At 41.0% G+C, this 112,116-nt stretch overlaps 2 protein-coding genes and 2 long non-coding RNA genes across 9 annotated transcripts; 2 read left to right on the top strand and 2 right to left on the bottom strand.

The window, feature by feature from the left end:
• Positions 1-753: 753 nt before the first annotated feature.
• On the top strand, positions 754-6,248 carry LOC122179435. Of its 2 annotated transcripts, none has more exons than XR_006178686.1 (3): positions 754-801; positions 1,177-1,216; positions 1,541-1,552. It is a non-coding gene; the product is annotated as an uncharacterized LOC122179435 (long non-coding RNA). The 2 variants fall into 2 exon arrangements; XR_006178687.1 differs by lacking the exons at positions 754-801; positions 1,541-1,552 and adding exons at positions 1,012-1,093; positions 6,176-6,248.
• A 20,406-nt stretch (positions 6,249-26,654) lies between these two features.
• MED10 (mediator complex subunit 10) lies at positions 26,655-65,186 on the bottom strand. Of its 5 annotated transcripts, XM_042869800.1 has the most exons (6): positions 65,026-65,176; positions 64,835-64,918; positions 63,500-63,602; positions 50,777-50,882; positions 37,203-37,321; positions 26,705-26,770 (listed from the first exon to the last, which is right to left on the bottom strand). In XM_042869800.1, the coding sequence occupies exons 1-5, from the start codon at positions 65,151-65,153 to the stop codon at positions 37,248-37,250; spliced, it is 495 nt and encodes a 164-aa protein (XP_042725734.1). In that variant the 5' UTR covers positions 65,154-65,176; the 3' UTR covers positions 26,705-26,770; positions 37,203-37,247. The 5 variants fall into 5 exon arrangements, with proteins under 5 accessions (XP_042725737.1, XP_042725735.1, XP_042725734.1 ...); XM_042869803.1 differs by lacking the exon at positions 37,203-37,321 and having other exon boundaries at positions 26,655-26,770; XM_042869801.1 differs by lacking the exon at positions 37,203-37,321 and having other exon boundaries at positions 26,655-26,770; positions 50,777-50,853.
• A 2,305-nt stretch (positions 65,187-67,491) lies between these two features.
• On the bottom strand, positions 67,492-80,169 carry LOC122179320. Its single transcript, XR_006178642.1, has 5 exons — positions 79,958-80,169; positions 74,380-74,513; positions 71,074-71,201; positions 68,254-68,303; positions 67,492-67,727 (listed from the first exon to the last, which is right to left on the bottom strand). It is a non-coding gene; the product is annotated as an uncharacterized LOC122179320 (long non-coding RNA).
• On the top strand, positions 79,236-95,650 carry UBE2QL1 (ubiquitin conjugating enzyme E2 Q family like 1). The gene is made up of 2 exons (XM_042870102.1): positions 79,236-80,141; positions 94,332-95,650. The coding sequence occupies exons 1-2, from the start codon at positions 79,335-79,337 to the stop codon at positions 94,461-94,463; spliced, it is 939 nt and encodes a 312-aa protein (XP_042726036.1). The 5' UTR covers positions 79,236-79,334; the 3' UTR covers positions 94,464-95,650.
• Positions 95,651-112,116: the final 16,466 nt, after the last annotated feature.

Raw genomic sequence — 112,116 nt, 5'->3', positions numbered from 1 at the left:
TGATTGATCGCCTGAGGCAAGGACTGACTCAGCCACAGGAGCACGGGAGACACGAAGACAAGGGTAAAGGCAGCCCTCAGCAGGGCATTTGACCCCCTCTACCCTGCACCATTCTTCCTTTCTTTCTCAGTGTTCTTACTTCAAGAATATAAGCCATCAGTGGCAACAACTGCCAAAACTTTCCCACTCCCAATCCAGGAGGGAGAAGTCTCTGAATGAACAATAGCAGTGCCTGCAAATTAAAACACAGGCAGAATGGTCAAGCAAGGCCAGGAGGAATTAAGGACTGCTCACATTGTTTTGTACATGAACGGCTGCACAGAAATGCTGGCTGCCTTTGTAACTTTGCTAGTAGCAAGTATCCGTAGATTGTAGAGCCCTATGCTGACACCAAAAGGCTCCCAGTGTGATAACACTCAATTCTTTTAATTATAATGCCTTTCCATATACAGCAACAATAGATGTGAAGCATACATTTTTTTTTATGATCTCAATATTGGCTATGGATAGGGAGAGATTTGCTTCTGCCTGGCAGGGACACTGGTGGACATTTGCCACAGATTTGAAACACAGTCTCTGTGTTCTCTGAAGAACACGAAGCAGTAAAATTACCACAGGAGGTCACTGTTGTAACATGTATGCCACATCTAAGTGAGTGCTGAGGACCAGCACTCCACTTTTGAACGGTGCATCCCAAGCCTGTTCCTGCTGGCAAACCAGAGCATTCAGCTAGAGCACAGAAGACCGCTATACCTATAATAGGACAGAGAACTATGTAACAGAACTATGAAAATAGCCATTGTATGTTGACAATGAAAGGAAACAATTTACTTTCTTGTCTGTAAATTCCTGTATCATTAATTATAATGGTTTATTGGTACACGGAAGGAAAGAAAAAAAAAAAAAAGAAAAAAAAAAAAAAAAAGAGGCAAATTGAAAAGATTTGTATGTTTAAACTTCATTTTCTACGTTTATGTTGGGCATTTTACCGGGGCATCAGCAATCATCGAACAAAAACATCTCTTTCCTCTGAGAGACTGAAGTCATGCTGTCACACTGCTTTTTGTTTGACAAGTGTATAGTAACTTCAATGGTTTGTTTCAGATGCTTCTCCTGTTGCCTTTGTATTAACATCAAGGGGTGATTAAGAAAGGCCTCTTTTCTGTTTTCTTCCAGCTGTAGAAGTCACAATCACAGACATCTTGAACGGTAAAAGGTATGTAATTTCTACTTTGTTTTTTCTGCCAAAAGAATTAGAGAGTTATTCATATGCTAATCAACATATTTCATCTCAGTAGAAGCCTTACAGAAAATTATAGTAGAAAGCTTTCATAGTCAAACTCTTCATTTACAATACATGAGTTCTGTTTGTTTGGTTTGTTTTTCCCTATGGTAACTTAAGCCATTAATGTATTTCCCTTCTTTATAGAATGCCTTTTGTACGGGAATGAAAGCATGTTAGTGTTCATTTCTACTTACTTTTCCCTATAAAAAAAATAAATAATTTATCAGATTGTTTTGAACAAGCATTTCTTTTTAGGAAACTAGTCTACGAAGTCATTGGGGTTTATGCCAGGAAGTGATTGCTCGCTTCTGAGTCAGTTACTGTGCACCAAGTTGTCTTCATACTGCTCATTGCGGAAGTGGAACAGTACAGCTTTACTGAACGTTACTGGGAGCATCATGGTTTGCTACCTCTGCAACAGTCCTTCTAGCTGTTTTTATACAACTTAACCATGAGAGGACTACCAGAAATACCTAGATTTTGGCTACATTTCTATCATCTGGAGTGGGTCTGATAATGTTGCAAGTTCCTTGTTCCAGCAGAAGCCATGAGGCAATTAGCATAAGAATCCTTGTGGTGTGAGACCTTGGCCAGACTTCGCTCTATATACATCCAATGTGAGTTGGCGAGACAGGAGGACAATTATCTACATTTTGAAGTGAGAAAATGCCATAGTGCCAAGGGGTAGGAAAAGCACACAATATTCATGCTGGCAGCCACCACTGTCCATGTGACAAAATAACATTATTGGGGTTTTCAAGTGCAATACTGTGGGCATAGCAGCATGAACAAGAGCACAAGAAAAATAAGGGAAAGTATTGCCTGGACAGCATGAGTGAAGGTTTACAAATCTCTGCATGTAAAGCAGTCTATTTATTTGCAAACAGAAGGTCATGTATCCAAGTTGTCTAATAAAAAAAAAGCTTATCTCCCACACTGTGTGCATTGGTGTAGAGACAGTTCAGCTGGACTGTCAGACACGTTGTCTTCTTAGAGGAGCCCTTCCTAAATTCTTTGGGACACTTCTGAAGTTTGTCCATGCTGCTTCCTAAAATGACAGTTTCCTGTCTCTTCTCTGTCACTCAGAAGTACATCCCATTCTCCCATCAAATCTAGTTTAAAGCTCTACTAATCAGCCTAGCGAGTTTGCTGCCCTATAAAGCTATAGCGGTTAGAAAGAAAAGCTGAGAAAGGAGATTGGAAAATGGGAGAAGCTCAGAGCACTGTGTCATAGAAATCAGATTTGGGCAGGGGATGTAACAAGTGTTTGTGGACAAGGGGCATAGCTTCTCTAAAGAAGCATCTAGCCAAAGGGAGATTGCTTACTTTCAACTTACAGGGACTGAAGGCAGGGCTGTGGGTGTGCCCATGTCACTGCACAGTACCTTGCATTCCCTAAATACTAAGCTGCCTGGTGATTTCCTCTCACACATGGCCACCCGCTCAAAGAATTCATCGAGCTGGGCACACTTGCACCTATGACACTCCTCTCAGCCCCTTGGAAAATTCCAGATTCCAGAGTTCCCTGCTATCAAAGGTGTGGGCTGCTATTCTGTTCTGCAGGATCTCTGCTCGGATGCACTCATCTGCCCAGAAAGTCTGTGGCCCCCCCAGTCTGTTGCAGCCCCAGCCCAGCCATTTCGGTAGGTGGTCACCTTGTTTCAGTGTGTTCACACCAGAGTCCCCTTCTCTGCTGAAAAAAGCACCTGCACCAGAGGTGACTGCCACAGACAATGACCACAGTGCATCACGAATTAGGGTTTTTGAAACTGATTGGGTTCTCAAGGAACATGCCACAGTTTGCCTGAATGTTTGTGTGGCTCAATTGCAGTTCTTGGCCTACAGCACAGTGTAAACAGTTTCAATGAAAATAAGCTCTGGCTTGTTTTCAAGAAAGGCAGGGGCTTTCCTGGCTTTTTCTCATCTTTGCAGTTTCGGAAGCATCTGTATGCCATTTTTTGCTGTAAAATGCTGAAGACATACAGCTGTCCTCAATCTTGAGTAGACTGAAAGAGTTGCTGACTTTTTCTTGTGAGTACTCCTTGTCCCTGAGTACTTTCCTGAAAATTGCTTTTCATCAGAATTCATAAGAGTAAACACATGCAAATGGTTGAAGGCAGTAGATTAGCAGTGGATTTATTGAACTACCATAATCAGTTCACTAATTCATAAGGTGATTTTTTCCTTAGTCACTTTCAGTCTTAACAGCACAGCTGTTGGAGAGGGTTTGGCTCACTTCATAGTTAGCTGCATGCTTATTTACCTGTGCCTCAGAGATATGGTGGAACAACAACAGGAAGACAAAAACTGAGACTGGTGTGGGTATGTTTCCTTCACAAGTTTTGAAAATTTTGGTTATCCTTTCACCCTGAACTAAAAGACAATTTTTATTTTATTACTTTTTTAAAACTTTTTTTTTTTACCACTCTTTACAGTTGACTCATCTTCTATTCCTGACAGATAAAGTTTCTTTTGGAAACCTGGTCCGCCTTTGTGAAAATATCACAAGGTCTGTGGAGATCAATAGCATGAGAAAAATAAGGGAAAATACTGCCAGGATAGCTTGTGAAGGGTTACAAAGATCTGAATGTAAAGTTGGCTGTGTACTTTTAGATGGAACCTCATGTATGCAAGTTAGTCTAATAAAAAATAAGTCTAAAATTCTCTTAGTTCTCAAGAACTTTGTCACGTCTTTGAATAATAAGCAACTGCCCAGTTCCCCTTGAAGATATATTCTATTCGCCACTTCAAAACTTAGGAAATGATCATAAATACAATTTTTCTTGAGATTGTCTCAAAGGAATGTAGAAATTTGGAAGACAAACCTTGCTTGAAGTTAATGTTTCCCAGATTTTTTGAGGGAGGTTGGGGGGAAGTTGAGTCAGCCCACATTGGAAGAGCTGAGCCGTCAGATAAGCCATCTCTCCAGGAAAAGACATTTATAAAATTTTTAATGGTAACCACTGCAGAGTTCTGAAATACTTGCAATGAATCATTCAGTGCTACATATTGGCCTCCTCTTCTCCCACTGAGTCATAACTCCTAATTCAGTAGGAGTAAGCATGGGCAAAATGAAACCATAAAAAGCCTTCTGCCTTCCTCTCATGTTTGGTCTACTGAATGTCAGAACTACTATAAGGGATTCTAGCAGGGATTGAATTTGACTGTAAGAAAAAAGCAACTATCTTCAACTTCAGTGGTAATTGTAGTTATGACAATATACAGGAAAGGTGGTCAGTATAGTACAGAGATAAATTTCAGGTGCCAATCTTCAAATTATAAATGAGAAAACATCTACTCAGAAGCTATCAGAACTTGGAACTATGTGAAATTCACTAGTAACCTCCCTGATAACTTGCAGGTTATATGCTACAACTGAAGTTCTACATCTGTTCAAATATCTCCTGTCCAATTTAGGCCACTGAAATGATCCAAAATAGCAGCAGAGACTCATGATGTGTCTACTTTTCCGTTAGACATAGGTATCAGTGTCCATCTCACTGTCATGAACCCAGCAGCTTGCAGTTTTATTAGAAATTCAGAGGGTTCATTTTGCCTATGGAAGTTTCATGACTACAGAGTGGAGGTATATTCTAATTACATATATGTATAAATATATGTATATAATTACCCAAATATAATGCCAAATTCCTGGAGCCAACAGGACAACAAGAATGGCCTTCTTTAGATCTGTAGAACAGTTTTATGTTAGGTAGCTCTCTGATCAACAATCCCAGGAACAGCAAATATAGGAGAAATCAGAATCCAAAAGTCTCACCACTGGGCAAATGGCTCAGGCTAGTAAAACCCAAGCATTCAGACGTGTGTTACCTTCTTGGTTTCAGAACCACTCTAGGTGAATGCTGTGATTCTGCTATGAGAAAAAGTACTCCGAAGTAATACTGGCAATTTTAGCAGTCCCTCTTGAGAAAAGAAAAGAGGATTATGAATCCTGTTCATAATTGTTGGACCTTTGCACTGTCTCAGGTGTCATGTGTTATTTATGGAGAAAGATACTATATTCACAATGCTATTACCTTGTCAACATGCTAGATTTGAGAATACTTAGTAAACTGACTAATTGTCCACATGCAGTATACAGCAATCATAAGTATATAACCCTGATAGTTTATATAGCCAGGATTTTTACTGTATCTAAATCCAAATTCCTAGAGCAGTAGTCTAATGTCTCAAGCACTATAGTCCATAGGCTGAGTATTCTTCAGGGTATGGAACCTATCATTTAGAGGCATTACAAGCTAAGTATACAGCACCTCTGAATTATCTTTAAATCATTCATGTACTCTGAAAAAAAAAATCCATAAAAACAAACAGACAACCCTGCAAGAAAAAAAAAAAAAAAAAAAAAAATCACACTGTTAGGTGTTCTACAATAGCATTCTGATATAAAAACAAGAGAACAAAATGATGCAAGTAAATTCTCTGTGATGACTCGCAATGTAGAGGTTTACAGAAATTCTTCAATCATATGGTTACACTAACTCAAAACAAAAATGTGTTATTTTTTATATGGACCTACAGGCTTAATTAAAAATAGTCTCTAATGTATCGGTGTTATTTTGATTTGTGGAGAGTAGCTAAGAAAATGGCTATGCTGAGTTGTTGAGTAGACATGTAAATCTTGTTGCCATTACTTAGTGCAATTCCTATCTTGACTTGAAGGAATAAGGATATATACGACAAAGTATGAAAGATTAGAGCTTATATTTTACGAATTTGCATCCATTGGTGGCATTGTAAAGGTGTTTTACAACAAACTGGAGTTCTATAAAAGGACCTCCTGTGCAAAGTGTTGGTCAGACTACATAGCTCGGTCAGCCTCATCTGTCAAGCATAAACGTGTTGAAACATGCATTATGGAATTTCTAGTTTTACAGATATTCAAAACACAACTGGACAAGGTCTTGAGCAACTTGAATTGATCCAACCCAAACGCTTGGGCGGAGGAGGAATAGACTGGAGCAGATGACATCCAGAAGTCCCTTCTACCACGTATTATTTTAAGAACTTCTCTCTGTCTTCTCTCCTGTCATCACCTGAGGGGACAGGACACTGTTGGGAGAGATATTGTACTCATGTAAGGGAGATCCTCAAGTCACAAGGCAGAAAATTAGAAATAATAGTGTCTTCACCTCTTATTTGGAAATGATATTTGGAAATTTGGAATGACACTGTGTATTGTGCTACACAGTGTAGCATACTGGAAAAAAAAAAAAAAAAGATTAACAGACTAGAAATCACTTGCTGTGAATGAAGAGGTAATAAATCATAACCAAATTATTACTGGCATTAGATATGTCTCATTTTTCGTTTGATTAATGGAATGTAATTAAATCAGGAATTACCAATTCTAATGGAAATCTGGCCAATAAAGAAGTTGAAATAATTTGGTGAATCCACTAGTAACATTAATGTAATAAGAGTATTTAATATTAACTAACAAGAAATACGGAATAAAGTCAATGTAAATATGTAATACTAAAAGAATGAAGAAAATGCTGAGATTATGAGCTGTAAATATAAGATTAATATACTAGTTGAATAATTTTGCTTCTGAATTATTTTAGAATTATGGTTTCTGTTCCTTTTGTTTGGGAACAGATCAGAGTAATTCTGGACAAGCCATTAGGTCTCTGTAAGTTATAATGTTTCTATTTAACAGCTCTTGAGTGTTAAGTCAGTGGTTTTTGTTTACACCAAAAAATAGTAGTAATTTCATTCAAAATATCCAATATCTCATTTGCAAATGAGATATCTGTCTGATATTTTTGAACACCTCAGAAAAAATCCCTAGAAGGTCTCTTTGGTTGTAGAAGCCTGGAATAGTCTTGCAGATTGATTTTGTCTATCCAAGACACTAACTGGTAGTCACAATCCTGCATTAGGTTGCCACTAGCAAGCTAATATGATGATAGAATCATTTCTTTCATGTACTCTGATTTACTGAGAATGAACTAACATGAGGCTTTTTTGTTTACTGTATAAAATCTTTCTGATAAATACTGCATGAAAGGACTTTTCCCTGGCAGTCCTAGTATCTCAGCTTTGTCTTTGGCATACATCTCATCACATGTTTATGGCTGCTCAGTACAGTAGGAGGCACATCGCTGGGACATTTCTGAGATAGGAGGATTCTAAGGATGTTCTCCTTGTTGACCATGCTGATAGAAAGGATGATTGTATTGCTCGGGAGGTCAATGCAGAACAGAAGAAATCATAACTAAGTTCTCAAGCACCTGGAGAAGGGAAATAATAACTGTAAGTACTACAGTGCTTCAAGAAGATTTTTTTTTACTTCTGTTATTCATGTTTTAATTTTCAGGTGGTATGAGTTCTGTTTTGTTGTTCCTGATGAATCCTCTTTTCCTCCACAACAGATAAAGCTGGGGAATTTGATGCAGAAGAAATCCACAACATTCTCCTGAAAATTTCTATTGGCCTAGAAAAATATTGCTATGATATGTATTTATTTTCTGTGATTCAGGAGCTCATGTGAGTCATCCATGATTTCAATTGCAGTCCCAAGAGCTCAGTCAATAAAGCATTTTGGCAGCATTTAGCATGCTCAGTCTTTTGAGTCCTACATGAGACAAAAAACAGTAAAAAGGAAAATGGCAATCGAGTGCTCTTGGACTGAATAAAAAGGCACAAATTTACATCTTTGATATCTTGAATTTTAATGATACTACTGAGAATACGATTCCTTTCACATTTGTAATTTTAAAGGAGAGCAGGTGGTGAAGGTTTCTCTTAAAAGTGTTAATTAAAATAGCTTACACAACCAAGCCCCTGCTCAAATAAAGTATATCAGAAAGACATAAGACATTCAGTGAATGCTGTATTCTAATGATTTAGTCTTAAGTAGACTCAGTCATTAGAATAGTGGAACACGTTTGAACAAATGCACTGGAGATACTTAATACCCAATACACATGCACATTTCATTCCAGTGAAACATCATCCGCTCGAGTTCACAAAACAAGCACTAGACTGTAGGTGTTCTAAATGCATATTTCTGGAAAGTAAAACAAGTCTGGATTCACTAGGAATATTTGTATCCCTGATGGCCTTAGTAAACAAATAAAAGAAATGGATCTTCAAAACACAGGGCTTCCTCACTCTGTAATATAGTCTGTTGGCAGGAAAGTGCAGGATCACCTCCATATTGATGTAATAAACTATAAGACCAATGATACACAACTCAGATTCATCCATTAATCCACTCATGCAACTCAGAAAAAAAAAAAAAAAAAAAAAAAAAAAACAACCAAAACTATGCCTCCACCTTCCAAAAAACAGTTTAGGGCTGGTTGCTATCAGTCTGCTACATTCAGCTGTTGGGAGCACTCAGCACGGTTAGAGAACACCCCATTTCAGATGCATTTTTCTTGATGAAGGATTGAATCTTAAATCCTCAGCAGCACATCATAGCCATCTAGATACTTCTTAATCATAGATGAAGTTGCTTGGTGGAGAAAGCACTAGAAGCCAGTAGTCTGTACATCCTTTCATCATTGGACCAGTTATAAATACAAGCCTTATCTCGTATTGCTCTCTGACTTCATTTTAACTGAGCAGTGAACAATGAAATGCAATTGAAAGAAAGACTACCAGGTGGCTACTTTTAGTTTTTGGTGCAATTTGATTAGTCTGATATCCATTTTACTTGAAGACCTCCCCACCTTTTGCTACAAACATATAAATGGTAGCAACTGAATGTTGTTTTTTCCTCTATATGATTTGAACAGATGTTACTGTTCTTAGTGTTCACCCTCCTGTAGCAAAGTTATAAATGATTAGTGCTGCTTTTTGTTTGAGTTTCAGTATCTTTTAGATGGTGTAACTATTGTTAAAACATAGTCTAGACATAGACATCAGTTTTTTGTTAGGTTTTTATAAAGAAGTACAAAACGGGAGCCTGATCTGTTCTAAAAACTTTCTCTGACAGATTTAACATCTAAATAATACATTTTTGCAATAAAATTAGGTGTGCACCAGGGACAGAATATTCTGTATATTAGAAACTGAGAATGAGGCTACTTATTCTCTGTCATTTCTTGCTCCAACCTTTCCTTCCCAAAAGACAATCCCTACTCTATCTTTCAGATTATAGGCAGGAATTTGACTACTACAATTTTAGCAACTCATAAGTTCTGAACAAAGGTTTCCCACCTGATGTTCTACTACCTACGAGTTCGCTCTGAGCAAATTGAGTATTGCTGGGAAAAAGTCTGAGATAGTGCCTCATGATTTGATATATATATATATATACTTTCTTTGTACTGTACACTGTGTGAAATCTGTATTTTTCCTTTTTCTATGGAACAGAACAACCTAAGAAAATGTCAATTCAGACCAGTGTAACTTCAGACCAACATTACTAGGAGAAAGTAATGTGTGTGCTCCAAAAAATAAAAAGGCAAGCAAGCACAAGTGCATTTCAGCTCCAAATCACCAGCAGTTAAATAGTTTCTACATTGTATACATAGAAAGTAATTGCCACTTTCCATTCAGATATGTTGGTTCTTTTAAAGAATAAATCCCTATAAATAACAGAAGAATATGCTCAAATGCAGACACCAACTTAAACCATATTTTAAGCACAGATTTGCAAATAAATTCTTTACGTAAGCATTGCTTCACTGAAAGTGATGTCCCTGTCCTTACCTGAACCTAAGAGCTTTTCCATTACATTTTCTCCTTCCATCCTCCCAAGGAGGTAGAGTGAGAGTGTGGTTTGATGGACACCTGGTGATCAGCTGAGGTTAACCCACTGCTTATTGCCGCACATCATGTTCCTCAAAATAGGTAACAACATAAAAAGCCAATCAGAGAATCGGAGGTTAGCTGGTTTAGATAGGTAGTCGAGCAGAGTCTCTTTCTAAAGACATCAGAAGAGTAGGCCATTACATCGGAAGAGAGAAAGAAAAAGATAATGCTGCCAAAAAAAGTAAATGAGTCTGAGCAGGCCATGAATCATTTGGGGCCAAATCTGCAACATAAGCCCCATCTAATTTAGTTAATATGTAAGTGACTACTTAGTGGGTACATCTTCTGCAGTCATGTATTGAGAAATGCCTTAGTTAACCAGAAGGAGAGGAGTAGGTGTAACATACAGAGTGTGAGAGAATCCTACTTTTAGTTACATAGGAAATACAGACTATGAACCCACCAAATGGGCTTATTTCTAGAATGAGATTGCTAGTGCTGACATTGTAAAGCAAGAAGTATAAAGCAAGAAGCAATGCATGATCATGAAGCAGGTCCTTCTTTTGTATTAGAAGACATGGTATAGGCAATTAAAATATTATTTTCTCATCTGTATTAATATCTTGCTATTTCTAAGTGATCTTTGCACTTTGTTAGCATGAATTGTCATCACACATCACACACACACACATCACACACACACATTTGGGGGGTTGGACACGATGATCCCTGGAGGTCCCTTCCAACCCCTACAATTCTGTGATTCTGTGATCAGTGTGTGAGCTGATGTCTTCATCAATGCTTTGTGATAAAATTATGTTGGGCTGTGCAGAATTTCAATATCACATTTTCTGATTAATTTCAGTTACAATAATATTGCATCACCAACATAAGGTATGTACTGTTTGATAGGACTTCTTTCTTTTCAATGGTAATTGTACCACAAAACATTTAAAGGACTTACACGGTAACAGTCCTCAAGGGGTTTTAAGGACTGATTGTTTTACTTCCTCTGATCTCAGAAAATCCTGTCCAAAATTAGCAATTATGCATACAACTCACACTTTTTCCACCCCTCACATACAGCATTAATTCAATACCATTACAGAAAATATGTGCTTTTGAAACTCATATCTTCAATGTGTAGAGCAATTAGAAAACTTGTATATTCCGGATGTTGATTACTTTCAGTAAGCCCCACAGTACTTGCTCACTGGGGTACTTTAACACATGCTGGTAGCTAGAATATGAATGCAAGTAGTTTTGATTGGATTGCACTTTGGTTTCTAAATTTCTCCACTTTGTCCCTATTTACATACTTCAGTGTGGCATTTCAGCAGAAGTTATTGACTGTAGTATGAACACTCAAACATATGGACTGCAGGTTCTTCTGCAGTGAAGACTTCCTTGTCCCTCTAGCAGATCTTAATGTGCCTGCTATCTATATTTTCCAGGGCAGAGTTATAACTTTTTAATCCATAATAGCTGAATGGGAAATTTCTTCACTGAAGCAGTGGTCTGAAGAGCTTACAGTCAGCAAGCTGAGCTCAGAATCACATATTCATGTGCCTGTTGGTGGAATCATGAATATGTAGTTTATATTCAAAATGTTACAAGTACTAAGGCTTCTTTCCTTGATTTACATTCTTATTATTTGACTGAGATCAGCAGCACCATGTAGAAGTCACTGAAGTTCTCATTCCTACTGGAAGCTTTCTCCTAAGTAGCAACATGTCTGTAAGACTTCTCCAGTTCACAGTTAAAAAGAAAAAAAGAAAAAAAAAAAAAAACCCACAGCAACAACTAAGATTATTATTTCCACTAGATAGCTTGCAGAATCTTAGCTAGTTAGAAACTGAATTTTCAGTATATACCCACATGGTTTTGGTACTATTGTTACGTTTTCCATTGTCCCTTGTTGGTATTTATACCCTTGACTGACTCTACAGCATGAAGTCTAGGGACAGAGCTAGAAGAGAGGAAATACGAGTTTCTGTTCCAGCAGCAAATCTATGGTTGCAAAGCGCTCTTCCCCATGTGTCTGTGACACAAATGTGATTAATTCAAGGGAGAACACACTCAAGGGCACTTTGCTTTGCTAATTTGCTTGTGCATTTGGAGAATAGGTTTCTGTGGCTCTTATGCATTAGGAGATAGTGGGTTTTTCAGGAGACATTACCAGTGGTTGTGGGAGTTTGTCAAAGGATGTATAGGAAAGATTCAAGGAATGTGATGCAACTGATCTCAAAATCCCAATCTTGTCTGTCTGCTGATTACTATTTTCTTTAATCAGTTCAGTAGTATTTACTTTTCCTCTTGAGGTCTGCATGAAAGTCGTAGGCCCTGGCTCAAACTTAAGGTAACTGAATACAATAAACTGTTGAATGCGACATAAGAAATTGCTGGATGTAACAAAAGTCAGAGAAGAAGCTGATGGAAGTTACAGACAGAACTGTGAGGAGGGGCTGGGTTTGGTCGCCTCATTGTTGACTGGGACTGGAGGAGTGCCCAAGGTTTCCTGTTTGACAAGCAAGGGCAAAGAATTTTTCCAAGTCCTCATGTCCAAAATATTTTCCCTTTGTAGGGAAAGTGCCTCTGATCACAACCCTCTGCAACATGCTGTTCGGACAGTTCTTAATCCACCTCACCATTCACTCATCCAATCCACACTTCCTAAGTTCACCAACAAGGTTATCATGGGAGACAGTGTCAAAAGCCTTTCTGAAGTCCAGATAGGCAACATCCAATGCTTCTTCAGACTTTCTCTAGCCTCTTGGGTGAGGGATTCCTGAGGGCTGGCCTTGCCAAAAACAAGGAAAACTGAAGCAAGGAAGTAATTTAATATCTCTGCCTTCTCTGCATCTTGTGTCACCAGGGTCCCTCCCCCATTCAGTAGCAGGGCCACATTTTCCCTGGTTTCCTTTTAGTACTGTTATATTTGAAGAAGCTGCTCTTGTCCTCGACATCCCATTTAATTGCACATGGTCTTTGATGTTCTGCATCTCATTTCTGCATGCTCTTGTACTCTGACAACATCCCTATATCCATCCCAAATGGTCTATACCTACTTCTACCTCCTGTGTACCTCTTGCTTACATTTGAGTTTTGTCAGGAGTTCCTTGTTCATCCATGCAGGTCTCCTGCTCCCTTTACTTGATTTCTTGTCATAGGGATGCATCATTCTTAGCCTAGAGGAGTTAATCTTTGAGTATTGAGTATTTGAGGTTCAACACGGCAAAGTGCAAAGTTTTGCACTTGGGCCAGAGGAATCCCAGGCATCCATACAGACTGGAAGGAGCAGTCCCTAAGAGCAGCCCTGCAGAACAGGACCTGGGGTCTTGATAAATGAAAAGCTTAACATGAGCCAACAGTGTGCCCTTGCAGCTCAGAAGGCAAATGGTATGCCGGGCTCCATCCAAAGATGGGGTGGCCAGCAAGGACAGGGAGGTGATTGTCCCCCTCTGCTCTGTTCTTGTGAAGCCCCACCTGGAGTACTGTGTCCAGGTCTGAAGCCCCCAGTACAAGAAAGACAGGGAGCTGTTGAAGAGGGTCCAGGGGAGAGCCACAAAGATGATCATGGGACTGGAGCAGCTCCCCTATGAAAACAGGCTGAGGGAGCTGGGCTTGTTCAGCCTGGCGAAGAGAAGGCTGCGGGGTGACCTCATTGCAGCATTTCAATACCTAAAGGGAGCCTACAAAGAAGAAGGGAATCAACTTTTTGAAAGGGTAGATAACTGCAGGACAAGAGAAAATGGTTTTAAGTTGAGAAAGGGAAGATTTAGGTCGGATATCAGGGGGAAGTTCTTTACAGAGAGACTGGCAAGGCACTGGAACAGGCTGCCCAGAGAGGCTGTGGATGCCCCATCCCTGGAGGTGTTCAAGGCCATGTTGAATGGAGCCCTGGGCAGCCCAATCTAGTATTACATGGGGAGGTTGGTGGCCCTGCATGTGGCAGGGGGAGGTTGGAGATTCATGATCCTTGAGGTCCCTTCCAACCCTGGCCATTCTGTGATTCTGTATTAAACAACTCTCTTTTTTTCTAGGGCATATTCCATGGAATTCTTCCGAAAGCTCCCTGAAGAGGCTTCAGTTAACTCTCCTGAAGTCCAAGGTTGCAATCCTACTTCTTGTTCTACATCCTTCTCTCAGGATACTGAGCTCAGTGATCTTGTGGTCCCTGCCTCCTCTTTTGCTATGTAAGCCACAATGTCAGAGGCAGATATTGGTGATATGGCAGTAGAGGTTGAACCTTCCCACCAAGATTCTGTTCCACATTGTTGTCCTCTGGCAGCAGAGATGCAATCTGACAAAACAGTGCCTAACAAAGTAGTGCAGATGAAGCAAAGGTGTGAAAGTAAATTCCTCCATGCAGAAAAAAAATGGCACCCACTGACATTCAATGCTTGCTGTATGCTTATGTAGACCACAAAGTGGATGCGAGCACATTGAGGTGGCAGGTAGTGCATTTCAGCTGTGAAAGACAGGACTTGTTTCAGACAGCCATGCAGACTTTTGTGACTCCAGCATGCAGGCTCTTGTTTATTACTGGTAAAAACGCAAAGCTAGTGGTGGTGACTTCAAAAAATGTTGTCAGTCACTTATATTCAGAAAAGATTCAGATAGATGCACTCTTAGTTCTCATTGAGCTCTTAGTTAAGAAGCTGAGTAAAACTAGTTGACAGCATCATTTTCATTAATTCTAAATTAGCACTTATTACTTTATTACCATTTTATTTACATTAATATTTTAACAGCCTGCACAGCATTTCCAGCAGAAAATGAAGAACTACTCCTATATATTCAACCGTAACAAAAATATAAATCTCTTATTTTCCTTTATTATGCAAGGTTTTTGTGATTCTTGAAAGTAAGGGAACAGTAGTTATCCTAAATGTAATGCTGCTCACTTTGCCTGACAATTTTATTCTTCACTCACACTTTTGCAAGGCTGAAACACGTCAGCTGGGAAGACAGCACTACAATGGGGTGGTGCACATCCAGCATGCCAGTGACTCTGAGCCCAGGAGCTTTCGTACCTTGTTACCTCTTACAGGGACAGTGAATCCCCTATGATGTGAGTTACACCTGCGCAACTGCTTAAGGCAGATGCTCAAGTTTTTTCTCACTGCTACCCTGTTTTCTAATTACTTTTTATCCCTTATATTTTCAGGGCACTGAAAAGAACAAATATACTTGCTGTACCTCATAGGATACCTGAGAGGCAAATTAAAAAGAAAGGAAAACATTCCTGAAATTATGCTAGCACAATTATACAGACAAAATTCTACTAACACATCCTGGTTTTGATGGAAACTATCAATTCTCATAATATCCCCTTCTGAATAAAAATCTATCCATGTGAATATGATGAAGTGCTATGTTCTTTTGAAGAATAGAGTATACTGACAAATTTGCAAGCTAGCTTATTTTATTAATTTCCCTCTGAAAGTCTGTTTTAGAGTATCTGAACAGCATGTAAGAAATGGCTAGTCTGAAATGGGTGATCACTTTCTTTCTACAGATTAGGAAGATGAGAAATGAAGAATATTTGCACAGAAAATATACCAGTAAGATTTACCATTAAAAAAATTACAGCATTAAACAAAAGTAAAAAGAATTACAAGGAATCCGCTAAAGGTGCAAGGATGTTCATAAAACTACTTGGGAATTTTCATTTCTCCCTTTGTCTATCAGGGCTCAAAATCCTTCAACCTTCTTGGTTCTAAGCATGCATGGACTCCTCATGCCCTCAAGCCTTCTTATCTGACATCACCTCCAGGTCATTAAATCCTACCATGTAATAACATCCTTTTCATTCAATCAATCATTACTGTCCACACTACTCCCAACCCTCTCTCTCTCCCTGCTCCCATCTACCCTTCACATACTCTTTCTGTCAAATTCCTACACTCCTTTTGGAACTGAAGGTCACTTTTCCTGTCTGTCTCAATCTGTTATTTCAGAGGCATTTTAAAACTTCAGTCACAGACTGGAAGCATTAAAAATCCCTCAGAATGATCTGAAAGGTAATTAAAAAAAGCTCATGTCTCAGATCCTAGATCACAAGTTGGGCCTTATTTGAGTGAGGTATTCAACTAATCAACTTCCCTTGTATCCCATCATATTATGATTCTCTACTAGGGAAAAAAATAAAAGGAGTCTGTACAGTTGTCCTACAAACCCTACTGAATTTTCAATTTTTTTTCAATTTTTTTTTTAAAGAGTATTTTGTAGCATCCTGTACCCTTACGTTCACCTGAAAGACAAACCAAATCCAAAGTCATCAGTATGACAATGCAACCAATTTCAAACTTCCCAAAGAGTGGCTGTAATACCAAGGAATAAGTCACTTTTCAGGTGTGCACATTGTGTCCATTTTGGTTGCTTTTGATAGCTGGTAGAAAGGTTACGTACAACATGGATCAAAACAAATTTAAATGGAAGAGGTGAGTCAAGTTTTTCCTGGAAAGCTCTTCACACAAGTAAGTTTTTATGAACTCTGAGATGTCAGTTATTCTTCATGTTTCACCACTTTCACCTTGTACAAAGGGATTTTAGGAACTGAGAACCCAAATACTTTTTCCCTTGAAAAGATGAAGAAACACAAGGAAGAATGGAAAATAGTAAAGAAAATTCAGGATCAGTGGGTTGTGATAAGATTGTAAAACAGATTGCCAAATTGCTAACTGCAGCGTGCAATCTACTGCTTAAATCTGTGTTGCTGCCAGAGAAATAGAAAAGGGTAAACGTCATGCTGAATGTTGGAAAGTGTGCCTGGGTGTTGCAAGCCAAAAAGTCTGGCTTTCAAGAAAATAAAATTGGATGAAAGTATAATTTAAGAAGGAATTAATAGATTTATGATTAACGATGATTAAACAAGCAAAAGGCAACACAGTTTTTGTACAGAGTAGTTCTGCACATACTGAAAAGCTTTCTCTGAGATACTCAAGTAGATGAGCAGACCTTTATCTTAAGACTACAGACAAGGTGCTTCATCAAAACTGCTCTCATTTAAAAATAAATAAAAATCGCTCATTAAAAGTAAAGTTGGGACTAAATAGTTGGTGCTCAAAAAAGATGATCATCTGTACAACACAGGAATGTACCATGGGATGTCTGCTCTTCAACATGTTCATAAATGACCTAGGAAAGTTGTTGAATAATAAGCCAGAATTATTCACAGTAGTCAAAAGTAAAGCTGATTTTAAAAAAATCTTAGTATGCAAAATGAGTGTTACAAAGTGGCAAAGAAATTTCAATGTTATTAATCACAAAGCTGCAGGAAACTAACCTGATTGCTTATGTACAAGGGCTGCTCCAAAAGTAATGCCTCCTATTTTATGATGTTAGCCCACAGAGCCAGAAGTGAATGTTGATGGCATGGCAGTAGAGGTTGAATGTCCCCACAAATATTCCAGTACATGTTGTTGCTGTGTGACAAATGGCAGCAGGGGGACAGTCTGACAAAATGGCACCCGACAAAAAGGTGCAGGTGAAGCAGAAAAGTGAAAATGAATTCCTCCATGTGATAAAAAAAAAAAATGGCACCTGCTGACATTCATCGATGCTTGCTGAACATTTATGGAGTCCAAAACAGTGGATGTGAGCACAGTGAGGTGATGGGTGGTGCGTTTCAGCAGTGGCAAAAGTGATGTGACTGACAAGCCAAGTTCAGGACAGTTATAAAGATTGTTATGAGCAGAGCTTGCTGACTCTTGGTCATCACTGCTGAAAATGAATAGCTAATGGTGGTGACTGCTGAAAAACAGCATTTTGTAGCTTTTTTTGTAGCATTTGCTCTGTCAAACAGCATTATTGTGTGCTTCGTATCTGTGGTTTCCATGGAAATAAATAGGAGGCATTACTTTTAGAGCAAACTACATATAACAATGAACTATTGATACCCCTGAAAGAATTCAAGTAACTATTGACAGTTGTTCTTCGTGAGAACTAATGCTCAAAGGAAGACCAAACAGAAGTAAATTAGGAAATTGAGAACAAAAATCAATTACATTCTTCTACTGAATGAGTCCATATTCCACCCCAAAATACTGTATATTGTTTTGATTGCAGTCATAAATACGAGACATAATTAACAGGTAAGAAGAAGAGTTATTAGGTTTACAAAATAAACATGAATTATTTGGAACTGTTCAGCCTGAGAAAAGAGAGAAGGGAATGATGTAGATACGGGAGATAGTAAATAGCCTTGACAAAGTGGAAAAAATATCCAGTGTTTCCTGTAAACTGTTTTTGTGCTTGAAGGTCTTTCACTGGCAAGAGTGCAATCCCAGCTTTGCTGCGTAGCACTCCACAGTTCAAAGAGCATGGAGAGTAGGAAAATTGAGGCTCTGGATGTCCCAGAAGGTACTCAGCTGGAGCCCATGATAGCTCACAACTTGTGAGTGTATATGCTGTGGAGGGTCATGAAAGAAGAGTGCATACATAGTGAGAGAAAACTCTAACTGTACCCAAAATTCATGATGTGTCCAGTATCTTCGGAAATGCAGAATGGTGAATTACTCTGGTGGGCAGATATTCTCCAGGTCAGGAGGTTAAGATACCTTCATGTCATACCCATTTACTGGATACTGTCCTACCAGCCATCTTGACACTTTCAGGACAGGAAATAGTGCTCTGCTCCTGCCAGATAGCCAAAGCTCCAAAAATGCCCAATGCATTATCCTACCTTCTATACTCTGCTTGAAGGATTTCCTATGCTGGGTATGATTTGACATTTAAAAGCCAAGACTTCTTACAAGCACAAACAAAGCCCATGCCATGTCAGTTGACCTCAATTCTCGGAAATGTCGCAATGTGCATTTAATTCTCTGATTCAACATAATGTTCCTTTCCCAAGGAGTTACTGTCTTTTGACAGCTTTCCATAGGGAAATCTTATGGCTATTTCTTCTGTATTTTTCTCCTCTTTTTGAGATTTTTTTTTTGAACTGGGGAAGACTCTGTGCAAACTGACATAACTACACTTTCTGCCTACTCTGTCCAGGCACAGTCTGCTCTGTCTCAGTCCTGAGGGCACTAGTAAGTCTAAATGGCTCTGACCCAGCCCTGCGTTGGGCCCCTACTACTCACCTTGCCCAGGGGTTATGTTTAATATCAGTCCTGGATGCCCTGTCTCTGCATGAGCTATATCCCAGGAAAGCTGGTCTCTAGTTTAGTGCACACTGATCTAGATCCTGTCTTGCAGATAAACTTCCTGGCTTGACCTAGCACTTACTTCATGACCATGAACTTGCCTTAGGATCTGGTCTTCTTGGGAAACCCAGCCACCAGCACTGCTTGCTTACACTGCCTGGGAAACAGAAGCCAATCTCTTGCTGGTGAGACCCCTAGCCTCTTGGCAGTACTACTGCTCTTAACTCCTGGATATCTGTACATCAAGAAGCAAACAGCCCTCACTCTTCTCTGATATGCCTTTATCTGCCTCCTTTCTACAATATGTATGTATATATACATAGCTTCTGGCAATTAGGATTAATATGATTGAGAACAGGATATGCTGCTGTGTGATTTTACTTCCACTACACAAACATTTTTATACCAGTGAAATTTTGTAGGCTAATTGCAAAGCATTTCTATTTTGTCTCTGCATGAAAAATCTGTTTATTTAGTTGCACTATTGTCTCTTTTCTAATCATCTGGTCAGTGTCAATGTATTCTGTGGACACTAAGGTTATGTCTACTGGAATAAAATGAAACAGTGCCAAATACCTCATCTAAGAGAGATGCAGGATTCTCCTGGCTGATTAGCATTTAATAAGCCCATGTGGCAGGTGTTTAACTTCTCCAGCTGGAACATTCATCTGCATCTGGGGATGGTCTGAATGTAAGAACAATCACAGTAGGCAGTCTAGGCATGGCAGTTTGCCATGCCACTCTGCCATGTTCACTCTGGCATTCTTTCTGCCCTATTCCAGCTGACTTTGACACTACATTCTTTCTTCCATGTTTACACTTCATCCAGTGCACACCAAACATGCTTCTAACACTTTATTAGAAAAACAGCTTTTTCTCTTCCTTCCTGAATTTTCAACTCAGGGGAAAACAACTCCTTTGTTTCCATTGTAGTTAAACGACAAGAGAGAACTATGTGCACCAAGAATGTGGTAACCATTTACTCTTTGTAAAGATCTCCCATAGGAAAAGAGGTTTAGAGAAAAATTTGGATTCCACCTGTTATAACTCTTGCAACAGTACCTGTTGCTCTCCTCTTAGAGTTAGTTCAACAGCAGGAAGGATGCAGCTGCACATGGATAGACAACCATCATAAGTTACAAATATCTAAGATGGGGTATACACAGGATAAAGATCACAGCCTATATTCTGGTATAACCCAGCATGGATCCAAAATTCTGTGATGAGTTACAACAGATACTTAGACTGGATGATAACACAAAGTCCCTGGACATCAGAGGCCTAGGCTGGAATCCAGTGGTTTCTCTTCCCATTTTTCAGCTAGCTCTCTTCATGGTACAAAACGTTGGAATGAAAAAGAGAAGTCTGAGGATGCTAGAAAGAGCTGTGACCATTTAATGATCTTCCCCATAGTGTGTGGAGAGAGAAGAGAGAGAGTTGTGCTCTCAATGCCCCATCCCTGGGGACAATCAAGGCCAGGCTAGATATGGCTCTGGGCAGCCTGTTCTAGTGGTTGATGACCCTGCCCACTACAAGGCATTTGAAACTAGATGACCTTTGAAGTCCTTTTCAACCCAGGCCATTCTATGATTCTGTAATTCACTAGAACATCAACAAGGCCACTGTACAGTCAATGAATGTACAGATGTTACAGCTATGAGGCATATCAGAGCGCTTGGCTACATAATTATTACATCAAAGCAGAAAAGATAGGACACTTACCTGTATCCTCAGCTCACTTATGAAACTCCAGCAGAGGGGATCTCCAGAAGAGACCCTTCCCCACTCGCAGTCAGTTCTTAAATGGGTCTAGGAGAGGTGGAGCCAGGCTCCACCCATTCAAGCAGCACAGGTGAATTGCCTTCACCTGTGCTCCATGGCTGACTCATTGCTCACCTCAGGTGATCAATCAGAGGTTCAGGCCATGATTCAGCAGTTCCCATACAGCCACAAAGCTGGTTTATTCTAGTAACCGTGGTTCCCAGTGGCTGGTCAGTATTTCTACCAGATAAAAACAGATTTTTTGCATGTTTACAGCCCTGAAAACATTTTATCACAACAATTGTTCCTTGACTGGAAAAGTACTAGCCTTGCAACCTATGGACAACAAATGAACTGACTAGGGGGTGTATATGCAATTCCTACTGTGTGTTTAAAGAGCAATCATTCCTTGAAAACTTAAAGAAGTGCAACAGATCTGGGTGACCTGACAGTTAGTATGTAGAAACAAATCATTTATCAAACAATATTCTTGAATTGTAACTTAGATAACAGTATAATCAAATTGCAAATAAAGCCTTAACTCTTTCCTACAAGCTGCGCTGTGAGAGTATTCCTTGCAAGGAGCATGACTAGCTCAGTGTAACTGGCAAAGGCCTCATCCGTGGGCCATCCCTTTATTCTTTGTCCATAGCAAAAATGAGTCAGCTTGGTTTCCATGGTTTCCAGCAGCAGAGAAGGAAGAAAGCAGACACAGATTTTTACTAAGATCAAATGTTTGGTATGCATATACACAAAGCCAGGCAATATGCCATAGTGAGTGAGGGGAGAAATCTTTCATCACTTCATCTGATAGTCTCCTATAGCAACTGCAGTAGTACAAGCAGTCAGAGGCATACAGCTGCATAGCAACCTGCTATGTCATACAAAAGGGCCTCACCTCCTCCTAGTGCATGCATGGTACTATTAAGGAACGATTTGGTTAGGTGCATACATCTCTCAAATATGATCAGGCTTGGCAGACACGTACCCCTATCATTCTACTTGCCTGCCCTGGAAGAGAATAAACCATCTCTCACTGTGACCTCAGTGATGTGCTCAGGAAAGAAGCAAACATTACCAATTTTGCATGGTGCCACTTGGATGAAGCAGTGTTCATGACACTAGCTCCTTGCCTACACCTAATGATAGCTACAACTCCAGTGCAAGTTCTGCCGTCTTTTCTGCCTCCCTTAACTTTAGGAATGGGTCTCCTTCCACTTCACCACATGGCATCCACCTTCGTTCTTGATCAAGTCTGTCTGTGACTCAGTGGTGTAGTACAGGCATGCCAGCTGTAACAGGAACAAAGGGTTTGCCCCTCATTCCCAATTCTGAGACAAACTCAGGAGAGCGGAACCCTCATCAAGATCACCCCAAGACTTTTCCTCCTAGGGGAACTCAGGTTTCATGGCCACATTGGTGTTCACTCACTGCCCTGTAGCACATGGGCCCAGAGTGGGTCCATTAATCTGCTGTGACAGAAAGAGCTCTGGTAGTCACTTGTGCCAGCCACACTGCTCTATGGGATCATTGCATAGGGTACTTATCATCTTGTTCTACACAGTACCTTGTTTGTCTTAGTCATTCTCCTCTTGCCTGCATCTGCCTCCTCATTTCTGCAGGCTGCTTTTTCAGCTGCTTCTCCATGACAGTGAGCATACTCTGGAGGCTGTGATGCCCCATCATTCTGGGAGATACCTGATGGATCTTGTTCAGGGCTCTGTGCCAGACAGATTACTTTGTGTGAAAGAAATGTATGCTTATAACTCAGGTGTAGCTTCTTGGACAATAAGGGATATGTTTTAAACCTACGTTCATGCTGTGTGCATGCTTATGTAATGCTGCTGTCCAGCCAGATTGGGTCAGCAAAGGTTGCTGTGTTCACCACAGGCTGCTCTTCCTAGGGCACCAATAGCAGAGTTCCTTCTGCAGGAGAACATTTGTCCCCTGTGGACAATCTGGACACTATGCCATGCACCTAAAGAAGCCCAGAACCACGGAGAACAATTTTTTTGTTCCTAGTTGTTGTTGAAAGAGAATTATCCTCTGTAAGATATTCTGTTAACATCAGTGTTTCAAAGCTTGCTGGGGACACAAATGACTTGTTCAAGTCCAGGCAAGTTCTGGGCAAGGACTGTGAAATGCTTTGTCTGAAGGACACAGATGAACAAGTCCAGGGGCGAGGAGAGAGAGATGAGCTGCATCTAAATAGCTGTGAAGTGCTCTTTTGTGTGGACTTATCTCAGGATGATGGCCATCTCAGGGTATTCAATGACTCTTGCTAAAGACCCTTCCTTGTCGTAGGCAGGAGAACAAGGAGGATAAAAGGGAAATCGAAAACCATGAGGATAGGTTTTCTGGCAACAGATTCCTCATGAAGAAGAACAAGGATTTCTGACAACAGATTCCTCACGAAGTGATGCCTGCACGCTGACGGACTCTCCTGGGCCTGCTACCTGAGCGCTGCTGCTTCCTCCTGGTTTGGCTCTGCGATTTCTTCCTGCTACCTGCTTGCTGCCCAAGGCCGGCCACGCTGCTGCTCCCCCCACCCCTCCCTGCTGCTTTTGCTTCGGACCTTCAAACGTCGTGCAACGGACGCTGCTGGATCCTGGTGGTGAGTATCCCCGCTTTACGCAATTCTTGCTTCTTTCTTATCTTTTCTATCGCCCTCCTTTCCTTCCCCGTCTCCCTGATTAGGATTTGTAATAAAATGGTTGGACGAACATTTGAACCGTTATTTCTTAATCTCAGGCCGGGTATACAGATATTAAAAGAACCTCATCTCCCTCCTGTAAATTGGAGCGAGACATCCTCCCTGTCCCATGGAGCCATATTTCTTTCTCCTTTCCTAGGTGTCCTAAAAGTTAGGCATAAAACCTTTACACATACGCACTTTGCACATCTGTGGCCCAAAGGACTCTGCTCAGGTCAGTCTACTACAGCCAGAATGAGTGGCTACAGATGTGGAAATTGATATATTGGGAACAGGAGTAAAGTCTTTGATATTGCCATGGAGGAGAGAGTAAATTTGGGTGTTTGCATAGGGGAAATTTTGAAGCTTTCCTACCCTCTCCTTCACCAGAGTGGAGATTTCTAACTCAAAGAAAGTTTAGTGTCTTCGTTTTGTAAGGACAAACCTCCCGCAGCTTAGGCGCACAGCGCTGGTTTTAAGGGCTGAGCCTGTGTTGTAGGGCAAGGAAGGAGCTGAGAAAGCTAGAGGAATGCTTCCCCAGAACTGATCTTGGTCAGGAGACAAATGGACCCTGCTGTGCCATGTTCCTTCTACTTGGAAGACAGCAGTCCATCTGACATGGCTGCTAGCCACGCAGACCTAACTCTCCAGCCGCTAATGTTTTCTTTTTGTGGCAAGCTGTCAGCTGAAGAGATGACAGATGGTTCACACTTCAAACCTCTGTGTCTGCTGCCCAGTATCATGAAGCATCTGATTCCAGAACAGAGTTCCAAGTTTTTTTCCTTTTCTCCTCTATCAGTAAGAGGGAAAAGGATACTTCTTATACTTGCCTCTGTTCTCAAGGTAGAGGCCACTAGTGCTGGTGGTAAAGCAGGAAGGCTGCGATTCCTCTGGCATCAACAGCAGCTTACTCAGGAATGGCACCAAAAGAGACAGCCTTTTGATGCTGTAGGCCAGGATTTTGCCTAGAACAACAGTGACTGATGAGGGTAGGGGATACTGTAGCCCCTTGGTACCCAAAGAAGGAGAAGAATATCAATCAATTAGTGAGATTAGCAGAGTAGGATCAACTGTGCCAAGTTATGCCATATCTGCAGTCCAGACCTCTAGCTTGCCTGAAGCCCATCACTTCTTATATTTATCCTGGGGGATTTGTGATGCCCTGTGATTAGCAAGATCCCTTAAGCAAGAAAATGAAAGTTGTTAATGCTCTTACCCTAGGTAGATTGATAAATAACCTTCTGTTTCAGCCAATATCGGGCTCCTGTGATCAGTCTTTCTCTGCTGCCTTGAGCAGCAATATTTTTAAGGCTCCTTGGTAAAGCAGGGTCCAAGGGAAGAATCAAACATCTGTTGCAGAGTTCTTCAAAAATGGAGGACTGAAAATGATGAAAGAAAAGACTGAAGAGACCGATCATACATATAAATAAGAAAGTAAATTCTTAGGCATCTGGAGATAGTGACCTCTGCGCACAAGGAGGAAAAAGTAAGCTGAAAGGAAACAGCAAAACAACCTAGGATTTAACTGCAGGAGGGACAAAGTCTGGCACTAAAGAAGAAGAGCAGGTGCAATGTATGTTCTGCCATGATGAGGTTAATTCATCAAAAAATCTTTGCTAATTGGATTTGGCACAATGATTTTATAGTAGAACTTGGCTTTGTATCTTGGGGGCATGATGTTTTTTCTTACAACAGTAAGAATACAGCCAAACTCTGAACTCTGGTCAAATAAGCAGAAACACTTGAGAATGAACATTGTAACTTTTATTAACTCTATCATCACAATGACAATGTAAGGACATCTTATAGCACATACACAAGTGAAAATTAACTGTCAGGTTTAATAATGCATCTGGAAAACTTATCTGCAAAAAAAGATACATTTGTTAATCTTCTTAAAGATTCCATCTATGAGGGAAGCTATAAAAGTAATGCCTGCTATTTTATGATGTTGGCCCATGATGCCAGAGGTGGATTTTGGTGGTATGGCAGTAGAGGTTGAACCTTCTCACCAGTATTCTGTTACATGTTGTTGCTGTGTGACAGATGGCAGCAGCGGGGCAGTCTGACAGAATGGTGTCTGATTTGGGAGTGTGGGTGAAGAAAAGGTGTATCATAGAATTCCTCCATGAGAAAAAAAAAATGGCACTCATTGACATTCATCAGTACTTGCTTAACAGGAAGGTGGTGGGTACTGCATTTCAGCAGTGACAGCAGTGATGTGAAAGAGAAGTCATGTTCTAGATCACCGCGCATAGTCGTCACATCATAAAACAAAGAGCAGATCAGTGGATTATAACCAGAGAATCGTGTATGGGATGGAATATCAGCTTCAGTGCATTGGAAATGATGGTGACAACGCTGGAATACTGCACATTTTGTTTCAAGCGGGTCTCATGAGTGCTCACACTGGAACAGAATGAACACCATATGCAAGTTTCCCAGGCTCTATTGAATCACTACGAGCCCATAGTCAATACAGCAGTCCATGGTGCAGCAACATATGAATTTCCCATTAGAGAACAGATTCAAGATGCATCTATCAGAAAGTAAAGTGATGTGCAGTCTTTCAGGATAGGAAAAGGGTGTTCCTTCTGGGTTTCCTGGAACCCAGACAAAGCACCAATTCTGACCACTACATTGCAATGCTGACTAAGCTTATGGATTAAACTTCCAGAGCCAGGATAAAGTCAATCTTTCTCTTACAACATGGTAACACCAGGCCTCACACCAATTTGAAGATCATGGAGCACACTGCCCATCTTGGCTGAATTGTCCTACCACACCCACCATACAGTTTGGATTGGGCACCTTCTGACTTCCAGCTGTTCAGGCTGATGCAAGATGGATTGTGTGGGCAACATTTTCTTACTAACAACATCATCACAGCAGCTGTGAAACGGGACGTCACCTCCACGGGTGCAGACTTTTATGAGTAGGACATGCAGGCTCTTGTTCATTGCTACAGCATAGCTAGTGGTGGTGACTATGTCTCAAACTAGTGTTTTGTAGCTGATAATTTTCTCTGTCAAATAGAATTATTGTGCTCTTTGTATTTGTTGTAGTTTCTATGGAATTAAATAAGAGGCATTACTTTCAGAGTGACCCATGAACTTAGTGTGTCCTAGAAGTCCTGGCACCTGGAGACTGAAAAAGAAGGAAAAACATCATTATTACAGTAATTTCAAAACATGTCAGGTCTTTTCTTGTATACTGGCCATTTGTATCAGTTCTTAATTCCTTAGTCTGTATCCACCTGTTTAACTTACTTAAGTACCCAAATGTAAGTGCTTCTCTTATGCTGAAATGTTGATTTACCTCTGGACTACATTGCTGCACTACAAACTGATGGCAGTTTAACTTTTTGTAGTTAATTTCCTGTACTAGATTAATTGGACTGCATTCTCAGTTGCAGACTTCTGGCTATGCAGCATCTCCCTTCCACATGTCTACCAATCCAACTGACTCAGTTTTCCAGTCCACTGTTCAGCTGTGTGAGTGTGCTGTCCCAACAGGGTTGTTTTGAGACTGGTTATGATTCTGGTCAATTCATTGTAAGGTAAAAATATGCTTACTTTCATTTACAGTTTAAACCACCATAGAACACAATGGTCTACATGCATGACAAGCAAAAGAAAAAAATATCAAAAATATCAAGACAGTTCTCAGTCTTCTGCAGAAAATCAATGCATTGATTTTCTTGGCTGGATCACATCAGCTGGGCAATGCTCTAAGGTAAAGTTGAGCTTTAAGACTCCACTGAACACAGTATCATTGGTAACAATGAGTATAAAAAAAAAATGGCTCTGAGCTAAAATGGAAAAGATAGCAAATGGCAAATGAAGTGAAAGAAATGAATGTGGAAATAGGTTGAAATGAATAATAGGGCCCACATGTAATAATACATATTTGATGACCCAAAAGGCAGCTCAAAATAAAGGTTAGTGATTTAAAAATATTAAGAGAGTTACAACATCAATGCCTCACGAGGGGCACTCAGAGAAAATTTGTCCTGTGTATCAGTAATGTTCACAGGATTATAATGCTATGACAGCTCAGTACAGCTACAATTATTTTTCTCTATACAAAAATCAAATGTTTAGGAATCAATACATCCTAGAACTTGTAAATGGTACTAAAACATTCAACTTTTTTAAGAAGGAAAGAAGGAACTATAGAAATACACAGAAAGTTGTATATTATTTATTTGTAAAACTTTGTTTTCTTTGTGCGTTTGGGGAAAAAAATGTGGCCATTACAGAATCTAACTTCCACTGTTGCAAAGCTGAGTCAATAGGAGTCCTATTTTAACCAGGATTCATTAACGTAATTACATTTCTGCAGGGCTTTTTAAGCCATTCGTAATGTGCGTAGCCCTATATATTTCAGACTGTCTCTACTGATGGGATTGCCCTGAAAGAAAGAAACAGTGCTGATAATCAGAATGTAGAATGGGCTTTGCAATTCTAATTTGATTACAGATATACTTAAATTGCAAAGGTGTTTTGCAGAATCAGAGGCATAATCTTAATTTTATAAACCCTGTAAGAAAAGCAGGGTAAAACCCAGCCGGCTCTTCCTCTGTCAATTAGAAGTGTTTCATTTTTCTTTTGACATATATCAGGAGCCCCTTTCTGTGCTGAATTTTTTTTCACCTCTCTGATTTGGCCATACTTCATTAAATTACTACTGTATTTTAAAGGTTAAATACAGTGCATCTTTGGATCTTTTCAGCACATCAAAAATGTAAAGCTTAGAAAATAATGGTTTAATTGTAACACAGGATAGTCTTTAAGTGACTGAAGCAAGACTGAGATTAAAAAAAAAAAGAATCAAATACACAAATTCATCTGGAATGGATGAAAATCTTTAATCTTTTGTTTTAATGTAGGCTATTTGCAAAAGCCCAGGACTTTTGCAATAAGTGATAATGTCTTTGTCAATAGAATAACAGAATTGCAGGCGTCTTACAAAAAGCTAAGTAACTACAGATTTTAATTATAAAATCAATGTACTTTTATATGCACAAATTCATTTCAATAGTAGGATAACTATTACTACTAAGTATTACTGATGAGTAGTACTTCACAATAATTCTGTTTAACATTTAGAGCTCAAACAGTTAAACTAAACAGCAGCGGTAAGTATCAAGAACTTCACTCTTAGGAGAACTGTTGTCTTGAGTTTATTTGCTGTGAAGGCTATGTGTGAGCTTCTTCATTTTGCTGAGAATCAGTATTTTAAAAGCTCTGAATTTTCTCTGACAAGTAATGGCTTGAGATTTAACCCTCAGCTGCATTTGAATTGAGCCTCCTTACATATTGTGGGCAGTTACGGCCAGAGGCCTAAAAGCAGGCTGTGTAGGAGTACATTGCATCTCATTGCTCTCCCTGAGACACTGGGCCTCCTGCTTGCTGGAGGCTGTCTTGTCATTCCCTGACATGTCCATGACCCTGACAGGGTGAGCTGTTGTGACTTCTTGGGTGTTTCAAAGTGATAAATTTTTCTGTTATAAATCAATAGATTGTGTTAATTCATATCAATACAAGTAATTTTACTGACTTAAATGATTATTGATTGTTAGAAGTCCTTAACTCCAACCTCGACCAAGTCCCATCTTACATCAAGGAGGCTTTCTTCACGTATTTGGGTTGTTTTGTAAATGCACTGAAAATACATTTTAAACCTAATTTTGAATTATTTTTTTTTAAAGAAGTCTTTTGATGCCATCAAATGCAAAATTTTGTTTGCCTTTATATACAGAACCTTCACTGTGATGAACGAAACTAAAAGATTTAATAAACCATTATTCTAAATAAGGAAATAAAAGAAATGCAAGAGTAGAATTACAACTATAGAGACTCTAACGAGATAGTTATCAAAGGAATCAAATCTCTGAATTGCAGACTTCAAGTGCTGGCAGTAACATCAAGGCTTTTAATATTAGCCTCTTAGTGAGCCAAAAGATCCAGTAAATTCTATAAAACAGGCTGAAGGTCATCTTGCTCATCTGACATGATATGTTTTAGGTGGTTTCAATAAAGCTCAGCATACCACAAGTTGTATTTTGTAAGAGTGGCAGAGGGGAGGCAGAAGCTCCTACAGTCTGTGCAGTTGCACCAGTAATGCCCCAGCCTTTGCCTCACCTCCACACCAGTCTTTGGGTAACAGCACATCTTATCCTGCTCTGCTGTAGGATTCCTGCCCTGATGGGACCTGACTGCATGGCAGATAGGCCACATTCTGGGTTGCGGGTGGGTGGCAAGGTGTTGGTGGTGTGGGGCAACAGTGGAGGCTTCTGCAAGGACCTATAATTGCCCAAAGCTGAGCCCAGTAACAACAAGTGGGGCACCTCAGGAGAAATGTAGCCAAAAAGGGCAGAAATGCTGGACAGCAGTTTGTGAGAGAGAGGACTGAGGAAAAAAGTGTGAGAAATAGCTCTGCAGATGCCAAGGTTGGTGAAGAAGGAGGGGAGGACCCTCACCCCCTGCATTGCTCAGTGAAGAGAAGGGGTGGAGGAGTCAGGGATGAAGGAGTGGAGCTGAGTCAGAGAAGGGGGGAGGAAAGGAGTTGTTTTAATGTTTGCCTTTTTATTTTTTACTACCAAACCAGTAATCACGTATTTATTTTAATCAGCCATGTGCTAAGCTAATTTTCCCCAAGTTAAGCCTGTTTTGCCCACAAAGTCAATTAGTAAGCAACCACCCTGCCTTACATCTCCACCCATGAGCTTTCTCATTCCTCTCCTTCCTATTTTCTCTGCAGTCCCACTGTCAGGGGTGGTGAGAGGCCTGAGGGAGTTGGGCTGCCAACTGAGGCTTACCCACCATACACTCCTTGACATGAACCTCTATGGAACCAAGGCATTCCCTGAAGGAAAAAGAGTAATGTCAAGAAAGTAACTGAAATGGTAAGAAATATTAGAGTGCAGTGGAACATATAGAAATTATCATTACTTTGTGAACAGTCAAATGGCAATAAATCGGGAAGGGATTTCCTATAGTTTTAAATGAATCTGACAGGATCATCTCTGTCTCATATGATCTTGTGCTAATGCTGTTTGTGGTTGGATAAAACAGTAACTAGCTGTATGAAAAAAGTCAATTTCATGAAATTCAATCACAGACTTTCTTCACAGCTAAAAATTCCTGATGTAATATAAAGGAAGATTTTTTTTGCTCAAAAATATTGTAAACAAAAATACATATCTCAAAAATATTTAGAAAATAATTTGAAGAGTAACTAAATCTTCATTCATATACAATAAGGTGGTCTCAGCTGCCTGTTGTAAATATAATGTAGCTCTTTGTCTATTTGGTAAGCCAATGCTCATGGGTGTAGGGAAAGGCTGTATGATTTTATTGGTGGCAAAAGAGAAAAATGGTATTTCTTTGCAGTTCTATTATGGTTTTATAAGTCCATGTGAATGCCAGAGAATTCATGTTAAGCAAAGGAGAAATTCCTAAGTCTCCTTCATATTGAAACCGTTATGTTTTTTTCTGCTGTAATACTACAATGTTCTTTCCACATCACAAAGAGGAATGAAAGGATATTTTAATGAGAAGATGGCCCTCTCAGTAAAAATGTCTATTTTCCCCATGTGCAGCGCATAACACCTGCTGTATCTCTATAAAACAAATGATTGATTCTGAATCATTTCTTATGAGAGAGTTACCTTGGGAACAAAACCGTGTACCAGCTGTGTCACAGCCATCACTTAGCAATTAGCTGAACCCGTCCTCAAGCAGAAACAATGTCACTTTATCTCACAGGTCAGAGATTTTAGGTCAAAAGGATACAGTTCTGCATTTAAGTAAGTCATGTAATTCAAAGTCAGTCCACAAAGAGCTGAAATGGATTTATAGGAAAAATGAAGAGGATGTCTTATTCTTCAGCAAACGTATTTTATAAATTGAAACTAACAAAAATTAAATGTACGTGTTCTCCTAAAAGTATATCTCACTAGCAAAACTGATGAAATAGACTTGCATATATAATGTTACCCAGCTAATAGGTGAACTGTATAATATTGCCCTCTTATTCTTAAAACACAGTAAGATAGGGACAAAAGGCTTGCTTAGCTCTTGAGTATTCTATATTATGAAATATGTTTTTTTATTAAAAACCTAATTAAAATAAGTTAATTTAGGATCTTTTATTAGTGAAATTAGTCACAATAAGCAAATCCAAGTGGTGATTTTACAACATGATATTTACTGTATTGACCTCAAACCTCTTGAAGGTTTGGCTGAATTGATCATAAAAGAAAGCAGAAAAGCAAGACCTCGATTCACTAATACGGGCTTCAGTTTTCAGAAAGTCTACATGTTTAGAATTTGAGATTATGCCCTCCCTTCTGAGCCTACTTAAAGATTCATTTTACTGGCTTTTCCCATAGCAAGCACCATCAGATAATGCATTTTGCATTCCTTTGGCCTGCTGGAAGAAGGCATGTGGTGTGGCAGGTTTGAATCTGTCAAACCTGACTACAGAATAGGGATGCAGTTGCAATTTTTTTCTCAACCCTACTCTACCCGTTACTTGTCAGTCCTTCACATAGGCCAGGAGTCTTGGCCCAAGCTCATTCTTTGAGAACGTTTTCTGCATTTTCTAAAGGTCACACAAAGAGTTAGGCTGGAAATGACCTTTGGAGGTCTTGTACAGTCAGCTTCTCCAAGCAGACCTAACTGCCAAGCCAGCTCGGTTGCCAGCTCTCATGCTTAATCAGTCTTGCAATGTATTTCCGCCCTGCCTCTCTGCGCTTTCTTTCCAATGCCAAAGCGGATAAATAAAGACAATGCAGCACAAAGTAGAGAGGGGCATACAAAACACTACAGACTTGATAGGAAAAGCAGATCAAATACATAGCAGGCAAATGTTAATTATTCAACAACTTCAGTGATAGAAGTCATATGAAAGCCTCCCAAACAGATGGCCTTCTATGCATGGCAGAATTTATTTTCTCTCTAGCTGCAGCTTATGCAATCTAGTGATGGCTTGGTGATGTGTAGCCACTTTTAGAGGTCACTCTGTTCTTTTTGATCAATACTGCTACAGTATAGTGCAGAGAAACCCACCCTTCCGACATGATTTTATCTGAAATTGTGTATTATCTCAAATGAGGAGACTAGTCACCTGAGGCATTTTACATGATTATTGTGGATTTATGGAGTGGTAGGAAATATCAAAGAGACTTTTCCACAAAGAAAAGTAACAACTGTTTGTTTCTCTTTTAGACTGAGGGTATTATGAAAGAAGTGCTATTTTTTTATCAGGGAGCTGCAGAGCAGAATTGCAGGAATCTTTATCAGATCTATTTGTTAACGTTACCCTCTGTCTTTCTAAATGTCTCTTGACCTATATATTCAGAAGGTTTTAAGAAACATACCCACATAAAGTGGTGTTCACAATCTGTTGATTGCTAGAAAATATTGCTAAATGTTGCATAGTATTTATAGTAATGGAAGCAAATCATCTATTACTAAAGAAAGAATTTGTTAGCAGAAAGCTATAACAAATTTATGGACCAGTCAAAGTTATATGGGTTGGTTTAGAAGAGGCTTGTGATTCATAGTAGCAAATGCAACAGTGAGATATTCCTCTTAAAGAAGACCTTTCGTGTTTTTTTCTGCAAAGGAAAGGATTGCAATTAAGATAAAGACACAATTGGTGCTTTATTCTAACCTGAAAGAGTTAATATGACTTTTAAAAGCCCAGACACATTAAAATATCTGACAAAGATGAAAGAAGTAACATGGAGAGATAAATTTTTATCTTTGATGACCTGTCATGAAGTGTATTGAGTACCAGCTGCTGTGAATTTAATTTCAAAGTTGTTTTTGACAGTGTATTCCAATTATATCCTTACTGAAAGGCTACATTTTTGGTAGATTGACAAGTTTCCTTTTTATTTTTACCTACTAATGAGCAAAACAATCTGTTGCAGTATATTGATCCAGCTTATTTATTTCTGGATATTTAAAATACAGTCCATTGTCCTTGAGTCTTGAGGCACTTTTACCACCTCTAATACAGAAATATACTTTCATTTGTAAAAAGAAGGGGGATAATAGTTGCTTTTAAGGAATTACCTTCTTCTGTGTGTATGAAAGGACAATTTTTTCAACAAGTGCTATGTCTTGTCTTAGTTAGAAGGGGGATGGTTGTGTTCAAACTAAACTCTTTACCTAGGTCCAATAAGGATCATCAGCAACTTGACAGAATATATAGTCTACTTAAAAGCCACGAATTATGACTAATACTTAGACACTATCAATATCTGTTGGCCTAATTCTAGGCAGTGCATGAGGACCTGGATATTGTGTGTATATTCTGAAGAACATTACTGATTGCAGCATCAAAAAAACAGTAGTAGGAGAAACTTTGATTGGACATATGGAAAGAAATATTTGCTGAAAGAAGGCTTCACAACTGCCCAGAGAGGTGGCAAGATAACTGTCCTTGGAGGTTTTAAAAACCATCCTGGACAAAACCTTTGCCAATCTGATCTAACTTTGTAGTTAGATCCTGGAGCTGGTGACTATATGGATGAACTTCCAACCTAAATCCTTTTTTTGAGTCTATGATTCTTTCAAAAGAGGCTATCAGTTAAATAAGCCATTATTGCAGGCAGTATGGGGAGCATCACACTAGGAATTCAGAATTCATGCTTACTGGAAAGAACTTCAGAAAGGTCAGAAGGAGGGTAGTGTGGCTGAAGAGCAGTGCAAAGGCAAAAAAGTAAAATCAAGGATCACCTTCATCTTTCAGAAACAAGGAAAATAAGAAAGACAATGAATGCTAGCAGACTAAGTGTAAAAAGCATCCTAAGGCTGTCCAAACCAGGTATGAGCATTAATTTTTAGAAGATATCAAAACTAATATTAACTCCTTTTTGAATGCTTCAGGAGATGGAAGGCAAAGAACCAACAGAAATGATAAGTGAAGAGGATACAGAAATGATATAGAAAAAATTACACAACAGGAGAGAAACTACATATCACCATTTTATTATTTCTGTGCTGTGTTCAGCTTTCCATAGGAGGTATCACTGAGAAACTGTACCATGAGCTCAACTGAGGGATATAAAACTGCTCTAACATTTAAGTTAGGAACTGTATAACCAAGCTAGCAAAAACATACCCAGAATAAAAATGCATGAGATTAAAAGGACATCGTTCTGAGAAAACCAAATAAAAACATGCCAGACTGTGATTAATGGTTATAATCAATGGAGTACAGCTGATCTGGATAATTCAGCAATGGGGGTTGGGCCTCGACTGTGTTGATGTTAATTATATTTTCATTTAGCTTGCTTTTTTGTGTTAATTTAATAGTGGTAGAGGATATTAATGCTGTTACAGCTAAAGCAATATCCTAATGGCTGAATTAGATTATGGCCTTAATATGAATTTCTACCCGTGTAAGCATTTGATTTTCCATTCTGTGAGACTCCCTCAAAGCAGATTTCTAGGATAAACCTGTGGAGATTCATATCACACTCGAATATGTGCACATGCATTGGAACATCATTCATACTCTAAGACTGCATCACTTATCATTTTTGTCAGGAAATATTTCTTCAGTGATGGTGTCCTTGCTTGTTTGTATTATAGTCTGTGTGTTAGAAAGGGAATCGCTCAGTGGTTTTGTTGTTTTGCTTTTGTTTTTTGCTTTAAAGTTTGTTAGTGTTTACTTCACATTTTCAGTGAAGTTGGACAGATCAATGCAATAGCTCTGTTAAGGAAGCATAGACTCTTGGGGAGCCAGGAAGACCAAAACATTTGAAATAAATAGGAAGCAAATTCTCTGTGCATGGTAAAATCACATTTTTCTTTATTCCCACAGGATAACAGCTAGTCAAGATAGCATGCATTCTGACATTAGCAATATATAGTATAGATTAGATTTACTGATAATTCTGAAAAGTGTGCAGTGTTTCCATCTGTTTATTAATGAGGCATACCATCAGAAATGTACAACTTGTCCATATGTTTGGATGCTGAGAATTGGACATCCGGCTTCCAGCAAAAATTAGGGTAGTTGATTGGAGGTTAAAAAATTTTGGACTGTTTTAGATAAGAGATAACAACTTTCAAGCTGATTAGAGGAAACAAAATAACCACAGTACAGCTTTATCTAATACACCTGTACTCCAAGTAATAAAAATATGTGGACTGTTACCCACATGTTCCAAAAATATTGGGAATTGATAAACCAGATAATATCATTGCCAAAGAAAATATAAATCAGTTTTTTAAAAATCATAGCATGCCTAATTATGTCTGACAGATGCTTATGGTGATGGTTGTTCAATTTTAAAGGGTACATAGTAACTTCTCTCAATATGATGCATGATTCTATCATCAGTCATCCTTCCCCTTTTCATCATTCATTGCTGAACACAGAAATACCAGATTATATTTCCCTTTCTTATTAATATTATATTATAAAGCATATATTTCACTTTTTGAGTATTATTAAGCTCAGGCATTTTTCTTCCTAAAAAGTAATTCTGTCATTTTCGCAAATGCAGAAAAGTCTGCACAGTACTCTGTAAAAGGATATGGGATACTGAGAATGAAGCAGTTCATTGCTTGGATGGATTGCACTAGAAAATAGTTTGGCTAATCAAATCCAGTGCAGGAAAGGAGTTAAATCACTCCCCACATATACACCTTCCAATGACAACAACAACAACAAAAGAGACATCTCTGGTGTTGCAGTTACTCTGTGAGGCATACAACTAAGTATGTTAACCAATAAGATTCTTATTCTCCTTCTCCTATATCTCACTATTAGAAATGGTTTCTACACTGCAGTGAAAATTCAATTTCTTATTTTTTAATTATATCTTTGTTATCTTTATTGTTTCTCTTTTTGTGGTGTTTATGTGCTTGAACCTATTGTAGAATAAAGGCGTGGCTTTTAAATAAAATGTACGGGCTGTTATTATTTTGTCATTTATCTTCTCAGTTGTTAAATTATTTTAACTTCTCCACCTTCAAATCTTTCCAGTATGTCAATACCTGGTAACAAGAATAGCTAAGCTAAGTACCACATAGAGTGTTGTGCTGTGTAAGAATCATTTTAAGAGGGCCCATTCTTTTCCTGGTGCACAACGTAGTACCTCTTCATCTGCCAGAGGAAACTCAGCACATCACACTGCATGCTTTCCAGTTTGATACTATTCTCTAGTCTGTTTCAGGCTTTACATTGCTGAGAGAGGAAGATATCTTTGCAAAATCAATTTAACTCTATTCTTGTTCTTGTATTAAGGAGTGTTGCACGGTGTTTCGCAAAACTTTCACCATTCCAACATTCCACCAACATTTGCTTCTGTTATCATGGGCCAATATCATTAAATAGGAGACACTAATTTCTAAGCAGCTGTCACACACTGTTCATCTAAGGATCAAGACTGAACCTCCTCTCTGGACAATCTCATACCAGGCTTATTTGGACACCCTGTGAAGACTTTCTTCCTGTGTCCACTCAAACCTCCTCTAATCCAGTTTGTGATTGATTGTTTTTCTATTTGCACTTTGAGAAGAGTCCATATCCACACACCATGACTTACCCCTATGTAGGAGAAGACTGTACGCAGGCTTCCTCCTCCAGTTCCTCATGCAAAGAACAACTTTGCCATAATGCATATAATAAAATTGTTTTTACCTTTCAGAATCTTAGATGAGCACTCTAGTAAATGACAACACAGAAGCAGGCAGTAAGAAACAAAATTAAATCAAATGTATGTTTCAAATTATTTACTTTTATGTATTCGGAAAGTAAAGCATATAAGCAGCTGCCACTTGTAGTTTTTTAGAATATATTCACCATTCAATTCAGCAGGTGTACTTTAGGAACCAAGAGACCACTGCTTAAGCACCAAATATTTGTGGTATTGTCATGCATCGGAAACCACTGCTGCTGTGCAGCTGCGAAAGATTTCTAACTCATCCATTAGTTCTCCTCACTTTCCCTCTCCCAAGCCCTCCCCTGTCTCGTGAGGATTTAAACATACGCCTGAAAAAAAATAGCTTGGTTAGTCTTTACACCATGAATAAAGTGATGGTCAGTAAAAGGCTTTGTGAAAAGACTGAATTTTTCCACACAAAGCTAGCATCAGCTCCAGCCCAAAACTGTGTGACCCCAGCAGAGCTACTGCAGTTGGCAGTATTTCTTCTTCACCTTTTGAACTTCATAGTGCTCTGTTTTCTGGGTTCTTTGAAACAGGCACTGTTTATGGCTTCCCAGGAGAGCCAAAGATCTTACAAAAGATCTTTCACAGTACAGAATCTTGGCTGCAGTCTTGCCAGTCCATACCAGAAGCTAATGTTGCTATGCATTAGTTTAGAAATGAAAGCTTACATGACCAGACTTACTGATGTGAACATTTCATGCTTATATGGCAGCATTCCTTAAGAATACATATAAAGGTACAAGTACAAAAATTGAATATAGTGATAAAATTGATAAGAGCAGTTTACAGGGTACAGTGGTTCATGAGAGCACGTTACAGCTCACACTGTAGCAGATGAGAGGCAGAATACCTAAAACAACCTCAGTTTCTTTCATATGTTTTCAGTATTTCATCAGGCAGACACTCGCTCAGCACCACTTCCAGCGGAGCTTAGGAGAAAATGTTTAGCGGTATCTTAGAAAGTGTGAATGGCAGTTGTGAGAAGCACAGTAACTCATTATAATTTTTTTGCTCTACTCTGCTAGGTAGCATCCTTTCGAAACAATTTTGAATAGGCAGCTTTAACTTGGTGCTTGGCTCTCAAAGTATTCTTCAGTGGCTGTCCGCCACTGCTCTTAATGGCTCTTTCCCTTATTTCTAACACCAACTACCAACTTCCCAAAAGGGAAAATGTGAAAAGGAAAAATAGTCTGTAGAGGTGAAAAATTATCATTAAAAAGTACAACTAGCAGACTATCATGAAGAACTGGAAATGAAAGCAAAAGGAAAAGATAAAAACAAGAAGAGAGAAAGGAAAGAGGGGCTAAGTCATCCTAGAAGTTATGTTATTCTCTTCAGTTTGCAATGCATTAATATTATTTGAGCACGTACTGCTGAGTACTTTTGCCAGTCCTAGGGCAGCACTAATAAAGATGCTTCTTCCTTATCCCCACTAACTTGTCACATTTGTTGTTCAAAGAGAAATTTCTTACTTCACAGATCGAAACCACTGTGCAAACTCTAGTTAATACATTCTCTGGATATCTGTGTGAATGACATTCTTGTTAACAGTATCAGAATCATAGCATTCTTAGAGTAGGAATGGATCTCTAAAGGTCATCTAGCTCAACTCCCCTGCAATGAACAGGGACATCACAGCTGATCAGGTGGCCCAGGGCCTGATCCAGCCTCACCTTGAAAGTCTCCAGGGACGGGGCATCAACCACAGCACTGGGCAACCTGTTCCAGTGCCTCACCACCCTCACTGTAAAAGATTTTTCCTTATGTCCAACCTAAACCTACCATCTTTGAGCTTGAAGCCATTTCCCCTTGTTCTAGCATTGCAGACCCTGCTAAAGACTCTGTTCCCTTCTTTCCTGTAGTTCCCCTTTAGATACCGAAAGGCCGCTATCAGGGGACCTTGCAGCCTTCTCTTCTCCAGGCTGAACAGCCCCAGCTCTCTCTGCCTGCCCTCATAGGAGAGGTGTTCCATTCCTTGGATCATTTCTGTGGCCCTCTTCTGGACACACTCCAACAGGTCTATGTCTCTCCAGTACCGAGGACTCTACATCTGGAAGAGCTCTTACTATGTTAGGTTAAAGTGAAGTGAGGTGAAGCAGAGTCTGTCACTCAAGGCATGAGCTGTGCCTGTCCAGAGCTCTCCCAGAGGCACTCCACACGAACATGCAGTGTGCTCTCTTGGGCCAGACCCTTTTCTTTCTTTTCTGTCAGTGTTTCCAGTGGCTTGACCAAATGGGGCAATTGCCACATTCTCTTCAAGGCTGATTTGCAGGGACAACTTTGGGGACACACATTGTGCTCATCAATGGAGAGCAGAGGAGCTTGACCATTCTAATTCACTGAGCTGCCACAGCAAGAGATAAGTATTTACCCATTCCTGCTGTGCTACAGATAATAACATGTTTCAGACAAATTATTTCAGTAATTAAATTGAACTTCTTATCTCGCTGAAAACAATACCCCAAGGGTTTCCCTGTGAAAATCCTAATAATGGTTTTACTACTTTCCTTCTGGCAGCAGCTCACTAAGTGCCAGTAATTCCATTCTCTCCTAATGTATTTCAAGGCAGAAGCATTAGACAAATGCACTGGAACAGCATGAAGCAATGTCCCATAGTCATGAATGGTGAGTTGGTCTAGAGAGTGCTACTGACAACTATCGAGCAGAGATGCAGCGTTACTCTTGGGACAATTCCCATTCAGAGACCTCCTTTTACTGGACACAGAATATCTCAGTGGACCTGTCATGGGAAAAGTTCAATTAGCATTTGTTTTCCAGTCTCTTCAGCCAGCGTCACCTAAACAGACCAAAGTGTTCCCTTCCTTGGTACTCCTAATATTGAATTCACTTAACTGTATATGTTCAATTCTTACTAAAAATTTTAAATGATTTGATCTAATTCTTTCCACTAAAGCTTCTAGGACAAACAATTGATCTTTGTCAAGACAAAAGTTATTGATGAAAAACACCCATGGACAATGTTAACCCTTGTTTTGGCTATTCTATCTTGAATAGAACTGCTGAATTCTGACTGCTCCTGGACTTCTAAAGCATTTCATAGTTCAAGGGAAGAAGATACACAACAAAGGTACATTTCAATGGTTATAAAAATAGCATCTAATATAGAACAACATATTACAAGTCAAGACATCTGTTCATATTATTATGAGAGCCTCAGTTCAATTACATTCATTATAAACTATGGAAGAACAATTACAATAGAAATGCACAGGTTATTGTTTCTGAGCTTGAGGCTAAATTGAAAATTAGGTTTCTGTGCATTATGAAATCTGAAAGAATTTTCTGAGCTATCACAATCCAGAATTACTGCAATAACTTACATTAAGAATTATATTTGAAAGCAGATTAAATACAACTATGCCCATATATTTAAACCTTGGATGTCCAGAAATAGCTGCAAGTACACATAGGGCTTAAACACAATCTTAAAATGGGAATGTATGGCATATCACACTGTTACCTTTCCAGAACAGTATTTATCTACCTAGAATATTTGTGCATGACCTACACAGAACTCAGGAACATTTGGTGCAATTTCATTCTTTTACACATCCTGATGAGTCCTACCTACCACTTAAATAGTCTGCCCTCTTGTGAAGTGAAGAAGGATTTTGCTTTATTCTGCAGGCAATGGTTAGCAGGAACATGAAATTGTATGTATTAGAAGGGACCTACACATTTATAGTTTATTTATTATGCATTTAGTATTTCATATACTGCAACTTCTGTCCACTGCTTCTCATCCAGTCACACTGTACCTCTAGAAGCATCTTGGCTCCATCTTTTCTAAACCTTCCCTTTCAGTAAATGGAAATGTAACAAGATCCTTCCTTTATCCTTCCCTTCTAAAGACTGCAGAAAGTAGTTTGCTGAGCCGCTCCTTGCATGTGATGTGCTGCAATCTTCTAAACATCTCAGTCATCATCTGCTGATGTCAATGTTTTTTCCTAGCAGAATCACAAAACAGGACACAACATGATAGATGCAATTTCAGCAGTGTTGAAAAGAGGAGGGGAAACCATCTCCCTCCACCTGCTGGCTACACTCTTGTTTATGCATCTTCAGTATGCTTTTGTCTTCTCCATCGGGGAGCACTGCTGACTCAGCGTGTCATCCATGAGGTTCCCCAGACTTTTCCTGACAGCAAATGGGAACAGGTAAATGCTGGCATTATCCCAAGAAGGTGTAATAAATGATGATTTTGAGATGGGTTCACTGTTAAATATACATGAGCAGTTTGGTTTGAGCTTATCAGAACAGAGAGCTGTTAGTTTATTTGGGTCTCATCACCACAATAACCTGAGTGTGTCACAAGCTATTAATCTCTCAGAACTTCATTTTTCCTCCATAATAAATATTTTCTGGAAATTATCCATCATTTTTTCTCAATTTTGATACAGATAAACTATGATTGTTCAAATGTTAGATTCTGAAATATGGGCTGCATCTACCCTGCAAATGAAACCTGTGTTTGTTGGCTTCCTTCAGTGCCTCCCACAGGCTAGAAAGGTGCTCTGCATCCTGAGTTACTGGTAGAGTGAAGTGAACCTTGAGGACACCTGAATTCAGATAGGAACAGCAGTGGCTAGAAGCCATGGTAGGACACCGATGAGAAACAACAGCTGGCATTTTGGTGAACCCTATGCCTCTGCAGAGACAGGATTTCCATGGGTTGCAGTTACATTCTCATCTCAGCAAACTAAGCATGAGCCTCCTGTCTAACAAGAACACTACAAAGATCTCAGAGTTCTGCAAAGAGTTATAAAGAGTCAGGGATTCTGGACTTAGGGGTATCAGAGCAGGACAGCTAGTAACAAGATTTTGTTTCTATCTCCCATATCTGTTTGGAATTATACTTCCTTAATTCAGTATCGCAGAAACAGTGAAATTTTTGCTTTTCATGCAGTAAATGAGACCTGAACTGAGAAAACGTATTCATCAAGCTGATGTGATGCTGACTGCAATAGTGGTTAGAAATTACGAGATGAAAATAACTGGAAAAAAAGAGACATCACTGAAGTTATATCATACCTCAGACTTAGTATCAGACACATATTCTTGGGTGCACTAAGTACAAATCAATCTTTTTTCTCCTTCACGTAACTTTGCTGGGACCACTACAAGTATCTGGAAATATTTTATAAACTCACCAATGAAATACCACTCACCATCTTCAACTATAGTGTTTACCTGAACTTTTTTCTTACATTTTCATTCTTCATTTTCAAAATGGAAAAAACATTTTGCTCCACCACAGTAGTTCTTAGACCTCTTGCTGTAATAGAATTCTTCTTTTTAACAGTGTTTTATATATATATATAATTTTTTTTTTCTTTCCTTATAGAAAACACATAAACACATGTGGATGCAATGTGCTTACAAGTTAAAGAAAACAAGTTGTGGGAACGCAGAGTCACAGTTTTAGGTGTGAACAGTGCAGGGAATAGAATCACAGAGTTATTTGAGTTGGAAGGGTCCCTTAAAGGTCATCTCGCCCAACTCCCCTGCAATGAACAGGGACACCCACAGCTAGATCAGGTTGCTCAGAGCCCCAGCCAGCCTGACTTCGAGTGTCTCCAGGAACGGGGCTTCTCTGAGCAACCTTTTCCAGTGCCTCATATCTAACATAAACCTCCCCTCTTTTAGTTTGAAACCATTTCCCCATGTCCTGTTACAGCAGACCCTGCTAAATAGTCTGTCCCCTTCTTTCATACATCCCCCCTTCAGATACTGGGAAGCTGCTCTCAGGTCTCACTGGAGTTTTCTCTTCTCCAGGCTGAACAGCCTCAACTCTCAAAAGAAGAGAGCCTATGAGGACAATGTCCTAGAAGAGCACCCCTAGAAGAACCAGTTTCTTGTTTTTCAGTTACTAGTTACTGAAAGAGCAATCTCAGGAATTGGAAAGTCAACTAAACAAACAAACATGCTTTTTCTTTAAGAAACAATTCAGTAGCTACTGAAGAAGGCAACACAGCTGGCAGCTGGATAAAGCCACTTTCCAAAGCCTGGCACAGCAGCACCCTTCAGTACTGTATGGTGTGTAGCCCAGGGGGCAAAGGTGCCGTGCTGGGAACCCTAGAGACTTCTTGCAAGGGGACAAGATCTAGAAGCAGAGAAAAGTACTCCTAATCATACAATCAATACATAAGATTCAGCCATTGAATTTTTTTATATCTTACGATCAGGAATAACAGGACATTTTTTTAAAGATAATTTGCTCTATTACTCTCAATAAAATAATCATAGAACAAGCATGAGGAAGGACTGGTTTAAACAGGAGCATGTTGATCTGCAGAACTTACTAAGCACATTCTGATCACGAATTAGAGAAACAAAGCTATGAGTTCATTAGCAAAAAAAAAAAAAAAAAAAAAAAAAAACAGTGAAAACTGTGGAGAATCAAAAGATTAAGAAAAATCAATTAAGAAAAACACTCACTGATTATTTCCCTTTTTCTTGTTGTGCCTAGATGTTGCAGACCCTGTAAGCTATTTAGAGCTTCCTGCAATAATCTGAAAACAACACACGCTTAAAAGTAGACTCAAATGCCTTTTTCCTTCTGGGTATGTCTGCAATACTGCCAAGAAATGCTAACATAGCCATGTTAGCTGTAAACAAGCCAATTCAGCTGTGAAGTAATGCCAGACAGCTGGATAAATTGGTTCAGAAAAATCTTGCAACTATGTGAGGGGCCTGCTGCTGGTACCTAATTCAGCTGGTTTGCATCTACATTTGGTCTGGGAGAAGGCAAGTGAGAAGCAAAGAGGAGGCATGTTGGTATTAGGTAATACAAGTAACAAGCAATTGGGCAGATTAGCAATGGCTCTGACTCAATACATCCTGATATTGAAAAAGACATATTTTTTAATCTTGATCCTGGGTCAAAAACCTGCACTGCTGTCTCTTCAGAGAGCTGTGAATCAGTATCACATTTCAGTCTTCAGAACAAATTCCAGTATTTTACATCTCTTTGTGTGAATCCTCCTCTTCCTTTCCCTCTCCTCTCCCTCTCCTTAATGTTCCTTCAAAGCCTTCATGTTGATCATTTTATTTGTTCAAGTTATCATCAGTGATCTTCTGTGTTCCTTTTTCCTAGTTAAGAGAGAGCTTAATACTGCTTTGTGACTTGGTTGCATTGGTATAACTTTCAGGTTTCATTTTTCCTTTATTTTACTAACAAGCAAAGAATAATTTAAGTCACCACCTAATCACCAACTTTTTGCAGTATAAAATGGAATCTGTTGCTTGTTAGGATTTTTAATGTAAAGAAACGCAGGGTAGTCTGATCTGACCAAGAGATCAGTTTATGAATAAGGCTGTGGTGGATGGAATCCCTTCTGCTCTCAAGTTTAGTGAGACTCTTTCATACAGAAAGTACTTCTGCAGCTCTTAGTATTAGAAAAAATTGGGCTCTTATAATTCTGCTGTGCTGTGCTACTCTGTAAATGTGCCCGGGTCTCTTCTGTGAAAATAAACCAAGAAAAGATTCTGGAAGGCTGTATAGAGACTTTGTACAATTTTAGGCACTAGGTGAACTATTCTAGATTTGGTATAAGCCCCTGAAATCAATGAGATTATAATGAGAATGTTGGCTCATCTCCAGCAATATGGACAGCTGTGCAACGCTGTGGCCTTTTCTAATTTTGATCTAGCACAGTGATGCCCTTCATTTCACGCAAATTGATCAAAATCAATATCTAGCACACAAAGAGTTCTTCTTTTCATTTTGTTGTTCCAGAATACTTCTCCTCAACTGCACCGTTATGCAAGATAGAAGTTATGAGAAAGAAATAAATGGATTGTGATCTGAATATTGCTTTGAGTGGTAAAACCTATGTCATTCACTTTGAAAACAACTCGCAGTATATTGAGTAGTTACCTTTTTGCTTTCCGCTTTAGCTGGCTGCTTAATTAAAGTCCTGTTTTAAAATACTGAATAATGCATATTGATTAATAGCTTCCACAAAAACTGCGAGAGTAAGATTGACATCTGGTGGACTTGACAGATGCACGAGCCATTCACAATGCTTTCATGTCAGGCAATTCAGTCCCTAGTAAAGGAAATTGTGTGACTAATGAGTTTTGCACCACCTCTTCATGTGCTCATCTGCTTTCCCATTGATGTAATTTATTAGGCACTTATGTGAGTCATGGTTAGCACACTGAAGTGGGAGTGGTTGGTGGCAGCAATTAAAATCACCATAAAGCAAATAAAACAGAAATCAGTAAAGTAGGAAATGATGTCTAAGATGTGGGGAACAGGTGTTTTCCTTATATGCTTGCACTAAATGTTTGCAAGGAATTAAATAAAGAGACATGTAAAGTTGGCATTTGATGATATGTTTGTACTCATAACTATTTCTATGAACAAGTATCTTGTATCATTGATGGACTTTTAAAGAGCATGGTTAGTTTTTCCCTGTTACGAAAACTTTCCTGATTCACTATGATGAACTGAGTCGTTTATGTGGCATCTTCACTTCAGTGACACATTCAACAGTCAAACAACAATCTCATAAACAGAATATTTCTGGGTTATCATATGGATGATATATTGTTGCTGGAAGAATAAACTCCAAAAATAACTACTCATGTTTAATTATCAAACGGGTAATGTACTGCAAGTGAGATTTATAGGAAATTTTCCTAAGCTGTTCCATTCAAAACTTAAAGATGGCTGGAAGGAGTGCGAGCAATTGATTTATATAAAGAGCTCCTTTGCTTTGTATTAATAGATAAAGTAATAGGTTTCAGGCTTCATTGCGCTGATGTGGAGGTTGGCTACCAAGATCCTGACACCTGGTCACTTTTGTGGTGCCTACTGAACCATCTACCCAAGTATCAGATGGGACTCAAAGCAACTTAAAGGTGCTTGAAATATGTCTGAGTCAGGAAGACACGCTTCCAACCAAGGACAAAAGGTCTTTAGTAGTCATCAGAAAACTACTGCTGTCCACGAGAGTCAATAAGAAGCTGCTAAGTTGGTTCCTCTAAAGAGCATGAGTATAGGTGCTGTACACCTATAGGTGCTGTGTTTTTTTCTGTATAGTCCACTGGCATTTGGGGTGAACAGGAACATTGTGTTCCATGTGAATAAAATCAACAATGGAAGTCAGTTCTGTGAAGATTTGAGTTAGCTCCAGGCAAATTGTAATGTAATTGTACATGGGAATTATTCTGACAGAGTATGGAAGTGGGGTTGTCTACTTTATTTATTTCCAAGCCCAAAGGACAAGTAATGAATTTTTATTAGCGTCCTGCAAGCTTTGTTGATAGAAACCCAGGAAGCAGAAAAATGTTTGTATGCATGTCATAAAAGAGGGTATAATAAACTGACTACATTCAGCAAGTTAGATATTTTTTCTAAAGGAGATTTTTGCTGACTGTGACAAATGTCTAGCACCTCAACACTGAACTAATCAAAAAACACTGAGTCAGGGTTGGAATGTGTCAGTACGGACTAGAATATGACTGCAAGAACAGCAGTCCTGCTGGAGATAACAGGGGATAGCAAGCAGAATATAAGCCAACAGTGTGGTCTCATTGCAAAAAAGCAAATCACGCACAGAGTCACTTTAATATCACATCAAGCAGACTGAAGGAAGTTATTAGCTTCCTGAACTTGCTATTACCGATGACTCTCGTCTGTATGCAGATACAGGCCTCTAATTTCAAACGGGATACGGAGGAACTGGAAAAAGTCAGGCACCAATGATGGCCAGAGTACACCCTGGGGGAGAATATTGTAGTACCTGACCTTGTTGGTCTCTTGAAGAGGAAGTGAAGAAATAATCTAATATTAGCCTGCAGCTATCTAACTGGTGGCTACAAAGCTGAGAGGATGCTTTTTTTGTGTGTGTGTGTGATTACAGAAGACACAACGGACTTGATTTATAACATGAGAGGCTCAATTTGAACATTTGGAAAAGATATATTCACCAGAAGGGTAAGAGCACAGAAGCATGTTATCCAGGAAGGAGTTGGAATCTTCAATTTTGAAGGTTTTAAGACATTCTTACACAAAAGTGTGGGTGACCTAATGCAGCATGCCAACCGTCCTGTTTCAAGCAGAAGGTTGAAATGGACACCTCAGGAGGACCTTCCAAACATTTTCACAGTTTTAAGATAGCATTCCCATCCAAGCCACCCCATGTGAGCTAGTTTTAAGTGTTCTAAAAGCAGACAGGAAGTCTGATGCCAAACAAGCAATACACAGGTTAAAAGGCTGTCTTAGAACTGAAATTCTTAGTTTGTAGAGATTGCTTGCCCAAGCATCGAAAGAGTATAGAAAATAATTAAGAATGAGGCAAGGCAATCCAATACCAACAAAGGACCAGCTGAAATGAAGTGCTGAGAAGTATAAACACTCTGAGCTTCTTTTAGAAGGCTAAGAATGTGTGCTGGCAGATAGCAGTACCTAGCAGTGCTAAAGTAAAAAATTACATTTCCAACATCACTTACATACTTATCAGTACTGTATGATATCTATTTTTTTTTAATGGCACTTAAAGAACAAACAAAGAACTTGCAGAAGAAAATTAGCTCTCTCTTTCTTAAAAACCTCAAAGCCACAAGACTTTCCTTACTTGTGAAAGTTATGCAAAGAAAGATGAGGTGAAAGACCTGAATTCTGGAGAGACTCATCACAACAACCAGAAATTCAAGACAGACCTTGTTGCTTCTCTTACAAGATCTGACTGTTTTCCATTTATTGAAGGTAATAAATAGAAGTAGAGGAATAGCATAGAATTTATTGATATGCTAAAGGTAAAATTGATATTTCAAAGTCAATGTAGCCATTGATTCAAAAGCAGTCGTGTCTAAAAGTTGTTTCTGTAGCTGTTGAGGCAATCATAACTACATTATGTGTGCAAAAACTAATCACTTCTGGAAATGTAGTGCTCCAGTCCTATACCTAGCATGATTTAAGGAGCAGAGGAAAGTTAGCTGATCACTTTTAACAACAGCACAGTTGTTTCCTGGCATAAGTCAAGCAAGGCTCTATGGGGACTGAAAGGGGGACTGAAAGAAATCTGTCCACAGTCATCCAGGACAAGACCAGCACAATGCAATTTCTGTAGCTCACTGGGTGAGTTAGTTGTTTGCTGCATTTGTGTGGTCTGATAAACTTAGACTTCTGATTATGGGGATTATGTTTTAATTTCAACCTGAATTTTATTATTTGTTCATCAGGCTTCGCAATTTTGGTAAAATCATAGTAAGTTTGCTTAGTGTATGATCAGTTAAGTAAATGAATATAGGCAAGCTGCAAGGACAGAATACTGAGACCATAAGTAGCCATAGACAAGAAATTTGCAAGTCAGTTATGTCTCTGCAAGGTCATTTCCTCTGAATAGTAATTCAAAAAGAATCAATTCACTACAGAATTAGTTCTTTCTAGAAATGCAAATATTCTTCAGCAGGATATTGTTGAACAGAATAAGCAGTTTTACTGGTCATGCAATTGGAGGTGACTTCTTGGAAGAGCTTAGAGAATTTCTTAAGTGTGGAAGCTATACTAACCTGCAATCACAGTACAGAAGGAGATACAGGAAAACAAGAAAATGAACTGAATAAGAAGAAGCCAATTTTATACTTTATGATTTTTACTGTATGATCTTAGATGTAATCTTCTCAGCTGCTGCCTCTATTCTACTTCTGTTATTACAAACTGGAAGTTGTTAATATTCATGGCATTCATATTTTCTCCTTACTTGTGAATCATGACATTCGCTTGAAGCGCAAAGATGAAGATACTGAGTCTCTTAGCCCAGTTTCCTGGTTCTGTTGCAGACAATCATATAGCATAATTATGAAAACTTAGTTTAAAAAAAAAAGAAAAGAAAAAGAAAAAGAAACAAAATAGAGCTTTTTCCTGCCTTGGAATGTAGAAACTCATAAATTCTCAAGACAAGGATTTTGCTGGAAGACAGTAGTTCCATATATTCCACAAAACAACAACAACAAAAATGTTTCCAACACAGATTTGTAAGTTTATTTCATTCAGCTCCTTCAAGACTAGACAGTAAACACAAAGGCTGAATTATATTTGGGGGGGGGAGGGGAAGGTAGGGAGAGCAAGAGAGGAGGAGGAGAAGGAGAAATCACTACAATGTCATGATACATTTTTTTTTCCAATTGCTAGATGAGATTTATTCTAATATTAAAAGCTAGAAACTGAACCCCAGATTTTCAGGACTGCTATTCATAACACTCCTGTAATACTTGAATTCCTCACAGCCTTGCTGACTCATACCCTCACTCGTTGTGGCTGCTGTTTCACGGACACCGATCCCCTGCCACCAACAGTCACACGGCCGTTGCTGCATGCAGACTGCCACACAGACATATGTGTGCCCACCACAGGCAGTCCCTCACTTGGGAAGAGGGTTATATACGGACTTCAGTGAGAAGGCAGAACAGACTGTATAAGGCACAGGGCACAGCCAGAAAAGTGCACTGACCAGCAGCCTGCTTCCACACACTCAGCACATTTATCCCACGCTTGTTCCTCCAAAAAACACTTTGATCCTTCCTTTTGTTGTAATTGCAGCGCTAGCCACTGCATCTGTACATTGCCACTGTATGGCTAGTAGCAGAACTGGATATTGTGCATGGGATGTTCTATGCCATTTGACACCATGCAGAAGGGGTTCTGAAGGAGTGGGAGCTCATCTCACTCTCTTACACTTCTCAGGAGCTAGCTGGGCATCAGTCATGGGGTGGTGAGCAATTGCTTGTGCACCACTTGTTATGTACGTTCACATACATAGATGTATTTGCTGTAATTATTATCTTTTTTCCTTTTCTCTGTCTTAGTAGTAAATAGTTCTATCTCAACCCACAAGTTCTGCTTTGTTTTTCTTGATTCTCTCCCTCATCCCGCTGGAAAGGGTGGGAATGAGTGAATGTCTGTGTGGTGCTCAACCCCCTGCTGTGTTCAACCACAACAGCAACTAAACTATAAGCAATTAAGCAATAAAAAGAATTCCCTAATTTCCCTAACTGATTGTAAAATAAATGTACGATGGTGAGAGCAACCAGATTTGAAGCCTGTTATGTAGTGCCCTTAGCACTTCGGGTTTATTAGCCTTTAAGATGACTCCTTTCATCTGACAAGTACACAGAGCCTTCCTACTGTAGGATAAAAGTAATGGTAAGGCTTAGACCCTGCATTGTCTAGAATAATCTTCCTCCTCCTCCACAATGCTGATGCTGGTTACAGTGAAACAGTTATTCAAGGAGTTGCATGCATTTTTGGAAATTGTAAACTAATTTTCCTGTCATTATTTGACTAAAAAAGAAGTCTAAAGAATTAAGTCTAGTCACAAGCAGTAATGTAGTATAAATGCATCCGTTCATTTTTTCCAGTTTAAAACATCAAAAGGAAAACAATTAAAAAAAATCTTAACTGAATTAAATAGACTCACCTAACATGACTTCTGGCACAAGGACGGCAGTTCCTTCTCCACCCACAGGTCCACAATTGCAGAACAGATATGGTGCCCTGGTAGCAGGAGAGACAGAAAGCCGTATCTGGGGAAGTATCAGAGCGTGATGCCAAGATTGAACTACACATCAGCAAGAGAAGGAAGTAGCAGGGGACAGTAGTGGGTGGTTTCTGCTTGTAGAGGACAGAAGTCCCCATCTGCCCACTTGGCTTGCTGTCTAGAAAGATTCATTGCTCATCAAGGGCTCAGGTCCAAGATATAGCAGAGAAACAGCCATGGCTCTCAGGCTATAAGCCCCTGCTGCTTATCCACATGGACATCAACAATGCTGCCAGGGGAGATCTTAAGTGTACTAAAAGTTACAATGAAGATCTGACTAGACCTGGAACTACAGATTGGTCAGGCTCACTTCTACCCTTTCATAATCCATGAACCTCAGTGCCCCCAGAGCACATTTCTGAGTACACACAGGAGAAGGAAATGATAAAGAGGAGTCAGTATGCTTTTACCAAGGGTCAACCATGCCTGAAAAATCTATCTGCCTTCTTTGATCAAGTAACTGCATTTGTGGGCAAATGGAGAGTAGTGGATGACATTGACCTTGACTTTAACTCTTGTGAACTCTTTTCAAAACAGTCTTCCTTTTCTTGACTTGAAGAATAAAGATTACAACTGATAAGTTTCTGTATTAGTTCTTCCAGTTAGTGTATGGGTTCTCACCAGTTTCTGACCACAAGGACTTGAAATGAAAAAGTTTATGTACATAGTTATGTGTAATGATTATGGAACAAATCATTATAACTGTCAGTTATGGCTCTACCATGTTGCTAGTATAAGGAATCATAGAATCACAGAATCACAGAATGGCCTGAGTTGAAAAGGACAGGAATGATCACCTAGTTTCAACACCCCTGTCATGGGAAGGGTCGCCAACCACCAGACCAGGCTGCCCAGAGCTACAAGGAAGACAGTCTCATCTTCAGTTCCACCAAAAAAAAAAAAAAAAAAAAAGATAAAAAAGAATACAGATTTCATTATGTTGCAAAGTCCTTCTCCTGTGAAGAGGCAGTGGTACACACACAAATCCCTCAGGGAACTGAATGCTTTCTGCAATACAGGAACAGATGCTGCATGGATGAGGGCACACCCAGCACCTGGAGTGACGCCACAAGTGAAGAGAGGCAAGACACAATTAAAGAACAAGATAAGGAGCTGAAGCTATCAGAGTAGTAGCTGCAGGAGAAACTTTCTGAGCCCCTGTTAAAGCTGAGACACATCTTTAGAATCACAAGCAACTTTGCATCTACAGGTTTGAAGCATTTGACTGAAGACTGCAATCTGTCCCTGGAGGACAGCTGGAGGTCTCCAGGAACTGCACGGAGAACCTGCTCTGCCAGGTGCCATCAACATATTCACTATTATTCTTGACCTCTTTCACCACTGCTTTTAGGGACTGTAAAGGAGAATGAAAATCACTTTAATTTGACCAGGATCTTTTGATGCATGGAATTTTCATTTTCTACAGGAACTTTAGGTGGGATATTTGAAAACAAAGTTGCCACTTCATAATCACAAAGACTGTCAAAGAAAAGGGCAGATGCTGTTGTTTATGTCAGGAATTAAAACAAACAGTTTCACTTCAAAACTGGAAACTTTTACAATTTTTGTTTCTCAGATATTAAAAATAATGCAGCTTTAAAAAAGTAGGAAACGAAATGTTTTAAATAATTTGCCATTGGTTTGTCTTCTTGTGAACACAACTAACAAAACTGTAGAAAACTGCAAGCTGCTCAGCTGTTTTCCAATCTGGAGAAACACCAATTCATATTCACAGAAGCCAATGTTCTGTTATTTCATTAGAAGGAGGAAATTAAAAAGCAATTTCCTTCTGTATTTTGAATTATAGGGTTGTATGAATGTACCACCTCTACTCCTCTTTTTGCTGTATTTCTTAAGTGGGACAAGGTCTTTGAATAGCTAGATTACCTTCTGAGAAGGCCAAAGTGCAGCAGAAGTGGTAGTGGTGATTTATTAGTGAGGCAAGATTTACAAGAGTTGTGCTTTTAAGTGTTGTCCAATAATCCCTCCCGAAGCCCAGAGTGAAATTTTAGATTCTCTAAAATCTTGTTGGCTTGATGCCTAAACCCAGAAATCTTTGTCTAAAAGCGCCCAAATGTACATGCTAACACTTCATATTCTGTAAACATCTGTGAAACATTCCACCTGGTAGGTAGACAGAAACTCAAGAGGAAGAACACAGTGAATAGAGAAGGCACTGCCACCACCTCTCTTAAATAAGAACCCTGAGGTTGACATCAGGAATTCCACTGCAGTAATGGTGTTCCTCTGCCTGTGGAAATCTGAATTTAAAGCTCTTTTAAGACATTATTATCATAAAATCATATGGCAGTTTCTCAAGCTGCAAATTAGCTGCAGCTAATTTGGACTGAAAAAAACCAAGTACCCTGATGGTAGCAGACGACTTTCTCAGGCACTTCACAGGACATGATAAATGCAGGTGAAAGGAGAGGACAGAGATCATTTTAGGCTTTTTTTGCAGCAAGAATAATAAAAATAGAATGGGAGTACCAATCCCCTTGCCCTACTTCCTCAGTCCAGCTCTTTGTTCATGCATGTTCCCCCTCCTTTAGTTTGCTAGATCTTATCCCATAAAAAATTGTTGAAACAGTCTTGATACAAGACATTCTAGGTTGGAAACTCTTTGGCATTTCAACCTGTTCTATTCTGAATGGAATAACTGAGTGAGACATTTACAGCAACGATAGCTTACTTTTGAGAGCACTTGCCTAGAACCTGGTGAATAGCTAATAGGATTGTAATATATTCCCAGAACCAGATCCATACCTAATGGAGGTAATGAGAACCAATACATCACCATGTGGGTAAGGAAAGTGCTTTTTTCTTTCCTAAGTTTCACGTATATAAGCATGTGCATGCATCAGTAGCTGAGGATGGGACACTTGTGTATAACACAGAGAATGAGAGATGCCAGTTAGCAAGTCCTCACCATGCCTCCTGAATTTCTTTGCTGGTGACAGTCAGCTGCCTCAGGACAGTTATTTCGTTCCCTTCAGGAGTCACCAGTTTTAGAAGCATAATCTTTTCTCTCAGGAACTAGCTTATTATAACTTCCAAAAATATCATGCAAAGTGGTTGCCCATTTTCTTTTGCTCCATTCATTTCAGTGCCTTGTGACTGCAGTTTGTCATCCTGCTGGAACACCAGGATGAAGAAAGGCACAATCCACATGCCGTATGCATGCTGCCACCCTCCTGCTTTGACTGCTGAAGAGCCAGCTGTGCTGCTGCCTTGTTGCAAACAGCACCTTTCTTAGTTGCTTCCAGTTTTATTACCATCGCCATTTGTCACTGGCTATCAATGAATGCTGTTCTTCCACTCCACCCTCTTGTGTTCGCAGTGATTGCACATTAGATTGTAGGGAAAGTCATGACTGAACTTAAAGCACATTTCTCTGCTCAATGTTTGTTACAAAATGGAGGTGTTGAGCTTTCCACAGGAACAGAGGGCACGAAGGGGATAAGCTCTATGATTTTGTGAAGTCATGCTAGCTCCAGTCTCCAATATAATCAGGAGCAGCAGCCTGCACATGAAGATATCCTCTTTACAGCTGTGAAACCAGACCAGAGATTCCAGGTGTTGATATGCTCCTTCTTGAAGTTCCACATGGAAAAAGCAAGAATTCAGTATCAAAATGTTATTAATTTTCCACTACCTCCTTTTTCTGCTTAGTTGTTTAAACACTACTGAAGCAGAACAAAATAAAACATAGAGCAAAACCACAACAAAATACCACAGAATAAACTGAATTACAATAGTAACACAAAGGCAAGATTCCTATTCTCCAGTTTTCACTTTAAAAGCTCAAATACAGAGACTAGTCTCAAGTGCCTTTTTTAAGTTTTCTCTCTTGAAAGTCAATACTGTTCACTGGTCTGAGGTTTAGAATTCCTAAATTCAATCACTCCTAAAATATTTTATTTTTAAAGCTTTATAACTGTACACAGTGCTGTAGAATGCCATGTGAGGGAATAACATTAGTTCCTTGTGGTATCTGTGCTATGCTTATCTCCATGGTAGCTAAGCAATTCAGAAAAGAATAAGCAAATAACTTACTGCTGCATACTTCTCTCCACCAACCCTCTGTTAGTATATACTACGGAGTCTGGATCAGAAAATGCCAGGTTAAACAGTCACGTAATCTAACAGTGTAAAACACTTTATCTCCAGCCTTTGAAAGTCCTGCTCCTGCTAAAGTCATTAGTCTGATCCTGTCCAATCTGGTACAAAGAGGAACTGAGAGGGGAGCATTGTAACTAGCAGGTACGGGTTAACACAGCTCCTTACAGCACCAGGTCTGCCTTGTCCTCAACTTCACGTGTGCAGATTGCAACCCCAAGCCCTTATCATGTTTTCCCTCACCACTAGTTACCTGAGTTACTTGTGAAGGACTGAGCATCCCTCCAAACTGGAACTCCCTCATGTGAGACGCAGCCAACCGAGCCACAAAACAGCTACATCAGGGAGACGGGCCTCATCAGAAATGGAAGGTGCGTACCTCACTAGGGCCACAGCCCTGATCACCAGCCTCTTTTTTACCTTAAGCTGCCGGTACAATGCTACAGCATGACCCAAATTAGAGACTGCGAAGGGAGTTGCCGGCACTTGCTTGAATGCAACATCACTCATATAAAACTAAACACAGGCAGCCAGGTCCTGTTCCTTCTCTCCTGTTTATCATGATGAAAGTTCACTAATGCAGACACACACCTTCGTTCTCCAGATTCACAAGCACAGTGCATACACAGATCTCTCTGATAGCAGCACAGGCTCTAAACTTTGCTTAGACCCAAGCACTGGCTATAGGCCCTTACCCAGGCATTTACACAAACCGTGACACTTTCCAGACATGGGACTGCTACTTGCCAGCTAGTCTGTGTTGAAATGATTTACTCATGCACATAAACATGGAAATGTCCACACACCGAACTCCCCAGCTGGCCATGTGGATCCATGACCTGAGACCCTTTCTGCAGCTGCTGACACACAGACCTCTCCTCACATAGGACACAAAGTGAGATTACACCAAAAATAAAAATAGCCAAGAACAGGATTTAATAAGAAGACAACAAAGACTCAAGGGCTCAATCAAATGTTTATAATCTATCAGGTTTCTTATACTCGATTGCCCTAATTTATCCCTTTTTTCCCAAATTTCCCTTAATTTTCCCAAGCTTATAATTTCCCCATCCACCTTAATCCCTCTCTCTTTCCTCTTAAATAAACAACTGACTCCAGCTACTTTTTCCCTTCTGATCCTAATTTTGGCAAACCACATTCAGTATTTCTGGTACTGTAACCTATGTCATTTAGGCTTTACATGGTGTTACTGAAAATGGTAACTTAGGCACTGTTTTCCATTCAAGACTGTTCTCCCCAGCAGCTCCCTACTATTCCCTTCCATGTACCTGTGGACCCTGCCCTCCTCTCACGTAGCTCCCAGTAACAATCTGAAATCCAGCCATTTCTCATGGTGTTATTCTGCAAAGTTTGTCAGCTGCTCACTCTGTTATTTGTTAAAGAATCATAGAATCCTTAGAGTTGGAAGGGACCTTTAAAGGTCATCTAGTCCAACTCGCTTGCAATTAACAGGGACATTCACAGCTAGATCAGGCTATGTTCAGCAATTTCTCTTCTCATGTCTGGCATTTCCTAATATGTCTGATGCAGGACAAAGACAATGTAAACCTTAAATCAACATTCATGGATAAATTCTTGAAAACAGAATTCAACTGCACTTCCCATAAGTGGTTCTCTGAGACTAAAGAGACAAAGAAGTATATTGAATAAACTACAGCTTTCAATTCTATGGAACCACATTCCTGGAAGCAAGGCTAATCTCTTGTGCAGAGAAAAGCAAGGGAACAGTCTTGGATTTAAAGCTTAAGAGGAGCTGTTACAGAGCTTTAAACAAATGAAAGATACTTCCAGAAATTTAGAAAAGGAACTAGATACAACCTGGCCAAGGATGTTGGCATTGTCTGAGTTGCTAAGCAACTGGATAATAGTTACTGTTTTCAAGATTAAGTAAATTTTGTAATTTAAGGAATGAATTACAGCCTAGTATGTATTATTTAGAGGAAATCAAAATATACTTTATAGTGATATAGTACTTCTTCTTTTTGGCTGTACAGTAGTCTGACAACACCATAATTAAGAAATAAGAATTCTTTAATCCAAACTTATGTACCGAATTTGTGCCTTCTTTCCTCAGTTTTTCCCCTTGTCTTGAGATGCATTAATGTCACCAGTCCTGAAGCTTATGTCTATGACTCCAATCCTCCTTTCTTTATTGGATCTGTATCTCTGTAGTTGTCAGTACATGACAGAAAGATTTATTATAGTAATCAATGCTCTACTGAAGGCACAGCATCATGTTTGATGCTTATGAGATTTATGAGCTAAAATGAATTGTGGGTCAACATAGATGTTAACTAGCACCAAAAAAAGCTGTTGGAATCATCCTGGAATGCTATTATTGTTATTGTTATTTTATTCAGAATTGTGACTTATTAAAATCATTCCCAGTTGGTAGTGCTGGAATATACAACAAAGTGTATTCGGGCATTGTGAAGGTTGTTGTACAGTCTGGAGATAAAGTTTAAAAATGAGCAGCATAACCAAAGACACAGGATAAGAGAGGGAAGTATTTAAGAATACACCAATAACTGAATTCTCGTTCAGGTTGAAGTGTCTGTTTTTACCTTTTGCGGTTTTTAGCACACTGTGAATACACACCATATGCTTCACGGTAATAAACTGACCATTATGTAGTCTATCAAATGAATCGGTTCCGTTTTCGGTTGCACCGTCAGCACAAGGGCCAAATGCTGATTGTCGACGGGTGGAAAGCAGAGGGGTCCTGCAGCTCTCCCGCAGCTCTCAGCAGATGGATTTACAGCGCTCACGCACCCCATTCACCTGCCTTTATACGGCAGCCTCCTCACGCGGCACTGCGCACCGCTCCGTGAGAAAGGAAGGTGATTAAACACGCGCCGTCTACCCGGGGATTTGTTGATGTAGTAATGAGGGAAGGTTTATTGCGGCTGCTAGTGGAGGGCGAGCAACAGCAGCACAACAGAGCCTCGAAGCACGCGGCTGCCACGCACCAGCCCCGACTCCCGGCTGCGGCTCCTGCTGCTGCCCGCAGCACCTTGGTGGGCCGGCCGCTGCCATGGCAACGCGGAGCGGCAGAAGGCAGAGGCCTGACAGCCGGGCACGAGGAGCAGGTTGAGTGTTCAGGCTAATTAAAAGGTTTTGTGTGCGGGGTCACCTTGTGAATGAGATACGATGCTCAGAAAGCTGCAGCCAGCGCTGCTCGGCAGAAAGTGGAACAAATGCACGGAGGTTTTTTGGCGTTTGCCCTTTCTTGATCGCAACCTGTAATTCTCATGGTAAGCAATTGAAGTGGCTCTGAAAAATTGGTTGCTGGGTCATCTTGCTTAGCAGACAAAAGTCGTTTTCTTGTAAGCCATTCACACCCTCTCTGATGAGTGGTTTGATCAGAGGGGCTTCTACCCTCAGAATCTCTTCAACACATCTGATAAAGTGCATTACAATTAACTTTAACGAAGCCTGAATGAAATTGATTTGAGCAGCTTTGCAGGCTAATGCTGCTCTGAAACATTTTGTCATTTCAATCAGTTCAGAGATCTTTCAGTTTCAGGGTGGCATGTTTTCCAAACACTCACATGGAGCATCTCCAGTCTCCCTGAGAAATGGCTGTGGAGACGTGCAGCTTCGCTCCTACAGCTGCTCCTCCTCTGGCCTACGTTTATGTTTCTGATTCACCTTATAAATCTGCAGCTTGAGACACACCACTAGACCGTTGTGAAAATTAGTGTTTTTCTAAGCACTTTTTTCCTGTCTACACAGAAAATGAAGGGACATTTTCTTTACATGCCGCAGTGTGAAATAGAGCTCCAACAAATCTCTAATGGCATTCACCATGCAAAACCTCTATAATCACAGAACTATAGAATGTTAAGGTTGGAAAACACCTCTAAGATCATCTAGTCCAACCATCCACCTATCACCAACGTTGCCTACTAAACCACGTCCCTGCATACCACATCTACTCTTCTATTGCACACCTCCAGGGATGGTGACTCCACCACCTCCCTGAGTAGCCTGTTGCAACGCTTCACTGCTCTTCCTGAGAAAAAGTGATCCTAACATCCAACCTGACTCTCCCTCAATTGCAACTTGAAGACATATCTTCACATTCTATCAAATAATTTGGACAGTAACATAGGATGTATTTACAGTGGGGGGGGGGGGGGGGGAAAAAATCCCAGAGAACAAGGGCCAACTGCTCTGTAAGGGACAGGGAGCCATGTGTGGTGCAAATCCAGCAGTATTTGTGTTGCTCGCATAATGACAAACAGAAACAGCATTTCTTTGGTAAGTTTTGTAACTCATTTGTTTGCAAAATTTGGAGCCCAAATAAATGAGAGAAATACAAGCATTTTTATTAACTTCTTCTTTTCTCCTTTCACCATAACCTCAGTGAGTTCAAGCATGTAATAATGTTGGTTCTTTTCTCTCTGTTTGATCAAAATAGAGCAGCAAATGAATTTTTGTGTGGGGCGAGAGACGATCAGGGGACAGCCTCATGGCACAGCCTCATGGCAGCCTGCAGTTTCTCACAAGGAGAGTGGAGGGGCAGCACTAATATTTGTTGCCTGATGACAGTGATAGGGCCTGAGGGAATGGCATATAGCTACACTGGGAAAGAGTAAGGATAGAACAGATTCTTCACTGAGAGGCTGGTCACATACGACACCCAGTAGTATCCACTGGTCAGGCAAGGGCATGTGGCAGTACCTGTGCTCAAGAGCAGCCTTTCTACATAGTGAAATAACATAGGGTAGCCATCCCCAGGGAAGGGGCACCTGGTTCCCCTCAAACCTCCTTGTCTTCCACATGAAGATATCTCAGACCACGGAGGTGGATCCTCCACAAAGTGCCAAGAGGCCCAGGCATGCCAGGTGTCTAGGAAACAGTGTAGAGACCAGGCATGCCAATTGGTTAGGGAACAAGAGGCCCAGGCACCGCTACCATTTAGAGAACACTGAGAAGCGCAGATGTGGACATCATTCAGAGAATGACATGGGGCACATGATGGTGACCAAAGAGACAGCAGCATGGGCCAACATTCAGAGAACAACCAGAAATCAAGTCATATCTACCATTCAGAGAATAGCCTGGAAACAAATTGTGTCTACCATCAAGAAAATTGCAAGGGGTCAAAGCAAGGCCTCCATTCAGATTACAGTGTGAGGCAAGATATGCAAAACATTCAGAGAGGAGCATGGTGCACCAGCAGGACCACCACTCAGAGCACAGCAGGAGGGTAGGTCATGCCTGTTTCTAAAAGAAAGAGATTCTAGAAAGTTGATGAGGTTTTGTCCAGGTGCATGTTTGGGGTTTTTTTTAGGGAGGCAAGAGGACAGGGAGGTCAGATGGGGTTGGTTGAGCTTCTATCTTCTGTGTAAAAGTAACCATTTGACTATAAAGCAAAGTAACCATTTGACTATAAAGCAAAGTTTGGCAAGTGATTTAGATGACCAAATTACAAAACTGTGGTCTCCTCTTGTGTCTGACATCAGAAAAGAGCAAAGACCTATGGAACTTCTCAAAAAAATGCAGCTATGCAGGAAAAAAGCAGACGTTTTCCTCCTAAATTATGCTTCATTGTTGTTTCCTCAAGCACTGTATCTAGAGTATCCATTGTCATCTCAAGCACAGGTTCACGAAGCCAATTGTATGAGCTTTGACAAGACCAAATACCAGGTCCTGCACTTTACCCTGTAGTTTATAGACATAGAATTCAAATCATAAGGACAGCCTACCTATTTTGTTTTTTGTTTGTTTTAGTTTCGTTGCCTGTGCCCTGTATTCAGTCTACTGTCTTTAGAGGTGATAGGTGCAAACCATATGCTTTTCGTCAAGAATTCCTCCAGCCCTGATAATCAGGAAGAGCATGCAAGGGAAAAAACAAAGATCCCCACCAGCCAACTATGGAAGCCAAAATGCCAAGCTTACATCATCTTCAAGTTTTGATGCAGATTTCATTTCTATTACTGATACCAACAAATATGCCATTTTTTATAGCTTTCAATTCATTCTCTAAAGAGCAGCACACAAAAGAAACAGTAGAATTTCATTTTTACAATTTTTTATTCTTCAACCTGCTTACAGAAACTAAGTAGAATTTAACAAAGGTCTACATGAAATATTATACAAAATATCAACATTGCTGAGGAGCTAATCCTGAATGTGCTCCCTTTCGATATCAGCCATCTGCACTGCAGCTTATAGAACAAAACAAATATCTCAAGGTTTTCTTGGCTGCAATTCATTATGACACATGCAAACTGGAGCCCATGACAGGCTCCTGTTCAACAGAATTTGGCAAGATAATAAGAGTCAATTGTTTGTACTGTAATTAAAAAAAAAGTTTACAAATGAAAAACAATCAAGTAGAATAACTGCATTTGTAAGAAACCCATAATCCTGGAGCACGCTCTTTAGAAAGCAAAAAAATCCCAAACAAAACAGCAACAACCACCATGATCTCCTGCTTCAAAACCACACTCTGCAGGAAATGCCATATAATTGCCTGCAAACTATCAAAACACCTCTCAAATCTTTCAAGAAAGAACAGAGTACCACAACAAGTTTCAACTGCAATCCATGAGTGAAAGTCTTCAGAAAGATGCATTACCTTCAGTCCAAAACCATGAGCAACCATCAAGCTCCTTCACATCCTATCACTGCCATTTTTAGTAGAGCTGTTAATGAAGTTTTTGGATACCCTGTTACTTCAGTCAACATTTTTCTTAAGAGTGGCACCAGTTCATAGAATTGACGTATTTTTAGAGCTATCAGAGGTCTACCTAAGGAGGAGGATCCTCGCCTCGGATAGCTTTGTACTTTGCCATGTCTTCTGGGAACACCTTTGTTAGTTCTTGAATTAATAGACTTTTAAATTTCTGGAAAGAAAAAAATATATATATGTACACATATATACATATGTATGCATGCACACCAACTGCATCATTGACTTAAGTTTTATTAAGTAATATTGTCCAATTAATAGAAATCTTTTGTACAGCAGTTCTACATTTCAGTGATCGAAGACAACGGTATTAAAAAAATCCACCACATGACATTTACAAAATTCAAAGAAAACACTAAAATGAAGTCTGCTAGCAAAGTATCAGGCAAACTAAAATACTAGAATACTTATACCTCTGATAAATTCTAGCATGTTCATATCTGCCTAGGATCTGACCTCTGCATCTCTAAGCAGCTTCTACTACATATTGTAATTTAGAAAATAACACAATTTGAAATGAAAATACTCTGGACTCATAGACTTAAGTTTCAAAATACTTTTTTCCTCCTTTCTTTTACTACCACTTTCCTTTCTGATGCTTTCCATGAAACTCCTGAGACAATTTAAAACTAAGAAACCCTCCCTATTGCATTCTTATCTCCTAGCATGGAAAAAAATGTGCTTTATTTCCCTTTACAATGCAAGGAGATGCAGGAAGTAGACAATAAGTGACATTATTGAAACTCAAGACAAGCATATTGTCCTCTTTCCACCCCATTACCAATCCAAGATGTCCCAAAAAGAACAAGAAGACAGATGAGAATTAAATCCATGCAGCTTAACTAAGACACCTAAAAACTAACCATAAACATTCAAAAGTTTATGGACTGGATGCTTCAGTCCATACATCCTTAATTGTAAAGGAGACTTGATTAGATACTTTTTTTTAAAATGTAAAGCTGATAAAGGACATGTTCACTTGATTTGGTACGCAAATAGCTCCACCTCCAAGAAGTACAGGCACCTGGTTTAGAAATGAATAATTCTTCCTACAACTTCTTTGAGCAATGAGCTTTATATCAAGAAAAAAATGCTTAAAACATACACAGAAGTGTCTACATTCTGCAGCACAAACTCCCATCCTCCATAATTTTAGAATTCAGCCTAAGAATGTTTTGAAACACAAATAACCCTTTAAGCCATAATAAACTTCTCTGATTTTCTCTTTCAGCAGTAGTCATCCACTAAGAACCTAAGCATTCTGGTATACCGTATATACAAGTACAGGTTCAGAAAACCCTAAATACTAGCATACATTTAAAGTCATTCAGTAAGGATTAACTTGTTCTTACATTGCACGTTCACCATTTTACTAGCCCAAGAACTACTCATGACTGTACAAATACCCCCCTGCTTTGCCTATTTCTAGATTTACACAAATCACTGTTACAAATCTGTAAGCATAAAGTACTCTGTAGTAATCAAAGCACACACAGTGAAGAGATCTGTTATATAGATCCATAGTAAAAAATAAGACATAGCAACATCAGTATCACCAGCCATAGAGTGAACTACAAGTTCCCTTTTCAGAACAGGTTGTAATGGCATTCCTGTTAAGATACAGGGATGCAGAATAATCCCTAACGCAAATCACCTAATAGGGAAACTTGATAACTGTGCAAGCAAAACCATGCACGTTTACAGAAAATAACTGGCCAGATGCATTATTATATTAGTACTTTCTCTATTTTTGGTTTTACCTTCATTGTGTCAATTTTTCCTTTTACTTGTTCATTCTTAGCCAAAGCTCTCTCCAGGCACTCCTTAGTGTAAAGCTGAGGGTTGCGACCTTGGTCTATGTATCTGAAAATACAAAAGATAGCACCTAAGCAATTATATTAGCACTAGAAAGTTCTCCAAGGAACAGAATTACTCATCCTGCTTTCTTTCTTGATGCTATACTGAAGTTTAAATGAGTTACTTTCAAAATACAACTCCAGGAAGCAGCTGTCACAGTAAAGGTAAATGTTTGTTTACAAAGAGCCTAGAGTTCTTAAAAATGTATTGAAACAGAGTAACCATCCATCTCCTCACAGACAGAAGTAAAAGCAAGGGGAAAGGTTCCCCTTCAAGCAACTAAAAGGGCATGAATCATAGAACAGCTTTGTTAATACGTAGCATGCAATCAGCACATAGGAATAAGACACCCAGTGATTCAAGGATGAGAGTGCACATGCGAGGGGTGCTCCAAAAGTAATGCCTCTTATTTTACCATGTTGGCATGTGGCTTCAGAGGAGGATGCCTGTGGTGTGACAGTAAAGGTGGAACCTTCCCACCAAATACTCCACCATTTTGTTGACATGTGAGAGATGGCAGCAGTGGCACAGTCTGACAACACTGAGCCTGACCAAGAAGTATGTATGAAACAAAAGGTGTATCATGGAATTCCTCCATGCAGGAATAAGTGCACCCACTGGCATCCACTGACACTTGCTGAACGTTGATGGACACCAGACAATGGATGTAAGCACAGTGAGGTGGTGTGTTCCAGTAGTGACAACAGTGGGTCACCTCCACCAGTGCAGATGTTTACAAGTGTGGCACACAGGCTCCTGCTTACTGGTGAATACACACAGCTAACAGCAATGACCCTGGTGTAAAGTAGCGTTTTGTAGCTGAGAATCTGCTTTATCAGCATTACTGCACTGTTTTCCTCTATCCTAGTTTCCACAGAAGTAAGTAGGAAGCATTACTTTTGGAGCAATTTACATATGGTAGTAAAAGCAGTACCAGCACTTGCACCAGGCAGCATAAGCCTATTTTTCCTTTGCTGCATTAAGCATTCAGTTAAGGGAAACTTCATCGCAGACAGAAGAGACAAGAAAAATGAATGCTGGATCATAGCAAAACAACAACGCCGGGACTTGCAATGGAACAGCTAAGTTAGATCATGCCTTTCACGTGAAAGCTGCAGCGCAGGGCCCTCCCTCCCCCTTCCTGCCAGCTCTCCGCAAGCAGGAAGCGCTCCCTGCCTGCTGGCACTGTGGCGGTAAGTCGGGAGACACAGAACTCCAGCGTGGGTGAAGCCACTCACTCGAACACTTCCAGAGGCACGCTGATGTCGTGAAGCTGTTGCCGGCACTTGTCGATGTCCTGTAGGCCCGTCACCATGAAATTCCTGCAGGGAGAAAAGCGGAGCCGCTTAGCACAGAGCTGGCGCTCCTCGCTCCCCGTCACCGCCCCAACCCCCGCCAACAGACGCCGCGAAAGCAGCGAGCGGCTCACAGCTTCTGGTTGAGGCCGGCCTGGCTGCTGGGCTGAAAGTCGCTGACGATGATGCCGAGCTGCCGGATGTTCTCCACGAACTTCTCCAGGTGCTCCTCAAGCGAGTCGAACTTCTCCGCCATCGCCATAGCGGCTCACAACGTTTCCGGGCCACAGCGCATGCGCAGATGGGGAGCGGGAGGAAATGCGACTATGCCGAGCCCTTTGTGTAGGCCACGCCCCCCACCCCGTAGGCCACGCCCCCTCGCCGTACGGCGCCCCCCGCACCGCCCTGATCTCGCTGTAGTGGGTGCGATGCGCGCTTGGTTTTTCACGTTATACAAAATCGGTACGGGGTTCCTGGTCTATTTCTAATTAACCATGTAATTAAGCTCCGTGCTTGCTTGCTGGAGCTCCGTGCTTGTTTCAACGCTGCGTTGGCCCCTATACACAGAATCACAGACTTGTCGGGGTTTATAGGGACTTCTGGAGATCATCAAGGCCACCCTTTGCTAAAGCAGGTTCCCTACACTGGGTTGCTCGAGGGATCCAGGCGGGTTTTGACTATCTGCAGGGAAGGAGACTCCACACCCTCTCTAGGCAACCTGTTCCACTGCTCTGTCACCTGCACAGCAAAGAAGTGCTTCCTCAGGTCTGCATGAAATTTTGTGTGCTCCACAAATACAGCTCCATGGCATTTACCATCATTTCATCAGAGCCACGGGACACTCCTGCAGCACGGTGATGTGCCCTGTCGGATGGCTCACTTTAATGGTGCTGCCCCTTTGTGAAAGTGCTGTGCTTCCCAGCTTCAAAACCGATGGAAAATGAATTCTGAACAAAAATAAGATCTATAAAAGCTAATTTGCACGAGTCAGTGTTTGCTTTGGGCTCTGCAGATTTATCAAATACACAACTGCAAATAATGAGGAGTATTTTTTACCCTAAAGGTAAATCAATACTAAATTATATTTAGCACCTCTTATAAACATCAGATAATTGGAGTTTGGCAATATGGATCATTCCGCAGCCCTTAGCACTGCTCTGTTTGCTGTTCTTTTAGAACTGTTCTTTTGGAACTGTTCTTTTAGCATTTCCAGGAATTTGTCAGTAGACCCAGAGGGATGGGATGCAACAATGTGATAAAATTGCCAGCATCTCTTCAGAAGGGATCAGGCTGGAAGCTCCCTGCTCAGTCACTGTTGCTTCAGCCTTCGTGAAGTGACAGCTGCATCTGGACCTCAAAGAGTCTTTCTGCCCAGCTTCCAAAATACAGCCCTCTCCATTGCTATAAAACTAAAATCCAAATCTCAAATACACTCTCACTGTGGTTTTTCAGTCATCCTGGTGCTGGGATCTTTCAGTTCCTCTGGCTATCTTGCTCTGTGTGGAAATTAAGCATTCTTTGAGCAGTGGAAAGAAAAGGTTTGATGTAACACATGAAAAGCAATGGAGGAGCCACTGAATGATTATCTGAGAAGGGCTCGTTATCTTCCCCATCTGTATAAGATCTCCAAATTATGTGTTTCTTTAAAATGTGTAAGAAATAGAAGTAACGGAGAAGTCCACCTGGCAATAAAAAACATGATGGGTTTAACTGGAGAATGACAAAATATCAGTCTCTGTTAAAAGTACCAGCTATCATTTTCCTTGTGGGAAGATTATTTGACATGTCTAAATTCCCCTGGCACATCACAATAACAGTATGTTTTATCAATAGCTTATTTCCAGTATACCTGTTTTCACCTGAATCTGAGAAGTAATGTCAGTTAGAATCAGAAGTCAGCCCTTTGTGTCTGACACTACCGCTGAGTTAAGTGGAGTTTGCTGTCAGGCTACAGCAGATAAGAACCTGATGCTTTGATTCACCATGTTATTTGAATGGATATTTGGATTAAAAACTAATACGGATATGATATTCAGTCAACACATAGAATGTATTTTAGACATTCATAGTTATAGCTTGCAGCCATTTCTGTTCAACAGTGAGAACCATCAAAATCAGCAGTACCTCATTTATTGACTAATTATTAGCTAAATTTTTCTTCGTTATATCCTATCAGTGAAAACAACAAAAATGGTCAGGTTTTTGCTCAGTTACTGTGCCAGTTAAGCAGCATAAAGCTGAGTCCTTGCTGAATACAAAGCACTGTTTCAGAGCTTATAATTTTAAGTATGCTGACGCAAAATTGAAAAGTGAGTGATTGCAAACAGCACTAAATATTAAGGGAAATATGGCAGTGTGCAAATGCTAAATTGTAAAAGCAATCCAAGACTGCAAGAAGCAATTAGTCAGTTCTTGTCCTGTCAAGTATTTTCACCATATAAATAAATCCATTGCCTATTGATCACCAGTTGCTGGCTGTTCTGCTTAATAACTGGCAGAATGTTCTCCAGAGAATGAAAGTTCCAGAATTATGAGATTATAACATGAGTACTTTGCAATGATTGCATGAGAAATCTTGCCTTGAGAAACAGAGTAGTTTTTTTCTAGTATTTGGAAGGGAAGAAATTCCAACATGGTGTATTTCAGATTAAATCTGAATATGAGCAAAAAGGAGAAAGAATTTGGAAGTAAAATCTAAATATATTTAGTTGTGTCAGATGTGGCTCCGCAGGCACAAGAAGCTGGAATTCAAACATGATATCCATCTTTGCTTAAGGGAAAGGGTGCTTTAAACATATCCAGTAGAAGTATGGAGCAGGCTAGCTTGCTTTAAATCCTGTAACAAGAATGGTCTTTGAGATACTGCTAAAGCTTCCTCTCCTCCCTCTTTGTGGAGTTGAGGAAACATGACTTAGTTTCTTGTGATGAGGGAAGTCTGCTCTGTGACCGTTACCCACTATAACTCAGTTAAAATATCTGAATGGAAGAAATAATAGAATTCAACCGTCAAATGTAGGGATATCCAGTTCATACTAAAGCAGTACTAACTAGGTTGGTTATTTGAGATTAGTGAATATTGTTAGATAAACGTGCATACAGTGATTTAAAATTAAAAATAGCTATAAATATACAACTAGTTATTAACTTCCTTGTTGCCCTACAACTTGGAGAGTATTTTCCTATTTGAGGGGGGAAAAAGGCAAAACAGAAGCTTGTGTTCCAAGGAGAGGTATAGATAGACAGAAGATAGATGGACAGATAGTCTGACACTTAATCAGTGAATCAGAAGGTATACAGACACAGAAAGATTTAGAAAGAAAATTGCATGGTTCATCATTTAAGTAATCATATTGCACACCTACCTTTATCTCCACGGAGAGAGCAGGAAATTACTGGCTTGTAAGCCAGACATCTGTACTGGGCAGTTAAGTAGAATTTGTAATAAAGCATAGAATGAGAGGCCATGTAGATCAGCGTGACCCATTTGGGATGAGTAGCACAAATTATGCAACAGAAAATCTTGTTTTTGTAAAATTCTAATGAATTTTTCAAGGGGTCGGCAAGCATGTGGATAAGAGAGCTCTAATTGATACAATCTATTTGAATTTCCCAATTGGCTTTTGGCAAATTCCTTAACAAAAGTCTTCTAAGGAACTAAAAGAATGGCATAAGAGGAGAAATCCTGGCATGAATGAAGAAGTAATTGCCAAATAGGAAAAACGGAGTAGGAACAAATATTTAATTCTTTCATGGGTGGGTGATTCCCAAAAGAACTCTAGAGGGATCTGTGCTGAAATGTGTGCCATTTGACGTGCTTGTCCATGACCCAGAAAATAAATCATACAGTGGAATGAGAGAATTGGTTTATGAGGTTAGTCTGGGGAGTAAAGTTGAGTACAGGTTGTAGGAAAGTGTAGAAGGAAACCTGGAGAGGCTTGGTAACAGCAAAAAAAATGTCCGAACAAATGCAAATAGTTCAGGTAAAATGACACACAGAGCAAAAAAAAAAAAAGTAAATTCATGACCTGATGGTGACTCATGGCTGATGGCCTCTTGCTCCACAAGATCAACACTCTGGGACAGCAAAAGAAAGTTCTGTGAAAATATCAGCTTACAGCTCAGCCGTGATCAGAAGTCGTACAGAGAGTTAGGAATTGTTAGGAATTTGAGGACAAAGTAGAAAATGTCATTATGACATTGCATAAATTCACAGTTCACCCCAACCTTGAATACTGTGTGCAGTTCTGGTTCCCAGGAGTAGACTTGGGAAAAAGCCAGAGAAGGGCTGCCAAGATGAAATGGCAGTATGAATGGTAAATAAGACATGGTTTCAGTACTAGAAAACTGAATAGGCAGGGACTTGTCAGCTTGAGTGAGAGCCCAATGAAGATGTCTTTAACAGAAGCTTTGCTCTATCTATACTGTCATGAGTGGTCTGGAAGATAAACTGTTTTTCCAGCACAAGAACCAGGACCCAGTGAGGCCAACAGAACACAAATTCAAAGCACACATACACCAAAGGAACAGGTGATTTTCGTCGTGAAAAGTTTAGCAGCCTTGGAGAATAACTTCCCAATTGATGCTACAGACAGCAAAAGCTTAATTGATTTGAAAGGGAAATGGAACAAATGCTTGGTAGTGTATTGGAAGAGTGGTAGATAAATTATGTCTGGCTTAGGAAATCCCCCAAACTGAAGGCATTCCAAGTCCAAGACAGCATTCAGGAGTGTTCTCATCCATATTTGTCATGTCCTCACTCTGTAGCATTTGCTTCTGATTACTGCTGAGCCTTTATCTGAATCTGTGTTGTCACTGTTAGCTGTCCCATATGTTGGAACTTTCCAAGAATGACATGCTGTGTAGGATGTAGGCAAACTGCATGGTGGTTTTTTACAAAGCAGAGCATAACAAGGTTGATTTGAAACTGTTTTTACAGGTGCAGGGTCTGAAAAAAAAAAACTCTATTCACCATTTTCATGTATGATGATATACTCCATATAAATGACCTTTCTAGTGTAATATGGCACAATGGAGTGTTTAATTAGAGATATTGTCACCATTTTTTTCTCAGAAATATAAAAAGACACAAATTATTCATCTTTTTGTCCATCTCTGGAGCAGTGATTCTCCTCCTAGCTCTGATTTTCTGCCACTGGCCGATAAAATGGAATTAGTAAATAAAGTAAATACAGAATACTTGTTCCAATTATAGATCTTTTTTTTTCTCCTTCAGTCTTTCCACTTTCTTTCTCACTTTGCTCCTATTTTCTTCTGCATGAATGTATCTAATCCACAGATCCCTTTCTCATTCTGTCTCTGCAGATCCAGAAATGTATGTTGAAATTTTATGTAATTAACCAGGGGCATCACCTACCTAAAAATTATTTTTATAAGCCAGCTACCCTTCCTTGTTTTGGCTGCACCAGGTGATAAACAAAAGAGAAGCAGTAAAGGTGGATGTGTGCAACATAAAGAATACTGTTTTCCTGTTCTTGATATATCAAGTTGATGGTATTTATATCTAAGATGGTTTTGGACTCATTCCAAAGTGTGCAATATTTTCATATCTTACAGTAAAAAATAAAGTGATAAACAATTTTCCCAGAATATTTTTGTTATTCAGCTGAATAAGAGGTATAATGATAGTTTCCATGCAGATGAGGTATTTAGCAATGTGCTTATTAATTACTTGTAATAATACATTTCTTACCACAAACTAGTGGGATGGTGCAGTTATGTATCATGGCTTGATCCCATTCTTACTGAAATAATCCATATTTATTTATCAAAGAAGTAGCAGGATCAGGAGTTTGTTCATGCAGTAATTTTGCTCTTCTAAATCTAGTAAATGTGGACCTGACCCAAAGATCACTGAGCACTGTGGGACATACCAATGGACTTAGGGTGAGAGAGTGTCCTCACAACTCTAGCTCCAAGGAGGCCATCAAAACACAGCAAAAGACTTAATTATATGCTTCAGAACGGGAAACTTATTTTCATATCTGATTCTTCCACTGGAATATTAATCTTATTCATTAGACTGGGTTTCTATTGCATCCAGATTGCCACCACATGGCATTTAAAACAAAGTTAAGATCTATTCTTCTGAAATGCAGAGTCACTTTCATTATGTATCAAGTACCTCTACATGATTTTTTTTTCTAGAAGTCTGAAAAAGATACATATATTATCTCCTCCAAGAAGAATATTCATTACATAATAGCAATAAGTAAGACTGATTTGCCTTTTTATGCTTTCTCTTTCTTCTTTTTTGCATTCTTTCTTCTTTCTTTCTTTCTTGTTTTCTTCCCTGAAACACAAACTAACTAATGTGATTTAAAACTGTCTCCTTCATTACCTGAGAAGGAGGAAAGAAGGCACAGGAGTATTCCATGCAGTAGGATATACCAAGATTCCAGACCAAATGTATGCTAGCAAATGAAGTAGACCTGGGACCATCCTCCAGCACTGAGACCAGCTGGTATGCAATGACCTTATCTACATTCTAGCTCCTAAAATGTGCCTGAAAGCACTTCTTGGTCCAGACCAAAAAAAGTTAAGTGGGGACTATTATAAGTGTTAAACACAGTGGAATGCATGTGTATCTGTGTTTGTGCCCCAACACTTTTCATTTTTCTAAGTGCTATAATTCGTGATGCATGAGAAAAAAGGGAGAAAAAAATAAACTAGTGCTCCTATGGGGTTCAAAATGAAACAAATCATAAAATCAGAAAAAATATTTAGCATTTAAGATTTTTTCCTGTGGTGAAAAATGTGTAAATCATATGTCCACGACATTGTATAGAGTCACTGTTCACACTGGAAGTAATCATGGGGCCTGCCTGTATTTCCTGCACGGAGGCTGGAATCAGCAAGCATGACAGGATCCAGATGGATAAAAATGAAGGGTCTCATGAACACCAGAACAGCTCAGAAGTTACCTCCAGTTCAGACTCAGACTGCCAGATCTCCCACGCTCTTTCAGAACTACTCAGTTTCAAACTCATCACAGTATATTAGTTGTGAGCAGTGGGCAGCAGTAGGCTTCGGGGAACTCCAAAACAATGGGGCAAAAGGTTTGACATGTAGCTTCTTCCCCCCATGCTGTTGTGTGGATATCCTGGACACTGTTATAGCCACTCAACTCTCTGGTGTACCTTGCCATGTTTTGTCAGCAAGGTCAGGCAGCAGTTGCAAAGGTCCTTCCCAAAAAGCACTGAACTAAAGACTCTTGCTATTTATTTTTTTTTTCAGAGGATTCAATAACTCTCCAATTTTAAAGTCATTGTCCACACTCTTGTGTGTTCTTATTTCACTCTTTCTACAATCTGCCTGAATCTCTAGGTAGGTTATGTCCAGCATTCAGTCTTAAAATAGGTTTTACTCATAGAAGTTGTCTGGGTGAGACTGTAATTCATAGCTATCTATTCTTTCCACATCTTTTTCTAGACAATGAAGAAATGCTTTATTATCCAGTTAGTTTTGTTCTGTGTATTCTGTGCTTTAATCAAATAATTTAATCATCTTTCTGTTCTCTGTATGATAAATTAAACAAATGGAATTCTTTACATAATTTTTTTGGATCACTTTCAGCTTTTCCTGCAGCGTTTCCAATTTTTCAATATCATCAGAAAAGGGAAGATGATCTGCACCTTGAAATCTGGTATTGGTCTCGGCAGAGATATGGATCCCTGTTCTCCCATGCCTTGTGCTGCTCACTCCTTTCCTGTTAATATACTGCAGGACTGCAAAACTCCTTTGCTGTAAAATTCCACTGGGAGTTTGGGCTGATCTGCTGATATGTTATGAATCCTAATTTCCTTTCCTGATTGCCACTATAGTAAATATATTCTTCAGTTAAATAAACTAGCACAATTTGCTCACAGGACTTTTGAATTATGTGTGTTAAAATACATTTATTTCACAAACCTGAGTATTCAATTTAGGCTGCCTTCACATTATTTGTCACTTCACCAGCCCTCCTATGAGCTCTTTCCTTTACATGCAATTTTATATTTACCTCCAGATCATCGACACAACCATTAAGTTATGCCAGAACAGGTTCTTTGGGGAACCCTACCAGTACTATTGCCAAATAAAAGCCTTCTTGGGAGTGTCTCAGGGAGCAGATCACCTACTCTGCCGTGTTGCTCCCAGAATTGATTTCAGAGTGATCTGGCTCACTTTATGTGAGATGAAAGCCAAGTCAAGTCTGGCATAAGGGATTGCCCCAGGGCCCTCTTCTTACAAACTATATGGATGAGGTTGTATCAGACTTGCCTTGCTCAGCTTGTTAGTCCAACCCTTACTCCAAAAAGCTTCGTGTCCCTGCGTGTCTCCACAAGCCCTGCCTCAGGCCACACTGCATGCATCTTCAGTATCATCTTATAAAAACACCATTTGCAGGAGTACTAGGAGTACTCAGTCCTTCATTTTCTAGGATGGCAACTTTAGTAGCACATGCTCTTAGATGGACTAAAGATGGAGGTGCTGGCTGGGAAGTTCAGTGTGGGTAATAGTCCACTACGGTCCCTGTGGAATTCATGTCTTCCTGTGGAATTCATGTCTTCCTCAATCCTCTTCTCTCCAAGGATACTTTTGAAAGGGAGCTGAGCTCTGCTTGAGCCCATCTTAGCAGGCACATACTGTTTCCAGGAGCATGAAGATGCAGGAGACACAGAGAGTCCTGAGGGCTATAACAGGCAAGGCTGACTGTACAGAGAAAAGGGTCCCTGGTACCAGAATGGGGCTGAGAGAAGAGGAAGAGACTAGCTGTTATACAAATGGAAATAACATAAGGTTATTAAGGAATCGTTTGGTCCCCTGCCTGCTGAAGGCCCTGTTGCCATGGGTTTGACAACAGCCCTTCTGCTGTCTTCTCTCTGTCACCAGAACCACGGTGGCAAACTTAACAGTCTCCTTGCCTGTGACGGGTGTCACAGGTTTGGACAAGGCCTTGGCCCAAACTCACAAGACACTTAAATAAACCCACATTTCTTACCTAGAAACCTGGATAAAGCATCTGGTTTTCACGTGCTTTCATGCTTTTGGATTTCTATACAAATGCCACATTGGCTCAGATTCAAAAAAATATGATTCCTGTGTCAAGATTTGTAGAAATGGATGCGTGTAGATGAAGGTTCAGTTTAACCCATCATCCAACTCTGTGGCTACAGCTGTACGGCAAGAAGGGAAGTACATCCTGCTCTTGACAGACCTATTCCCAGCTAGTAAATGAGAATGCTTCCAGGACTCCAGCATAAATTTACTTCTACTGTTCTCCTGTAGAGGATGTTGGGAGACAAAATGTGTATTGTTGCTAAATCTAACAGAGAGAAATCTCCACATGTTGGCATGCTAATGACATCCCAGTATGCTTTTGATAATTCAAGATCTCTGTGTGCATCTTTAGGCAAATGGCCTGGGCAGGAAAAGAACCACTCATCTGCACCAACACCATAAGTGGGACAAAAGCAACGTCTCTTTACCTTTCTGTAGATGTTAGTTTTTTCATGGCCTGTCTGTCTTCCTGGGACATCTCTCCAACCAAGGACCGGTGATCTACCAGCTGGTGGCAGCAGCAGCTTCTCCAGGATCAGCATGTTCAGCAAGATCACAGTTCCTGTGGACAGTAAATGACAGGCTATGTAAATACATGCTTCTCACTTTTGAGGAATTGAGTCATTGCCAGTAATCTTTCAACCTAACTATTTCTTAAAGCTTTTCTAATCCTTTGTCACCCCCTATGAACTTTTTTGCAGAGTAGTTTGGGAGTTATAATTGGCAGTTTGTGAAACATGAAGCTAAAGCATGATGACAATGCTGATCGAAGAATTTCCTAAGCCCTTTGGAAATAAGAGGAATAGTTCATTACCCATAAATGCTTTCCTACTGACCTTTCTTATAGCTGTATGCTGTAAAGAGGAAGACAAGTGAAAGTGGTTAAAGAAATCCTGAGGATTGACTGGAGAAGATGAAGAGAAGATGAATAAACAGTTTGCTTGCTGGAAGAAAAAAAAAAGTGTTTTCAGATTTGCAAAGAATTTGATAAATAAAACTTCAGTTGGTTCTGAGAAGGAGACCATGTTCCATGCTGTAAAGGAAATCAATGGCACCTGCAAGTTGGTCTAGGTAAATAACTCTAAAAGAGTTCCAGATCTAGAAGCTGACTTAATCCTGAGGATATTAGCAGAGTATGCAAGCCTTAGGATTTTAATGCCACCTATAACAATCTGTCTGCAGATCTGCAGAAGAACTTGAAAAGACCAGCAGAAGACAAAAAATGTATATATATATAGATATATATATATATACGTATACATATACCCGTATATATAGTTTCCAACTCCATTGGAAACCCTGAGGCACGGAATTTATTGTTAGTGAAATGTGAATCAACAGTGATCTAATCTCTTTTCTTACCCACTTGGAGATGCTGGCACATCAGATGCCAAGAGACTCATAATATACGCCTCGTTTTCTCTCTCTGAGCATTCTTCTATTCTATTCTGTTACACAGTGATGTCTGTAGGCTTCTCAGGCTCTGTCCCACAGGAGTGAAGGCTACTGCTTCCAAAACTTGGGAGAGTATTCTAGTCCTTCATTCATCAGATAGCTGAAAGCCTTTAGATTTCCAGTCCAAATGTATTCAGGATTAGTCACGGTGCAGCCATTTGATCATGTGATGAAGTCAATATCCCTCTCTGACATTTACTTCTCAAATACATTTATACAGTGTCACACCCCCATTCAGTCCTTTCCGGACTATACTAAATAAGACCAGATCTTCTAATTCTCCTAAGACAGTGTGCATTTTGTTCTTGTAAACATCCTAAGAGAGCCTGAGATGTCCTTCAGCAGCACCAGCGCGCTCCCTGTGAGGCTGCGGGCTGCTGCTAGATGGGAGCTTTGAACGCTGTCTAGTTTCACTAATCAGTGCACAATGGCTGGGCTTGAAATCAACTCCAGGTAAATATGCAAGTGACGTATCTGCCAGATGTCAATCAATGTTTTGTAGCATTAGAGAAGCAACTAGTTTTGCTCCAAAAAATAAAAAGGACAGTGTTGGAGATTGCAGAGCAGTTCAGTTTGACTTCTATACCTGGGAAACTAATAAGGAAGTATGACAATGAATATGGCTAAATCATCAAATCACATAGAATCTCAGAATTGCAGGGGTTGGAATCAAGAGAACAATCATTGAACATCCTGAGTTGGAACAGACCCATAAGCATCACTGTGGCTCCGTAAAGAACTACCCAAAGCTCAAACCCTATGTCTGCCAGCACTGTCCTAACGCTCCTTGAACTCCATCAGCTTGGGGCCATGCTCACTGCCCTGAGGAATCTGTTCTATGCTCACCGCCCTCTGATGAAGAATCTTTCCCTCATCCCCAGCTGCCCCTCCCCGACGCAGCTCCATCGTTCCCTTGGGCCCTGTCCCCATCACACAGAGCAGAGCTCAGCACTGCCCTGCATACCCTGTGAGGAGCTGCAGCCACCAACAGGCCTTCCCCCAGCTCCTCTGCTCTGAGCTGAGGAAACCATCGGACCTCAGCTGTTCCTCATATGTCTTACTTTCAGACCCTTCACCATCTTTGTGGCCCTCTTTTGTATACTCTTTGATAGTTCTATGTCCTTCTTACATTGTGGCACCCAAACTCAAGGTGAGAATGCATTAGCACAGAGCAGAGTGGGACAGCCCCTTCCCTTGCTCGCCTGGCTGTGCTGGGCCTGATGCACTGCAGGATATAGTGTGTAGGAGATGATGGAGTAAGAATTGGTGAAGATTCCATAAAGATCTCAGACCAAAATCTGTTAAGAGCTTTCTTGAGCCACTGATGATGTAGATAAGGACCGCCTAATCAACATAGAAGGATCCCCACTGTCAAGCTGTTTTATTCTGGTTTTCCTCAAGACATTATGGTTTTCCTAGAGTTGCAGCCATCAATATTCCATCCTGGACTAACCAACTAATTCCCTCACTGAGGAAGCCTAGGGCTGAAAAAGAAGAGTTTGCTACATCACAACAACATTTTTACCCTATAGGCAGCAGTGCACAGTCTGAACCAGATGTCACAGCAGCTCTGTGTCACAGCATAGCCCCATTTGTCAGGGCACACCTATCATGCCCTCACACCAACCCAACAGCTTTCTCATCGCCTCCACCATCCATCTTGTGCTGCTTTACAACTCAGGTGGCGACAAGCCACAGAGCTGCTGCTTGGCTCAGGTCTCCTTTTGCAGACCACCGGGTAGATAACTCAGCAGTCACATGAGGAAGGTAAATAACCTTCATCATGTTAAATTGATGACCACAGCTCCTACTGCCAACTATCACAGAACACCACACAGTGACCTTTCAGTCTGAAACATTAACGAAGCCTACACAAAGGTTCCCTCCAGTTGCTAATTGGCATTCTGCTTCAGCTCAACGTATGTGCCCCACAGTCTCGACTGGCACGAAATACTTGGGCAGGGATGGCTGCTGAGCATCCTGCTCTGCACAGCTGCCCACCAGGACTGTCCCGATCCATCCTATCCTGACCTGTCTCACCTTGACCTGTCCTGCCACACCACCATGCCTGCTCCAGCTGCAGGCAGACGGAACAGCCACGTCCTCCTGCCCTCCCCCTGTACATATTGCTCCAGTCATATAGTCACCAAAATGCAGACTGCTGTCTTACTGATTTAGAGCCCTTAATAATGCCATACTTGAAAAGCAAATATAATTCTGCTTCTTCTTGATCTTAAAAACAGCAAGATTATCTAACCTGTGGTTTATCAGACAGATCTGTCGTTTAGAAAACCTGGCAAAGACATTAGCTGTGTTTCACACCATCTGTTGATGGTGAATTATTACCTGCTGAATGTGGACTCACTGGTAAAAGCAAGTGGTTGAATAACAGCAAGAAGAAAGAGAGGGAAACAATCATCGAGATTGGAAAAGACCTCCAAGATCATCTAGTCCTACCATCCACACATTCCCTCCATGCTCACCAACCATGTCCCTCAGTGCCACATCTACACGTTTCCTGAACACCTCTAGGGATGGTGACTCCACCACTTTCCTAGGCAGCTGTGCCACAGACTCACCATTCCTGAGAATATATTGTTCCTAATATCCAACCTGGACCTCCTCTGGCACAACTTGAGGCCAAAAATGTGGGCAGACTCCAGCATTACTATGAAAGCAGGTCAATTACTCAGTTTTTGATGAAAACATATTGTATCCCATGGCACCTTTCAAAGTGTCCAGATGGTTTCCTTTGGACTTCTTTACGTAAGTGCAGTAGTGGCAACTCTTCAAAATCATAGAAAACGGGGATGAAAACACCTAGGGAAGGGGATGCATTGGATGGAAAAAAGTGCTGTGGAATGTTGACTATCTCTAGAGGAGTCTCTGCAACCTGTCTGGGCAACCTGTGCCACACAACAAGTGCAGGAGTGGGCATACACAGAGAAATGCATGGACATATATGCACCTATACCATTTGAGAACCATGAAAATCTATCCGTTTCTATAGGTATACTTAAAATGTCTGATATGCGTGTTATGCATAGGTTAAGATCACAGATAGAATAGGTATATTGAGTCGCGTCACTTTTGTGTGCTTTACAGGTGAGACTGTGTGTTTAGGAGTGTATACATACATATCTGCACCACGAATTCACACACAACGATGCGTTTCAGTCTAAGCACGCTCTCGCACAAGTGTACCACATATAACGGTGCCGCAGCAGCGCTGACCCCCGGCACTAGCCCCGGGACGCACTGCCGCAGCGAGAGGCCCCGCGGGCTAGCGGGCGGCCGGGCGGCGGCGCTGCGGAGCGGGACGATTCCGGCGGCAGCCGGCGGCTCGGCGCGGAGACAGCGCGAGGGCTGCGGCAGGGCCCGGCCGCAGCGGCGCCGAACAAAGAGCCCGGGCGCGTTGCGCCGCCGCGGGCGAGCGGGGAGCCGGTGGGAGGCGGGTGCTGGGAGCCTCCGCCGGTCCCCCCGCCCGGGGGAGGCGCCAGGCGCTCAAAGGGGACCGGCCCGCCGAGGATTGGCTCGGGTGGGTGTGAGCCGAAGGTGCCGGGGAGGCCATCTGCAGCGCGGGGGGAGGGGGTTCTCCCTTGCTCTTCCCTCTCCTTTTTTTTCCCCTTCTTTTTCACGGGATGATGGCCACGGCCGCCGGGCCGTGATGTCCCCGTCAGCAGCCCCTGCGCCGCAATGCCGCTCGCAGCAGCCCTAGCGAGGGGAGGAGGCGTTTGAGCGGCGGCCGCACGTCCTCCCGCGCCGCCGCCGCCGCCTCCCTGCCCGCCGCCCCTGCGCCCGGAGCCGAGCGGCGCGGAGGGGTCCCCGCCCGCGCGGCGCCGCCCCCCCGCCCACCGCCGGGGCTTCAGAATAAAGATAGAGAGATAGATATAAAATAGCGGCAGGAGGCACTGCGGCCGCGCGCAACATGGCCACTCTGCTGCGGAAAATCGGGCTGATCCGGCTACACAACCGGGACACGGAGGACCCCAAGCACCACCACCGCAGCAGCCAGCAGGGCTCCTCGCTCCGCGGCCGGGGCGGCCCGAAGAACGGCAGCAACAAGCCCCAGCCGCAGGGCTCCCACGGCGGCGGCGGCGGCTGCAGCAGCAGCAGCAGCGAGAGCAGCCCCGGCGGCCGCAAGACCAAGAAGGCGCCGGAGCCGGCCAAGCAGCCCCCGCCGCCGCGTTCGGGCGGCGGCCGGGAGAAGCCGCGGGAGGCGGCCCGGGAGCCCGGCGCGGGTAGGGAGGCGGCCCCGCAGCGACCCGGTTGCAGCTCCGGGCCGGGCTCGGCGCCGCTGGTGCCGCTGGCGTCGGGCTCGGGGCCGCTGGCGCCCGCGGGCCGGCAGCAGCACTGCACGCAGGTGCGGACCCGGCGGCTGATGAAGGAGCTGCAGGACATCGCGCGGCTCAGCGACCGCTTCATCTCGGTGGAGCTGGTGGACGAGAGCCTCTTCGACTGGAACGTGAAGCTGCACCAGGTGGACAAGGACTCGGTGCTGTGGCAGGACATGAAGGAGACCAACACGGAGTACATCCTACTCAACCTCACCTTCCCCGACAACTTCCCCTTCTCGCCGCCCTTCATGAGGGTGCTCAGCCCGCGCCTGGAGAACGGCTACGTGCTGGACGGCGGTGCCATCTGCATGGAGCTGCTCACTCCCCGCGGCTGGTCCAGCGCCTACACCGTGGAGGCCGTCATGAGGCAGTTCGCCGCCAGCCTGGTCAAGGGGCAGGTAGGGGCCGAGGGGCGCGGGGTGTCCGTGCCGCCTCTGGGAAGGCGGCCCCGGGAACGGCGGGGCTCTGCCTACGGCTGACCTTGGCCGGCCGCAGAGATGTGGGGCGGCACGGAGGGGCGAGGGGCAGGTACCCCGCCGTGCCCTCCCGCGTGTGTGTCGTTCCTCCTCTTGGCTCCGTTGCCGGTGGCGTCAAGGTGCGTGATGGTCGCATCCTGTGCCCCAAAGCAAGAGGGGCTCTGCAGCACCCACTGGGGCTTGGGGCTGGAGCCGTTCGCGTGCTGGTCAGCCGTGCCTGCAGAGCCCCATACTGGATGGCTTCTTGTGTGAAGTCCAGCCTTTGGTGCAGGGCTTTGTCTGCCACTATCCTCCACGGTGGCCTTTGTAGCCTGCACCTGGCTTTGCTGTGGCAGATCTGTGCCAGCTTCAAGTGCCACTGTCAAGAGGTAGCACCTCATTCAGGGTAACTCTCAGCTCCCTCTCTCCCCTCCTCAAAAGGCTCCTAGCTCCTCCAGGCCTCTTCTTTCATCTGTCCCCAGCTGAATCAACACATTCTGTTTCTTTTTTTTTTTTTTTTTCCTTCTGCAGAATATCCTTGGGAGAAAAGTAATTCATAAGATGTTTTTAGTAACTGGGTAACTACTGGTGGTGGAGCCCGTTGTCGTGGTCACTGTAGCGGGCAGTGTAGCGTACCCGTGGCTGAGTTAGGTGGTGTTTCTGCTCACCTCACAAATGCCCTTGAGCTCTATGCCATGCACAGCTCCTTGTCAGTCACTGCACGATGCTGTGTAACTTCTTGTATTCGTATCTTGGAAGTGAGGAGAAGAGCAAATAATAATGTATTTTCCATTTGCTTGGAAAAGAGAACATCACTCCTGTTTGCCTCTGCTTGGTTTGTCTTAAGACGGAAAATGTGGGTGTTCAGGGGACTCACTGATAAGTGGCCTTTTCTCCTTTTCCCTTGAATGATCTGGGCCTACTATGCTTTTTTTCCATCAGATTGTATTTTTCTCTACCTTTTATTTGAAGAGGTCAAGTTCTGTAGGTCACCTTGGGATATAAAAAACGCCTTCCAGGAGAAAAAAAAAAAAAAGCAACCTTCATTTACGTGGAGCCCATTAAGGTGTACCAAAGTTCTGCAACTTCTCCTACTGTGTCACACAATTTATTAACTCATCTCTTAGTTACAGTAATTATATTTCTTGTTATTTTTAACAAAAGCCTAGGAGGACAGTGCTAAATTTTTTTTTTTTTTCCCCCCACAACAGTTCAGCACATTTCTGGAGTATCAGATGTTGAATGTTAAATGGTTAAGATTTACTGACATCATAAAATGACTCAGTTAAGAAAAACACTGAGTTATTGAATTATATGATATATAACTACATATTTATTAATATTTCTTTCAAAATCCTGTAAGAGTTTTCCCCAAAGTCATGGTAGTTTCTGATACCGAAGGATGTTTATGAGGGCATCATTAGTAGACACATTTGATATATAAGAATTTCAATAACATTCTTTCAGAAGTTCAAGATGTTAATTATAAAAAGCACAGTGTGTGTGGGGTGAAATAAAAGGGTGAAATAAACGGCTGCTGGCAACTTAGTAGCTCGCTAGCTGTGAGATGCGTGTTCCTAAGTCTCACAGTGTGCGTTCCAAGCTAATAGGTGATATTAACAATAAATTCAATTTCTCAGTTGCAGATGTGTAATCTGCGATGGGCTGCCGCTCTGTAACTGTAGCCAGGCTCTGTGTAATGGGAGCCACATTTCTGTAATCACACTCTGGTTATGTAATCTTGACTCAATTGCATAATATGGCTCAAAACACAGCAGACACTCCTGGATCCCTGTTTTGGTTTTTATTGTAAAGGTGATATGCTTTTGGCTGTAATTTTTAGAAAGAGAATACAGCAGCAGAAATAGAGCAGTCGGAAGTAGAGGGTACTGTATTCCTCTGAGCTGCGGGGCTGGTTTCAGGTAAGTCCTGTCATGCTGTAGGCAGTCTCACTGCCCGCAGTGGCTCTTCCTGAACAAACAGCAACAGCTTCAGTCAGGGTCATGGATGAATTTCTGAATTAAAAATCAGCAGTAGTTAATGGTGGGTGCAGCACAGCTCGTGCTGAGGTCCAGGGCAGTCATCCTCAGAGGCAGCCTTGCCATGTGGGTCCCACTGGGAGCACGAGGCTGTGGGGACCTTTGGGAGAAACGTCACCCACGCATGGAGTGGTGATGTAGCATGAAATCATCATAAATAGTCAAGGCTGTGACACATCTGAGGGTGCGTGTCTGTAACACGAACGCAGATGTGAGTAGGCAGGGCTGAACTTTCCACCAGCATGCATCTTTCTTTTTGACAGTTTGAATGATAAAATGAAGGTGGTTGATTTCATTCACTATTTCTTTCCATTGCCATTTTGCAATACTAACTACAGCACTGCTGTTCTGTGCTGGATTTTAGTTCTTCAAGGAAAACTGTAGCTCTCTTGGTATATCAAATTGTTGACCTCTGAATGTATAGAACCTTTTGATTTATTTATTTATTTTGTTAACAAGGTGGTGGAAAAGCTCATGGAGCTGGCACGGAAAAGACATCTTGAGGCAATCAAGACTCTTGACAGTTTCAGATTTTTTGACATATTGCACACCTTTTCGCAGAGCAAAAGAAAAATTGAGATAAATTGTTTTGATGTCTCTCAAGTGAAACATCTAATTCAGGAGTTTAGTTTCTAGGAAGACTTCAACACGGATGATCCACAGCTTGAGAGGCTAGGTCCCAATTTCCAAACTCGAGCAGGAATTTTAACCTGTATTGGATTTTCGTGTAGCATGGGTGTTTCTCCAGGTTCCCCAGACAGGATCCGAACACCTCGAGTAACATTGCTTGGAAAACGTTTTACATTATGGGATGCGGAGGCACTCGTATTGGCCCAGTAACTATTTTGGGTTTCTCTCCATACCCTTGTTTCCTATTGGAAACCTTGAATTGCATTCTTTTAGATAGCTTTTGTCTGGAAGAAAATATTTTAATGGAAGAAAGATAATTTCTGTTTGAATGAAACAATTCACCAACCTCAAACTGTGCTTTTTTCAGTTTTTAAGGGAGGAAAAAAAAAAATGTTAATTGCCAAACAAGTTGGGGTTTGTTTGGTTGGTTGGTTCAGCTATTCAGCTGAATAAGTCAATTATTCACACAGCCCTAGTCAGTATCTTGAGGGGAATTCTCAGTACATCAAAGACCTAAGCCTGTTTATCTGTCTGGAATCCAGAATCTTATTTTATAAACTTGGTGTTGTCCTTAACTCAACTGCAGCCTTGGATTCAAGGGGACGGCTTTATGTTGAGTCAGCCACTCTGTGGCTTCACCCCCTTGGGCAGACACTTGGCCCCACTGAGCCCCAGTCAAGGCTGCCATCAGTCCGTGGTGGGGCTAGGAGCTAACCCAAGGAAATACTAACCTGGGGTGATGGGAAGAAAGTAATGTGAATGCCAGTTGTTGGTTATCTCGAAGGCAACTGTTCAGCAATCCTGCCCAGCAGGACCTGCCATGTCTGTCCTCTCATCTAGGCTTTGGGAATGGCCTGCCGAGAGATGCCCTCACAATAGTCTTTAATTAGTCTTTTAAACCCTTCTCCTTAATAGAAATTAAGGAGAGGGGTTTAAAAATGCATCTGTTGCTCTCAGTTTCCTGATAACAGTGTAGTTGTGATGGTAAGACTAATAACATGAGTAAGTGGGTGAAGGCAGTGACAGCAGTGCCAGTCATACGAGAGCACCGAAGGAATGGTAGGCTGGTTGTGATCCTACTGACTGACACGTGTGACCCAGGCTGGCACGGGGCTCAGGAGCTGGCTTGCATCTGAAGATGCTGCAGATGATACAGTCCCAAAGGAAAAACAGACTTTGTCCAAAAGTGGAAGAGGATTTTAAGTCTTTTAATGCACTAAACAAAATACTAGCACTTTATATTTAGAAGAAAAAGATACTGCAGCTTGTTTCCTTGGATAACGTTAGCAGGCAGTTGGAAAAATGAAATAAATCCATGTTGTTTCTCTTCAGAGAGGAATGATTTGACATTGGCTTAGTAGCAGCAGCTTCAAAGAGGACAAAACATTTTTTTTTTTTTTTTTTTTTTTTTTTTTGAAAACAGCTAATACAGCTGCATAGGATGCCTTGAGGAGTTTGTGCCTAAGCTGGCAACTGTTTGGTGCAGGCCTTCTTGTCCTTTTTCTGAGCTTCCTGGCTCTCTCCATGGAGGCTCAGGATAGGTCTACCAGCTGCAGGTAGCTGTCAGGTAGCTGTCAAGTCTGCAGGCAGGCTTGTGGAAAAAGCTCTTTTTGGAAAAAGCCCTCATTCTGCCATATTACAAAATATAAGGAGTGTAGGGATTTTCCCAGGGCATACTGAATGGGGAATCCGTAGTTATGAGTGCTCTTACTGATGTGAACCTCTCTGTAATGTTTTAAATCAAAGCCAAATGTAGTCTGTGATTTAGATGTAATTTCCTGTAGCAAAATTTTTTGAATTCAAATAATTTTTATTTGTGCATTGTAATGTTAGATATATCTCAGTGTAGCCTCTTCACTTGAAGAGAGATGTGCCTTGCATGAACATTAAACTCATCTCTCCTTCCATTTTAAAAACACTCTATCATAGCTGACTTCTACCAGAAGTGGGCTTATTTTATGAAAAAACGAACAGAAAACATAGCTGTTACTCATAGTCTAAATTACTCCCTCTCCATCCTCCCAAACAAAAGTGTGAGAGAGCAGATAGCAGATGGGACTTGCATGGTGTCCAGGATGTCAGCAGGCTCCAGGTCTTTCAGATACGTATAGCAGAAATTAATTGCAAATCCATGAGCTTTCCTACTCCAGATACTCAGTTTGAGGACTGTAGCCTTGAATAAACCAGCTGATCTCAAATGCTGCAGAAAGTTGTAGAGGACTCAGTGGCCTCTCAGTTATTTGGGGCCATCTTCATATTAGGACCTTAAAAATAAGACTGTGTTCCTTTTAGCTTTTGATTTATTGCCTGAGTAAATGATGCCAGTTGCCTTCAAGGTTAGGACTGCCACTGAATATGTATTGACTAATATACAGAGATTACAGAGGAGGCAAAGAATATATTACAGGGTTTGTTCCCCATGAAAAGGTATAAATGCTGTGTGAAGAGGTAACAAAAAATATTGTTTAGTTATAGAGAGGAAAATCAGATAGATTGGCCTTCAAAGGTTTCTCTTTTATTGCAATTGAGAAATCCCTCATTTTCAAGCTGAAGTTTAAGAGGGAGCATAATATTTGCCACATTGAGGTGTTGGGAATGATGAATGAGCTGGAAAAAACACTGTTCATGTGTACTCTGATATATTGCTCTTCTGAGTATAGACTCTATTATTATGCAAATATATTCTACTGAGAGGAATGAAGACACAAGAATTCTAACTCGTTGAAGTAGGAGGCAGCTTTAATTCTTCTAAAAAGCGGAGGGAACATAATCTCCATTTTACCCCTTCAAAGCACAGAAAGGGAGATTTTCAGACATTTTAAAATATGTTTAGCTATCATTCTCAGTGTTAAATAGTCATCAAATAAGAAAAATCACTAAATTGAAACAAACCGCCCATTTTAGAACATGCTTTTATGGATAGTGGAACTGATTCTTCCGTGCAGTACTTGGCTGGTCTTTTGAATCAAAACTCAAAAGAATCAATGCTTTGGTTTGTAGCAAAATTAGACTTGCTCAGGAGAGCAAAATTTTTCCTTATTCTGTAGGAGTCCTCGTTTTCTTAAGAGAAAGCGTTAGGTAGAGTGAGCTGTAGTGCGTGCGTGTTCTGTCAGATACTTTGTGGAAGATTTGTATTTTTTCAAATGCAGAAAGCCTAGTCCCTGAGGGGTGACATGGTGTTCTCACGGAGGAGTAACCAAAGCAACCTACTTTCTGCTGTGTGGAAGATTGTTGTTTGTTTTTGTTTTTGTTTTGTTTTTTTTTTCTTTTACAGGCTAGACTTGAAAATAAGCTGTTTTTCTAGCATCTGCACAGTGCCCAGGGATTTCCTTGCATGACCAGAGACTGCCAGATTGAAGACTTGTAACTCTGAGATAATTCTGGTCCTCATGGTACATGTCTTACTGTTAGGCATGTCCCCCAGTGAGAATCCGCAGCCACAACGTGGGGTACTGGTTAGGTAATTTAATAGGAGCTGTGTTTCTTTTTCCCGCCTGAGCTTTTTTGCACTGATGAGAGACAGTGAGTATCTCTTTCCTTGACACATTCAGTCTTTCACATACGGTTTCCTGTTCACAAATTATCTTTTGCAATTGTCAAAAAAGGTAATGCTGATGTTAGGCACTGGGGGGGATGTGAGGGTTGCCAGGTGCAATCACTCTGCAGTTAAACAGGGAGAACTTCAGAGGCTGTGGTGATTATCCTGTCTGAGTGGCTCAAAATATATGTTAAATTTAATATGTGCAGGATCCAGTTGTCTGACTTGTAAATTGGATGCCAGTTTTCTGTCGTGCTATGAAGAGCATGTGGCTTAGGGCTGCCCTGCCTGACACCTCATTCAGCCTCATGCTGTGGAATCATTTCTGCAGAGCGCTGAACGCTCCTCCTAGCAGGTTTTAACTCTCAGCAAAAACAGTGGTAATCACATGAGTTTGGGAAGTTGTAGGACAAGCTGCATGGGATGGTGCATAAGCTAAAGAGAAGCATAAGTAGGCCTCAGCGAAAGTAAGTATGAACTCTGTACTGATCTGTGAAAAGCAGGCAAGTGGGCACCATACTTCAGATACAGAAGTGCTTCCTGTTCTGAAATAGGATCAAGAAGCCAATCTAGTTTTTGCCCATTTCTGTTAAACACCAGACTGAAGAGTGGTGCGTCAAGCATGCCTGTACTCAGCTGTGTGCGACAGATGTGTGCCGCATGCCTTCCTCTTGCACATGCAGAGCCTGTCCTTGGAAACTGTCGTCTTATCCCCCTTCATGGATTTGTGCATGTTGTTGAAATTGAAGATCCTCATTTATTTCATTCTCTTTTCCACGAGTCTTCAGAAGCCCTGGGATTTCTGCAGTGACTCCTTGGTAAGGTTAAAAATCAGTAAAGATCCCAGATCTGCATGCAGAGATGAGTGAAAGTAAACCTGAGGAAGGAAGAGTATAAGCCTGCGTTATGAAATGGCCCAGAGCTCAGATGTTTCTCATACTTAAGTTTTATGAGCTGTAGAATGACTATGTGTTTCTCTTGTTTCTAGGTTTGTTATGAGTGGTAGCAACCCTCATCCATTTGCTGTAGGACTTGTTTCCTGAATATGCACCCTTACAAAAGAATCACAAGGAAAATGAAAATGTTGATTTATTTTGTCAGATTGTCTGTGAGATTCTTTAAACATCAAATTTCCTATAATTTTGACAAAATTAAGTATTTCTATAAAGTATACTCAGTTGAAGTGTTTAATAATTATGTGGGAGGGAAATTAGTCTTTAGTTAATAATTTCAATTTCCTTGTTAGAGCATTTAAGCTGAACAGTGGAGATTCAAATCTAGCATTTGGGTTTTGTGGCTGACTTCAGGTGCAGCTATGGGGAAGTCATAGCTTTTCTGTAGTCTTCTCTCCCATCTGTGAAGTACAGATAACCCTTCTTCCAAAGGTTCTTTAAGGATATGTGCTTAAAGCAGTTGGAAGCAGAGGTTCTGACTAAGATGTCCATGTGCATCAATATGAAACGCATCACAGTCAGGAGATGAAGGAACAAGCTCGCTGGCTTGTGACACTGGTCCTACCCAATTTGGTCTTACATCATTTAAATGTTCCCAGAGGTAGTCTGCTTTTTACGTTTGTTTGTTCAGTTTCTATTGCTATGGTGTACCTTTGTAAAACGTGCACTGTCAGTAACTGTGCAGGGATAGCATGGAGAGAGGTTGCTCCAGGGAGCTTGGCAGAAAATTGACACAGAAAATGAGCCTTCTGCATTTGGTCTAGCAAGTTCTATGTGGTGGCACGGCTGTCTCGTGATGGAAGCCCACCTTATTTCTGATCTAACTTGTGTTGTGACTTTGGGGCTGGAGGCAAATTTCAAGGATGTAGTTGGCTGACAAGATTTTCTTGTTCTTTTGCCAAAACAATGTTTGTCTGACTCTTAAATGCACAAAATTCCTTAACCCTCAGCTGTGCTGGAGCTGTGCTACTGACTGCTGTCCTTAGAGAAAGGCAGGGAGGAGCAGCACAGTGCGCTGTAGCAGTCAGAGATAGGACGTGTAGGTGTTTGTATTGATTAAAAGATGCTTGCACCAAACAAGAGAGTGTTAATAATTGCCCAGCTGAAACTCAGACTTCTTTTTCCTGGACAAAAAAGGTACATTCCCAAACGGAGCTATTGATAAGATGCTTTAAAGCTAGAACTTGCTGAGTTTCCACTTCTTTGTATGGATTATCCTTAAAAAGGAGATTAAAAAAAGACAAGGAAATACAGCTTCAAAAACCATACATTTGCAGAAAAACATTATGCTTTTAATTCATTTACTCTGCAACAGTAACACTATTTGTCTGCATCATTTGCTGTAGTGCTTTGTTGTAGCTATAGGCAACACTTACCTGTTAGTGCAGTATAAATTGTTTGCAGTTTCTTGGACCTGATCAATTGTGTTTATGTGAAGGAAAAAAGAATTAAACCATGTAATCAAGAGGAGGAAGTGTGTGTATTACAATTTAGCAATGATATGGCAAATTGCAGTCGCTGCCCTGAGAGCATTGACAGTAGCCCACTTAAGCATTGCTCTGCTTTTGAATGCTTCTCTAAAGCTGGTAGAAATGTTTTCCTCTGGAAACTTGTTTAAACATTCTAGAACAAGACTGGTTCAGTCTTAACTGTCTGATTCCTCCACTGCTTATCTGTACAGATTTGACTGTGTTTGCACAGTAAGTGGCTTTGCACATTTGAGGCCCAAGGCCATTAATCAGTCACCTGAGTGGAACGTGTTACAGACCAGAGGCTCACACTGTGCTCCAGCTCTCCAAAAAACCTCTAGTTTTGAATAAGCTGTGGAGGACAACAAGGCCATGCGGGCACATCCTTCCTGTCCTTGGAGGGATCACCATGGATGTTGTATGTGGCACAGTGACTTGCTACAGCCTTTTGAGGTCTAAACCTCTACTTTTTTCTCTCTCTCTCAACATTTACCTAGAAGTGATTCACTACAGACTGCTTCTTTCTTGGCATGGAAGGCTGTGGTATGGCACAGCTGATGAAGAGAGAAAATGCAATTTTGGCTATGCAGCCTTGTGCTGACTCAAACACATGGACTACATTTAACCCTCTGTACATAGAACAAGTATGATTTTTCTTGGAAGACCAGTCTTAAGTTGTTTGCATATTGAGGATTAATGGATGGAATGCAGGACCAGGGGTTTGTGTTTAGTGCTAACTCAGAGGCCTCTCAGCTTCTTGAGTGTATTAGATGTGTGCTGTTTGTAATGAATGTTTCTTGTTAACAAGCAAAGAAAAAAAAAGAAAGAAAGAAAAAAAAACCTGTGTGTCACTGAAGAGTTTGCTTTGGCATGTCAGAGATGTGTCAGGGCTTGAGGCTGTTTTCAGAATCACCTTGGTTATGAAAGGACTGGTGTCTGTTTCCAATGAATCTCTGCAAAATTGAGGTATATGGGGCCTGCATTGCAGCAAGACTGAGTGAGACCTCTGTCCTGGAGGACTCAGAACATGGCTGTGCCGTGCTGCTGTGGGCTGGGCCTGTGCTGGTGGTTCAGCTCAACTGCTTGCTTGGGCCTGGAGACCTCCAGAGGTCCCTTGCAGCAGCACGTCTGTGACTGACTGACCGACCCTGTAAGAGGCTAGTTCCCTGTCTGTAGTCAGATAGTGCTGAAATTGATACAAGGTGGAAGAGCACCACACTCTGTGCTGTGCCAGAGCTGTTGAGTTTCAGTCTGGGAGCTACTCTAATTGGTTCGATGAGAGAGATAAATCCCTTCATTGCTGCTAGAAAAATTCCCTTGAGGCCATTCTGAGACTGGAAGTAACAGAATGAATGTCGGGACTATTTTTCATGGCACATAGGCTAGAGGTGGGCAGATAGATGGTTGGAGTTGGATTCCAAGCTGGAGAGCTTCACATTTGGGATCTCTGTACAGGGCTTAAATCTGTCTGCAGACCACTTCATGACATGATGCTGTTAGATAAGAAAAGATACGGCACATTTCTGATAGTGGTGCCAAAGTGACTTTAAGCAGCTACTTGACATTGAGTTTAAATATTGGTGAGGATGTGCGTCACTGTCACACCATGTCCTCCAGGAGAGGACGTGCTGATTGTGCTGATGGTTGAGGAGAGTGTGGAGGCTACTGTGGCATCACTGAGAATTAGAAAAGCTCCAGGATTTGCCCACAGCAGCTTGCAAATGTGGATGCCAGACCATACATGAGGCTTGCTTATGTTCTTCTGCTGCATATGGAGGAATACTCAATATGTCCAATATCTTGTGAAGGTGACCTGCAGCACCTGCCAGTTACCTGCCAGTTAGCAGGGTTGTGGATTAGATTCTGACCAGGTTTTTAGTCTCAACTTGTGAGTTTGGACAAAGAGTGACACTGAAAGCCTGGCACAGCAGGAGCACAGATTCACGAGGAGGCTCAGAGCAGCACATGCCCTTCTGCATTTCAGCATGGCTGTGTAAACCATGCTGCGTCATTACTTTCACCTTTCATGTTTCTAGCTTGTTAAAATTGCATCTTGGTAAGTACATGAAGTTACAGCAGATGGCAAAATCTGAAATGTTCTCTTCAACTCTTTATTTTAATTAGATTTTCAGTTATTCCTTTATGTAAAGCTCTCTGTGAGTGTCTGAAAGTATTGCGAGTACTTAAATAAGCTCCTGGTGTGACTTCTCATAGCTGAAGTTGACATTAATGGCTTTATGAAGGGTTTTCTTGGATTTTCTCTGTTTTAAATCTTTTGTGGAATTTGCTGATCTTGTTCAGCTATCAGTTTGACACTTTTCTTGATTGGGTGCCAGGCACCTCAAAACATCAGTGATGCAAATGATCTACGTGCCCTGCCACGGCAATAGTGACGCGTGTGGTTTGGAAATCAGTCACAGTGCAGTTGTGCACAATTGAGCTGTGGCAGTGCTGTATTTGCGTACTGTATTTACCATCCTTTTCATATTTACATTATGCAGCAGCTCACAGTCTCCTGACCAGAATTAACATGACCGTACGTTTAGATAGCAATTGGAAAACAAGTCGTACTCAGAGCTGGCAAACGTGTCTGTTAAAATTGTTTGATGATATTTTATAAATATGCACAAAATGCCGCTTTCAGTTAAAACTGAGAAGAGTTTTGTGGGCATAGCAAAAAGGTAGAAATCCTTAACATGGTAGATACCACTCTAGTGTCAACTTAAAATCATCCAAATTATTTCGTCTGACGTTCCACCCTTCTTTCTCAGATTTATTTGAGGCACCAGGAAGGGAGACTTGCAAACCACAAGGTTAAATTTTAAACAAATTATAAACACCTGGCAGGTATTGGTTAATAAGAGATGGTGGTGACCCTATTTGCTGTATAAACTTATGGGAATGAGTTGACTGCATGCAGTACAATTAGGTGGTCTTTGATGGCACAGTTTACACTTAACCTGCATGCAGTATGTGATTGTGTTTTTGAAATGGCTCCATTTTATTACACTAAAAGGAAGTATGAGAAGAAAGTCATGGAACAATGCTCATTTTGTCTCTTGCAGCTCCAGTGACGTTTTAGGTGGCATGATGCTCACTACGTCATTCTGACACCAAAGAATTCTTTCCTTTTTCAAAGCAGTAAGCAGTTGACACTGAATGTGAGTGGTAGCTGTTCTGAATGCCAAGATCCTATTTCTAGGTATGGAGTAGTATTAAAACTTGCTTAAAACTGAAGAAGACACAGATCACGCTGTGCTAGGTGCTGTGCAAACAATTCAGAGAGGTGTAAAAGCTTTAAAATTGTAAGAAGTTTTGCGTGTAAGATGAGATGGCAAATTGATCTAATCTGTAAACAAAGTACTGAATCAGGTTTATATGTACATTGAAAAGTATTTAATGGGTGACATTTTGAGGATGTAATTTCCCTTGCTAATTTCGTCTTCTGTTGCAATTTGCGTTTACTTTTCCTATATTTCTCCAAGCGTGCTTCCAATGGAAGCTTGGAGTAGGAAAAACAAAACAAAACAACAGAAGATGTTTTGTAACTACTGCAGCATATGGAATTTAATAAGTCAATGTGAATGCGTTGTGTGTGCAGCACCCAACTGGAGCAGTAATGCTCCAGGGAAGAGCAATATCAAAAGTAGCACTTGTGAGATTTTGAAAATGTTACCTAGTTTTATTTAATTACTAATTGTGTTAAAACTGAAAAAGGAACATTATTTAAGAAAACTTGTTTGCAGGATTAAGTGATTACCCTTCAGACCACCCTTATTTGCAAAATATTAATCCCCAAGTTAGAATGGGGATAGGGAAGTTGTCTTGCTGTTTAGTCTAGCAGGTTATTTGAAGAGAAGGTATACTGCCAATTTGTAAGTGGGAATAGGAAGAAAAACATCAAAAGGTAAAACAGTTGTATCTGAGAAAACCAAGGTGGTATAAATCAAGAGTGAAATTGAGTTCCTAATCTCAGGTTTTCTGGAAGAGAAGTCAAAGCACACAGGAAAATGACTTTTAAGGACAGGAATATGAAACGGCTTTTTTTTAATGTCCTGCATGTATTGTTTAGTTATAACAATAGTGGTACTGAACAGAATGGTATCTGTGCAGTATTTTGACAAATGATATGGCTGCAGAGGAATCTTATTTATTTAGTGGTACTTTGAGGATAGAGTTCATTGTTTTCTTTTTTCCCTCCATATTGTATTCTTTTTCTCCCCACAGCTAGTCATTTTCTCAGTAATAATATTTGCATCTTTCTGAGTGAAAGAGTGCAAAAAATAGGAGCATGCTAACTTGGATCCTATGGTATTTGCTCATCAAATACGATATATTCTAAAAAACTGCAGGCTGACAAGTTGGAGAAATTACTGTACTTGATTTTAATGAACATCTATTTTGTGACAAATCCAATAGGCATAAATGCTTTCAAAGGTATTAGTGCGGTAGAATGGAATAAATTTACAGCTATATTTCTTTCTTCTGCTGCTTTGTAATTGACACGGACCAGTGTGCAAAATAAGGTGGGCTATTAATAACACACTAAATGTCTATGTTGCCATGCAAGGATTTGAAATTATATACCGCCGTGTTTAGAGGTAATATTTAATTGCAAAGTAATAAAAGTGCAGTATCGTTAGATGCGTGTGTATTCAGGTATTATCAAGTCAACGTGTTGTGAGGCAGTAGTATGTAAATGGAAATTCTTTTATGTAGGTTGGAAGCAAGCAGGTGCTCCTGCCTGCAAGAAATCATAGGGCTGTTTGTTTCTGACAGGTCAGAGGAGAAGATAAATGAAGCGTGTTTCCCGGGAAAGGCACATTTTGTAGTGACGTTCTGCATTAGCAGCAGAGTGTGGTGGGTTTGATATGGGTAGCACTGAGATGGAGCAAGCAGAAATGCATCACTTCTGTGGTGGTTTTCCAGTCATCAGCTGCCCCATAGTCAGTCTCACCACAGACCACTTTACAAGCCTGGCATAAAAATTGCTCAGAAATGTCCGTCTGTCTCCTCAGCCCCATTCTGGTTCCTGGAGCATGGGGGTGACCTGCAGAGCCCCTCAATTTAGCAGCAGGAAAGGGCCTGGGGCTGCACATTGCACCGAGTGTCTGCTTAATGCTGCTCTTGGACTGCACAGTGAGGGCTGGCACAGCGAGTGATCTGGAGCAGGCATCCCTGCCTTCATTTGCACAGTTCACATGCAACAAGAAAGAGCAGTGAGCCCAGAAGGGCAGTGCGCCAGCACAGGGGCTCGCTGGGGAGAGAAAAGCCCCGCAGAGGTTTTGTTTTTGTTTTGTTTTGTTTTTCCTCCATTACCGCATTATAATGTTTAATGATCTCTAATAGCGTATTTGCCTGCCCCACTTCCCAGTTTGGGAGCTATGCTTTCTGGGATCTGCAAATGAGCGCCTAATGCCTGGAGGTGTTGAAAACTTAAGCTATGGTTTCCAGCTGCGTATATTCACATGCTTAATGAAGGTTTTCTCTTTTGTTCGGTGCAGGGCCGTATCTGCAGAAAAGCTGGCAAATCAAAAAAGTCGTTCAGTCGAAAGGAAGCTGAAGCAACATTTAAGAGTTTGGTGAAGACCCATGAAAAATATGGGTGGGTCACTCCACCTGTCTCTGATGGCTGATGTTAGCAACCCGCACTTAACACAAATGCTGAACAAAAGTACTGTGACATCTCCTCAGTGCTGTACACCACCCATCCTTTTCTACTTCAGCTTCAGTTACATACCATGAATGTCAAGGAGACATCTAAGTTATTTATGAACAGATGTGTTTACAGAGGGAGAGGAAAAAAAGATGCTGTTTAGGATTATGTTTCAAGACTGGAGAATGGTCGTCATTGAAGTCACTTGAGAGGATATTGAGATTGCATCATTTGCCCCCATACAGCCCACATTGTCTTCAGCTTCTTTCCATGACAGCAGCACCAAACAGCAGTACTGGAAAGTCTATCCATTACTGCTCAGTTCATTTAAATGTAAATGAAACAGTTAATATTTAATAGGGAAGCAGTGCATTGCAGGTACATGTTTGCTGTGCTGTTTATCTTTGTCTCCTAGCAGGTCAACATAACTTGAAGATTTGTCTTTATGTGGAACTGTGGTCTGCTGTGACTAAATTTAGACCTCATTTGTGCTCTATATATGACCTTTAATTCATAAATGAAACCAGAATTAAAATGCTGAAAGGTTCTAGTGTTGACAAATTATTAAGTGGAATCACCCAACCAGTTACAATGTGCTGTCTATGCTGATACTGTGATGTGCTGTTCAGAAATAAAGCAGTGCAGTTAGCTGAAGGTTAGGTGGCTTTTTTAAACACATCCACACCAGGGTTCAGAGTGGTTGGTGGTAGCAGAAGCATAATTACCTTAGCAGAACCTTCTGCAGTCGCATGTGGCCCCTCAGTTCTTCAAAACGGCAAAACAAACAAGTGGAAATGGACAAAGCAACCTGAAAAATTGTCTGCTTACTTTTAAACTGATATGCCAGTAACAGAGTAAAAATTTTTGAAGCAAATGAAACATGGTTTGTAAGATGATTTGCATGACTGGATTTTTCTTTTTTCTTTCTACTCAATAGACATTGTATGTACTTAGAGCCCAGTATCTGAGAAAACCCACTGATGTATATAAGTGTCCTATTATTTAATCATTAAGATTTAAGTTTTCTGGTAAACAAATGGAAAAACTTCCTTAAGGGACTCCATAAGCTGAAGGTAATGTTTAGAATGGTATAAGAAAAGCATTAAAAATGTGGATTCTGAATGGAAAATCATATTGGACACATGCTGAATAAAATCACCAGTATCATTTTTGTTGCCTCAAGAATTTAATCATTTTGGCCAACCTTTGTATTCAAAATAATAGATTTCTTACTGTGAAATCTTGTGATGGCAGTATTTTAATTGAAAGCAGGACAGTATCATTTGTAAGAATCTAATTAGGAGGGGGAAGAAGTGCATGCTTGAAAGTGCTTTCCTTTGCACGTCTAATACAAAGCCAAGTAGAAGTGGTTGATGACTGGGTTCTGGTTGTATTATAGCAGCAGCGGAGACCATACAGAGAGTCCCAGGGCTTTGATGTAAGACTGCACACAACAGAGAAGACCAAAGAGGAATGAAGAACGAAGAACAAGAGTGCAAATTAAGAATTAGCAGAGCAGATAGATACTCATGCAGTATTGGTGCAAAATCACTGCTGAGTTCATCTGCTTTGCCAGTGTGGCTGTTTGTCAGCTAGATGAAGAAGAAAACAATCATAGCATTCACCAAAATGGCTATGCAGGTCAAAACCACACGGTCTTGTGAACATTGCTGGTTTCTCACACTTCCCCTTTTTGCCTCTTCTTTCTCCTCTGACCGTTTGGGACACCCACATGGTGTGCCTTGTCTCAGTTATAACTGAAAATGCTTTCTACCATAGATCTACACAGATCTTGCTGTGATTTATCTCACCCTGTTTTATACTTGAAGACAATGCTGTAATTCAGTGTATATGTGCTTTCCCTCTCCAACTGGGTGTCGCTTCTGTGCGTCCAGCTGCAGAATGTGTCCTTTGAGAGAGGAATAACATTTCAAGTAATTTAGTTAGCCATTTTTATGAACACTCTTTTGCTCTCTGCTAGGAAGAGGAAACGAGTATGTTTAGTTAGGCATTGTATAATTTGCAATCCCTAGTGGGAGTTACTGAAAATGTATAGAGAGATCTATCACGGGAAAGCTGGAAAGGTTTATTTCCCTTCTGAAAAGCTCTTGTCTCATCAGTACGGTAAAATACTGTTAAAAGCAGCATGAAGGTGTGGTGAAATCTTGGGGGGGGATGTTTCTTTCTCTGCTGTGTTTCAACCTGTCTTATTTTTTCTGCCAGTGAGTTATTCCAAATCTTCCTGAGAACCGTATCTTTAATATTTAATTAAAGGGTTAGCTAAAAGGAAGATAGTGGGTGGATCGCTACCACTTCCCTCAAACCTACTTATTATGTATCTTCTTAAATGTGCTTTAAATAGTTAGAGCAAACGTCGTTGCTAAAAATCAGAGTTGCTTTCTGGCTGTAGGAGGTTCTTTGTATCACTCTGAGTCTCGGAGCTGCAGGAGAGGCAAATCAAAATGTGGAGTGCTTTGAAGCTGCAGCAAGAGGGGAGCAGAGCGTGTGTGATAAGCTACAGCAACAAATAGTCCAAGGAAGAAAGAAGCAAAAGTACACTGCACGAACTAGGGCAGGATGAAGTTCCTGCTGCACCAAAAATAAAAATGTTCCTATTGAAGAGACAGCTTACAGCAGGAGCGACTTGTGCTAGGGGAAGTGCAGGGAAAAGGGAACAGCAGGGAGCACAGAAGCATTGTGCTGCTGACCGTGGAGGAAGGCAGATTGCTAGGAATGTAGGTAATTAAAAGATTTGGAAAGAGGGTTGAACTATTTTAAGGGAAAATACTGTATCGTTATTGTCTAGCTGTATCAGTAGTTTATGCCTCAGTGCTATTGCTGAAGAATAGGTTTTAGGTTTTTTTGTTCCCAACAAGCCAAAAAAAAAAAAGATTTAGAAAATCAGGAAAGGAAGGTGTGTGGAAGAAAGCAAGGGAGCAAGATCTAGGGGAGAGGGAGAGAAATGTGAAGTGAGGATATGTAATCAGACAGCTGAAACACCAGAAAGAAGTAGCATGATCACGGAAGGGGATAAAATGGAATCAAGGGAGGAGAGCACAGCGTGGAAGCAGGAGGCACCAGGCAGGGGTGCTGGACAGCCATTTACTTAGGACCAACTAGCTGAGATGGGACCTACTGCAGGAGTTGACTGCAGAGTTGCTCCTGGTACCTTTATGTTGCAGGAACTTCAGTGAAAAAGATCCTGAAATGTCCTTTTTGTTTCCATCCTAGAAAGTGCTGGCTATTTCCTCCTCATTCTATCTTCCTCCTGGCAACTGAGAAGGATTACAAGTTTTGGAGCTGTGTGGTGTGAAACTTGAATCGGGCCATCAGCTCACTTTCATGGCTGAAAAATAGATCAAGTGTCATTCCAGATCCTAAGCTTGGAGAGGCCAAAATCAAAATAGATTGCCAGTCTTCTGCTTTATCAAAGCTTCTTGGTAGTCAAGAAGTAGCAGCACTTCTTTTGCTTACAGTAAATGTCAATATTCCCACTCAGTCCAAAAACTTCTCAGGGCTTCTTGCGAAATCAACAGTCAACACAGGTCCTTCAGTTCTCATTAGACCCATTAAATCAAGAATATTATTTTCCATCTGCTGCCCCCAGAACAGATGATTAATTTGAACGTAGCATCTGGGGAGGTGTGAAATGACATTAGGAAATTGCTTCCTGTCTATTTTAGAATGTGTCCTTTTGGAAGACCTTCTTTAAGTCTGGAAAAGCTACTCAGCTGAATGCAGGCATGGGATGAAGAAAGCTTATGGTAAAGGGAGGAAGTTGGCTCTGAACATCTAAATGCTGAAGGATATCTACAAAGAGCAGAGCTGATGATTTATATGGGAACATGGTGCATATTAGGAATTTGTCCTAAAATCTCTAAAACCAAACCACAACACTCAAAGACTTCTTGAACTGGCCTTATTTTCTCTCCCAAAGGCAGTTTCTCCATTCCAGACTGCACTTCAGTCCCAAGTTCAAAGAAAGATAGTATATATGGGCTGTTTATTTGAAGCTCTATCATATAAAAAAGGAGCTCAATTAATTCTCTTTGTCCTAAGCAGTAAATAAGATCTTAAAATGGTCCTTCTTATATAAATATCATAGCTGGGACAAAGGCTTTTTGGTATGACAAATCCAGCTGATATGACTGCATAATACATATGTGGTTTTAGAAAACTCCATTGAGATGGCTGAGTATGAATGCATTTTTCTTGTTGGAGATGGTTTTAGAGAATAGCTGAATGCTGGGCTGTGGAGCTTTGTGGGTGTTCTGAGGATTTACTTTTTAGTGAGTGTTATGTGGGCAGGTGTGATGCATGCTTAGGGACCTGAAGGCCTAGCTGTCTGACATTGGGAAGCATTTGCGTAGTCAGTGTGAAAGGTCTGACCCTTCCACTCAGTAGGCAAATGCTGGTGAAGGAAGGTCCCCTCTCAAAGTGTACAATGAATTACGCTAACAGAATTAAGCAGGCCAACCTGCCAGCACAGTGGAATTTTCCAGTGCTGCTCCCTCAGCAGCCAGACAAGCACCAACCTATATTAGACGGTTTCTACTACACACAGCACATTTCAGAAGATGGCAGCCAGTAGGGATGCTGAAGAAAAACTCCTGGACACGTACCTTCTCCAGCCTTTCCATCTGGGTGAGCAGGCCTCTGAGCCTATCCAGGCAAAGTGCATTCTGCTTTATATCCATACACCAATCTTGCAAATACTTTTCAAGCATCTACATTAGCTGGATTGAGCCAAAGTGTTCAGTGCATTCCTGACCTGGGTTCTGCTCTGCAGAGCAGATGGGTTACTAAATTTGCACCAGAGGTTTTTGTGCGAGTTAGTGACACATTTTAAAGTTTTGCTCTGCTCGCTCTGAAGAATAAAGTGGCTGTCAAAGTAGGTCTGAGGACAAATAGGTTGAAAGTGAGTCAGCTGCTATTATCAGCACAACTGCACCAGAGAGGCGGTTTCATTTTGTACATGAAAGGCTAGAGGTGAGGGACAGCCGCAAGAGCAGCCAGTAGGGACACTGGAAGAAGTTAGAAAGGCAGAGTTGCCTCCCTTTCTCCCCTACTGTATTACTGACTATTTAATTGCATTCTCTTGAACTGAAATTGCTCTACTTTGCAAATGTTACCTCTCTGTAAATTTCTTCAGAATTTTACTAATATGCTAAGGGAACCTTAAAACAAGTCATGTCGACTGACGTTTAAAACCTGCCTTTCACTCTAGCAGCATGCAAATGCCATGCTGACACCTGTCATATTCTACCAACAGCTTCCTCACGTTAGCATCTTGGACAAATCAGTGATGACGGCAGTTAACACACCAAAATAGAAACTGCAATTTGGGTGTCTGAATTGGTCTTTTCCCTGATTGCTTTATCTTTCAGTTTGATTGACTTCAGAACAGAATGTCAAGAATACAGCAGTGAAACTGCCATAGTGTTATTTGTTTATTTATAACAGCTCCTTTTGTTCACGCTGCTAAATAAAGTGGTGATAAATATTCATTGCAGTTCTGTTTCACCAAACAGGAATTGAGAGATAACTCCTCAGACTCAGAAAACGTTGCATTTTATAGTAAGTGTTTGCCACCACACTTAGCATGCATTGTCTTTTGTTGTCAAATACTCGTGTTTTCTTACCCAGTGACCTCATGTGTTTTAAATTACGTTGATTTACTAACAGAAATACTTGAAGTATGTCTCAGTTCTCCTCACAAAATCGATGAAACGTAACTGAGCCAAATCTAATTGTTGTCTGCATGATTTAGAAGAGTTCTTCATTTGCCATTTGCATAAGAAAGATTCATAGACTTTTGCCAAATATTCCTCTTTTGAAGTTTCTCATCACAACCCAGAATTCAGCACAGAAATCCATGCTTTCACAAGTTACCACACATCTTGGGAATGAAAGCCCTAGGAGGAATTTGAACCATTTCCTCATTGATGTCGGTACTGTTTGTATCATCTGTGTGCTGATGGTACAAACTACAAACCTCATACGGGAGGTGATTTTGTAACTAAATATAATTATTAGATGAATATAATTTTGTAGTATAATAATAGAATTTATGATGATCTCACCAAATTTGGATGATTAATGTTCTGGAAGGCAAAGCTCAGTTCAGAGGGACCTGAACAAACTGAAGGAATGGGCCAACTTCATGAAATTTGACAACAGGAGCTAAGTCCTGCAGTTTTGGAATGGAGCCATGCAATTGATCAGTGCAAGCTGGGGACTCTAGCTAGCTCCCACTTTATAGATTTAGAGGCAGTGGCAGCCAGCAGATTTGCAGGGGATCAATAGCGTGCCCTTATGTGAATGAGGGCATAGCCAAATGGTCAAAAGAAGCAGTTCTTTTCCTTTGTTCATCATTTATGAGGTGACATCTGGAATACTCTCCAGTTTGGGCCCCCTAGAACAAGGCGCTTTTTGACTAACTGAAAGGAATCCAGTGGAGAGGCACCAAGATAGTTAGAGGTCTGAAGCTTGTGACGTGTGGAAAGAGGCTGAGAAGGTTCTGCTCATCCAGGAAGGAGAAGGCTGAGGGAAGTCTGACTGCAGCTCTTCACTGCCTAGAAGGTAGATGGAGCCATGCTCTTCTCTGAGATGGAGAACAAAAGAGCAAGAGGCAGCAGATAAGAGTAGAAATAGTAGAAATGAAGCAGAGTTCTAGCTGGATGGAGGGAAAAGCCTCTTCACCACACGCAGTTAAGCTCTGCAGTAAGTTGCCCAGAAGTAACGGACTGTCTGCTGTGGGAGATTTTGAGGCATCAGCTTGACAGTGCCCTGAGTAATCTGATGCAGCTTTGAATTTAGCCCCACTTGAAGCAGGAGTTTGGACTAGAGAGCTGTGTAGGTTCTTTGCAAACTAAATGTTTCTATGATTCTATAATATTATTAATTTTGCTGTTCAGTAGTATTGGGCAAACAAACTGCATGGCCAAAAATATGTCTGCCCTGTATTGCTCTACCTAAAGCTGCTAGCTATGCAACTTCAGGTCACTTTCAGGAGGCTGCCTTATTTACAACTCACTGAATTAAATGATTATAATAGTGATAAATAGCATTTTCCATCCTGTTATGCTTGAGAAATAATTTGTCAACCATAATCAAAAACACAGCTGAGTATAAATGAAAGGAAGCTAAAAACTTGCATACAAGCAAATTCAAAAATTAATTACACTGGCACAAATGAAAGGAAAACACCTGGTGATTCGTGAATTACCGCATTAGCACATGCTTTTTCCTGAAGCTGCAGAAGAACTTCATGCTATGTGACCTCTGATAGTTAGAAGGTTGGAAGGAGGGTAAACAGGCAGAAGGTGCTGCATATGGTATCATAAAAGCAGAAGATGAGTCAGCTACTTGTGCACTCCATGCATTCTCATTTACCCAGAAGCAGTCAAGCAGCACAGTTCTTCAGGCTTCCTACCTTCTTCTCTTGGGAGAGGAACCTCCAGGAAGAGCCAGGTGTTTGTGGCTAAGTACCATGCAAGGCTGAAAAGATGTCGGTAGAGAATACAAAGGGAAGTATGCAAAGCAAACCTGGAGCTTACAGATGGCATCTTCTGTGGGGAAATGTTCTGAATTCTAATAAGCAGGTTACCATACTTGAGGTTGCCTGATGTTGCAAGGCTTTCATGATTGCTAAGGTGAGCCAGTCTTGAATTCCTAAGGCCAAAGCCCCTGTCATTGGTGTTACCCTTGTTTTATAACCTGCACCCTGTAAAACTTTGCAGATACATGTTTGAGGCAAAACAAAACAAAAGGAAGGAGATTTTGCTGGCATTTCTGACAGGGATTTCCACCTGGAACGTGCTATAGCGTGGCACATATACTTGTAACAACTTTACATCATGCTGCTGGACAACACATCCCAATGTGGTTTATACACATGGTTCTCCTGCCCACTTGGTCAAAAAAGAGCAGTGTAGGGACCCAGACTCGTCTTTCCTGCTCCCTGATGTGCTCTGCCTGGCTGTTCCCAGACGAGAAAGCTTTCTGTGGATGCATTTATTTTGACACCAGTTCTGAGATAAAGTTGTGTTGTCAAGTGCCCCTCCCTCACAAACACTTGGAAAAAACAAAGAGACTGAACAAAGAACTAATGTATTCGAAGTGACCAGCCCTAGAGCACAGCTGTTAACACTGCAACAGTGAGTAATGTTGTGATTCAGCGATGTCCTACTGGGAGCAAAGTGGGATAACACTGGAAGCGCAGTTGGTTTGGCCACTAAGCGTTGCACAAGCAGTGCAATGAGAGCACAACTGGTGCCTACCCTGCACATGGTTTCTTGCAAGGAAGGTGTGTGGAGTTGCTTGCCTCCTCTCCATCACCAAAGAAGAAAAATCTGACTCTTGGCCTGACCTTTTGGCCAGCTCCTCTACAAGCACTCAGTTGTTATTCCCAATGTGTGTGTGTGTGTATACAAGGGAAACCTGGACCCAAATCAAGACCAAAGCTGAAACAAGCCATTCTGTTATTCTTTCCACTGTAATACCCGTAAGGCTTTCAAAACTGACACATAACTACGTGTACATTTTCTGCAGCATTTGAGACAACTTTATCTCAAAGCCATTTCTGCTTCTTTCTGTACTGGCAGTACAAAGTTGGAAGTGATCTGAAGAGAGAACGTATTTCTTGACATGAATTCTACTAGCAGATGATGTGATCAGGTTGCTGTCTGCTCAAAAAATCATGCACCAGTTCTCAAAGAGAGAAAGTTGGACATTGCCTAATTCTGATGCAAGAAACTGGGTATGTATGGTGAGGGTCTGCCATGGTGGTGAAGGAGGCACCAGAGGCAGTGCCCACAACAGCGCACACGGTGATCGTAAATCATGGCAGGTAATTGTGGTCCTGGGAGAGCTTATGGTTTCACTGGAAGGAAAACAGCAGAACTTATTGAGGCTTCCTCAGGCACAAACTTCAGATTATCCTGCTCATTTATTTGGAAAGCTACTGATGGGAGAACACGAACTTCTGGTAGGTAAGCAAATCAGGCTGGGAAAGATGGGAAGTCAAGTGCCTAGAAATTTAAAAGATTAACATGAAATTCTTGTTTGTACCTTTCTCCTACATTACTTCACATGTCTGGAGCAGCCAATACGTAATGCACTTTTCCACCTTCCCAGCCTTTTCCCAAGAGATTCTGGAATCTGTCTGAATTGCACCCAAGGGACCTTGTTGCTGGCACCATCAGGGGCCACTGTGGACTCCTTTTAAATGAAAAAATGGCAAGTTTTGGTAGGAGGGAAAGCATTCATAAACATCTGTATTCCCTCCATTCCTGGCTAGGCAGGAATCTGTAAACTTGTCTGACTCACTCCTGCTTTGCATAGCTGCACCTGGTGATGTCTGTTTCTAGGTAAGTTTTGTACAACATACCAGCTGGAAAGAAAGTGTGTGCTTAACTTAATGACCACAAATACTCATTGCTTTCGCCTTTGCATGAATCAAAGAGCAGACAGCCCTGCTTTACAAGGCTTTTTTTGATTTTGTTATGTGGTATGTAACAATAGAGAAATTAAGAAGGTATTTTGTTTATCAACACCTACATTCTTTTCTCCTCTAATACTGATGCTATAAAGCAAATGATGAAACCTTAAGTATACTCATTACCTCATGAAGTTAAACAGCTAGCATAGCCAGCTTCCTATGAACAAGGCCTAGCAACAAGTTGTTTTGTTTTGTTTAAATCTTTTTCAAGATTTTTCTCTATAAGAGAAAAAAAAAACAGCAGGATAGGACCTCCCTTTATCCAACTGAAGAATACTTCCAGAAGTTCCTTAAGAATGCCCTTAACTTCTTAGAGGCCAGATTTATGCTGAAGGAAAACAGTCTTTAAGGACATTGTTTCCACCTCCCACGGCCTTTTCTGCCCTTGGCTCCCTGTCACGCACAGGCTGACCAAGAACAGCAGAGCTCCATGAGTGACAACGCTGGCAAAGTTGAGTCAACATCAGTGATGTAAGAGGTTGATTCAAGCTAGTCAAAACGTAATCCCATGTAGGCATTAATTCAATTAAATTATTTCAATCTGGAAGAGAAACTTTGAGATATCTTTGGTGGAATCCACTCAATTGTGAGAAAATAAGAAGTCTTACATTGTCCTCAGGAGGAAATAAGCAATAGGAAATTGTTTTATTATTCCACAGTTCCCTGACCACAGAGACCTCTTTGTCTAAGAGCTATATATTGAAAAGAGGTTTATTCTTCCCAGATCAATTGTCTGCTGCTGCCTTATGGATAAAGCAACCAGATTGCTTGTGGTGAGACAGAAATGGAGGGAGGAGAATAGGACAGGGTAGGGGGGGACGGAAAGCAAAGTTGCACCAGCTGAGGTGTTATGTTCTAGACTGATTGAGCCAAAAGGAGCAAATTCAGAAGGCCAGCTGGCAAGAAAATGTACTCCTCTGAGACAGAGAAGCACCTTCACATCGCTCCTTCTGTACTCCGTTTTCCACTATCAGTAAGGCAAAAATTCAACGTAGTGACTCATGCAATTAAACCTCAGATCATAGGAAAAAGCCCCACCCTCCCTTCATACCTCAGTCTCTTCCGAAGCAACAGAACACTTTGAATTGGACTAGAGAAGTTACTTAAAAAATAATTTCCTTGTTCTTGCATTTTTAAGGTCAAAAGTAATTAAAAACAAAACGAAACATTTAATCAGCATTAGGCAACTCCTCAAGTTGTGCCAGAGGAGGTCTTGTTTGGATATTAGGAACAATTTATTTTCAGAAAGAGTGGTGAGGCTGTGGCACAGCTGCCTAGGAAAGTGGTGGAGTCCCTGTCCTGGGAGGTTCAGGAAACGTATAGATGTGGCACTGAGGGACATGGTTGGTGGGCATGGTGGGGATGGGCTATTGGTTGGACTTGATGATCTTGGAGGTCTTTTCCAACCCTAATGATTCTATGATTCTGCTTAAACAAAAATAATCTTTAGTTTAGTATAAAGGGATCCAGATAATTCAGAAAGTAGAAGGTGGCCCTGTGGAAACCAGTTGGGGTTAGCTATGGACTGCCAGGAGACACAGCGGCTTTCCCATATCTCTCTGAATGAGTGTGTGCAGTGCCTCAGAGCCATGTGAACCCAAAGAAGCCAGGGACAACCAGAGATGAGGATAGCCCTCACACTTTGCAGGAAGCTCTGTTTTGTCTGTTACTGTCTGTTTTGTCTGTTAATTCCAATGGAAATTTTATCACGCTTAATGCTTGTCAAAAATGCTGGCATTCATACTGTGTGCTATGTGTGGGGCAGCTTCTGTTGGTCACTGACTTTATTGCTAGGATATTCAATGGCTCTGAACATGCTGTAAAAATATACAGGAAGATACACTGCCTTTCCAAAAGAATGTCTGACAATATTCATCTATTGTACCTCATAATCTTTCAATATTGCTTGCAAATTCCATCCTGTGTTCTTGATGCGCTGTGAAAACAACTGTTTCATCTTGTGCTAGGCAAGATGTGAAGCAGGCATCTGTTTTATATTTTTTATATAAGATAGAAATGTCGAGATCAGTACAAATGAGAATTGTGCAGCTGGATGAGACAGCCATCAAAATGTATCCCAGTGGGTCAGAGGAGAGCACAAGACTGGTCTTAGGGGTAAGGAAGACTGAGGCTGGCGTGAGGTTATCTACCTCAGCCTCTTACTGGGAGAAAGGCCAGCTCTGAAATCAGATCAGGTTGCTCAGGGCACTGTCCAGGTGAGTCCCAAATATCTCAGGAGGTGAACATCTCACCACATCTCTGGGTCTGTGTATGGAAGTGCCTGTATCTCTATAAATACAGTATTATACATTTAAACTGTGAAGTGCTTAAAAAGTTTGCTGTTTTCCCCCCAGCACTTCTTCCTTTGCAGTGAATATGGAGGGCTGTTTGATACATCATCATTTATTTGTCTTTCATCACGCTGTTCTTCATTAGACTGCCTTGTGGTATTCTCAGGTTTAAACTACAACAAATGTCTCTGTAGACTCAGCAAATTCTGCATTTCCACTAATCCCAAACTCTTCAAATTTTGAAACATTTAATACAGATCAATTGTTAAGGTTACTGTTTTTAAATGCTTGACATTCCTAATCTTTTATCTTCATGAGAAGTGATTTCTCAGCCTTAGTCTGCTTTCTGTTTCATGGAGAGATTTTTAGCCATAACAACATTCTGCATTTTTTATCGCTGCTAGGAAAGAATTTCCTCAAAGGTTTTTAAGTAATTAGTTATATTAAGTTCTCCCTTATTTGCCTGGATTGTTCTGTTTTGATTTAATTTCAGACGATCAGTTAAAACTGTCAGCTAGAGGTGCAGGTCTTACTGGCTTTTGGGTATCTAGATCACTCAGAACTTTGTTTTTTGGTTTGTTTTTCTTAATCTGAAAAGAAAATCAAAACAGAACAAAGCAGATGCTCAGCATTTTGATTATCATTAAGCACAAAATCACATTCAGTAAGAAATTAAAATGTTTATTTCCATATACATTATTTTATACCCTACCTAACACATACAGAATGCAACATATGTAAGAACTAATAGCTAAACATTCTCATTACAAAACATGTTGTATAAAATATACATATTATATTCAATAATACTACTGTTAAATAACCTATGAATAATTATCTTACTGTATGCTTATATTGTATGCTGAGTTACATAAATATATACCAAAATACATATATCAAGTACATAGAAAAATCGTAAGTATTAATTTGTCAGAATAAAATTTTAAAATATTCAAGGCATAAACAAAACAAGCATTTAACGTACATTCAAATCAATTAAATGAAATGTTAGTGTATGTGTACATTAACTAATCTCTCTCTACTCTGCCCTTGTGACGCTCCATGGAGTACTGCATCCAGGATTGGGGTACAGCATTGATGCAGAACTGTTGGAGCACTCCAGAGGAGGGCCATGAGAATAGTCAAAAGGCTGCTGTATGGGAACTGCTGAATCACAGCCTGAACCTCCGATTGACCACCTGAGGTGAGCAATGAGTCAGCCATGGGAGCACAGGTGAAGGCCTGGCTCCACCTCTCCTAGACCCATTTAAGAGCTGACTACCAGTGGGGAAGGATCTCTTTTGGAGGTCCCTCCTCTGGAGTTTTGCAGTAAGCCCAGGACATGGATAAGCATTCTATCGTTTTTTTGTTGTTATAATCTGCTTTCCCAAACTCTCTTGGTTTTTTTTTTTCATAATTATAACATCTTTATATTCACTGATTATACAGCTGGAGTACTTCTCCTATGAAGAAAGGTTGAGGAAGCTGCCCTTGTTCAGCCTGAAGAAGAGAAGGCTATAGAGAGACCCAGTTGTGACCTTCCAGTACTTAAAAAGAAGTTTAAGCAGGAAGCGGAGTGACTTTTTACATGGTCTGAGAGTGACAGGATAAGTGGGAATGACTTTAAACTAAAAGAGAGAAGATTCAGGTTAGATGATAGGGGGAAATCTTCCACTCAAGGCAGCAAGGTGCTGGCACAGCTACCCAGAGAAGCTATGCCCATCCTTGGAGGTGCTCAAGGCCAGGTTGGGTGGGGCCCTGAGCTGGTGGGTGGCAGCCCTGCCCATGGCATGGGGCTGGGGCTGGGTGGGCTTTGAGATCCCTTCCAACTTGAGCCATTCTATGATGTATAATGTACACTGCGTATAGAGTATGCATTAATATAATTCTATCTGTATATAGTTATGGTATGTATCATAGCTTCATTTGTAGCCCTTGAACATCAGCTTTATGTCCTTCACAAGCTGGTGCATGCACATCAACTGGGCCTTTTCGGAACAAACTACTCAAACTGTTTGGCTTTGTACCTGCTTTTTTGTTCATTAGATTGCTCTAGTGCTTCCTGTCCTCCTAGGACTTCTTCATCATTACTCGCAAGCCCAGAACTGGCATGCCTTCAATGCAGTCTGCAGAGAAAGTTGTGATTTGGAAATCACATAGCTTGCTAGCAATGTCCTTAATTGCTCCTTTAAGCACTCAAGGGATCAGCTCTCCTGTGGATATGTTTCCCTCAGGAGCTGAAATACAACTGGTAAGCGCATCAGTGACTAAATATACACTCATGAAAAGCCATTGTTTTAGTGTTATGCATATACAGGATGCCTCAATTACATCTCTTCCTTTTAACATAAGATATTTGATCTTCAAAATCCCTCTAACGTATCTCTCATCCACATCCATTGGCAATATCTGCAGTCGCTTCTTATTCCAACAGGTTGCAGTATTTCTGTTTCCAACATAAAGCTTCTCCAGCTTTCCAGTGCCCCCTTTGCCCTCACACCAAACAATTCACTGAAAACCAGTTTCACTTTTTTGCTTGGAAGCACCAAACAGTTTGTGAATGGAAACATCCACATACGAATGAGCAGATGCTTTTTAAGAGGATGTTGATAGTCAGACCAGAGAAGCTCTTCTGCTAAGCCAGTAAGGAATCAGTTTTCATTCGGTATGTGTAGTGTTCTGAGAAGGCTTCTCTTGGGCACGCTGCTCCCATCAGTCCCACACTACCCTGCTTCTCCAGTGCTGTGGGCTTGTGAAGGCCCAACCTACATCCTGAAGCAGCGCTGGGAGGCAGTGTTTCCAAACAGCTTGCTGAACAAGGTCACCCCCCCTTGGAAGAACACTTTATGTAACGAGAACTTGTGGAGCTGTCGTCATGGGTTGCACATGCTTTTGTTCTTCTGACAGGTCGTTTCTCGGCCTTCTCTTGAATGGTATTATCCATAGGGGCAATTTATTGCTGCTGGGAAATGAACAGCTCTAGAGCTAGAGTCGTTCTTTCTATCTTTGACTTTCAAGCTCTGGAGGCAAACATAGTGGCTTTCCAGTAATCATGATGCATTTGTTAAAATCCTGTTCCCAGCCCTTGCACAGAAACAGTGGTCGACAGCTTTGCTTGGTGCTACCAGTCATAACTGCAAGTGTTGTCCTCACTGGCTCTTTGACTTCTTTCTATGATCAGCATCCACTGTGCAATTTTGCTCAGTAAGGCCCCTCCAGTGGCAATTTTTGCAATTGGCCTAACAAAAAGGTATCATTCATAGAAGTCTCTGTACATTCTCCCTGTAAATCAATGGTAATTTGTTGGCAATCGCTCATCTCCTACTGGGATCTCTCTGTTCTCCCATGTATTGGCTCTTTTTTTTTTTTTTCAATGGTCTTCAACAAGCACAGTGTTTATGAAAATGCAGCACTTCAGTACAGCTCTGTAAATTGCTGGCTGATTCTACTTCCCTAGGTTTTGCTGAACGCTTCCCTGCAGGAATGGGCAAGCGCTGGTACAGCTGCCCCTGGAGGTGATAGAATCTCTACCTTTGGACGTTCCCGAGACCCAGCTGGGCCTTTAGCACCCTGCTCGAGCCTTGAGGGCAGCCATTCCTGGTGCAGGGGCTGCACTGTGTCACCTCCACACACCATTTCCAACTGAGCTTGTTCTATTACTTCCATGCTTCTGTTTAGCAGACAGAGTCGACTTGAAACGTAATTCAGTTTAACTCAGATTACATCCTGGAAATTAATCTAGAGGGGCAGAAATTTATTTCAGCTTTTTGTAGATGTTTGGCAAAGAATATTGGAAAATACTCTGATTCATGATGTTTACCTTTTCAGATTGAATCTGGCCTGCAGCACTGTTTTGTGACCTTCGTGAAAGGATTATGCTTTCTGCTCTCCTTTCAATAATGTTCACTGAAGTCAGCACAGTTATTTTGGTTTTGTCACCACATTGCACCAAGACAGACAGAAAAGCCCCTCCAAATTATTTTATACTACTGATATTACATTACTCCTAGTATTTCTTGTCAGTGATTTTAGATCATTTAACCCTGCAAAGCTTATACATGGCATCAGTTCTTAATAAAGCATGACACTTCCATGACCTGTTACAATTTGTCACAGGAAGCATTAAAGAGTGGGTGAGTATTTTGTGAGCTGTCCTGAACATTGTGTGCATTCAAATCCTAATTGGATGTGAAAAGCACAATAACTAGATTTTCCATAGGGAACAGATAAATTGTTTCTGTCATGATGACAGCTTTTGTTATTTGATGCACTTCTCTTGGTTTTTCTTTTGCTCATCTTTTTCCAGTGCATGGTATAGCAGTGTCACTTGAAAAGGTTTTGTTAATAAAAAAAATAACCATAACAATACACTCCCTCCCCAACATTTTAAGAAAGAACACCTAGATTAACTAAACTGCTTCTGATATTATCCAACTGCTGAAGTCTCCCCTTCAAAGTAAAGTAAAATTCTTCTTCCCCTTCAAAGGGAAGTAAAATTCAGTTGCTGTAGCATCATCTGTAAGACATTCTATTCCAGAGCGTCAGCAGCGTCTCCAGAGGGCTGGCTGACATCACGCAGGCCCTACAGGAGACTCAATAGCACACACATTACTTTCCTCCACAGACTATTTGTTTTTGAGTTGGTCTCATGGGCCACATAGGAAAACCCAAAGCATGCTTTCTGTCACCACCTCCCACCAGCATTCCTTTTCAGAGAGGAAAGGATTAGTGCCCCATGGCCTATCATTCCTTCTGTGCTCAGACTTCTTTTCCAAAATACTGAGCAACTGCATCTCTTGTGCACTCCGATTTGATCCACGTGCCATTCAATCAATGTTCAAAATCCCCTCTGGTTAAAGTTCAGGCCCAGGCATAGCACTGGCAAAGTATACGTTGGGGTGGATGACCACATCCTTGCCAAAATCAAAGAGAGCACAGGCTTTCCTGTACTGTCTAGTAACCAGATAATCCCACCCTGGTTTCAGGTTTTTACAGGAAATAAGTCCTAACGTTGCTCAGATGTGCCCTGAGACTCATAGTCATTATGTACAGTTCATACTCTGCCTCTAGAGAGGACATAACATTCACAGCTGAGCATGTCTTCATAACAACAGGAACAATTGAAATCTGTGGATATCTCAGTGTTCGTGTACTGCAGTTCTTTGGGTAAGAATGCAGCATTCTGAAGCACGGAACATGGCTCATGCCAGCCTGACACCTTCCATGGTGCTATTGTAATTACAGTGTGGTGTGGCTATTTGGAGGCAGGGTGGAGGCTCTAGTAACCCAATCTAACATTAACAATGTAATCTACAGTTTCAACTCAGTTATGAGTACCTTCATTCCTGAATAAATCCTTTTGTATTCCTTCTGTATTTTGGCACATTCCACTAAATTAACTCACATGACAGTAAATGAAAAGGACCAGCAACATTCAACTACTGTACAGTGAATCAAGGAATCAGTGACTGTGCTGTTAAATCCCGGTCCTCAGGATTGCTGCAAGTTCATGTTTCCCTAATCACAAACTGCAATATTTATATGTCCAAATTGCCAGAGGGTATCTGAACATAGTACAGGATGCTCTCTAACAGGTCTGTGTGTCTCCTGTACTGAGGACTCCACAGCTGGATGCAGCTCACTTCACGTGAGGCCTCACCAGTGCAGAGTAGAAGGGCAGGATCATCTCCCTCAACTTGCTACCCACACTTCTTTTGATGCAGCCCAGCAAATGGTTGGCATTCTGGGCTGCAAGGGCACACTGCTGGCTCATGCTCAGCTTGCCACCCACCAGAACCCTCAGATCCTTCTCAGCAAAGCTGTACTCAATCCTTTTGTCC

Source organism: Lagopus leucura, unplaced genomic scaffold (assembly GCF_019238085.1).
Source record: "Lagopus leucura isolate 7727_CA_CO unplaced genomic scaffold, USGS_WTPT01 Super-Scaffold_100002, whole genome shotgun sequence".
NCBI lineage: Eukaryota > Metazoa > Chordata > Aves > Galliformes > Phasianidae > Lagopus > Lagopus leucura.
Note: the sequence above shows the minus strand (reverse complement) of the source record. Positions and strands in the feature narration are given on the sequence as shown.

Bases quoted from the DNA above. Each gene is read 5' to 3' on its own strand.
- UBE2QL1 (XM_042870102.1), top strand. From the start codon at position 79,335: ATGGCCACTCTGCTGCGGAAAATCGGGCTGATCCGGCTACACAACCGG. The intron at 80,142-94,331 runs GTAGGGGCCGAG...TGTTCGGTGCAG, and splicing joins CCAGCCTGGTCAAGGGGCAG to GGCCGTATCTGCAGAAAAGC.
- MED10 (XM_042869800.1), bottom strand. From the start codon at position 65,153: ATGGCGATGGCGGAGAAGTTCGACTCGCTTGAGGAGCACCTGGAGAAG. The intron at 64,919-65,025 runs GTGAGCCGCTCG...TTCTCCCTGCAG, and splicing joins GCCGGCCTCAACCAGAAGCT to GAATTTCATGGTGACGGGCC. The intron at 50,883-63,499 runs GTAAAACCAAAA...ATACTTCCCCAG, and splicing joins GAAAAATTGACACAATGAAG to ATACGGCTTTCTGTCTCTCC.